Consider the following 144,179-nt stretch of genomic DNA (forward strand, 5'->3'; position numbering starts at 1 on the left):
GACTATGTATTAATAATGGAAATCCATATAGCAAAATATTTTCTCCTTCAGGGAGCACCCTAGCCCTCAAGAGACACAGCAGAAACCTTCCTAAAATTCAGGAGAAATCTGACTACATGCCAAACACTCCCCTCAGGGAAGTCAGTGGCAAAAAATATCTACTTGTCTTCAATGGCGCACGATTTTGTGCTTTATACAAAAAAAGGTCACTCATCACATGCATGGACAACAAGTCAAATACATCTGGTTAACAGAATGTGGCTATTCTGGGCTCAGCATGGTGCTATGATTATTTTTGTTGCTTATTGTTTATATTTATGTCTATCTTTAAGCACAGGGAGAAAAACAGAAAACAAAAACTAAGTGAGACATCCATGTTCTATCAGTTGCAGTGGACAAGGATTTCGCACAAGGTCATTGGCCAGTGGAATACATTTTCTCTGTTCTCAGATTGTGCATCTCTAAGGAACTCCTGTAAATTAACTTTTATTCTTGGGAGATAAACAAGGACAGAAAAAAAAAAAAAAACAAACCCTAGAAATAATTTTCATTCTGCAGATTTCAGAAAGTATTTTTTTTCTCACATAAATGTGTTTTTCCTGTAACGCCAAATGTTCAAAATATTTTCTTCACAGACTCTCAACTCCTTTCTGTTCCCTTTCTTTCACTTACCAAGGCAGTAATTCCCAAATGGACATTTTATGTTTTGCCACTGGGCATAAACTGGGTGGAAAAAAAAAATGTTTTGGGAATATAGGAAAAAATTGAATAAAAGTTAACAATGAACATTTGTGGCTTGGGAAACAACCCATTTTTAAGAAAAGCTGTTTCACTCAAAGGTGTTTATCAGCAGCATGGATAATAAGTCTGGGGCAAAGGAGTCTGGGCTGGAGAAGGAGACCTGTTTTCTGACTCACAAGGCATGGGGCCACATGCAGGTCTCTGGTTTATTTATGGAAAATGGAGGGAAACCGTTTCCTGTGTTGTCACACATTCGTGCTATAGATGGTAGGTGGGTGCATGGGAGAAAGGAACAGTTTAAATTAAGGCAGAACTTTTCCTGAAGTGTTTATTTTTGAACACTCGTGTGTCACGAAGGCCGGTCTCATGACTTTAAACAAAAGCCAATGCCATTGCTTCCATGAGGTTAAAATGAAGTGCAATAGAAGAATTACAACCACTTTGCCTGTGACAGAAGGAAGGTCAGGCCTTGCTTTGGACTGAGGCTTGTCTCCATGCAGCGACGCCTGCCAGCTGATACTTGACCTTTAGATTCCCCAGAGTTGCCACAATTTTGGGGAAGTGGCATTTGTCAGATGGCCAAAGAGGGTGATGGAAAGGCCAGGCTGGTGGCCAGGGGCAGCCATGGGCAGGTTGGAGGAAAGGTGTTTTGGCCTTGCTTTGTCCCTGGCCATGGGGTGGGGGAGCCCTGCTGAAATGGCTATGGATGAGGGTGCTGCCTGGGGATGGGGCTGAGAGGCAGGTGGAGAAAGGGGGAGGTTGTGAAGGGAAATGTCTGCAGGGAGGGAGAGGTTTGTTCTGGCTGCAGGTAAGAGGGCAAATGGAGCTATGGGGGCAAGAGGGGCAGGGGGGAGGCCCTGGGGGGGCTGCGCAGCAGCAGACATCAGCCCCGGGGCAAGAGCTGGGGGGCCCGGCTGCTCCTTCTGAGCCCCTAAGGAAAGGAGGGAGGGAAGGACGGAGGGAGGGATGAGGCGGTGGGAGCCCTCTCCCTGGGCTGGCTGTGGGGCGGGAGGGGAGGCAGCTCCTGGGGAGGGGAGGAGGAGAGGAGGCAGAGGGGATGTTGTTAAACAGTTTCTTACCGTAAGAGGGAGTTGGGACCCAGATCTTTCCAGTTAATCACACAACAAACTTAGATCATCGCAATAAAAAGCAGCTCGGCTCACTCTGCCTCCTCTAGTGACCGGCTGTGCACAGGGTCCTTCCGAGGAGCCATCTCCTCTTCTCCTCCCCGCCAGCCGCCGGGGGGGCCGCCAGCACCATGTGGGCCACCCAACTCCTGCCAGCCTTGCTGCTCCATCAGCTGCTGCTGCTGCCCATCACCATCCCTGCGGCAGGTTAGTTTTTTCTATCACTTCGCTAGTGACCCCCCTCCACCTCACAGCTGCATCATTTTCCCTCTCCTTCGCTTCGCCGTGGCGAGGGTGGGTGCTCGGGGCGGTGCACCGGGCGCCCCCCCCCCCCCCCCCTCCCCGCAGGTGGGGCAGACGGGGAGACCCCGACACCTCCAGCGCCCCTCAGCTCCTACCTGCTCGGCGGGGCAGGCGCCTCTCCCCGCAGCCTGCGGCCGGGCGGGGGCTTAGGTGCGCCGGTGCCCGCCCAGCGCCTCCCGCGCCCGGCGGGGGCTGCGGTGCGGAGCGGTGCGGAGCGGTGCGGAGCGTGCGGCGGGCAGCGCGGCGGGTCGGGACAAGCCGCGCTCTGCCTGCGGCAGGGCGTCCGCGGCCAGCGCTTTGCGGGGAGACACGGCACGTTTTGGTGGTTTGCGGAGAGGTCGCTGCTTCCCGCCACCTCCTCGCCGGGTGAAGGGGAGCTCGGGGCTCGCTCGGGACGGGGAGCCCGGGAGACACTGAGAGCGGGAGAAGGAAATCTCATCGTTGCCCATTGGTGCTCCCGGCCGTTATCAGGATCATGAGGAAACGTGTCCTTAATTTCCAAGTGGTAGAATAAGTGTACAATGACAGAAGTTGACAAGGAATACCCAAAACACAGGATAGTACGTTGCTGGAAGGGAACGTCCTTGCTGAAGTTCAGCAGCATGTACATGCTATTTCCAGACTGAAATACTTGTAATTGCATTAGATGTTCCCAATGAAATCCGGGAGGCGGAGGGGGAGAAGGAACAAACAATAAGTAATCAAGTGCTGGAAGCTCTTTAGCTGAATTTCTTTCCTGAAGTGTCCCCCTTGGACTGGATATCTGAAGCGCTAACTCTGTGTTTCTATTGGCCCCCGGGGGAGACGTTTAAGGAAAAAAAGTTTGCAAAGGTTTCTACAAACCTTTCCTTCCTTCCTTCCTTCCTTCCTTCCGCCAACATTGTTAGGGTCAGACCTTTGCACAGACAGAAACAAAAGACAGCCACAATTCAGGGAAAGGATCTGCCAGGAGCGGGCAGAGCGAGGGCAGGCACACGCAGCGTCTGGGTCCTGGGGCAAGGTCTGAGGGCATCAGGCGACATGTATGGCAAGTGATGTTGATGGTTTCCAAGACATAACTACATTTTCTAGTTAAATAAATATTTTGAAGTAGGATTTCAAAGTGGAGTATTTTGTGATCTGAGTGGGCAAGTCAAAAAAAGACTGGCAGCATCACGTGCAGTAAAACCTGTCATTTTTCCCCTACAGTAAGAGTGTGGTTCTGTAGGATGCTGAACATCTCACCAGAGCTTCTGTGCTCAGTCTGCTTAGTGATGATTTTGTTTTTGTGGGCATTCCTCGCAGGCGACACAGAGATACAAGCACTATGCTACTACACTTTTCTGAACTCCTTTTACACGTACACTGCAATTTCCATTCTATGGACATGTGACCTCTCTGAAAAGTGATGACTAGAGCTGGTCAGGAATTTTCTGAGGAAATGTGTTTTTTTTTTACTGGAAAATGCTGACCCATCAAAACTTTTCACTAAAATAACTCCTTTTAAACAGAAACTTTCTTTGGCTTGGTTCCCCCAAATCAAATGAAAGAGAAATTTGCAGCAGGATACATTCACAATAGCTTGTGGTACCTGCTGTTAAGAAACCCTCACCTGTGACAGAAACTCATCAACTGATGGGCTAGTTTGAAAAAAACCCAGAATACTCCCCCCCCCAACTTTATTCCATGGGCCAAAAATGCAGAAACTGGTCTATAGCCAAGTTCGTAAGAAGCTAGGTCATGCTTGCTCTCTTGATGGTCAGGATGCTTTTCTTGAATGAGAGAAAGTCCTTGTTCTCCCTGACTGTAGGCTTTTAGCGCTGGTCTGTAGTTTACCAAGCTCAATGAATATTTAATCTATCTAATATTCCAACAGGAGAGACTGAGAGACAGCCTCAGTACTGCCAGTATGAGTAGGCTGATGAATAGGGTTGTGCCCTAACCAATGGGCTCTCCAGTTTAGGAGTGGATGGTTCATCTTGATGTGGAGGAAAATTAAATTTCCAAAACTTCAGAATTTTTCACAGAGTAGAACTTGTTTTCTGGTCAACTTTCATAGTGACAGTTTCTTGGCAACCCTCCCTTTCTTAACTTTCCTCCCCCACCCTCCTTAATATTAATCAGTCCTATTGTTTGCCTTATGGACAAGCAAGAGGACTCTTACCTCACGCTGCCATTGTGCTTACCTTGCTTTTTAAAAGCTTATGATCTTCAGTAAAAGTGTCTGGGTTTTTACAATGTAGGCAAGGGGAAGTTGTGCCATTCCTTTTGGAAAATGTATTGGTTGCTTTCTAAACATACATGGTGTCTTTGTACAGGATGTTGAATACTTTTTACTGGGATGTTTTTAAGAAAGGTTAATATTTGCCTACATGTTTATTATTTTTACATATGAAAAACAAGCTAAGTGATGAAAATAGAATTTAAAAATATAAAAAAAAGTCTTTTGCTAATGCATATCCATACTTTTTCTATTACTGTTCTGTCAAAGCTGATTTTAAATGTATCTAATGATGAGTGTTATTTCTTATGTGAATGGATCTTTTAGGTTTGGAATCCCATGGCCTAAGTTCTATGCGAAGACAATGTCCTGTGTTACCAAGGTTGCTGACTAATACATTTGAGTTATATTAATGGGTAAAGAAAAAGGAGGGTGAAGAAAACACGGAGAAATTTTCATGTCAGCAAGCTGTCCACACTATCAATTTCTGAGTTTCTTTTTAATATATAAAAGATAAGACGGTGATTGGTGAAAGATAAATATGCAAGGTTCCTATAGACTACTTGCCTAGTCGTTATCAATATCCTGTAAGTCTCTGTCACTTGCACAAATAAATTAATCTGTAGCTAATAACTTTATCAGGGAGTTTTCTTCCTTGTTGAGATATTCTTATTATTCAGTATTCTTAGACAGTAGCTCTTTAATAATGTTAATCTAGTGAAACTAAAAATTACTTTTTAATCGAAGCAAAAAGTAGATTGTATATTGCAGAAGAGTGAATGTTAAAGATTTATTTAAATTAAAGATAAACTTTTCTGGGAAAAGACTGTCAGACAAGTGTACTTATTCAGATTTCTCAGCACTTTCTGTAGTTTGGATGATCTGAAGCAGTTGCTAATGAAGATGTGGGAGTTGCACTTAGTTCCTATACATAACTATTGTTTAAAAAAAAAAAAAATCCCATAGCCATAATCGATGTATGAATGTTGTGTATTCCTGTGGTCTGCATAGCTAAGTATATTTTAAAAATTTAATGTGATTTATACTTCCCCATTCCAGCTGTAGATAATCATTATACTATATACTGTCAACAAAGGGAAATGATACTCTGCCAGTTGGAAGACTGTATTCCTTCTGTTTAATGGAATCCTTTCGGTGCTCAGTGCCAGGGGCTGCTTGTTTTGCTCTCACATATAATACAGCACTTACCCTGCTTAACAGATTTTCTGTTTCTATTAATGCCATTTTCATAAGCAACATAGCAGGAGAATATAGAGTTGAAAGACATGAGATTAAAATGTTGCATAAAACTCTGGAAAATTGTGCACTGAAGTCAAGGAAAGGAAAGCCTCTTATTGGAGGAGCTCATCTGTCATTATTGTAATACTTCAACTGAGGCCAGGGTTGGAAGGGAAATGTGCAGTGTCCCTCAGGAGCGTAATATCTCCCCTTTGCATCTTTATGCTGAACATTAGTTTGCCACTTAAGCATTTCAAACTTTTCCAAGGAGATTTGAAAGCAGGATAACTGGGCCTCTTGATGGGTAAAAGCTTGATGTGGAGAGGAGAGGGTTGCCCTGAACTTTTTGCAATTACTTGTACTGGATGAGTGTTGGAATGACACTTTCTCCCCGTCAGCGTTGAGGTGGGGTTGAAGGGCAGAGGCTAGAAGGCAGCATGGAGGTGAGAAAGGATTGATCATAGAGGTGAGAAAGGATTGATCTCCACGCTTGCTTGGGAAGCATGAATAGTAGGAGAATTGGCATGATGTGAGCAATGTTTGTACCTTGCAGTAGGGAAGTATGGCAACTACAAAGAACTGGGAAGGGGTGAGGACATCCCCGCCTTTACCCCATCTTTTTTCCGTAGTTTTTTTTGGCAGTGCCTTTAGAGGATAGTAGAGCTGTTCCTGAATGTTGTTAGTACCTACACGCAAAGCAGCGCTGCAGCATAGCAGAGCTGGGAACATGCTCCAGATTAGTCAGATGTGTTGGCAAAATCTAGCTGCAGGAGCTTTCAATGGCTTGTGGGCCTCCACCCTTGTGCTGTCTGATGAGTCCGGCCATGCCTGGCAGTCCTCAGTGCTGCTGGCCCAGCTGGGGACTGGCTGCTTCCTCCGTCTCCCCTCAGCTCCAGCTCTTCCTACGACTCCCGGCCTTGGCCGGCAGCACTGTTTTTATGTATACAACATGCAGCAAGGCTCTCATCACTTCTCACTGGGGCTGTTTTGCTGCCCTCGGCAGTCTGTCACTCTTTGTTTTGCCCAAATCCCTGCCCTTCCTGCTTGTGCTTTTCTCTTTACCCCCCACTCCATGCCCGGACATCCTCAGAGAGACCCCCTTGCAAAAGGAGCGCACAACGTGCTGCGTGCCTCAGAGGAGACACCAGACACTTGTAAAGATTGTGGAATGCAATGCGAAATGGTGGGGATTTAATTCTTGTGCAAAATGCATAAGACAAATCTTACAAGGGAAAATCCTCTCAGTAATTTAGCCAGAGGTTAGATACAGCAAGTCAGAGTACAAACTGCAGAACATTTGTTTCTGCCAATGGGTCCCAGCATCCTGCTGAGCAGATAACCTTTTCTTGGAAGAAAAAAAGCTGTCCTTTTGCATATACCATCCAATTTTAGAATATACTATCTGTTGTTAGCATTATCCTTAGCTACTTGAGCTTTCACGCTGACTATAGGAGAGGGTTACAAAGGCAGGACCTAGCAAAACATGAAGTTGGGTTCCAAGTAACATGGCAATCTTTGCAGCTGCTGATAAGGGGTATGTGTGCATGGGGGTGTGTGTGAGAGTGGTAATATACAATGTAAAGCCCAAAAGAAATACCTTTTTGCATTTCCTGAATCTGCTCAACAACTAGATTGAAAGCCAATGTAAAAATAAGGAAAAAATTATCTCTGTATTATATATCTGTATTTCAAACTACTTTCTAATATTTGTAGATTTTTCTCCCATGATGGCTCTTTTGCCAAGAAAATGAATTTCAGAAGTTAAAATAATCACATCATCCTCTAGATACCTTTCTGAGAGACTGTTTAATTGTGACAAGCTAGAGATGCGTCCTTGGACAGCTGGTTTTATTTTGGTGACTTTCCATCTATACAGCTGACTGCAGTTTTTATGGGTATGGTTGGTAAACTTCTTTCATGCCAAATTATTGTCTTACATAAATAACCGCATTAAACTTAATCTGGATTCTAAGTCTATTCAATCTACAAAGTTCTTTTCTTGGGTGCATTTCAGAATTGTTTCAGTTTCTCATTATGTTGGTCTTTCTTTCTTTCTTCCTTCCTTTTTTTTTTCTTTCCAAATGAGAAGTCATTTGGAAAAGGTGTTCACTTTTTTACGTTCTAACCAGGAATCTGGACATTTCTGATACTGAAACAGGCATAAGGAGAAGTCAAAGTAAATGGAAGTAAGTTAAAAGTAAGTTAAAAGTGCTGAGCGTTAATTCTTTTTATCAAAGTGACTCTGTTAGGACTTGCTTTAAGAGAGAAAACTGCCCTGAATGCATTTGTTTAATGCTATTCTCATAGATAACAATACTTTGATGACTCTATTAATGATTTTAGTATCAACATTCACCTTTAATATCTTTTCTTTTATTACTGTGACCATACTGTTGACTTAAGCATGTGGTGCCTGAAACTATTTAGTAACATCTACTTTCACCATCTGGTCAAGTTTTGTGTTTTTTTTTTTCTTAATGAAGCCAATATATTTACGCTGTCATACTGGGGCCTGCACCAATATGCAATTTACCCTTGATGTTTTATATCCTTCAGAAAGCATTGTCTTGGAAATACATCATTGAATTTAATTGAAAGTATCCCTTGAACCATGCTTTATAGACAAGTTTAACACCTCACTGCATTTACGTACTGTTCTTCAACCCAAGTATGCTGAGAACTGTTGCTTTATTTCAAACCCTATTCATTGATTTTTCTTCTTAGACAAGCTTTGCCAAATGCAATTTTACACATATAATTAAGCATACTTTATTTTTTATTTTCATATTAAATTGTCACTATTTATACTGAGATAAGCATTCAGCTTTGATATGAAAAATGTTTTCTGACACTGTGATAATCCACGGTTTTGAAGATTTTTGCTTTGTACATTTTATTGAGATCTAACATTTGCTCATTTCTTTTTTTTCCATTCAGATACATACTTATGAATATCTTTGCTTGGGTGTTACCATGCAATTTTTGTTGAGTATGGTGTTCCCTGATGAAATGTTTGCTACATTTATTGTGTTGAACTGTTCTTTCCTTTATTTATTTCAGATGTGTTTAGGGTTGGGCTTTTTATCTTTTCTTTTTTTTTTTCTTGATGGTCTTTCATATGATGGTAGATTTCTGATTTTTTTCCCCCCTAAGTTTTAAGTCACATGAAATTCAGCTCTCATTATTTTTTTTTTTCCTAGCTCATTGGGGAAATCCAGTTTACTTTGGCTTGCAGTGATGATTGTTTGCAAAATTAAATTAATAGCTAATCTCATTTTGACATTCTGACCTGCTTATCAGTTATAACACAAATAATTCAATCTCTAATTAGTCTGTCTGTTAACTGCTCAAGGTCAAGTGACTTCATTTCATTAAAAACATGATGCAAAATATTAAACAGAGGTCTAAAATGCCAACTGATACTAAAGAAAGGGGCTATGTCTCTTCTATATTTCTGAAATAATTATATCACTTTATATGTGCATTTTTCTTTACTGGAATATATTTTGAATCTTCAGCTTCTCTAAGCTTCCTACGCAGTGTGTGGACAATTTCCCTCTTCCAATTTTTCTTCCCAGTGCCATCTTATTTTGCATTTCATTGCACTATTTGGAAGGACTGCAGTTGATTCCTGCAGTTCCCTGACAGTATCTTCCAGCCTAAGGAATTTAGGTATCTTCATTTTCTTGATTTATCTTTTTTCCCCAAAGATTTAGTTTATCTCTGACATCTAAGAAACATAACGAACAGCAGTGCTGTTATGTAACTGTCCATATTTTTTTCAAACCTGAAAATTATAAAAGGTCCTTTTTCCATCCACGGTATGAAGACCTATATCCAACTTACATACATCAGTAACTATGACAATAGAAAAAAAAAATTTCATTACTCCAGACAGTTGAAAGTTTAGCACAACAAAGCAAATAACTACTTAGTAAAATGCTGAAGTTCTGCAAGTGTAAACAAACAGAATAAGGAAATAAAACTCCATACCAAACCATCAAGATTTCATTAAGAATCTTGATTTATACATAAACCTTTAATTTAAATGTATTTCTCTTCTCATTTGGAAAATTTGGTGTTGAGTTTTGATGTGTTTGTTCTGTATAATAAAGTGGGATGCAAAATTAGAAAGAAATGAAAGGAATGAGGCTTCTCACATTATCACAAGACTTCACGATGTGTTTCTTTAACAAAACACTAACTATTGCATAGACTGGAGTGAAACTTGGAAACCCTGGAAGCTGACATGCCAAATGCATCATAACTCCTGTTTAATAAAAGCTTTGTAGAGTCTATGACAAGTCTGTAAAAGTAGAGATTTTTCTAGGGGAGACAGCCAATATGCTCCAGTTGTACTCTGAAAGACTTTAACTCCAAAGCCTAAATATACAGCTATATCAGAAAAAGCTGGACTGGCGGAGGAAGGAGAAAGGGATTACCAATGAGGTAGATAAAGTCAGACAATTTAATTGTAAAATTTTGCTGTAGACAATACAAGTAGTATTTTGATCTCATTATGATGGGCAAAGGTGATCTTTAAGCCTGTTGATGTCCTATATGCTATTTTGGTTACCACAACGATAGTATCATATCGGCTATATTAGTTTTTTACTACTAAACAGCTAATGCAAAAACAAATCCTTTTTGTGGTCAGACCGAGACCTGAGAGTCTGAAACTTGACTTGCTTAGGTATTTGAACTCTAAGTGGCCTGAAACTAGATTTATACTGAATTTCTTGACTCTCATGTAGCTCAGTATCCGGCCTATTGTTTTCTGCAAGGTGTGAATTTTTAATTGAGATATAGAACATAGTCAGGTAGTTTCAGGACTGAGTGGTGATTGCTGTTTTCCCAGTTCTATTTTGTATAAATATAATTAAAATTGCAGTTAAGTAGGTTGTAGAATAGAGGTACTGCAACCTCCTAGTGAGTTTTCTCACTAAAATGCTGCAGAATTATAATTTTCTTTATTTCTGATTATTGATTTGGCATGGACTGGAACTACTCCAAGAAAAGGTATTAGAAATCTTTTCCCCCAGATGTTCTATAGTTTGGGCAGTCTCAGTTAATGCTTCATATCTGAGAAGATTATATAGAAACCTCGTATGAAAAAGGTAGCAAGGGAACCCAAAGCTCGGTTCTTGTAGCTCCCAGGTAAATGTCTTTCACTGTAAGGAACCTTTTTTCTTAAGTAAATATTCAAAACATTTTATGAAAATGGAAGATCTCCAGCAGGGAGACTGTGGAAATCCCAAATGAGATTATGGAGTATTTGCCCAATGCTGCATCCCACTAGAGCAAATATGGTAGTTCCCATTTCCTTGGGCACTGGCTGAGCTCTTCAATTTTCTGTTCAACCAAAGTTGCTATCTTGTTAAGAAATAGAAAGAGACACCACCTTCACCTTTCTGAGGATTTTTTTAAGTCAACCAAAGAAATACTTTTAGCTAATGCTTGTTTCTGTTGAAGAAAAAAATGTTGATTCATATTTGACTGGATTCTTTTGTGTTTGAATCAGCTGCTATTATTTTCAAATTTAAGTGGAATGTCAGACTTCCTTAGTAATATGATATTCAACTACAAGAAACATCAGAGGATATGGCCCACAAAATAACCAAAAGTCCTGATTAATCAAAGTTTAGGAAACTGAAATGAATGGCAATCACAAATTAGGAACATTAGTTATAGCATGTTGCATGATAACCTTTAATGTAGCACATTTCTAGGGCACTATTTTATTTGAGATTTTAATAATAAATGCACCTAATTTGAAGTAAAAAAGCTCGATTATTTTTATCTATTTTGTTGTTAGAGTTGTAAAAGTAATGCTTTGTGTTATTCTGATGGTTCTAACAGTCACACCACAGATGCATTTGGCCCTTTGCCTTTTGGATTATAAGCAAGTCGTAGAATGTTGTTGTTTGAAAGCTAAAGTAAATCAGGCTGTTATGAATTGCTAAATGCAAGATCAAACCCATAATCCTCTTTGGACAACTGCTAGGAAAAGAAGAAAAAAAAAAAGCACAACTGTGAACCATGTTTTTCAGGCAGAACAGAATTTCTTGATTTTTTTAATCATATTCTTGCAGGTTAGCTGGTGAGTTTAAGAAGCTGTTATCATCAGGAATTAAGATAATGACACTTATCAGTAGATGGGAAATGTTAGCATCAGGAATTGAAAGAAAATACTTTGATATTTCTGTACTGATTCTTACCTCCATTTGACATAAAAGTCTTGGCTGAGACAACATAGAACTAACAATTAGGTCTTGTAAGATAATAGATTGGGAAATTTACCACAAAAGCTTTATAGGAGACTTGTTTTTCTGTGGTTGTCCTAAAGAGCAGATGCAATCCTTTTTGCAGCACTTTGGCTCTATCACAGGTACAGCAAAAAATAAAGCAGCTTCAGTGTAGACACAACGGCTTCCAGTAACAAGGTGCTGATACTTAAGGCAAGAGTGTCCTCACAGCATTTCCCTAGACATTCATTTTGGGTGCATGTGCGCTGCACAAATACAAGGCTGAAAATGCTTAAGAGAGCTGATGTGAGTCCCTAACACAGCACCAAAACTATTAACATTTGATCTTTTCATCAAAAGCTTCTTCATATAATATAATAAAATGGATTTGGAGGTAAATAAATTCTTTTTTTCTGAAAATGTTTGTAGTTGGAATAAAAATTGTGAGCTATTAGGTGCAGGGGAATAGCATAGTTCACCTTCAGCAGTTCAAAAAGGAGGAGAGTAGGATGGGGTGAAGATTATTTTATAGGGACATTGAAGCAGGGATATTCTACTCCTTTCATTGTCTTTTTTTAAAAGGCTGAAGCTTGATGAAAGCTATTTTAAATGTCTTTGGTGTATTTTTAGGTGTCTTAGGGATAACTCACCACTGAGAGGTGTGATTTAGCTGAATCCAGTGAAAATGTGAGCTCACTTAATGATCAGGATGGAAGTTCTGCAAAGGGAACACCCTTAAGCCCTCCTTGGCTTTACATTATGTGGAGCTGTCAGTAACTCCTTCAGAGCCTCAGCTATCGCAACTTACAGAGTTCTTCTGAGCTTCTGCACAGAGTGCACCAAGCAAAAATTTACTGACCTAAGTGCACTCTGCCCTTGTATGAGGAATTATCTATTCAGGATAACAGAGCACTAGGCTGAGGTTTCATATATTTGAAAGATGCTGGCAAAATTTAATAAATTCATCCTGAGCACTTGTGTTCTATCATTGTTGCAGATTCTGTAGAGAAAGGTGAAAAGACAGTTGTGAAAACAGTTATATGGAAGGAAGTTATGAAAAATACTATTATCTACTTTGTAAATTAAAGAGGGATTAATTCCCCTAACCTTACCTGGATTAGCCATATAATCCAAAAATATCATCTGGGATCATTGAGTGAAGTAGGAGAAATAGATTCAAAAGGCAATTTGTCCTCCCTATGTTACTCATCTGTCAGCATAAGGAGAATCACTCTCCAGAGGTACTCATCTGCCTTCATAGAATCATAGAATCATGGAATAGTCACTGACGATGGAGCAGCCCACACTGGCAGACTGGTTTCTATGGAAAAAAAATAAAAATATACATACATATTGGAAAAACTGTGGGTTTTTCTTGCAAAAATCAAAGACTTTTCCTCTTGCACTTTAGCCAAACATCTCTAGCCAATCTTCCCCGCTCCATTTTATACTCTTTCCTCCGGGCCTTTCAACACAGACACGGAAACCAGATCAGTGCATTCCTTTTTGCAGAAATCTTTGTGGCAGTGCAGACTATTTCCATGCTATGGCCTCTGCCTCCCCTCGTCTTCTTTTCTGTAGGCTAACAACTCTAATTCAGTCACACCTAAACTGGACACAACACTCACACCGAGTCTTCACTGGAACACAGGGAGGACAAATGATTATTTTGTGTCATTTCCAGGCTCCATTTCTTTTCACAATTTGTAATTAAAAGTTTGCTATTTTAAGAACAGTTTATCACATTCAGATTGTGATTCTCTATAACATTTATATCCTTTTCCTCCTGATTGTAACTACACTCTGTCCATCCAAAAAAGACCTTTGTTCACCTTTTTCACTTAAGTTTTTCATGGAAATATTTATAAGATCTCAGATTATTATTATCAAGCATATTTTGGTTGTTCTGAAAAAATTTTACAAAGGGTAAAAAACATTCCTCTTACCCTTTTCTAACATTATGCAAGTCTTTATTTGAAATTAATTTTGCTGTAATTCCTACCATTCCTGTTTTTAAGAATGGAGATCACCATCTAAAATAACCAATTCTTCTCAAGTACCTGCTTGTACCTTATCTTTGTGAATTTCTCTATGCTTTAGGTACCTGTGTTCCTATAATTCCTAATAAATGTTATTCATTTGTAATGCCATCTTTAATTTCAGCAGTGTTCTTTACAGTGTCTTTTTTTTTTTTTTTTTTTCTTCTTTGCTTCTTTCTTAGAGGGTAAAGGAAAAAGGAGAAATCCTCTTCATGACTTCAGAAAAACAGGAGAGTTGATGCTCATTAAAATAAACAAAACACTGGAAGTAAAAACCAAGCTGTTAAATACCACTGAGCAATGTGCCAAGAGATGCAGCAGGAACAAAGGCCTTTCATTCACTTGCAAGTAAGTTATGTATCTCTATTTTTTTTTTCCTAACAGTACCTATATAATTCTCTTCGGCCAAAGGTCTGTCTGTAATTGTCATCAGTGGTAGCTTGTACTGAGGACAACCTAAAGATTGTGCTTTTTGGATTTCCATGATCTTGTTCTACCTGTCCAGAGAGCGTTAGTCTTTTCTGAAGCTTTATCTGAATTGTTCTGTCTTCTTATCTTGTCCAATCTGTAATCTTTTCCATAACATAGGTGAAAAAATGTACTCATGTTAAGATGTGGATGACTTGTGCTGCACTGTAGTGTTCGGTGAACATTTCTGAGATTTTTATGTCTCTTATAAAATGGTTATTGTCACACATCACAGCTGCAGTATTTCAGCACCACTTCAGACCATATTCTGTCTTCATTCTTTGCACATTACTCCCACTGAAATCAATGGGAACCTCGCACATGGAACACAGATACATGCACTGCTGAAGTTCACTGGCAAGTACTACAAATCTGATACAATGGAATCGAACCTTCTGGGCTGCACAATCACTACAAGTATACGATAGCTATTCTTCAGCATCTGCTGTCTCTTCAAAACACATCATGCAGCTGATTGCTTGTCTGCCTTGTACATGTTCTCTACTATTTTTTGGAACAAATCACTATTATTTTTCCCGTGTATTAGACTTAAATTATCCCCCTGGCCTCTCTTAGTCTAGACCATTAGCAATAAATGAAAGGACATGAACGCCAGAGAATCTTGGAGAGAATGGATGACTTCTGTACTGGTGAGTACTGGGCGAAATGTGAGCCTGATCTGGAAACATAAAAAAGTTTTGACAATCACTACAAATGGAAGCTAGACCAAATGTGATAACAAAAGCTCTTCCTTGGCAGAAAAGATCCTCGACTGTAATTTCATCCTTCTTTAAGCCTTTAATTCCAGTATTGCAAGATCTAGTTTGTATCGTTTTGTACTTTGACTATTTATATATGTAAACAATGAGCAGAGCTTACTTATTTCTGTTAGAAAATTGTTCCAGGCACTAATATTTTTCACATGGCACAAGCCACTCCTTTTCCTACTGGCAGAGCTTCCATGATATCATTGCCGAGTGGATCAGGTTGTATTCAATACAGCAAGAGATCCCTGACTTCTGATAGTCAGCAGTGAGGAGTATTATGAAATAAGGTTTCAAAGCATAAAAAAATTCTGAATGACACCAAGCAAACAACAATTCTATATTTCAACATCTGCTTAGGAATATTGTCTCAAGCTAGTTGTAGCTGCGCTGGCTGGTATGTTTTACGTTCTGAAAATAAAAAGTGGGTTAATATATTTGTTGATTCTATTTTATATGAATAATAATCTAGAATCTCTCTGAATTTTTATTACTTTCTCATTTGTGAAGAATTTTTGCTATTGGGACAGTGTCTGATGGATTCATTAAGGGGCAAATTCTCTCTGCAGTAATCAGTCATAAAGCAACATAGAGGAGCCATGGGGACTTTGAGAACACATCTCGGAAGAATCCTACTCACAGATAGCAGAATAGCAATCAGTCATGTAACTATTTTGCACTGCTGATGAAAAAGAATTGCAAATCTGACTAATCGTGCTCTGAATCTGCAATTTTCCCCGACAGTTTTTTAGCAAGGAAGGCTAGCAGCAGAGGTGTAGGTGGTTAGGTCTTGCCTGTGCTACCGCGATGCAGCAGAGCAAGAGGGATTTTCTGTATCTGGGAACATTCTTGTGGTTTCCCATTTGGCCCCAGATGAGTCCTGTTGTAGCATGCATACTTCTTTGATGCTACTGTAAACGTATATTTGACATGTGTTCCCTTTTAAAAGAATCAGTGATTACCAATGTTTCCCTTGTATTCCTAGGATCCCCAGTCTTTAACTTCATACCAGCATATGGTTACTACAAGGTGATATTTGTTGCCAACTTAAATTAAAAACAATTTACTGATTGTTGTGGGAGCATTTTAAAATAAGAAGAGAAGTAACACAAAATGGCATTTTAAATACTTGAAATATAAGACTTGGATTTTCCTTTGTTTATTGACATTTTCATGGCTTTATTCTGATGCTCCATATCCATGCAGTAGTTGTCCATCACTTGGGTCACAGCACTGATGTTTCATTTTCTGGATGCAAACTCAATTTCTTTAAGTATTAAGTTCAAATAAAATATAAATACTTTGTAACATAATTGTGACAATAGCACTGGGAGCTGCAACCCCTGGGTCTGTGCCCTGTGAGGTACACAAGCAGGAAGAGCGCTGGGTTTCTTTTCTGCCAGAAAGTGGTAAAGTAGCAGATTCCAGGCACTACAGACTTAAAAAGGATCAGCCATTCCTTATTTTCTGGGGGAAAAAACAAACAAACAAAAAACAACTTTTGATTTATTTATGATAAGTTTCTGTATCACTTGCAAGTAAATTGTGAGTATTATATTTGATAATCATTAATCCTTGCTGTTTTTAACTCTGGCACCTTTTTGTTGGAGCTAATATATGTCAGAATGGACCTTTCCTCTTTTCCCTTGCTATCATGCTTGCACAGATCTTGATCATTTCCAACTGAGATACAAGATCCTTATCTAAACTCTTCTTCTTCATAACACTATTCCTAAAACCCTCATCAAAATACCCCTTAGATTCATTTACCTCATCTTTTTGACTTCATAACTCTCTGTGCATTTCTGCCTTCCCTATCAGCTTTACCAACCTGCTGCTAACCTGTTCTTATTCCTTCGTTTCACCTCCATTTGCAGTCCATTACTCCCACGGTTTTCCTGCAGTCAGCCTTGCAGCATTTCCCACTACATTTCTTATGGATGAGAAAAAGATGATATAGTTACTATTTTATTGGCTATGCAGACGACTTTTGCAGACATGTCACTTCTTTACCTACAAAGCTGTGCCTGTCTTAACCTTTGTTATCTGCTTAATTTCTAGAGTGTCTTTGTATTTACATAGAAAGGGATTCCAGCATAGACCACAGGATTCCAGTATCTGATCAGAAAATCTACTGACTATCTCAGTACAAATAACAACAATAAAAAATGTTGTGATCGGCAGTATCAGTGAAGAAAGTCCAAGAATTTGCTTAAATATGTTGACTTTGGAAGTGTAAAACCCCTCCAGATTTGGGTCCAAGAAAAGATTGTTAGAAACTTTTATGTGCAGAAGTGGCTGAAGCCAAACTGGAAAGAAACCAAAAGGCAACTGAAAGGCAAAAACTGAAAGAAATGTTTGTAAACAGTGCATTCTGCATTACCACTTTAGGAGGGAGGAGGGGAAAGGAGAATGTAATTGGAAAGTCAAGAAAGGTCAAGGGTATTTTTGTGAAGATGGAGTTAGAGGCATTTGGATACGCTCATATTTGAGAACCAGCCAGGAGAGAACAGAAGGCTGAACAAGGGCAGAAGGATGAAGGTTAGCAGGTTGGAAACATTTGGAGTCAACAGAGTAGAGAGAGCAGTTGGATGAAAAATCTGTTTGGTGATGGAAACGATAATGAAGAGGATGTTTGAAAGAGAGAAGAGTGGGGAGGTTGGATAGGATCTTGTAATATTTTTAACTGAAGCCAGCAAGATCTCACACAGAAAAACTTGTATGGCGAGGGGAATTAAATGAAGATCAAAGAGCTTTGATTTGGGGGATGTAGTGCTCAGGAATATGGCACAGCCAAAGTATGGATGAAGTGTAGGGAATCTGTGTGTCTTTTGGATATGGTCAAGTAGTGTTAAAATGCCTTCTCAGGTCGGAATAAAATATCTCAGAAGGTTTGGGATGACTGACAGAAATGTAGACTTTGTGGTGGTCTAGAGACAATAGTATCATGTCAGTGATTTTTTTATTTGGTTCTAATGAGAACTTAAGGGAAAAAAAGAATTTTCAGTGGTTTGTTTTTGTTTTTGTTTTGGGTTTTTTTTGTCTTATTGGAATAACTGTTGCCCCCACTCAGGCAGTCAAATGTGTTTTTAAAATCCTTTAATATATTTTACCTACACTTAAGGAATTTCCTTTCAAAATGATGTTAGGAGAAAAAGGTCTGCACATTTCATTTAAAATATTGAAAAAAATGTTTTTACTCTTCTGTTTTCTGTTTGTCTGTCTTGCCCCCCCAAAATCCACTCAATTCAGCACACATTGTACTCTGTCCTTGAAAGTAGTTAAAAATAAGAGAAAAAAAGAAAACAAAAGCAAAGCAAGGACAAGCTGTAGGTACACTATCACAGTTTAGATTATTCATAAAAATAAAAATAATCTTGTTTTTAAACAGCTCTGTTGTTCTAGTCAAGAAACAGACTCCTTGTGCTTGAATTTTCCTCAAGCCACCAGTGTGAGACACTTAACTATTTCAGAGGCATATTGTAAGCAGAGAAAAGATGTTTTAGAGTCTTCTTTTTTATTCCCCAGAAGGCAGCACAACTGGAGACACAAACGCTGTCTCAGTCACATTTATCTCACTTTTAAAATAAAGATCTTAAATGACAAGGGAACTCTTAGATTAGTGTGAACAACCAAGCTGGTATTTAATGTAATGGTCACATCAATTTAATTTCTTTGTTTCTTTGTTCTTGTCAGCACAGTTGTGGGTTTAAATAGTAATTTGGGCTGTTTCTCTGACTTTCCCAGTAAAAATAAATCCGATGTCATTGCATGCTCCTTGGCAGGCCATGTGTCATTATTAAAAACCACACAGAGATTTTTTTCTCATCCAGATTTTCTTTGCAGGGCCTTTGCTTATGACAGAGTTACAAAACGATGCCATTGGTTATCCTTCAACAGCTTGACAAATGGTGTGAGAAAGAAGCAAGACCATGCGTTTGATCTGTATGAAAAGAAGGGTAACTGATTTATTTACTGATTTTGTTTTTCCAGCTATGGAAGGGAAAAAAGCTGAAGTCAGTCAGTGACTTTTTGGCTGTAGGAGCATTCTGGGCATGGGATGGTTTTACGCATTCTGAAAGCTACATCCTACGGTTTTACTTACAAATATCCTGGGTTTGCTGTCATGCAAGTTTGTCTACATACTTTCTCTTGCTCAGTTTTCCAGCCTACATATTTTCCTACCATCATATGTACTAGTCTGAAGCACTACTTCAGTTTACTACTTAAAAGCTCAGTTGTATGAATTACTGTTATTGACTTAATATTGCTTTTATTTACCTCATTAATGAATGGGGGACTTAAGTCCTCAGACATGGACTTTTGGTCAGTCAAACACTTTGGAAACATTTTCAGTACCTTTCTTTGGGAAGTTAATGATCAATATTTTGAAAAAAAAAGACAAGAACGTATGCGGACAATTAAACAGTATTTTGAATAATTAAGTATTTAAAGGCTATCAAAAATATATTATTTTTATTTGAAAACTGATGATGAGCTTTGATTTTAAATACATTAACCAAACCCCTAATTTTCTTCTCTTTTCTTTCAATAGACTATGTCAGGAATTGTATCATTGGGAAAGGAGCAGACTACAAAGGAACGATATCTGTTACCAAAAGTGGTATTCAATGTCAAGCCTGGAATTCAATGATCCCCCATGAGCACAGGTAAGAGTTCAGGAGCAGAGACAATGGGAATAGTGCTCAGACAGCTTCCATAAAGCATGGTTTGACTTATTAGCAGACAAAGAATTTATGAGAAAACTGACCTTAGACAACAAAATCTCTTAGGTGTATTCTTGCCTTTCCCCAAGAGATGCTGTTCTCCAGATCCCAGAAAATCCTTACCTTCTTGGGCTTTCTCCAAAGAGGTCTCTCCTAATGCCAGCCTGTGTGTCTGGATCCCTTCCTTTCCTGTGTCAGTTTTTTTAGCTGTTTATATCCTTTTGATCTCTTAGCTACTGGCAGAAACAAAATATCTGCATAACTTCAGCCTGGGGTCTGGAAGTTTATCTCTGTTTCTTAATAGACTCCCAGGAAATGGATAATTTAAAAAAATACATTATTAGGAAGTGAGGGATACTAGGGATATTAGCCCACCTATTTGATCAGTATATAATTATTGTTACTATATTCTGCATGGTTACTATTAATTATTATTTGTAGAATATGTTAAACTCTATAAAGCACTTAGACCAGACAACAAATACATGGAAAGGACTGAACAAATTATTGAAATCCTTTCCTTCAGATCATACGAGCAATAACTAAAGACTGATGCAGCAGGTATGGGACTTAACTTTTGAGTTTAAGACCTGATATAATGAGGAACTGAGGCCATATCTATGCCTTGAGAGTAGACTTAGTTCAGCTGTACTAGCTAAGGAAAAAGAGAAGAAATCCAAAAACTGAAGCCAGTAAGAGTAATGGTAAAAACAGATTCAACCACAACAAATGTTGCTGGAAACTAGCAAAAGGACTGTGAAGTACTGGTCTACTCTTTGACCATTTCTCTTTGAACCTTTTTGTGTTGGCTTTAGCCATGTAGATAATAAACCCTTAAGAGCCAAAACCAAAGTGTCCTCTCATCCATAAGCTTCCTATCCACCTTGCTGCCTTTTGCTCTGGACTCCCAGCATCAGCACTTCGTTTAGGAGGAGCCAAGCTGGAGATTGCTAGTGAGGAACTGGGCTTTGCACTGCTCAGTCCTGTCCTGACCAAATCTATCCAGTGTGCAAGATGGTATCTTGGAACAACATTAAAAGGCAAAGGATACTTGGGTTCTCTCCTCTTACGATGTGTTACAAAGCTGAGCCTCAGGCTTGGACTTGACTGGACTTGGCTGCTTATAATATAGATGGTAGTGTGCCTGATTTTCAGTGTGGGACCAGACCCGCTCTTACTTGTGAATGTATGATAAATACCATCAGCTCCCACAGCAATGACCTCTTGAGACTCAACACCTTGAAGTATAGAATCTTCATCTTTTAGAAATGAAAGAATTCTCAATAATTACAGCTTAAGCAAAAACGAGCATTCATTCTATATAATATACATATGACTTTATATAATTAAAGAAAAAAGTGTCTGGATAGTATATATTATCACTAAATTGCATTTTAATATACAGTATACACAGCTTTATCTAATGCATTTGGACAGCCACTCTTCTATGATGTATTTTATGAGAATGACTTTTCTCCTGCCTTGTGCAATAAGTTTAATTCTTAAAAGGTCACTGGATAAATGAGGCGGCTGCATGCTAATTTTGTTTTTCAACATCAGAAAATATGATTTCATCATCAGAGACATGAGGGAGATGGGAAGAAGCAGACAGTAGTGGTGTGTTTGGAACTTATTAGTGTGAAAGGCTTAGATTTTTAGGTCAGTTTTTCTCAACATCTGATTATCACAAAGTGCCATTGGAAAATAAATCCCTTTTTCATATGCAAGGGAGAAATGCACTTTACTGATTTTTCATTATCTTTCTAGAAAGAATTGAAATAACTTCAGACTTTAAACTTGTGCTTGGATTTAACAAATTATACTTTTATTTATTTGTATACCAGTAGAACCTGGAGACTCCCAGCTGAAATCAGGGTCCCATTATTTTTCTCTCCATCCTAGTGCAGATTACAAGACTAACTTTTTTGTTTTGCTCTTAAGAGTGTTCTATCTAAATGGATAAAACCGATGCAAAAAGGGTTCAAAGAGAAATGGTCAAAGAGTAGACCAGTACTTGACAGGCTTTTAGCTAGTTTCCATGACTTTTGCTGTGATTGAATCTGGTTTTACCATTACTCTTACTGGCTTTAGTTTTTGGCTTTCTTCTTTTTTTCCTTACCTAATACAGTTGAACTAAATCAGCACACAGTTTTAGGAGTGGCTCTATCTTCCATTTCTGCATGGGTCTTTACTGCATCTCACCTTTTCCTCCCTCAAGAATGTTGCTTCAGTACCTGTATATTTGACCCATCTTGAGTTTATAATGCTATTCATTTTGACATTTTTTAATGTTCTGACAGCATATCTGACGTAATTTGAAATGCCTTTTCCCTATATTTTCTAATGTCCATAATTTCTGAGCAGAAAGATTTTCCAGCAGGAAAATTAAATAAAATTTTCTAATATGCACTGACATACTACATTAACACATACACAGGTTGCGATGTCCCATCAGAAAAGTTTGCCCAGGGCTGTCTTTAGCTAAGAAAAAATTTGAGAGATTTATATTACAAGACTACAGAGGAAAAACAGAAGCAACAATTTTATAGGTAACAGTAATGACATAAAAATTATTCTTTTCAAGCACCAAAAGTAAGAAAAGCACTTTTAAATAATGCTTCCACATTGCTTTGACTAGAACCACAGTGTAATTAACAGAGGTATTTTCCACTTCATTTAGTTCAAAGATTTCATTAATGGGAATAAAACTTGATTAAAATGTCACATGTCAGAATTTTCTTTTTGTTTCTCTCTCTTTCCCTCTCTTATTATTTTTAATTTATTCATTTGTTACATAGAATTTGCCAAGGACAGCAGGAACCATACATTTATATTCTGCTTTTGTATATAAATTAAATCAGTGTCTGTGTATAAAGACTGTCCCAAGTGCTTAGTTTAGTTTCCTAAGCTGCAAGTGTCTACAGTCATCTAAAAGAAGTTAGATGACATTTCATTCCTTTTTTTTTCCTCTAGAATATAGATACATTTGAATTCCCTTGGTGATTAAAAAGCCCACACCAAAACAAAACAAAACAAAACAAAAAAACAACCCCCCCCAAAAATAAAGTATTGGGCATTTTCAGAATAAAAGGTGCACTTTGCTTGTGATATTTCCACCAGAATTTAAATATACTGAAGAAAAAAAAGTGGAACAGATCTAGGAAGCTCAAAAATTAAATCAATTCATTAAGTTGAATTACAAGTTTTGTGTGATCCCCTAGGTATTTTGCCCAGCTTTTCAATTAACATCAACAACAAAAAATCTTCATGGAATTGAGCATACTCTGAATTTAATGTGTTTTTTAACTACAAAGATTTAGCTGCTGTTTAAGCATCACTGCAATGAAACTGGCAGTGAAGTGTCACCGGGTTTGTCTGCAATGTGCAGCCTAAGGGTGGCCATGAGCTCTTGCAGCGGCATTGAACAGAACCAGCCTTGGGGTTGGGCTGCTTACTATAGGGTTACTGGTTCCCTAGTTTGTGGGAAAGAATAACGAGTAATACTTTTATGTATAAATATATATATACACGCCTACGTATATCTCTATATGTCAGTGTGTATGTGGGGGTTTCTCTAGAGGTAAACACATAATTTTACAGACAGCTAAGAACACAAAACCTTGACTCTGGAGAGTTTATATTTGATGGACTGAGCATAAGCAGCAAAATCTCATACTGAAAATGTGTGTTAGGCAAAAAATCTAGTATTAGCTCACATTTCTATTAAATCACTAAAGAAAAACAAAGTGCTTAGCAATTGGCCTGAGAACCCCTAATCTAAGGGAAAAATCTTAAAGGGTGTTGTTATTTAATAGCCCCTTACAGCAAAAGCAGAAAATATAATGAAAGGGAGAGCACAGTTTAAGTCAGCTAGGTCACTGTTAAATGACCTAATTTGTATGATAGCAATGATGAGTGGGTCTATAAGTAGCAGACCCTAAGGTGACAACAGTGGGGCTTGTGGCAGAACATGAAGCAAGACAGCTGAAGTGGGATCTGGGGAAATTTCTGATGCTAAAATGCAAAGCAGTCCGTGGTTTCGGGCAGTGAAAGCCTCTCAGCACGGTGTGTCACACCGCTCGGTCACGCTCACACGCACCTGATGCACAGTTCTAGCTGCTGCCTGGCCGGGGATGGGAAGAGGTTTCTCTGCTTGTGGGCTTTATGTAGTAGGTGCACACTAAGCCCAGCTGGGTCTCCTACATGTGCACGACATGCATAGGAAAGGCAGGTCTGACATGGCTATGGACCCAATGAAATTTTCCCCTATGCACCCAATACATTTTTCCCCCTTGTCCAAGGGCCTTCCACCTTTGTGTGAGTAGTTACAACCTTGTGAAGGAGAGTGCAGCGAGGGCTGGCAGGGAGTGTGCTGCTGCCTCTGGCTCTGCAGCAGATAGTTGGCCCCGGATGCCCAAGGGACGGGAGTACAACTTACTAGAGCAAGCTATGGGCTAGACAAATTGTCCTAGATTTAGACCATTGATTGAGTAATCCTGACTGAAGATGTGTATTTGTGTATGGACAGATATCTGGGTGTGTGCATTTGTGTAGGCAGGGTGGAGGGAGAAGGAAGCAGAAATGTGATTGTTTCTAACTGTTTGTAAAAAATAGTATGATTAACACCAAAGTTTGCATGCTCTTATACTGTAATGATTGTCATTTTAAAACTAGCTTTTTGCCTTCGAGCTATCGGGGTAAAGACCTGCGGGAAAACTACTGTCGAAACCCCCGAGGGGAAGAGGGAGGGCCATGGTGTTTCACCACCAGTCCGGAGACGCGCCATGAGGTCTGCGACATCCCCCTCTGTTCACAAGGTAACCAGCACGGCTCACGCGGACAGTTGCCTTTTCTCTGCTGACAGCAGGTACACAGAACAGGTACAATGAAACAATAGTTGCAGTGACACTTGCTCATGGACTTTGGAGAAAGAATAGGTGATTTCTCAGCAAGAATAACTCGTGTAGCAAGAAAAGCAGTTATTAGAGAAAGAGGAGATCTTGTTATGTTCCAGTACTCTGGAAAACCTGAACAAGCTTTCAGGCTCAGCAGCTTTTTTTCAGGTCACGGAGGAGCCGGAACAATGAAGTTGTGCTGATTGCGCAAATGTGACCCTTTTTTCACTTGTCTAGTCCATAGTGAGTCCATTAACAATTTCAGTATTACTATGTGATAAAATCACCTAGTGCCATTCCATTGTAAAATCAACTTTTCTTCTTCTTTTTGATGAAAATATAGATACTGAATTACAGGACAAAAGCTCAATCTAAGCATGCGTTTTGTTTTTCAAATGAATACTGTAAGTAAGTAAAACTTTTTATAAATCCAGTCCCATTCGAATTTCAAGTCGCAGAATTCAAAAGACACTTCATGTGCACCATTGCATTTGTTAACTTTTAAGTTCTGTTAACCTCTAAACTAAGCTCTTGTATCTTGCTAATCAGCCAGTTCAGTTCCAGTCACTCAACCCATTTAAATTCTCAAGATAGGATGCCTTTAATTTTCCTGTTAGTGTGTCATGTGCAATAGCTATGCAGTGGTGGGGGAAGAAAAGGGAGAGGAAGGGAGAGAGGAAGAGAATGATTTACAAGGAGCTTGAAAATCTATTAAAAGCTAACATTTAAAGATCAATTTAAGTGAGCTTCAGACCTGGAGCTCACTGCAGGATGAAGACTTTGGTAGTGGATGTTTTGACTGAAGAGTGAGATCTATAATTGCATAAATTAGTATTTACTAAGTGATCCTTCATTACAATTACTCTAATTAGGGGGCACTTGAGAAATGTGTCTATAGTTAATTATGGTGAATTTATTTTATATTTTAAGATTTCTCATTCTAAATTATGAAGCATATTTTGTTCGACAGTGATTTCAAATCCCTTTGGTAGCTTTTGCCCACTCTCCCTCCACCCCGCACCTTCCCAAAACAGGGCTGAAAATGTACCATAGTTTAAGCTGCCAAAAAGAATTAGTATCGAAAAGAAACGGTATCATATGTAGCTGAAAGTGCTGGGAATTTAAAGAGACAGACTGTACTGCATTGAAATTGTGATTCAGCCATTGTTCTGTACTTAAACTTGTGCTGTAATTATACTATGACTTAGAGTAATTTAGAATAATGAATGTTACTTAATTAGAAAATATCACCTCTAAAAAATACTCCTTCCTTACATATGTGTCTCTCTCTGTTACTAACCATAAGTAAGGTTAAAAATCTGCTAGGAACATGAATGCCTCTAGCAGCTCACACCTACCTGCCTCGAAACCATAAGTGTCCTATAAAGTGATACCAAATTTAAGCATCTGGATTAGATCTAAGAAAGAGTACAATTCAATTCCAAAGGACATTTCCCATACCAACCTAACTAAAAGATATCACTTTTTTATACCTCTTTAGGTTGGTTTTAATTTATAACAACAGGAATATGATTTAATTATTTTAATTTTTTTTTTGCGCTACAAGTCATCAGCATAATAAATGACTAGTACCTATTTTTTTTTCCTAGTTGAATGCATGACCTGCAATGGAGAGAGTTACAGAGGGCCAATGGATCACACCGAGTCGGGCAAGGAGTGTCAGCGCTGGGATCTTCAGAGACCACACAAGCACAAATTTCGTCCAGAGAGGTAACCTCTCCTCCCCCCCAGGCAAATCCATGTGGTTATAATTTGAAAATTACACACATTCTGGAACCAGTTGGGCAAAATCAGCATTAGCTGAACTGAAATTTATGGAGTTCACCAGTTTTAGTTGCTTGGGCTTCTGGCCCATGGTGTGTGCAGACTGGCTACCATCACAATGGAGATGCAGCATGGGGACTAGAGGCTATTTTGCGCAGTCGTGCCTACATCCCATGGCTATGTAGTGCAGTGATGTACATGCGCTGCATTAATTGATCAAAATTTCCTCCCTGCTGACAGTAAAAAATTAACCTCTGAATGTTTCTGTGTATGTTGTTATGCAGCTTCAGTCAGCTTAAAATACCTTAAAGTAATCACAAAGTAAACAATGATTAAAAGTCATAAATTTTTGTTAGCGTTCTTAACGCAATTAGTGAATATAAACTTGCAAATTTGTCAAGTCAAAGTATGCTCCTTTTTTGAAATATTGAACAGCTTTAAAGCTGTAGATGGTCTTTTGTTGTAATCAGGTTTTAGTATCCAATTTGATTGACCAAAATGTTTGCCCACTACATGTGTTTTTTCAGCCTGGGAAAGGAGTTCATCATTCTGTTTAGCATTTTATGCACATGGATTTATATTTTAGACTTTTTTTTCTTTTTTTTTAGTTTAGACATAGGTACATAATGCCAAAAGATGAGTCAGAAATAGCAAGACAAATTGCATCCCCGTTAGGGTTTGTCCTAGAGTGTAAAATTCACCCGACCGCAAAGGGTCATCTATAATACACCCTTTTGGAAGGATTTTGTGTGGGGGTTTAGGCCACACAGGAGGGCCTTTGTGTTTCTCTTAAACTGGACTAAAGTTTCATTTTAGTTTTACTCTGGATTTTGAATTAACTCCATCGGTTGAATAAACGTAAACTGCCAGAGGAAGACTGCAAGAATCAACAAACTCACAAAGATTGAGACCTTCCACTGAAAGTATCTTTATATATGTTGAAGCGTTCCACTAAATAAAGCATCATTTTTGTACTCAGAAATACGGGTACTGGTAGATTTTAGAAAGCCTGATTATTCAGCAAAACATTAAGGATCTGCAGTTTTGGAGTTTATGTGATATAACCTCGTTTTCCTCTTGGCTCAGACGATATGCTTCATGAATAATAGCAGGCTCTCCCATAGTTCTGCTACAGTAAATATTTTGTATTAGCAGACTGGGACTGAAGATAATCTGTTTCTGAGTTTTGCCATGCACTTGCTGTGCATTCTAGAATAAGTCACAGAAAGAATTTTTTTCCTTGGGAGTGAAACATTTATAGAACTTCTGGGTGCAAACAATAATAATTTTACTGTCAGGAGGAAATTTCTTTTTTCCGTTAATTTTGGATTGTTTGCAAAATGACTTTTCAGACTAACTGCAGTCTCATGAAAGATAGCCTTCCTCCTTGAAAGATTTCCTTCAGAAAATGTCTTCTTGAGAGTTTTCAGACTGTAATAAAAATGTTTTTTTATCGAAAAACGACCCATCCAGATTGAACTGATCTGTATGTGCTTTCAGAAGAGTAACTGGGGTCCAGTGCATTTCTAATACCCTTATGTTAATTAACTTCATGGAATGGTCACTAAAGGTAGTGACAATTATACTTTGATTATACTAGCTTTTAAAAATGTTGTGGGCTTTGGTTTGTTTGGGTTTTTTTAATAGTTACTTAAAATAAAAGAAAGGAGGTTTGGAACAAACGATCCATTAAAATACAGCAGTCTCTAGGGAGGCTTATACTATATCATCTAGGGGTAATGTGAATAACCTGGAAACCAGGAAGGACTAGCTGGACAGATTTAAACTTATTTTCATTTATGGATTCATCAGTTGCAATGACAAAGAAAGAGAGGTAAAACTAGTAATTTTTTTCAAATGCTCCAGTCTACCTGCTGTTGGACAATGCTTTCAGCTCTGGGTGAATACATCTCACTTTTCTTTTTTGTCACCTCAATGAATTGTTCCACATTTATTCCCTTTAGAGGTCAGTTACTGAAGAGAATTGATAATACCTGTTTACTTAGATGTGATTGAAGCTAACAGTAGGAATCCCCACAAACAGCTCCTGCACGACCCATTTTTAGCTATTAGTGGATGCAGAATTTTATTCTGAAGCTCCAGTTCTCTCGTGTACTCCTCATGGGCAGGGTTATGCCTCAGTATGGAAGGAAGACCATTAAGGATAATGACTTAGATAGGCATAGAGCAATGTAGAGATGCAACAGTTTTCTCCTGTTCTGCTCATACTTTCTGCTCAAAATCAAATATGCTGTGAAAATAGGTACTTATTGCATGGAGGAAAGTAGGGTTGAAGAGTAGTATAAGAGCTGAATAACTGCAGGTATCCTTTTATTAAAATACTCTGGTTTATATCTCTTGTATGAAAATTTACTTTATACAAAATCAAGTTTCCAGTCCTGCATGTCTTTTAAAACAATAAGAAGGGGAAAAGAAATATTGATGAAGAATTTTAGACAATAAGTTTCAGTTTAGCTCCAGCAGACCTAGAGATCAGCATCTGTCTCTTTAAAGAGAATAAATGTTATCTCTTTGTCTAACAGTCTTTTTTCCCCCCCTAGAAACTGAGAAAGTCTTGATTTTGACACCAGATGTGTATCTTAATGCTTCATTTCAGTTTCAGCAGTGAAATACAGCTACTGCACGTTCAAGGGGAAGAAAAAAAAAAAGTAGGGTTCTGAAAGATCTTGGAAACCTCAGTCTCTTTGTTGGGTCTAAGCAAGAGGTCTGTGCCCAAGTGTACTGGGAAAGGAGGAGTGTGCAAAGCAAAGGGACGAGCTCTCAGGGAATCCTCCACAGCCCCGCTGTTGAATTGTGTGGAACAGTTTGAGGCCCTGTTGTTTATCTTATCCCTAATATTTGTGTCTTAAAGGTTAGTTGACCTTTTCTATAGGAACTGAGGAACTGTGGCTTGCTGGATATGAAGGAAGGCAGAAGCATGCCTGAATATTGTGGGAAGAACCAGTGACTGGGAAGGCTGTTGTTGCTCTAGAAAAGGTCACATAGATACAGTAGGTGGAAAGATACAGTTCACGGACACTACTCCATCCCACAAAGACACTCAAAGCTTGATCCTGGAAGAACTGTTACATCTCTACTTAAGTTTTAGTTGGTAAATAACACATTTTTGACATACTGTGGGAACATATCATATAATATTAGGAAGGACAGAGCATCCACGTGCCTTCTAGAGAGTGGATTCTTTACATCCCCAGTTGTTTTGAATGGGTTTTGGGAGCTATGACTGCAGATACCTTGCCATTCCTGGACTCTCCTTGGTTCCTGGGTAGTGCCACGGACTCTCCATTGCTACATGACATGCAGCATGTGCTGCCAGCATCAAAGCTCATCGCTGCACCTACTGGGTGGCCAAAGCCACCTCATTTTCTGTTATATTATTAGCCCATTAACTGTTTTCTTGTGAAATCCTTGGACACAATTTGTTCCTTTACAGTTTGTCTTCTATCAAGCACAAAACAAGGTACTGCTGTTAGATCTGAAACTACCACATTCTTGACTGCCCTTGAATTCTCAGTTTTGTGAGGTTTCTCCTTGGTGGTTTTGGTGGTTGGTTGTTTTTGTTTTGTTTTGTTTTGTTTTTTTAGTTCTACTTAAATCCTGTCCCTGTCCCTTGTATAGATGAAGGAACCTGATTTTTCCCAAGGAATGGGAGATCAAGTTGCAAATTCGTGAGTCAAAATTAGGATGATTGTTTGACAGAAAAAGCATCCTAGCAAAAACACAAGCTTGTAAATCATATTTTCCTCTGCTTGTGTGAAACACATCTGCTTGCAGTTGTAAATGGGTTCAAGTTCCCAGGTAGTTAACTTTATTGTTCTCTTGCATGCTTTTCATGTTTCCTTCAGGGACAAATCTACTTTTTGTTTCTTTTACAAACATGTTTCAATAAAACTGGAAAACCAAGACAATTTGTATTCACTGGAGGAAAAAAAGTATGCATTTATCTCCTTCTCTTTAAGTTTATAGATGTTAATATAGCACATTTATACAAAAAGAACCTCCTTATCTTGAATATCTGCCTGATCATTGAATGATGACAGTAGGAACGTGGAAACAATTAAATGGCACAATAGTTTCAAATCTTAATGAGATAAAGCGAGACGGAAGTTAATTCCTTATTTTTCTCCTTTTTTTCCCCGATGCTTGAAATGAGGGCATGACCTAGAATGAGCTCTGTTACAAAAATGAAGCTATCATTAGTAACATAGCTATTCAAAATAGCTTCCAGTTTGAACCCAGGGCTGTTGCACTGAAGAACCTGTTTTCTTAATGAGTCCGGCATGCCAGGCAGTGTTTATATAATCCACACTTAATTGGGCTGTTTTAAAAAAACGAGTGGCTTTAGAGTCTGGTCATCAGTTGACAGACACAAGAGCAAGAGTTTAGCAATTAGCAGTTACCCCATCCGGTATCCTGTGCATTAGCACAGCAGGGAATCCCCTCAGTGGAGGTCTGATTCTGCTGCATATTTGGAAAGACATTTTTTGTTATTAACTTTCTAATAGTGTTAAAAGAGTATCTGCATCCATCTCACAGGATCAGACCCAAGGTTAACGGTAACTGGTTCTTGTTTGCCTCTGCTGAAGACTGTCCTTTAAGTACCTTGTACAAGTTTGTGCAGTGTTGCCAGGAAGACTTCCCTGACACGTTTCTCACTGTGGTTTGCAGATATCCTGACAAGGGCTTTGATGATAATTACTGCCGCAACCCTGATGGCAAGCTGAGACCGTGGTGCTACACTCTTGACCCTAACACCCCCTGGGAGTTCTGTGCAATTAAAACGTGTGGTGAGTTCAAGCAAAATTTATTACTTCCTCTTCCTTTCCAAAATCTGGACACAGATAGTTCAAGCAATATAGGACCACAGCTAGTTCATTCATTGCACTTCACTGACTTTTAAAACATAGCTTTCAAAGAGGATCTCCTATAAAAACATTATATTTAATCTGGACAGGAAATAAAAGAGTTGTGTGCTACTTAGCACTGGAATATCTTACGTACAGGAAATTACATTAAAATGTAGAAAGATCAAGAACTAAAAAAGTGAGGCAACATCATAATGAAGATCTCATGTACAGTATTAGTTTGGCCATGCTGGGCATCTGCATTACAGTTTGGGAGTAGGTGCATGCAAACTTTCCCTACTCAGTGCTCTCTCTGTCAACAACTGTTCATTGCTTTGTTTTCCTCTTGCACATTGTGTGGTTCTAGGACTCGGTTCCTGCACACTATTCAGCCTTGTGCTGAAGACAGAATTATTAATTTCCTTATGGGTTTCTCTGTGATATTCAGCACTCCAGTGTCAAAGCACTCCACAGGCAATTAATTTATTTTATCTGTCAAATACAAGATGGTGGCTTTGGTTATCCTTGCTTTACAGATAGGGAATTGAATCAAAGTATCATTAAGGTATACAAATATTGGATGCCCACTTTGAGATGCTTTAGTTCAGAATTTTTAGAATTTTTCAGAATTCTGTGGCGTGTTCTATCTTCAAAGCCCAGATCCTCCTAACTTTGGTGGTAGCTCTGACAGCTCTGTTCTACTGACAATTAGATGTCTTAAATGAACAGTACAGGGACAATGAGGAAGGTACAACTATTGGACCTCCCTTGAAAACTTGGGCAAAGTAATTTTTCTAGACTTCTATGGTAATGCTGGGGCTGAGGCAGGTGGTAGAATTAAGTTTTGTTGGGACATGTTTTAATCAGGAAACCAAGATTTGCATCCCTGAAATTCCTTGTGTCATTCACAGCTTGTAGGATGTACAGGTGATAGTCTCCTCTTTTATCTCCCATACTTCTCATTGGCAGATTTGGGGTCCAATTTTTTACCCTTAGCGAACTCACAACATGTGAAATAATCAATGTACAAGCATGATATTAAAGGCAGCCTCGTAATACCTAGGCAGATATTTTTATTCTCTTTACTCAAAATACTTTGCTTATAACATCTTGGGAATAAAGGAAATTTCTGAAAACAAGGCATGACTTTAACTGAATCCATACTGTAGAAGCCTGTCAGCTTCATGTGCCCCAGCCCTATGGCAGAGCCCCCAGGAATACAGGCAGAAAAAGGAAAACAGTATTTTTGGCTTTTCCGTGAAGTAGAGGCAAATGAAACCTTCTAAAACTGGTCAGTGAAACTCAATGTCATGTTAGCTCATGAGAAAGTCAGTTTCTCTTAGATCTGCAGTTTTGGAAACTACAATTTCCTTTGTTGTTGTGCTTCAATTTTGACCAAAATTAAGTGTTAAAAAAAAAAAATCCTCGAAACCAGACACTCTGCTTTTCATCTAGATCTATGTGTCTCTTCAGTAGGCTTATGTCATTATAAGACCAATTTGGGTTTCTTGGGAGGAGGATAGAAGAAGAGAATAGATTCTATTAAAAAGAACAGTAAAGCTCACCTGGAACCAGATTTACGTGAGAATTCAAAAAAGCACAAAAAAAAGAGAAAAATAATAATAAGCATAAAAGGAGTGTTTTTTAATGACTGTTTAATTTTTTGAGTTCTTTGTATTTTGTTGTTGTTGTTGCTGTTATATAAACCAAGATAAACCATTAGTGGGGTACCCAAAATCCAGATAAAATAGAGATGGTAGTGGGTCATACAAAAAGTCTGTTTCCATAATGTAATCCTGTATTTTTCCTATAATGTCAGCACATGTATAAATACTGGGAGGGGGGGAAAGAAGAGGGAATGGCTCTGGCATGAACCTTTATGTGTGAGCAGCTGCTACCTAAAGGGGTAGGCATGGGATTCTCCATCTTCACTTGGAATTCTTACCAAACCAAATTATGCCATGTTTTCTGCTTCCACCACCAATAGGTCAGAATTTTCTCTCCTTGCTTGTTCTTGGCTTAGGCCAGTGTAAAGTCTTGGAGTGTCAGTCACTCTTTATCAATTAGTGAATTGTTTGAAATCCAAAGGTTGAGCAGGAATACTCTTAATGTACTTCCTGATGTGGAGCAATTGAACTTATTCTGCACTATTGTATGTCATTGTAAATCCAATATAAGGTAGTTAAAATTAGCAAAATTATTCCACTGTAAAAAAAGTGAGTTTAATTTGCTACTTTGGGCAATGTCTGTAATCAGGTTCTCCGGAGACAGAAGAAACATAACAGGACTACTGCTTGTTTTGTGTCAGGCACCCATTAAGTCACACCCATGTCGAAAGTCTTGCCTGTGAACTACAGTACTAACTCATGTAATTGTATCTACAGTTATTGATAATCTTTGATAATGGGGACAGTTCAGGCTTTCCCCATTGTGAACACTGTCTTGCTTAGCTCTATAACTGAATTGCCTTTCCAATTTTTTAGTTAATTCATTAAGTTAGGCATTGTTGTTGTTTTGGATTTTTGGCTTCTGGTTTTTGGGTCTTTTTTGTTTGTTTTGGTTTTTTTTTTAAACTAAACTGTGCTTCCTACATTTCTCTAATTATTAGATAATATATGAATCACATGTAGCATACTAGATCTGTTCTTTTCCCCCGTTAGAAGTCTTTTATTAAAAAAAAAAATATTCCTAAGTTACAGCTGACTGTTTCACAAATGCAACTTTTATAAACCTTTATCCTTTGGCATTTCCTGAGCTAATGTGTCAGTGTTCTGAGGATTCACATCTGGCTTTGTTGGTCACGTAAGCTTACAGTGCGTGCAGCTTTCAGTATCTACAGTCTGGTCGAAGCTTTATAAAATAGTTGGGTAGGAGATCTCCTGCAAACTACTGTAATGTCACCTTCTTCTACACAAGTCACAATTAAAGTCCTGAGGAAAAGGTAATCATCAAAATGAAATTGAAAAAAACCCACAATGTAATGATTTTAATGTTGTGATGAAAGTCTTTTATCTCATTTCTAGGCAAAAGTTGACTGAATTAACTAGAAATTCTTTCTTTTATCTGCAGTTAGAAAGTATATTAAGATCAGTGGAAATTTCACATGCAAAACTGTATTTTCACTGCAGAAAACTGTAGATCTTTGGAAATTACTGAAGCAGTCTATATGAGGACGAGTACAAAAGTAGTGATCTTGAAAGTCCAACAGATATTTTCAAAGGATGTTTAGCACAGGCATATGGCATTGCCTTCTACATAAGACGCGATGCTGCTCAGTGCTTTCCTTTATAACCCAGAGAGGGAATTTATTGCTGATATTACTGTTATATCACCAGCTCGGTGACCAGAATACCAACACAAAATACCGAAGCCCCGTTTTCAGTTTTCTGTCTTTCTTGAGGCACATAGAAAAACTGTTTTCCCACCTCCTAGCAGGGAGCCCAAAACGTTAGGCCATTCTGGGTTTCAGTGGCTGCTCCATTTTCTGAAGCTGTGGCTGTGTGCAATCTCAGTACACTAAAAAGAGAACATCATGAGTTATATGTCCTTATAGCTTTGTGGTTTGGATTCTCACACAGGTTTTTAATTCCTATGCTGAGGACTGTTTATATATTTTACAAGAAATGCTAATTAGCAAAAAAGCTTTGCAAATCCAAGTCCTTGGACCATATACAAAAACGTAGGTGTCCTCTCTTCGGGGGAGTGACCACAAGGCAGCATGCTGCTTGTGGCTTTTGCTACATGTCATGAGTGTTAGTGTGCTCTATAGCCAAAATGCTGACAACAGCTCATATACAAAATTTTCGGCAAAAAAGTCAGTGGAAGGAAGCATTCAGAAAATAAATATGTTTTTAAGACTGAAGAGACAGGAGGGCATTGTAACTTTATTTCCAAGCACAGAAGGCAGCGTAAAACATTGTGGCTTACAGCCAGGGCTCTGAGAAAGAGATGACAGGAGCAATTAGGGATTAGAGATGGCTCAAGCTGCAAAAATTGGATCTGGATTAAGACTTCAGGGACCCCAGGATTGGTTTGAAGTTGCTCACATATGTGTCTGTGGTTTTGGCTTGAGACAATTTGTAGTTAGAAGAGAGGATAAAAGGACAACTATAACAGCAATAAAGAAGTGTAGGATGAAATGAAGAAATGGAAGCAGTGACAGCAAATATGAGGAAAAAAACCCTGTTACTTTGGCATGAATGAGGACATGGACTACAGGGAAGACAGGAGTGGGAAGCTGATACTGCTTTTTAAAAAAAGAAAAAAGGATAGCTGCCCTTCTGTGGATGAGCTGTAGGGCTATGAGAGAGGTGCTGAGGCCCAGAAATGAAGTTACATATGTCAGTCATTTGAGAGCTGCAGAGCTATATGGAATGATTATGGTAAGGACAGTGTTTGGTTGTTGCCTACCTGATTTCCAACCAACCCAGCTGATTTTACCATGGATTTAGCCTTTGCTGTCAGTACTTATAGGCAATATAAAGGAGGGACTGGAGTCCGAAAAGCCCTGAGAGAATTCAATAAGGGTCTCGGTTTGATGGGAAAAAGCAAATAATGAAACAGCAAAATTGAGAATCCAGGTGTAAAATGAACCGTTGCAGTGTGCCTACAACTTTTGGGAAGGCAAAGAATCACTAATATTAGATTACTCATTCTTCAGAAGCAGAGATTTCAACTGCCCATTTGAATGTGAAGTTCTGATTAAAGAGTTATTTGTTGAATCATAGTATGTAAACAAATAAAAGTGCCAGTGTCCTGGTTTCAGCAGGGATAGAGTTAATTTCCTTCCTAGTAGCTGGTACAGTGCTGTGGTTTGGATTTAGGATGAGAACAATGTTGATAACACACCGATGTTTTAGTTGTTGCTAGGTAATGCTTACACTAGTCAAGGACTTTTTAGTTCCCCATGCTCTACCGACTGAGAAGGCTGGAGGTGCACAAGAAGCTGGGAGGGGGCACAGCCAGGACAGCTGACCCCAACTGGCCAAAGGGACATTCCATACCATGGGACGTCATGCTCAGTACATAAACTGGGGAAAGTTGGCCGGGGGGGCCGCTGCTCGGGGACTGACTGGGCATCGGTCGGCGGGTGGTGAGCAGTTGCACTGTGCATCACTTGCTTTGTATATTATTATTATTATTATTATTATTATTATTATTATTATTTTATTTAAATTATTAAACTGTTTTTATCTCAACCCACAAGTTTTTCTCACTTGTGCTCTTCCAATTCTCTCCCCCATCCATTGGGGGGGTGGAGTGAGCGAGCGGCTGTGTGGTGCTCAGTTGCCGACTGAGGTTAAACCACGACAGCCAGTCAGTTTAAGCTTAGTATTTATGTAAGGTAAAGATGTTTATAGAAAAGAGGCAGTGAAAAGAGACTGCTGTTTAGTAGTTGATAAAGCATTACCTTCTACCTCGCTTCACACGAAGGCATAGCAGAGGTCCAGCATTCATTGTGTATGCAATGGCTTAATCTACATTTCTTCAAAGAGGATCCTTCTCAGAACCTTTTCATCATTTCTAATATAGTTTTGAAAGTGAGATTTAAGAACTCTGAACCTGCAGAGATCCAGATTTTTTTTTTTAATGGATTTAAACTAAAAATTGTTTGGATTTAAAGCCTAGTTGTAGATATTGGAACAACCCGGAAAGATCTGTCTGTGCTCAAGGACAAATGAACTGTAAGTGTGCAGGTTTTAGGTGACAATGAGTTCTTCAGTACTGTGATTCTTGAGGTCTAATTTGTTTCTTCACTTTCTCATATGTTTTTACTGAAAAAAACCCCAAACACTAGAAATCAGTGGGTTTTTTTTTCCATGTTTCATGTACTGTGAGATAGTACGTTGAAGAAAACACGTGGAAAGAAAAGAACTGTCACTATCATCCTGCCCAGAACTGTAGATCATGTTGCTGGAGGTAGGGATGCCTGGAGGCAGTGTAACAGAGCATGAGCAGCTTCTCCCCATAACGTCACTCAAGTTTCTTACTGACATTTGCAGAATTGCATGGATCGTGTTTAATGAGGACTTTGCTGTGTTTAGAACACTTTCTTTACTGGGCTAGGCACCTCTTATCTTTTAAAATCTACTTTTTAAAATCATTGTTACAAATCAGGGCACATTTTCCTTTTGTTGACTAACACACTAGGAAAGACATTGCAACAGTATAAGCAAAAGTAGGAATTTTCCTGATGAGGTAATTTAGAACTCTGCTTCTTTTCCAACTATGTCCTTTTCCAAAAATACATAGATAGTATTACCATGGAAGAACATGTGTACTCCAGCAAAATCCCTACCTTCTTTTAAGTCAGTAGGAGTTTCACCATTGACCTAAAATTTGTACAGGATTTTCTTCTGGGTCATTGGGATTAAAGACAGAAATAGTATTCTAACTGGTTACTTCAGCTGTAGAACGACTCAAGGCCCCTGCTGATTCCCTCATGCTGGCATTACTGTGAGAACCAGAACTGAGATTATCTGTGGCTTTACACATGAAGCTCTGGATAATGTTTCGTCTCTTTACTTATGCATCTATGAATGCATGAGCTGGACCTTACTAATAAAGTTATATATTTTGAAGTATCAAAATAGGGAGGGGTTTATGGAAAAAAGGAAACCTGCATTATTGCAGTTTGGTTGAGGACTTCAGAGTGAACATGTGAAGGTGGAAATGCTACTAACAGGTGATCTTCCTTTAACAGTACTTTTTATCTCAGTTCAGAACTATAAAAGCTGAACTGGAACAAAAAAAAAAAAAAAAAGATACTTCTAATATGAAATTAAAGTACCTGCCTGCATAGTAAGGATTACTTACTGATTTTAAACTAATCTTCTAACTTAATTCATAATGTCTCTCTCATTGGAACAAACCCTTGGAGTTGCAGGTCTTAATTTATATTTTAGACGAATTGCTAGGATAAGGATGGGAATTCAGCCTTACTGGTTTTTAGCTTGATCTTGTTTCCACCTTGTAAGAGAACTGGTGAGTGTGGTCTCAGGACTCTTTCACCAGTGCTCTGCACATCTAATGTTCATGCTCAGCGTTATTAAACTTTAGATAATTGACTATGCGGGTGACAAGATTAATTAGCCTCAGGAACAAGACCAGTACTGAATGGAGATGACTATTTAAGTTGTAGGCTTGGACAACCTGGGCATTTCTTAAAGTTTGGCAACTGCCTTACAGTCTGCAGAGCATGTCTGTAATGCGTGGTGAGGCAGGCACTGCTCTTCAAGCTTTTGCATGTCCTTGTGCGCATCCAGCCCACCTTTCATTAATGTGGACAGGGAGACTGTTCCCATCATGCCTGTTTGTGGAAATCACCAGCTGAATGAAGGATTTCTTGAGCCTTTTTTGGTAATTTTTGAGCTTTCTGTGAGACTCAAGAGCCAGAATGGGAGAGGTTGTTTCTGAGGGCACAAGCCCTCAGAATTTCAGAATTAAATTTCAGAAATATTTTGATGTCTCATTTTTCATGTTTGAAAATTAGACATTTGTAGGAAATGCAGGTGGTATAGCAAGAAGAGTTTGGTGAGAGTTCTGTGGACCTTTTGGAATGATAGAATTGCTTTATTAATTCATATAAAAATATTTTAGTGATCCTCTTCATCACTAGAATTCTTATTAAGAGCTGTCACAAAGTAGTAGTAGCAGATAATCCATCACACGTTGCAGATTTTGAAATAATTTCTCTTAGCCATTATAATGTAAGTCTTTCCAGTAGTGGCTTGGCTGTGCAAGTATTCATGACAATGTGAAAGGTAAGTTTGTCTGGTTCCTTTAAATAGGATATTTTGACACGGACAAATTGTTGTAAAATCTGATCTACAGATAGAGGTCACTGTCCAGACACACAGTGTAAGGTTTAGTGATGAGCTGTAGATGTATATAGATGTACACAGATGTATACATCTGTAGATGTATAAGATGTATAAGAAGGAATGCTCTACAAAATGACTCTATGGCCCTGCTTAAATCAATTGATGCATTAGTTGTTTCATTTCAGGCATGTGATTTTAAAAAACCAGCCCACACAATGATACATAAACACCAACCTAATTACTTTTTCCCTAGCATGACTGAGTACAGAGTAGATGTACAATACAGTTCATTACAGTTGAAACAGTCACTCCTTGTGTATAAACAAGGTCTTTGTAATAGCTTGTATTAGGTTGAATTTTTATGCATTATTACTATTACTTAAGAAGACTTTTTGCTAGAGTTATATAGTTGTAATTTATCAATTTACTTAGGAAATATTATGCAGCCAGGATGCCATATGTATGCTGAAATTTATCATAGTAGGTTACTTTATTTTTTTTCCAAATTATACACCACATCTCTTTCATTTTTAACAAGAGCATTACATATATTTTTTTTAAAAGACTAATATGTATTTGAATGTGTCACAGCAATGTTCAGTCTAATCAGCTTAGGAGCTATTTTAAAATATAATTCCAATATATATAATTCTAATATAATTCATATAGTAGTTATGATGGAAAACTGAAATACGCAGCTATGTATTTCTATTAGATGTATGAATTTGTCTTTTTGTTGTCCAATTGTTTAAAAAGTGAGTAATAAAGATTAAAAATATAGTTACTAGCTGCAAACCTGTTTGATGAATCCACTTCTTATACATCCACTAAAATCCATTTGTCAGCCTGCAGGAGGCTGCTTGTGGTACTTGCAGTGCCATGTCCTTTTGACTTTGGAATGAGCTTGGAACTCACAATCCCACTGAAACAGGACAAACTTTGCAGACAAAATGCCTTGGGAAGGAAGGACAGGAAATTAATTTGACCGTGAAACATTGATGTAAAAACATCAACCAGATGAAGAGAAAAAGGGGAATTCTCTCCAGCATGGAGAAATGTACAATTCAACTGCACAACTTGATGTTATCATCTGACAGGGAAGTGCTCTTTAACGTAGAAGATTAGACAGCAAATCAGCCAAACCCATCTGTTATGACATTTGGTTTCCTTAAGATCCATATTCTCTGCAAGTTTATAGAACTGGCTCAAGTTACCAGGAATGAACTATATTATGAGTAACATACAAATATTGTTCTAATCACTGGACTATTTGAAGAAAACTAATTTTAAAACTTTATTAACATACTTATTGCTGGCAACTAATACTTTTAAGGTAATTAATAAAATTAGTCTTGTGAACAATAGCAATTATCAACAGATGGGCAGTTACTTACAAAAATATTATGTTGGGAGCTTTTTGGGACATTGTAGAAGCATTGCTTTTACTGTAGTGTAGTTAGTTTTGTACTACTTTGTATATATCTGATGCAATATCTGTGCCATTAATTTGCAATTATGAAAATTGCATAAGAAATACAAAGAGACTTTCAAGTTATGTGAATGAGTCATTTCAAAAACCACTGTTTTTCTGAATTTAGATCAAGACAGCCCACACCAGGGTGAATGCAGAGTATATCAACATCTGTAAAAGATCTTGAGTCTGATGAATTTGTTAGTTTTTAAAACATTTGTTTCTCTGTAGAGAATACTGATCTTTGATTTCCAAAAGCTGGGCTTTTCTTTTTTTTTTTTTTTTTTTCTCTAACTATATGAGGCATAAAAAGAGAAGCTTCAAGGAGGATTTAGCACATTACTTTATAATAGGATTTATCCTTTTTTTTTTTTTTTTTTTTTAATCTGCATCGTTTTTCCTGTGACTTGATATTCTGGGGATTCTTTGGAGAAAACCAATTGGGTTTTAATCCTGCAAACATGTATTAACATGTTTAAAGCTTACACATGGGTGATCACTCAGTTTTGTAAAGCTAAGCAAATGAGAAAATATTTGCTGAACTGGAAAGAGTAAGCAAGAATATCTCCTGACCTTCAATGATATAGCATAGGCCAGGTGTCTCGCTAAACAAAAGCTCTTAAATGTTGCAGATTCTTTGCCTGCAAGTGGATAAACTAGCGTAAGGTCTAACACCTATTTTGATTTCATGGATGTTGTGAATATGAAGAGGAGAAAATTATTCTGTAAAAGACATCAGATTGGCAATTTTACCAAAGAACTCCAATTACCATGATTTGAACTACAATGTAGAGTTCAAACCTGATATCCTGAGCCAGGCTTAGTCTTAAGAAAATGAAACAGCACTTCTTCTTTGGGTCTGCAGATGAAAACATTGTGAACAGCACGGAGGCAGCAGCTGAGACATCAACATGCATTCAGGGACAGGGTGAGGGTTACCGTGGCACGGTCAACACCATATGGAGTGGAATCCAGTGCCAGCGGTGGGACTCCCAGTTTCCTCACCAGCACAACATCACTCCCGAGAACTTCAAGTGCAAGTGAGTAGAGACATGTGGGTATTACTGCAGTGGGAAAAGAGCTTAGTTTTCAAATGTTTAGAAATTCATGCCACCAAAGCAGGCCATAGGATCCCTGTCCCTGCTCTGCGACCTGATGTGTTCACTCTACTTGCTGATGCTGAAAAACATTTGAACATGGGAAAATCAGTTCTTCAGATCTCAAAATATTAGTTCTAGATGAACTTGTGTGAAACTGACAGGGTTTTTATGAACTTTTTCTTCAAGCATGTGTTCACCAATTTAATTGATTGTGAAGTGTATGGATGTTTTCCAGACTGGGACCTGAATCCCAATAGTGCTGGTACATTATTACTGTTTTTCTTTCATGGAGGTAAGTATTTGTTCACAGTTTGGTTACTGACTTTAACTTAATATGTCCTAAATATTACCTAAGTGTAATCTCCTTGGCAATACTTGACATTTATAATATTTGACAACACTTCTTCTATTTTCCATCTTTTTAATCCTTTTCCTGTCTCATTACTAAATGTACTTGTATGAATAGGACTGCATTTACCTGAAGGACCACCGGTCATCTAACCTTTCTGTACAGTTCATAAACTCCCAGGACGTGAATAATCTACTTATTTTAGGCAGTTACCTTAATCATGCTCTTTCAGTCCTTTTTTCACTAAGTGTAAAGGAAACCTAGCTGACCAGCATGGACCCAAAGCCCAGTTTGTACTAAATGTCTTTACTGATGGCTAAATATCAGTCTGGGCTTGTGCTGGAATTTAATAGCGTGGATCTTTCAAGGTAAAGAAAAGATTCCAGTCTGAGTTTGGATTCTCTCTCTAACAACAGCTTGTTTGAGCACAACAGTTAAGTTGTCTTAATCCCTTCACTGCTATTGTTCAGTTTATTGATCAAATACTGTGCATTGTAACACATCTACTGAAAATGTAACAATTATCATTGTAATAGAAAATAGGACCGATCCTGAGCCTTCTCTGTCAATCTTAGGACCATCTTGAATTTACCTGGAAGTAAGTGCTTGAGCCTGATCCCACAGGTTTTTCTCAGACAAACCACCACTTAAACCAATTTGCGCTGTACCTATGGAACGCTGCTGCAGGATTAGGCCCTTGTGCGGTTTTAACAATGTTCCTAGCAGTGTAGAGGGGCTAACAATATTAAGACTGCTTATTCAGCCGATGCTTGAGAGTGTAGTGGCTGTTCAGGCCAATAGCTTGAGTAAAATCAACAGAACCACTGGTACGACTGTTCAAAACTCACATGAGTAAGAATTACAGTATTAGGACCATTCTTTCCATAGTCTATTATCAGTAAGTGCTGCAGATGGAGAAATAGAGTGAAATATGGAGATGCACAGAACATGGCAACAACTGTCAGGAGATGGGAAAATAAAACTTACATTTAAGAGGTTTGACTATTTCATGCAAGCTGTGAGAGACATTTAGAGATGTTCCCTTGTGACTAACTTTTACTTTAAAGGTAACAGCTGTATAGAATTTCCACATACATATTTTTATATTCCAAGATTCAGTTTCTTAAATGAATCACTGACAGTCTTCAAGACTCTGTTTCTCTAAACTCAGCAGAACCATTCAAAGTACAGGGAATTTTAAGCACTTTGGTAATGTTTGTATTTAAAAACCCTTGTAATGGATTGCAGGTGTATCCAATGTCATCTTGCATGCAAATTTCGATGGAGAATCCTGAATAAAAATAAGCTATCTTGAAAATACTGTTAATCTTCAAATGAAATCTTGTATCTCGTCAAAACATAGGTCCATTGAAAATGAATTCCCATAACCATATTCTTATTACAATTACTATATTTTTCTAGACACTGTTCTTACTGGCTCCTCATCTCCTTGCACTTGACACTGATCAGTAACATACAGACCTTAAGGAGCCTATATTATTGCTAATTCATAATAAAAAGCAATAGAATGCATCAGCGGTTTTAGGTTATCCCTACTGTGAGCTAACATATTTATTTTTATAGGGATTTGAGGGAGAACTACTGCCGAAACCCAGATGGATCTGAATCACCCTGGTGTTTTACCACTGACCCAAACATCCGTATTGGTTATTGCTCCCAGATTCCTAAGTGTGATGTATCAAATGAACAAGGTAACAGAGAGAAGGGTGATAACGTGATTTTAAGTGAATGCTGTACTGTTCCAAATGACAGATAGGCAGGCCTGAAAAGTGGAGAAGTTGATCTCAGTACATCTGTATTACACCTGTGTAGTTCCGCTTTGGCTTTATTTGCATACTTGGGATTCATCATGGTGTAAATGACATTCGTTTCTCAGTTCATGTTTCAATTCCAGCAAGGAAAGCTGCAGCAAAGAATTGCTATTGGATCTGATTTTTAGACAAGGTGAATCTGCGTGCCATTTTATATTAGCTGGAGATCTCCTCCACTGTCTTACCTTTCTTAGTTTGAAAGGCTTTTTCCAGAGCTGAGATGATTTCCTTGGTTCACAGTCTTTTTATAATTGCATATGAGGCCACCAAAAGTGATTTTTTTTAAATTTATTTTTTCCATATACCCTTTGTCTAAAAGGAGTCGAGCTGAAAAAAACACATGGGACTTCCCATATAGCCTCTTAGCTTCAAGCTGTTACCTCTGTCTGTAAAGCCCACTCTGAGTCTTCAGGCAAATGTTGGTTTTCCCATGAGGTCTTGTTATTACTCTAAGGAGTATTACTGCATCCTGAGAACTGATGTGAATCATAGCATAAACTGAGGCCAAGACCTCAGACCTATGACCCTACATCAGGCTGCATTAAGATCTCCATCTTTAAATTTTAGCCATTTTTTCTCTTAAAATTTGAAAGAGTTGCAGTTGCAAGAGTTCTGTCAGAGAAAGGATTAAACTTTGACTTTCACTCTGTGTTTTTTGTAAAGTATCAATTATCAAAAAGTAAAAATACTGTTGAATATGAAATGAAATGCTTTATACAAAAAGTCTTTATAGTAGTTATCATTTTAAACAATCCTCTTGAAAAGTCTCAAAAAAGCTTGTGATAAAAGCTTATGAATTAAACATGACTTCTGTTAGAGTGAAGAGGCAAGTTTTTGAATTACATTAAAATTAAAGTGATGTTGATTTTTTGATTTTGCCAAAGTAGAACTTAAGTCTAGAATTATATACTGTTGCCAGTATCCAGAATCTACACAAAGGTAAGTTGTTTCAAACAGGCTAAGAGTGCCTGTTTTTTGAGGAGGGAGGATTAAGGGGGCATTTTTGCTTTGTTTCATATAAAACAGTTCCTGTCAACTTTTAGAATATTCTGTGTGACTCTTCTAAATTAACCATAAACTAACTATTTATGAAAGAAATTTTCCCAGTTTATCTAAGTAAGATAAAATTTAAAATGTTACGGTGTTGAGAATGAAGGCCTCAAGCAGGAAATTATGTATCTAAATTTGAAAACTTTCTCCCATTTTCTTTCTGATTTGATTTATACAGTTGTCTGATTTATATTGTATAGTGTTTGCTAAATATAACACTTGTCTTTAATTACTTGGAATACTGATGGAAAGGAAGAGTTTTCTTTTCAATGTTGCACAATCACCCTCCACTTCTTTTTGTCTCAACATTCTTATTCAGATTGTTATCGTGGCAATGGCAAGAGTTACATGGGGAATCTATCCAAGACAAGATTTGGGCTAAATTGCGCCACATGGGACAAGAATATTGAAGACTTACGTAGGTGTGTACATACGAAACAGAAAGAAATGGTTCAGTGAGTTCTGAATAAATACTGCCTCCAGATGGCATCTCTTTTTCTTCTGCAGTGATTTTAAAATATCCCCTTATGCCCTGGAGCTTTAGTATCTTTTTTTTCTTCCTTTTTTTTTTTTTTCTTTCGGTGTTTAAATACATTACACAACATGTCTTTGTTCAGGCTAACCACTAATTGCAGGCTTTGGGATGTTTCTTAGTGTTTAGTTTACTGGCCTGGTTTACCCCATCTTTGTCCTTGAAAGTTTTGTTCTGTGAGAGGATAGCAGGAATAAAGCAGGAAATGGTTATCTCATCAATCTGATCTCATAGCTCATGCTGCTTCAAGCAGGAGGTTGGACTTGAAACCACCTAAGGTTCCTTGCAGCCTGAAATTGAATCTTGAGTTACATTACAATCTAATGACACTGACATCAAATGCCATTAAAGAGACTTGCAATTTCTCTTGTTTATCATTACTTTGGTTTCATATTCAAGTAGCGAATATGGCAAGTTACTTTAATTTATTTCTTAAAGTAAAAATGAATCAGCAGTAAGTACAAAAGAAGTTGTGAGTTTCCAAGACATTTTCAATCATGCCAGGATCCTCAGTGTTGTCTCTGCTGGTTCAGAACAGTAGATTAATAAATCTCAGGAGTGACAAGAACAATGACTTCCAGGTACTGCACAAAGACAGAGATTCATAAAAAATTTTGCTACGTGTGAGATATTACACACATTAGTGGCCCAGATGGAAACAGTTTTCCTTTCATTTTCCTTCAGTTTCTGAAATCGATGTGATTATGTCTATATTACTTTTGGTACTTGTTCTTGAGTTAGTGCTCATGATCACCACAGTCGTAGCGCCTAACATGTCAACCATTGCCCTCTGGAATTTGGCTGTCCCTGATTCCTGCTGCTGACTTGATGGTCAGTCAGGTGAAGGCATGTAAGTCAGTAAGTCAGCCTTTGGGGAAGCTGTACTGCAAAAGGCAGACTTCAGTGGCACTGTCTGGAATCACCAGCTGGACTATATGTGGTTTTCCCTACACAGGGTCAGAGACAGCATACATATTCTAGTGTCCTGTCCATGTAAGGGAGGCAGACGTTTAAGTTCATGACTTCTGAGAGATCTGATAAGTCTTTAATTATCTGTGAATGAGACAGCTTGAACCAACTGGATGCTTGATGCAGCTGCATTCATATAATCTTGAGCACAGATCAGCCTTTCTCTTACTCCCATAAATCTTCCATCTGGGAACTTCTTTGGGGAGTTATCTGTCTCACTTCAGCAGTTACTCTGGTTATGGGTGTGCTAGAAGCAGCATGCATGGTTGGTTATGAACTAAAAGGGCGGTGCAGCTGTAACTTAGGAAGCCTGTATTGCTTCTGTCTGACAAGCCAGAAATAAACAACTTTCTCTGCTTCAGATTGCCACCCCAAACTTTCACCTTTAAAGTGCCTCAGGTAGGTTTGCAACTTAGGTGACCTATCACTGCAGTTTGTCTGAGCCATTCATCCTTCTCCTTGCCTGCTGCTCAGGCTGGTTAACTTTCTTGCGTTTGTCTTTCTTTTGCCTGATATTCAGCTTTCTTTGCAGATTCAGTGCTCCCTTGTGCTGTTAATCTGCAGGGAGAATGTACCTGTGCTCCCAGAGAGGCCTGCATATTTGCTGAGGGCAACACAGATGCTCTTCTAATCAGTGTAAAGATGCCTCCTCAGGGTATCCAGGGATTTTAGCTCCAGCAGGAGATCTAGAAACCTCCCAGCTATCCTGTGGACACAGTGCTTAAAATACCAACCAGAGGAAACTTGGACCCAGATCCAGCAAATATTTGGGTCTCGTCTTCCCTTTGATTTCAACCAGCCCTAAACCCTGACCTGTAGGCTTCTCAATCAGCTAATATTACAATGTGGAGCAAAGCAACATTTAACCTTTGAAAATTTGGGCTATAGTATAAAGCTTTTCAGCACTTTGAATTTTTTTTCCCTGTAGGCATATACAAATATTCAGAGAACCAGATGTTAGTAAACTGAAGAAAAACTATTGCCGCAATCCAGATGATGATTTTCATGGTCCCTGGTGTTACACAGATGATCCTCTCGTTCCCTGGGATTACTGCCCTATTTCTCGATGTGAGTACTTGGTATGCTTCAGGCATTGTCAACTGTGCAGTCCCAGTGAAGCCATGGTGTCACATGCATATGCATACCTTTCTGTTGTCACTTGTGGCAGCAGAAAATGTGTAATTCTATCAAAAATCAATTGTGCATGTCTGAGAAGGAATGGACAGAAGCTGCTTGTGCAATATACAAACAAGGGGTCCTTTTCCTTGACCAGCTTGGACATTTCAAGGCTTATTTATGCAGCAGGAGCATAAAAGGGCTATTACACATGGTCAAACGTTTTCCAACAGAACTAGCTATTGAATGAGGGCTGGACGGAGACAAAGAATTGTCTAGTGGTCAGAATGCTGGCTGTGGCCGCAAGAAACCCAGGGACATTTATCTTCTGTGCTACAAGCTTCATAGTCTCTTTATGTGATCTGTATTTGTTTGTAAAGTTAGGATAACTCACTATATATAAGTTGAAGTGTATATGTGCTATATAGATTAGATTCTGTTTTCGGATGTTTATGGGATGATTTAACAACTGGCAAGAATTAGGAACATCACTCCTCCAAAGTTGCATGTTAAAATCTAAATAGCTTAAATAAACAGAATTAAAAATCCTAGGGAATTCAGTAATAAACTAATGCTAAGTGGAAAAAGATAGATTTATGCCGAAAAATGTGCAATTCACATTTATGTTTAAAATTTTTCTCTTCAGTTCTTATTTCTAAATCACTGGGCTGTATATCCTGGGAGAACATTTAAATGCTAAATCAGGCTTTTGAATGCATGCCTGTGATCTCTAGAGGTTAAGAGTAATGTTACATTCATTCCTAGCAGCAATCTGCTGCATTTCCTCATAGTCTGAACTGCAGCGTCTCCAAGAGGTGATATTTGAAGTCTCAGGTGAATTCCTAAGGAAATATTCACAGCAAACATTTGTAGGGTATATGGCAATGGTGAGTATTATGATTTCTGGACTCAAACTCCAGAGCTGGAATATGTCTGTTTTACAATTGTAACTCGTATGGACTACTATTAAACTAGCAGTAGCTCATTCAGGTACTGATAACCAGCTTAACCAGTACAGACAAAATGCTGGCAGTTCCCAAGTGTACTTACTTGGTGCCTTTAACTGGTCTTTTCAAACTGCACTATATATACATTTATATATATACATACACACACACATATACATATGCATACACATACACATATGCATATGTGTATACATACACATGGAAATTTAACTATGTATATAACTGTATACCTTTTTAAATATATATATATTTGCCTAATGATGGAAATCTAGTTGGATGAGACTGCTTAAATTTTGCCTGTGCAAATTTTCAATAGCTACACCTGTACCTCTAGCTCATAGTGCTGGGTCACGGAAGGCAAAAATTTTGAACCAAGTTTAAGCAACCTTGTTGTAACTGTATTTTGACCTGGACTAGATGGAAGAACCAAACCAGATTTTGGGGAACACGTTTTGAAAAGGATAAGTTTTTACTGATAGCAACATAAAAGGACTTTTGAAGTTTCAAAGGTTTTTAAGGAAATTAGCAATTTTCACTAAATCTAATTTGGATTTAATCACATGACTTCTATAGTTCCTGAAAGCTTATAGAAAAGTCACAACTTCATTTTTCAGCATTTGCTTGTTCGAATGAAACATGTAAATTGAACATGATAGATAGCCTGATGTATTTGGGATTCAGCCAAGAAGAAAAATGCTTGAAACTCCTGTTGCAAAATGTTTAATTCTTATTTCATTCTATTGGAATGAAATTCCATTTTAGTTCATTCTATTGGAGTGAAATTCTGCCTTCTTGTTAATCCTTACTAAATTGTGCTTTTGCAAAGTATTAAAGAAATCATTGAAGTTTAAAACTTTGTGAACTATTAAAATTAACAATATGCCATTTTCTGGGGTTTTTTTACTCCACTCAGTTTTCAGATGTGTTTTAATTTTGTATTATGGCTATCTTATGTGTCTGTCTAGGTGAAGGTGATACAACTCCTACTACAACCAGCTTGGATGGTAAGTAAGTTTGCAGATGTACTGTGCAGTGCATATATTGTATCTTATAAGACTGGCCATTTCTTTCCAATTGGGAAACAAGAGAAAGATCAGTTAAAGATACAAAACAACATACAGCTTGGGAAAAATTGCTTTCACAGGAGGAAAATGTAGAATAGCTTTATTATACTCCTTTATCTATTCTCACTGTCCTGTCTTGCCAGTGGTGAGATATGGTAATGATTTTCAATGTTTGCTTTATAACTATGTAAATCTCTGAAAAACCTATTTAAATACATGTATTTTATATTCCCTATGAATATTTATATAGACTGACCCAGCTTCACTGAAGTAGTTTTGATGCTTTAAAAATATATGTCATTAGTGCAGGAAAGTTAATCCGTAATAAATATTGACCTTCTTGTGGTCCTTATGTGCAACTGTACAGGTTTCCTACCGCTGTTTTTAGTAAAATGTGATCTCTGGACCTGCTTTCAGATACTGTCATTCCTTGCGCCTCAACAAAACATTTGAGAGTTGTAAACGGAATCCCAACACAAACTAACGAAGGATGGGTGGTTAGTTTGACATACAGGTAACTATCACTTTGATTAGAAAGACAATATATCCACTAGGATATTTGTTTTGGAACCGTAGAAAATGTTGACCATAATAAGAATGCTTCTAGATTGCAGTTAAATTCTGTAAAAGCAGAAAATAAGCATTCCTGGAATATCAGGTGATTCCATAGTATTCACTCCATCAGTGAAATATAAATATTTTCATTATCACTAACTTACACATATGAGCTTGTAAAGCATTCGTATCATTCTGCTCTTTCAATTAGCTACTGCAGACCTTTTCGTAACATTGGCTTAGCATCCAACATTAAACTGTTTATTTTAGAGGCTGTTACAAAAAAAATTGAGTTTCATATCTGTATTTTAATTTTAACAGCAGTGCATTTAGTTGTGAAGTGTTGGATTGATACCAGTGTCATGTTTAGCTTTCTGCTCATATCACTGCATGCAATTGAAATGTATTCTGTATTAAAAAAATAAGTAGGAGCTATAGGGAAATCCTTTTCATTCTGTAAAACAAGACCCTAACATCTCCAGCTGGAAATGTGTATTACATTATGGCAGATCTTACTTTGCTACTGTGTAAAAGCCAGAACACAGAATTACCGTTTCCTACGTTCATTACTCTGGTTCATAACTCATCAGCTGGAAGTGTGAGTCGTTAATGTATAACAGGAGATATATCTCATGCATCAGCCCTGTATCTTCTGTCATGAAAAAAAAAAAGTCTTTTTTGTCTGCTGGTACAGACTGAAGTACAGCTCACTTCTATTAGCTTATGATTCATCATCTCTTTTAAAACCGTGTTGTAAAGTAGGTCTTAAATGAAAAATTGGCATAAAGGAAAAGATAAAAAGCCTATTTTCTACTCTGCTTCATTGCTAGAGAAATACCAGGGGTCCTTCCCATCCTTGCTAATCTTTGCATCTCATGAGCTCCAGTCAGAACTAGACCTTTCTGGAAGTCTAACCGATGGTCCAGAAAGATATTTTTAGAGGAACACCACTCTATTCCTAGACTAAGTAACCAGATAGGTGGGCTGAGTCACTCTCTGGAAAGGTTTACCTTTCCACTATTTTTTAAAGCAGCCTTGATGTTTGAGGAACTTTTAGACAGGTGAGGTAAATTACATCTGGGTGCCTGAAATTTAAATAGCTAATGTTAAAGTAGTTGAACCTGGATTTTCTGCTATGCAACAAAATTCCATTAAGCAGATGAGTGCTTAAATGATTTCAGATTCTTTTATGAAAAAGGGATTCCTGGGATACTCCAGCAGCAAAATATATTTTTAAGTACTACATATGGGCACAAAAATGTAGTTTTGTTTTGTACTGTTACCAAGGAAGCAAATAGAATCTTCTCTGAAACAAAATCTTAATGACTTCAGGACTTTCTGCAAAAAACTAACTGTACACCTCAAAATGGAATTACCATATCTGAATGGTAAAGGCTTAGTGATACTTAGAAACTGGTATTCATATTTGGCAACCGAGGCCCACCTCTAAATGTTAAATTAATCATTGGCATTTTCTTATATACTCAAACATATAACAGATTCAAATTCTGTTATTGGGTATATTTAAGTATATTTGAATGAATTTCATCTATTTCATGGAATCAGCTCTGGCTTTGTGCCACATTCAAATAGTGTGGCACTTTCCTATGTGTACTGCTCAATCTTCAAAAGCAGATGATGCGATCTTGTAAATTCCTTTTGATAGTTAGTGATGCAAACATAACATGCAAGAACACATTTGTGCTCCTGATTGTGACATTTTTATAATAAAACTGGGCAGAATCTATATTTTAAGAAGAATCCAGCCTTTTGGACCAGATATTTTGTTCCTCAACCAAAATACAATAAAAAAAAATAGAAAAGGAGGCAAGCATCTGTGTTATTCTGCTGTCTTTGAACTCCATATAGTCTGGGCTCCTTCCAGCAGTTCTTTGCAAAGCTTTGAACATTTGTGTGATTTGAATTTATAAATTGTGAGATTTTAAGCTTTTCCCAAATTGCTGACAATTCTGGTTCACTTTCCAAAAAGCTGCAGAAAAGAAATGTGATTTTGGAGGCACAAAGAAGGAAACTAATTAATCTCCATTCCACAGTCATCTTTATTTTTGAAAGAACTGTCATGCTTAATTGCTTTAATTTTACTTGATATATTATGCTGTAGGTTTTCTATAATCACATGTAGGATGTCATACATTGCAGATTGTTTCCAACTGAAGTATGTGGGGACAGAAATCTCATAGGGCTGGTAATCAAATAGGAACTCTCCACCTTGAGGTCAATGCTTTGAATAATACCTACATGAATAATGACCAAATGTTGTTTACATCTGGTGGCAGTTTGGGGACTTGCTTGAATGTTTCAGTCCAGTTCCTATTACAAAGAATTAACTTGCCTTTTTTTTTTTTTAATTATGTGTCTTATTATAAATTTAACTTTGAAGCTACTAAATGAACAGAGTAACTGAATTTCTCTTTCCTCCTGGTTTATACACATTGGAATAAAACTCTGAAAAGTCATGCTACTGTAAGTGTTGAAACTGCAGAGCAAAGGGGCAGAGACATGTTTTTGCAGGCTGTCCGTCAGCCATCTTTCACCAGCAAACATATGTGGGGAGCAAAAGTACCCTTTAAAGCTTTTGACTATGTAGAAACTAACACTATTACTTTTATTTATTTGTTTGTTTGTTTATTTTCTTTTTCTTCATTTTTTTTCCCCAGGAATAAGCATATCTGTGGAGGTACTTTGATAAAGGAAGAGTGGGTTCTAACAGCAAGGCAGTGTTTCCCTTCTCGGTACAGTAGTCTGTAGCTTTGCAATATTGAAATACATCTATTTTCGGGAACTTATCAGCACAACATTGCTTCAACTTAAATGCAACATTTTTCCCTTCTGTTTGGCTTTAGCACTGCTTTTCTGATGTAAAAGTCCTGTGGGACCTTTTTATTTTCTGTTATTATTGTTGTTAATCTAAAAGAGCTCTGGCTATTTTACATAGAAGTATAAATATGTTTTCCAAGTGTAATGGTTAGACAATTGCCTCTTTATGAAAATAATCTCATGCTTCTGCTTAACTGGACAGAATAAAATAGAAAACTTGGGTAAATCTCAAAAAGTTCAAAGGTTCATACTGTCCAAGGATCTAAATGTTTGGATACTATTAGGAAAAAAAAAAAATAGATTTTATTAACAGTTAAAGATAAAATTATGTAGTGGCTTCAGACCAAAAACTTACATCTGAGCATGTTGACTTTGGAATAGCAGTTGGCTGCATAAACCCATTTCTGGTGAAGAGTATTAGTTAAGATCTTCTAGCATAATCATATTAAGCAGAGTTTTTTGAGTTATTTTATTATACACTCAGCAAAATCCTAACCAACTTTGCCTCATTTAGGTACAAAGATTTGAAAGACTACAAAGCCTGGCTTGGAGTCCATAATATCAAAGGAAAGGGAGAGGAAAAGCATAGACAAATTCTGAATATCTCCCAGTTGGTATATGGCCCTGCAGGGTCAGATTTGGTCTTACTGAAACTTAGCAGGTTAGTAGCTATTATTGCCAATTCCAGGATTTTTAAACGATGAATGAAAGTCTTCCTAAATAAGATTTTAAAATTCAGTTCTCTACTATCTCTGATGCTGCAGATGATGTCTCCATGGGGGAAACTTTCCAATTGTAAGAAATTTTACTTGATATATGCAGAAATGCAGGTTCATCTACCTTACTCAGAAAACAGATGTTACTTCCGAAAATCATGCCTACATTTTTTTTCCTGATAACCCAAGTTTAGGTTTGTTAGGAGGTTTTTTTTGTTGAGGTTTTTTTTTAAAAAAAAAACAAAAAAACCCACATTGACTAGTATATGGTTTTAATTTAAAGAATAAGCACCAGATTGTAACTGAGATCTTTGTGTATATATGAGCTTTCAAACTTTCTCTATATTAGCAAAACTATATATTCAAATGAAATGCCATCATTACTTACTTTTAAGATGAAACCCCAAGTTAAATAGCATAAAAATGGTGACAGCATTTCAAGAAATCTTTTGACAGTTAACAGCTGTAGCACGAAAAATAGGTAGAAGAGAATCCATCATATTCTTCAAAGATGGAAAAGAAAGGAAAAGAATTGGCACAGTTTTTAATTGCTGTGATGTATAATAGATTTAACATCATTCTTAAGATACATTTTAGAAGGTTAAGTAAAATCCATCATACCTATTATTTGTTTTCTCTTTTCAGACCTGCCATATTGACAAATTTCGTAGAAATAATCCGATTGCCCATTTCTGGATGTACCATTCCAGAGAAGACCAGTTGCAGTGTTTATGGATGGGGATACACTGGATGTAAGAAATTATTTTTAAAAACTAAACGAATACGTTGACAGCTTACTTCCTCTTGTCGTTATAGGTGAGGCTGCTGGTATTGCCTGATGCCACGCTTGTCCAACAGTTTTTGTTATAAAATGCAGTTTCAATTTTTTTCTAATTTTGTAAATCTTTGAGCATTTTATCTAAGAACATTCAATATGAAATTTTTTCTACTAGCCATCCTTTTTTTTTGTTTTTGTTTCAGTGACAGGCAAAATGATTTAAACATTTCAAAGAATGAACTAGAGAAAAATATTGTTCTACATGTTTAAAAAATCTGGCAGAATTGTTTTGCAGAGTTCTAACCCTTTTTTGAAAAATTCCGATTCATCTACTTGAGCAGTCTCTTTCTGGATCCCAAAGCAAACTGCCCTGTGGAAAAACTAATACAGAATCACGTAATCAAAGGCATAATTAACATACACAAAGACAGTGAACTAAGGATGCACAGGCAGCCCTAAGTCTGGCATTTCCTAACTTTTGAGTACTTGACTTTGCAACCTTACTGATGTTTATTAAACGCAGTTTTTGTGTGAAGTAAATACAAATATGTGGGAGAACAGACATTTATTTAGTCTGGTAAATACTATATCTGTCTAATTATGTGTTGATGATAAAGTTAATAGCTGCCAGTTGACAATAATTAGTCCAATAATTACTGTGCTCAAATGTCGTTTTGCCACAGACCCTGAGTAAGCAGCAGCAACATACTCACGCTGTCCTGGAAGCAGAGCAGAAACTAGACTGTAATTCTGAGGCTCTCTTCCTTGTAACCATTACTCCGCATTTCTTTGTGGGTGGCAATGATCTGTACCAGCCCTCTTCCAGATGACTGCCTTTGATGTTCCCAGCATGGCTATGTTAGCCATCCTCTGGGGGAAACGGCTGTCTGGGGGACAGGGAAGTCAAGCTGGAGCACGGTGCAGCATCAGGGGAGAGCTTAGCTTAAGAGATTTGATAAGGTATTTGCAATGTTGTGGAGCTACGTAATACAGTAAATACATAACATCTGTCATCCAAGGACTTTGTGCTATATTTTATGCACTACTAAATATAATCCTCACGGCATCCTAGTCAGGGAAGGAAGAAGTGTTACATCCACTTTTGTATTCAAGAAAGCAGGATAACAATTCAGTAAAGGGCAAGCTTGGCATTTTCTTTTGATGGCTGTGCAGGGAACAGGCAGGTCCAGGCCCTTTATTTATCTTTGCAGCTTGTACAGGCTTGTCTTTTGACATGTAGAACAAGAGCAAGCTCCACAGGGCTCCTGCTTCCTGACCTTCACACTGATGAATGGAGATTGCACAAAGCCGTGGCTCTGCCCTTGCAGGCACAGTCATTCAGTGTAGCTAAGCCAGCACAGAACGAGAAAAACTCTACTCTGCTACAGTATTTTTCAAGCACACGTCCTTCCCTAGGCCATGGCAGGCACTGTTACACATTAACTGGTGTTTAAGACAGGGAGCAAAATCCTCGCTCCACTGATGGGAGTGACAACATTCCGAGGCTCACTTTTTCTGATTTCTGTGACGTGACAGGGCAAGCTGGTGGTGGACTGTAGAGTAAACCCAGTTACCTAGCATTTTCTTCTAATACAAAAAACTTCTCCAGATATTCTCAGAGAACTGAACAGACATGCGCACCAAACAAATTTCTTGCAAATCTCATTTGTAGCAAATATAAGAAATCCAAAAGACAAATGCATGATAACAGTGAGGCTGGACAAAAATGTGAGTACTGGGGAGAAAATACAGTAACTGAAGTGACATGAATAAGTTTATCCAGACTGCATCTTCATTTCTTTTTTTTTTCCCCTAAAATAGAATAAAGTTCTCATTTTCTTTTCAATCCTAGTAATTAACTATGATGGCCTTCTCCGGGTAGCAAACCTGTTTATTTTGGGAAATGAGAAATGCAACCAATATCTCAAAGGGAAGATCACTGTGAATGAGTCAGAAATCTGTGCTGTGGCTGAAACCGTCGGCGCTGGGCCTTGTGAGGTAAATACTGCATTTCCTAATACATTCTTAGGAGCCATCAACCTGGCTATTTCTTTCCGAGAAATAATTTACTAGAGTTTTTTATAATTACTCTCTCTGTATTAAACTTGTACACAAAAAAATTATTTTAATCTTTTGCATTGGAAAATGGTTTGTGTTTCTAGTGATCTATTTTCTGCCAAAGTGCAGGAAGGTGTTCCTTTGCTTCAATTTCACTGTACTGCCACACTAGTAAAGGATTTACATGAATGTTAAATATACTCGTGTGACTAAACACTTTTCTAGACTGAGATAAATTTGTGTTCTGTAGAATAAGGTCTAAAGTGGACTGTGTGCTAAAAATAGCAGTATTTTTTGATTGAGTAGAAAGCAAAGGCTGGAACAAATTTAACTACTTACTCAGATGAGGACTTGCATGCAAAATACAAAGTCACTGCTCAACAGAGTTGATAAAGTTATGAAAGAAGGAGAAAGATTCAAAAATGTACTGAGGTTCAGTATCAGTCAGAAGGCTGGAGCATTTGGTCTCCGTAATCAAGCCTGAGCAACATATCAGTGAGGACAGGAGAACAATTTCAGTGAAAGTATAGTTTGATACAGTTGTTTTGCTTGGGACTAGTTTTGATGATGGAGAAAAGATATCTGAGGAGAAGTGCTGTAAATCATTTATTACAGGAAGCTATTTTTTGTGTGGAAAATCTGCCTGATGAGATGAAGTCTAGAAGGAGGGCAGTCATGAATATTATTATGCATTTAATATCTGGAGTAGAATAGATGATTTCCTAATACTGATGTTAACCAAGCAGTGAAATTTTCCCTACTCAGGGGTACTACCAAATCATAGGGAAACGAGGTCTTCACCAGGCTGAGGCCTCTTCCATTTACTATTAATGTTCCAAAGGATCGTTTTGTTATTGCAAAGTATTTTCCTCAAAAGCAAATATTTAATCATAAATGAGCTCTTATACACGTCAAGACTTATAAATGAAACATCTGCATGGAAGTCTGCTGGGGATCCTGCACTTTGTTTTCCCCCACAAGAAGAAATGGACTGAATTAATTTTAGCAATCAGTCTTAATCACTGTATGGTTTCCTGCTCCCTGAGTTCCCCTTTGAAGCTACTTTCCTCAGCAGAGAACAGGCAGAGAAACAGAATCAGATTGGCAGGTGAAACTCCACTCCTGAAAGTGTTTTATGAGCCGCTCTGATGGTACTGACATAGTTTATTGTTCATGTGGGAACTAATCGGCTGTTAGTCAGAAAAAAAACCCAAACCAAACAAAGGTCAAGCATTGTTGTTTCTCTGGTGATCCGGAGAGAATAGAATGCTAATTGTCAGCTTTTATTGTTTGAAACAATGTCTCACTATCCGATATGAACATTTACTGTCTAGTTTTGCAGCTAGTTTGCTAGGTTCAGTATAGAGTTTGCCTGGGTAAAAACTGCAGTATCTATGTTCAAGTCCCAAATCTATGTGAATATATCTAAATTACTGTTTCAATCTAATTTAAACTGGATATATTTTAGTGCTAAATAAGACCCCAGTCTGAGTTGGTCATACTCCAAATTTTCACTGAATGCATGTGCTGGTGCATAGATGTCTCATTCACTCAGAATAATGAAAAAGAGTATTTTAACAAGTTATGTCTCAAAATTATGTCTACAAAATATTACCTTTTATTATGTTTGAGATGTTCTCCCACACCCCCCACCCATTAGTACACTTAGATTCTCCTCCTGGAGCCTTGCAACATGATTGACTGACAGAAGGATATTAAACTGGCTCTGTCAGTAGTCTTTGATGCAAAGCCTGTGATCACAACAAAGATGTTTATCAGTCAACTCACTTTCTGCTCATCTGGTTTACATGCACATAAACAGATATTATGCTTGCAGGTAGCTGGAAGAGGACAGTGAGATCTGGTAGTCTGAAGTCACTAGAGTCACATAGAATAGAACAGAATAGAATCATTAAGGTTGGAAAAGACCTTTAAGATCATCAAGTCCAACCGTCGACCCAACACCACCATGCCCACTAAACCATGCCCCTAAGCGCCTCATCTACACATCTTTTAAATACTTCCAGGGATGGTGACTCAACCACTTCCCTGGGCAGCCTGTGCCAATGTTTAACCACTCTTTCAGTAAAGAAATTTGTAAATGCATGTAAAGATGGATCATAGAGTTTAATTTCCATAGGAAGCAACCAAAGGTCAAAGGCCAACCTTGACATTGGTTCGCATAAGTTCTGGTTGTGAAAACCATATTGGAAGCTGGTTTTTGTCCCATGGCAAGAATAACTCTATTGCCTGTTCATTGAGCTAGGTCATCCCCAAAAGAAATCAGTCAGAGGGAGACAGGTGGGAGCTGTGTCTTGAAGCATTTTGAGAAGTGACATTGTTTATGTTTATTTTTTCCTAGCGAGATTATGGTGGTCCCTTGGTCTGTGAACAAAACAGGCTGAAGATAGTAGTTGGTGTCATTGTTCCTGGCCGCGGATGTGCCATTCGAAATCGTCCTGGGATTTTTGTTCGGGTCTCATATTACTCCCGGTGGATACACAAGATTATGATGACCTACAGAAAACCCTGAAAAACTCAACAACTTCCATTCAAAGAAAGATTTTGGACAACATGGAATTAATGTGTAATGTAAAGATCAACAGTTTTTTAACTACTTGATAGTCAAGTTTGTAGAGCTTCTTTTAATATTTATGGGTGTTTTTAGTGTTTTTGTCTATCAGTGTTGTGTTATAAATGTTGGAGTGACTTACAGTATATGCAAGTATGGTGACATATCTCCTGAAGATACTTGAATGGGTAAACAATTTTGCAAAGATATTATTACTGGACGATAAATGGTTTTGTAGAAATAGATCATATGACCTCTTTTATGCTGCTCTTCAGAATATCTTGGAAGGAGAAACAAATTATAGTTTTATTTAACACATCTTATTCTTTCTATGAGCCATATATTTCTCTTCATATATGACAAAAGACCTACTGAGAGATATATGCATATGTCAAGGACAGCATATATGATCATATTTCTCTTCCCTGCTTATAAGAGGTCAAAGATTTCAATATTTCATTAAAAAATAATCTCTTTAGAAATTAATATTTTCATTATTGATGGACGTTGACAAGCCTGCCATAAGCAGAGTTCTCACAGAAGTCAATATCACTTCCTTTTACACCGTGCTTATAGACTCTAGTTCTGCACTTGGTCCTTTCAGTGTGTATGTGAACCCCTAACAGATATCTCAGAAACCATTTTGGATGAGAGAAGAGACATAGAAGCGGATTGGTTAGGAAACTATTACTCATTTGTTTAAAGTTAGTCCCAGAAATAACTGTGAATTTACAATGCTAAAGAGAGTATTTCATACAGTTTGAAAAATTCATCCTGATTAGCTACTGGCAGACTTTGGCCATTAAAAGAAATTTCAATCAAATGCCCAAATCTTTCTCAACAGACAAGTGTTAAAAATTCAGTTGATTCTAGTTATTTCATGAAAGTAACTCTGTATTTACAGCAGGAAAAAGAATAGTTGAATCTGGCACCTGGCTGAGAGACTTAATACTAGGAAAAGTAAGTTATACATTAATAGTCTTTTCAGAGACTTAAGATCTTTAATAAAAACTTACCTAGGTTTGGACAAAATTATATCCTTTGTATAATTCCTTTCAGGGTAATAAAATTATTGCAGAGATTGATATGATCTTGTATGTAATATGGAAAACATCACCAATAGTTTAGTAGTTTGTTTCCTGCCTGTATGTAGAACCATCGTTTTCCTTTATGTTGGTGGGGAAAGGGAACAAATAATCAGTATCTATGAAAAGCGCTTGTTCTCCTTTAGGCATTTAGTTGTATGGCTGGAAGTATTATACAAATATGTTGTTATAGGTGGCACCAATTACCCTGTAATTTCTGGAAAATTGATACAATGTATATCCAATTGTTAGTTTTACTACTGTACATGTAATTGCATAAGTAACTGCACCGTTACTTCACTTGTGACTATATAATTGTATGTGTTTCCAGTAGCAAATTGTATGGTATGGGTATCGTATCTAACTGCATAGCCGCTAAGCTGACACCATGGTGTAGACATATAAAAGGACATTTCATTTAGAAAACGCAGGGTTGAATTCTGCCCTGGCAGAAAGTAACCACTTCAGGGGAGCTGTCTTGGGAGGCAGCCCTCATGTTGACTCACCAAATTATTTTCTTCAGCAGTGCACTTTGACTTCAGTGGGACTCAAATATGCTTACATCTCCTGGTGAACTGGGATGAGTTTCAGCCCACGCTTAAGTGGCTTGGCTTGCTGAGAATTGTGTCAAGCATCCAGCAGATTCTACTGGCACATAGGAAGAAGTCTCAGCAGCAGAGCTTCTGAAATTCCTCCTGATGTAAATAGTCTCTTTGGACAAGATGCGACTTCTCTGTACAGCGGATCTGAGGTTGTGGATTCAACGCAGACAGCCTGTCTCAATCTATTCTGGCTGCCTCTGAAGGCTTTATGCTCCTTTTGGGCTCTCTTACTTACCAGGCCTGAAGAGGGCAGGATTTAGTCTGTTGTATTTACAGTTAATTATTGCCATGTATGTGAAGAGTGTATTCTTACTAAGTATATACTGACCATATCTTATTGAAAGGATTAACTTTTTAAGAGAGACTTTTAAAAAACTCCGAGTGAGTTTTGTTTTCAGTCACAAGTAGAATGTGGATAAAATATATAATTCCATGTTCACTCTTTGTATTCTAAGAATTGTTATGTGCTCACTGTATTATATTTGCAGGCATTTTGTTATGTCTATCTAAGAAAATTGAATCCTAAAATATTTTAGTTATAAGCTTCTGCTGTGCAGAAGACTGTGATTTTTATATATATATACACATATATATATATATGATAAAAATACTGTTTTTTGTTAGACAACGTGTAAGGATTTTTACCTGTTTGTTCTGGGCAGCGCCTCAGTAAAATAAATTGTTGATGCTCCAGAACTTAACATGTTTGTATGCACTTGCTTATCAGGTGCTCTTGCTCTCCCTATCTCAGTATGGAGGGCACATGAGACTCTGAAGAGCAAGGGAAGAGAAGATTAATGATATGTGGCAATGAATTTGTACTTCATTTATTCCTGTGAATATTTCTTGTTGGTACCAATGGTACTGTACCAGGCAACTGTTATAACTACAAGATTCTCTTAAGAAAGGACACTCTGTAGATATTTTTTCACTGTTCTAATGTTCTTCTCTCTGAAATAACAGGGGAACCTGATCCACTGCCCATCTAAATTGCTGGAAAGCCTCTTACTAACTTCAGTGAGATCTGGACTTTACTTCATAGATGTGATTTTATTCATATTAGAATTAAAGGGTACAGAACTTAAATTCTTATCTAAGGACATTCTTAAACTCCACTGAATTTCATCTTCATTCTCCTTGCTGTAAGTAATCCTTGGTCTCTGAAAAGTATAATAACTGGATGTAAAATTTTGGAATTAAAACCTGAGCTGATTTTGTGCTACTGAAGTTAGTTTGACTTAATTACTGATTTTCTTTGGGCATTGGAACTGGCTGACGCTTCTTCCTTTCATTAATGAAAACGTTTTTCCCTTAAAAAAGCTTTTTTCCCTCTCTCTTTTTCTCTCATAAACCTCATGACCCTCAGAGAAACTGTAGCTCTCATTGGGAATGTACTGGTCTAGATTTTTGCTGCTACTGCTGAAATCTTCTTCTCTAGTTTAAGATTAAAATTCTCTGAGGCATTCTGCAAACCCTTGCTGCAGGTAATGCCAATGTACTTGACAGAGCTACTCACTTGAGTTAGAGCTTTTCAGACGAGGGTCCAAATATATCTCTGAGGGTCAAAATCTACTCAGGCAAAATGTCCCTTGAAATCAGTGAATGTGATTGTCAAAAGAGCGGGGGGGGCGGGGGCGGAGGGGGGCTGAAAGTTGCTCAGTGCTTTTCCCTATGGCCGTGCACTGAACTACATGCATCCTTGTACACTGAAAAGCACACAGATTCTCAACTCCACAGCAACTGCAACAGGACGTGAGGCTTTATTGCCATCCTTCTGGAAGGCTGGTTGTAAACTAGTTGACCCCCATGGAACCTGTACGAAACCTATTGGATTGGTTGTTTAGCTTTGTTTCCTTATCAATTATTTTCTTCCTCCCTCACGTGCACTGGTATATTATTGTTTTATGAATGTTGGGGCTGCTGGCAGGAACTAACATGGCTTTTCACCCTAAAATTTTACAGTGTTCCTTTTTAAACATACTCTTGGGCATTTATGTATTTTTCCTGTGGGCATTTTTCCCTGCATGGGATCTAACTTCAGGGAGTTGCCTGTGGAATTCGGTGTATGATAAGAGTATTTTTTCATATTTAAGTGGGAAAAATAATGGTCCCGTTAAATACAACTAGCTGAATGCCTAATGAAAAGGGAACACTGGTTATAACTTGTATTACAAATCTTCTGTAATTAATGGCATCTTCATTAGTTAATAAAGTTGGTATTTTTGTAACCTTGTTTACTCTTATTATTCTTAATAAAGTATTTTATAAAAAACAATGGCTTAATTAGCATTATATTCTTATTTAAAGAAGAAGGTTTGGAACCCCATTGCTAGGTTCCCAATTCTAATTTCAGTGAGGGATTTTAGCGTGCAAAGTAAGGAGGACTGGTACTTTAAAGATCTTCATGTGTCCAATAACAGAATTGCGCATAAAATGAAAGATACAACCAAATCCATGCTGTGATCCTGCTGAGTCTCCCCAAGAGCTTCCTGATGGAATTCTGCACTGAGAATGGCCTAAGCATATTATGGAGAGAGTATATTTGCAGTGGAAAGGGCGTGCTTAACCTAAACGTGAATATTTGCCAAGAGGTTTGTAGTTCCTTACAATTTCAGTATGAAGGGCTTGGAATTTTAAATATTTCTTTTAATATACTTTACACTTCAGGAAAGGGCTTCCCTCACTGTGTCACTTAGTACTACTGGTGGTGCCTAAGATAATGCAAAGGAGACCAATAACTTGCACAAACCTACGTGCTGCTGCTGCACTTAATATCAAAACCAGCCAACAGCAATAGCTAGCAAAAGAGGAAACAAGCAACACCCTTACTAGCCCCAGCAGATTAGTGCCTCTGTCCAGCCAAGTACTATCAAGCTCCTATAGCATCATGGCATTCTGGTTCGGTAAGTTCAAATAAGGGACAGTAAGCTCATTACTTCTTTTTCATTATCCAGATGAAATTTTAAAGTTCTAAGCATTTCTTGTTTCACTGAGTTTTTGATGATTTAAACATATACTTGCTAACAACTCCAGCTATATCAACCATGAATCATTCTTCAAATAAACTCATGTGCAGAGTGTTTGATTCTGAATTTTCATGGTAAACATCACTTTCTTTTTGTTTGTAGTCCAAAAAGGAGATTTCCTAATTGATTCATAAAATCAGTGGATTTTATCAGGAACTCCTGAAATCAATGGGAGACTTGCCAATAACTTCAACCATGCAGGAATGCTTCCAAAATCATAAAAATCTAGAAATAGTCCATATGTCAAAACCGTATCTTGTTGCAGTTTTACATTCAAAGTGTTAAGGATGTTCAGGTGACCTGTCTACCTCCTGGGAGCCATGAGAATTAACTGCTTGTACAGCAATTTGCACAACAAAGGGATATTGCCTTCATATTACATTCTGTTATGGCTTTATCTTTTGTAGTTGCAAGAACACTATAATCTGCAGATGATAAATGACAAAAACCCACATCGAAGCTCAGTACTTGCTTTCTGCTCTTTGTTATTTAACAAGCCTCGTGTAAACAGAACAGGCCATTTAGTAGACTTCAGTTGTGTATCCTCTCTGCCTTCAAAAGCACCGATTTCTGGACAGCTATGTTCCAATAAAAACCACGTGCAATAAATAGGAAAGAAAACAGCTGGGAGGAAAAAGGCAAACCATAAAAAAGTTAATATCAAAGTAAGCCCTAAAATGAACAGATAAATTTTTTTTCATGTTGTCTCAGTTTTTATAACATAGGATATATGGTGTGAAAAGCTGCAATAGAATAGCTTAATAGCCTTAGCTTTCCTAAAGCTGTTCCACTTTGGTTCAGAACACTTGGGAAGGTGCAATGACTTCTCCATATGGTCACAGAGGATGTAGTGCAAGTTGTGCTTCTGTGTCTGAGGACCTGATCCTACTTGCTTTGAAATCACTGTCAGAACTCCATCTAGGGCTAATGGATAGGCCCTAAATCCTCCTTCTGAACCCCTTGGACCTTGTCATGGGGCTGTTTCAGATCCTGACTTAGTCAAGCACCCAGGGCATGTTCCAGACTGGTACTGAGTAGCAGAGGAGAAAAGCGTATGTTTTACTTCAAACCTGGGCGTCAAAGTTCCACTGCAGACTATCAACTTTGCTCAGAGTCTAACTGAATATAAGGATTGGATGATTTGCTTACTTTTGATGAATTTGCTTATTATTCAAATAATAATTAAAAAAACATGATGGATGCAGTAACTATTAATGTAGTTTTTATACACATAAATTATACACATAATTCCCTTAGGGAATTTCTTAGGGAAAAATGCTCCACTAGAGAAAAAAAACTGTACCGCTTCAGAGCCTAAGAGATGCTGGCATTTGCTTGAGATATCTCAAGTTGTGTCTATTTAAGCTAGCATTGTCCTCAACAAATTGGGTTATTTGATATATTCTACTGGGAAAAAAAATATATACAGTAGAGTGCAATTCATAGCAATTTATTAAAAATAAGGCAGGAAATATCACATTAGAGGCACACATTGGATTAGATGAGGCTAGCGTAAAACACAGACAGGGATATAGCCCTTCTCACCACTTGAGAGAAGTTTTGCCTTGAGTAATTTGCGAGTTTATAGTATTTAATTCAGTTCAATTATACTAACTGAAAATTTTCCAGATGGTTTTCTTTCCTTGAGGATTAATGTCAGCATGATACACAGACTGAGCAAATATGCATTTACATCAACATTGCTATTACAAACCATGTCAACAATAGTCTCATGTCTTTGGTGTAAATATGTCATCTGCTGTTCAGCCTTGTGTCTAACAGTACTGTAACTTCACATACCAGTTACAAAACTGCCATCACGTAGTTTCTTCTCTCCTTGTTTTTTGTTTTGTTTTTTTTTAATCAAATGAAAGCTCAGAAAATTTGCTGTTCAGAGCAGTATAAGTTGTGGAAGCTTTGCATTAAGCATTCACTTGAAAGCCTCTGTTTTTCATTGTTGTGCATCCTCACGAGGCAGCTGAGTCCCAATTATTGCCTGATCCTACAGTTCTTTGAAGTCTATGTTTCTGTTGGCAAAGTCCCCACATAGCCTTAATTTTTCCTGTTGAACATATTCAGAGTATGTCTCTAAGAATACCTGTAGGAGGTGAAAACTCATTGCAGTCCTGAAATATTCAGATACCAGCCTTCAACTATCCACACTGATGTTCCTAGCTTGCCATCAAGTACATTAACACAGGAAAAGGAATATGCTAGTGGGCTAGATGGCTTCTACACATCCCACATCAGTGAGGCTTGGCTATCCTTGCGGAGGTGCTCCACAGCCCTCTATACCAAACCATCCATACATAGCCAGAGGCTTCATGTGATTGAACATTAAAGCCCACAAATTACACATGGACATACAAACAAATGCACACACCCCCACACAAACGCACACAGATGCCTTCACAATGGTATCTCACTAATCTGAACTTCTTGGTCTACACAGATACTTCAGGAAAAGGGTTATAACCTGGGATTTTCCCTGTCACCCGGGGCTGTACTAACTGAAGTGACTTAGTATAGGAAGAAGACAACCTGAGAAGAAAGGTCTTCCTACCAGGAGCACTTATCTCACTCCCCAATAATCAAGAATAACAAGGGGAAGCTTAGTGGTGACAGCCAGGAGTATGAAATTTTCACATCCTGAATTTGCACATTTGTGATGGTAAACTTCTGTAGTGTAAGCCTGAATTGCGAGAAGTCGTCTTATGTGTCTCAGCTCCTTCACCCACGCTTTGGACTTGCTGTATCCAAACCAATCTAATCAGTTCTGCAGTGATAGCATGTTTACCTATGACTTTGTGTGTGTTTGTGTTCATGTGTGCGTATACACATGTATCTATTCTGCCTGAAGCAATGTAGAAGCTCTGGCATTGGTGTTTATTGTCCTGGAAGCAGACAAGTAGATCTGATTAGCATTCAGCCAGCTGTGTACTGGTTTGGACCCATCAGTATAACTATAATCTGTATGTGAAGACCCCAAAAGTTAGGAAGTAAAAAGCTCAGCCTTGGCTCTTAAGATGCTCAAACCCTCTAGGGAATCAATACTAATAATTTGCATTGACACTGTTAGTTGAAATGGTGCACGGGCCTTTGGAGACCCTTCTGGATGCTTTTTTTCCTTTTATTCCACTTTAATTTTGTTAGGTATCACCAGAGGCTGGCCTTAATGTTAAAGTTGTCTTAAAAACAAATATTTTTCCTGTAGAAACCTCCTTCCTTGCTGGAGTTGTTTCTGGGCTGTTATCTTAGTTAATTTGGTTAGGAGTTTCTTCTAAAGTTCTGGATGGGTTTTCCAGGATGACTTCTCACTTTATCTTAGCAGAGAGGATGGGCTGTATTTGCAAGCATGGTGTTCTTTAATCCCTTTTGATGCCACTTATTGTTAACAACTTTTTAGTTCATATAACTCCCTAACACTAATCCCTGAGCATTGATTCCTTTAGCTTTCTACTGAAGTTTTTTATTTAGCCCTACCTTCCTGCCTGGTTTATACACATGGTTGGGGCGGGGTGGGGGGGTGGGGTGGGGAAAGGCTTTTCAGTTTTCTTTAGCTGGCCTTTGCATTAAACCTACTAAATTTTCTTATCGGTACTTTTTCCCATCATGACATGCAGATTTTACCGACTCAGTCTGCAGGAACATGTCAGTTTTACTGGTATGTTTGACAGAGACCAGGCTGGTTTCCAACTAAAATGCATTTGTTCTCCCTCCAGTGTGCTTGCTTACCTCCCCAGGCTCCCGCTCTGTGAGGCTTCTTCCAAAGAGGTATTTCCCTGCCTATTGGGGCATGGATTGTGCATTCCCTTTCAAAATTGACAGCAGTTTCCTATCTTTCCCACTCCACATTGGGGAGGGCAGACTTTTCTTCCCATTTCCCTGACAAATTCTTCAGGAGCATAAAATGCTCCTTACCTTTAAAGCAATTTCTAACTAAGTGCAGGACGGAATCTGTGAAGCTGATGTGAGCTCGGGCAGCCAAAACTTACAGGAATACACCTCACTTGGGCATAAACCAAAAGTTTTGGATGTGCTTCCCTTTTAAATATTTAAATATAGTCTTAGCATTCCCATATTCCTCTGAATGGTTGTTTCAGACACTTAAGAAGTTTGTGAATTCCTTTCTTGGATCGGACGTGGTGAGGCAGTAGTGTTTGCACAGGCTGCAGCACAGTGTGATCCAAGGGGCACCTCAACACTGCTGACAGACAAGGACTCCAATTATATTTCTTCTCTATTGGGTTTTCTTGCTTATTTTCTTGTTTGTCTTGTTTGTTTGTCTGGTACTTTATTATTCTCTTTTAATGCTGACAGGAAGAAAATAAACAGGGAAGAGTAGGGCTGGTGCAAGTGATGTGTTTGAACTGTCCGCTGGGTAAGATTTATGGTCTGCTAAGGACAGTTTTTGGAATGTTCTTCTCTTCACTCCTCTCTTGGCAGTTTTCTTGGCCTCCTTAGCTGTCTGAAGACACTTCACTTTCTCTATTTCGAAAGTGCTTTCCTCATTATCTCCTCTGTAAGGGTGGAAGTGATGAAGTCACTTTGTCTCTCTTCCCCCTTCCCTGCCGCCCCACACTGCTGTCTATGTCTCTCAGCGCAGATTCAGCAACAGTACCGAGCACTTCACTGCAGGACATTTTCCTTCTGCAAAATACAGAGCAAAGGGCTACTTGGGCATGCATAAGTTGGAGAACAAAATATAGCAAATGCACTGAGTGGAGTGGCATTTCTACAACATTTGCCTTACTCTCTCCAGAGACCAAGCCTGTAAAGACAGAGCTCTGTGGTGTGTGAGAGAGCAGAAAAAGAAAACTCACTCTGGAAAAGAGAAAAACTGTTAGAAAAGACTGTTGCTCATACAGTAGGTTTTTGATTGCTCATCAGGATGGACTACTGCCTGCACATTAGTAGTGAATTGATGCCTGGCTTGAGGTTCTGTAGAGACAAATGAAAAGGTTAGGGGCTAAAATTCCCTCAGGGAATTTTAGGTGTGAGAAAGCAGGGCAATAATTTTAGGTCCCAGCCCACAGGAATGGCCACTGAGGAGCTTAGGAACAACACAGCTTCTGACCACAGTTCATGACCCCTGTCATTGTCAGGTCTTTTTCTATGGAGGATCAACCTATGAGAAGAAATTCAACTCTGAGGGAGAAATGTCAGCAAGCTCTACTGAAATCACTCAGCAGCATGCCACCGACTTCCCTGAGATCAGCCCTTTGCACATGGAGCTGCTTTGTTTTGGTTTGTTTTTTCTGCCTGCTATGGGCAGATTGAAAAAGTGGCCTGAATCAGTTTATGTCTGTATTTGAATTTAGTCAGTCTTTTGACTCCAACTTAGGAGATGAAGATCAAAGGAAGAGAAGTTTTTTTTTTTAAAAAGTCCCCTTTCAGGCCACATCCTTCCTACCATTTTCCCAATTTCACACATTCATTAAAAGGGGAAATGTACTGCATACAGAAAACACACCAACCCCGCCGAGTGTGAACATATAGTGACTTCATTCAGAAACACTCCTTTTAAGGCACAGAGTCTATAAAAACCACACCAAGAGAATACTGTACTCTGTGGTCATTTGTTAGTAAGCTGACAGGAAATCAAAACTGAAAGGATTCTTCTGTAACTGCCAACTTGCTGTAATGGAAGCCAGGGAAAATATATTTATCTGTTTACTTGACTAAGAAGAAAGAAACCAAAACATATTTTCCTCCAATAGTAGAGGGAGATTAGACTGTTACTAGTCATTTGTGTGCTAGACTTCCCTCCAGGCCTTTCCTAATGCTTTGTCTTACGTTCAAAACAAATAAAATATCAGCTCTTAGGAAAAAAAAAAAAATCATAGAGTATAGAAACTAAAAAAATCTTTAAGTACCTGACATTTCAGCTTTACAGCCTTAAGGATATTGTCCAGTACTTCACATTATTGAGAACTATCTTTTCGTAGATGATTTTTGCACAATAGAGATTGCATGCCTGTAATCTGGCACAAAACCACAGCTGCAGAGATGGACAGCCCATTTAGAGGTATGACTCACTAGACTTGGTTTTCCCTCCAAAATTAATTTTTATTCCATTGAAATAAATAACATGAACTAGAATGGATCTGATTACAGGAAATTCTGCCACGTTACTTAGGACTTATTGTAATGGGTGCTAGGTCAGTTGAATCATATAGGACAGAAGCTACTACTGATGTGATACTAAATGTGATCTCTATAGTTAGGCTCTCTGTAAGAAACAGTTACATGATGATGTGAAGAATAAAAAAAATCTGAAATATGCCAAGGTCAGGCTCAGCAGTGGATTTTGTCTTTGCTGCATTGCTCTGATGATACAGAGCTGCCATAAATTTCTTCAATTGCTGTATTTACAGCAGTTTTGCACTGCCATGTAGCAGTCAAAACCAGCTGGCAAATCTTGACAAAGATATTTCATTTGATTAATTTTTCTGTCTGGGCAGATGCAGTCCAGTCTGTCAAACCATGAAAATAAAAAAAAAATTAAGATGTAGTTCCTAGAGACTGCTAGCTGGGTAAAGTTTTGGTAGCTAGAAGAGGGCAAGAATCAAAAGTGGATATTTTTCCTAACAATATCTTTGATGTGAATTTTAACATAGCTGCTTTTAGGAAAGTTGCATGAGAGAAAGCAGTCAGTTTATAGTGTGCAAGATAGCTGAACCAGATAACTAACGCATTAGGTTTTGTCCAATTTAAAAATTCCACAGCAGGAACTATCATACTTGTAGCAAGAAATTAATCTGTACATGCTATCATCATGCTGTGGTTTTTTATGCTTTTCAAATTCTGTCATAATGTTCAAAGTACTGAGAATCTCATGTATAGACTTTGTGACATTATTCCTAAGTACTGAATGTACCTATAGAAATTCAGCCAAAATAGGTAGACTGCCACTTCTGACATATTTAGCACCATAATATAGACATGAATAGATTATGCTGAAACAAACCACTTAGGTCCTCATTTGGGACCATAATTAAACATATGTTTAACTTCAAGCATAAACTTAAGTCCCATTGACAAGTGCTTTCCTTTGAAGACACAAATAATCCAGTGAATTTATGAAGCATTGTGACTTTGGCTGAATGTGGGTAAGGATTCTAGCTGGGGACAGGACTTGTTTATACAGTACCTAAGCCAGGAACACCATAAACATAAAAAAGACTTCCAAAACTGACATTAAAAATGTTAATGACTCCCTTTCATTCCTCTTCTCTCTTTAAAATAATAGCTTAAAATGACATTCAAAGGCTCAACGACTGCAACTATATGGGAGAGGACACATTCAAATTTATTTCTGCTTTAACCACAGTTCGTGTAACTCCTGTGAAAATAGATGTGGTGTCATGGTTTATTCTTCAGAGTCTTATTAGATGTCTCATCATATATCTTTGTGTAGTTGAAAGGTAATGCAGAGCACATTTTAATATGGTTGCATTTTATATGGTTTTGAGTCCAATTACTTCTCAGTCTGTGGGGAGCACCTATAACTGGCCTGTGCTCTGGAGCTGAATTTAGAGTAGTGTATATCTCTGCAGCACCTATATTACTTGTCTAGACACATCTCTTAGGATTCAGAATTACAAATGACAGATTGTATACCAGGCCTGACACTTATTTTAACGAATATAGAGATATATTTATAACATGATGATAACTGTATCTGATACATGCTTCATCTAAGATCAGAATGAAGCCCAAAACATTCAGGGGTCAAAACCCCTTTATGATTACATTATAAACTAAAAGTATATGTGTATACATGCAGAAGTGCCGGATCTTGGCTTTCCAAACTTTTTTCTATAAATTAAACTCTGGTCCATCCTTGGAAGGAATTCTGAAGATTAAAAAAAAATTTAAAAGTACACTTGAAAAGTGTATTACAAATACCTAAGTCACATGAATTATTTGATCAAGACAATTGAATTATATTCAAGAAATTGTGCTAAGTCGTTTAGCAAAGCTCGATTCCGCAGCTCTACAAACAAGGCAATTGCTTTGAGATTAGCATGGAAGATTTGTGGATTAAAAACAAATGTTGATGATGAGTGAGGATTCACGTGAAAGAACTTGAGGACATGCTCCTCCCTAGAGGAAGAATAGGTTCCTAAATAGTCCTTTGCAATCAACATATGTATCAATTCTTTATTACCATTAAACTTTTTTTTTTTTTTTAAAAAGACAATGCAGATCATGAACCTAGAATTTACTGGAGTTGTATTCAGTTTTTGTGTCTGCCTCTGGCTTGTCAAGAGCCACTTTATCTTTGACTGTCTGTCAAGACCCTGAGTGCACTCAGGGGCCCTAATGTCCCTGACCATCTCCAAGGCTCCCCCTGCCCTACCCACAGCCTAGGACCCCATTCCAGCCCCCGGGGCCATCAGTCCCTGCCCCAGTGAGGCCGTAGGACACTGTCTCCACCTGCCCTGGCCCATCCCAGCGTCAGCCTGTCCCCGTCCCCAGGGAGCTGCCTGATGCCCAGAGCTGGGCCTGCCCTGGCTGCCCCCAGGCCTGCCCTGCCCTGGCTGAGAGGGACAGGCCCCGGCTGCCAGGCCCTGCCCTGCCGCCCCAGGGAGCCCCTGACACCCCTGGCCCCTGGCCCAGGGAACCACCGGCCCTCCCAGCACCATGATAACATTGATTCTTTATTTTTAAATAACTATAATACTTTGTTTTTCAGCTTAGTGGAAGAAGTACAAAATCAAGAAGAAAGCTTCTTCTCCTTCCTGCTGTGGTCAAGTTTTTGTGCCTGCGAAAAGGAGTGTCAGCCTGAATTGCTTTGTTTGATATGAAACATCCTCCACATCTTTCCCCCATTCAGTAATTTAACTTTTCAAATTCCCTTTTTTTCTACTAAAAATCATTAATTTCTAATGGACAGACTTTGTTTCAAAATGGAAATCAAAGACTGCTCGTTAGAAAATGTGGAAAAAAATTGCTTATAGCTTCCTAAATAGAAGGTTTCATTTTAGAAATGTTCCCCTTTTAACAAATATCTTTAATCTTAATTCAGCCATAATTTCATCTAATTCTAATAAAAACACTTCCTTCTTTGGGTTTGAATGTTGAGTTCAATGACACAACTTTAATACAACTCTATTATGTTTAATGCTTCAAAATGCTCTACAAAATGCTATTGCTTTCTCCTGAATTCTCACAAGACCATAGAAAGGTAATTAGCAGATATTGCCCTTATTTTACAAAAGAAGACATAGGTGAATCTGTGCTTCTAAGATTTGTAAGCTTTAGTTCGTTCTAGCTACTTACAGCAACAATTTTGAATAGAACATGAAAAATGTGAGAAAACTGCTACAGTTTTCGAAGAAGGCAGATGAGAAACTAAAGACCCCTAAACCCCTTATATGTGTAAAAACACAATAAACTTTGCCTTTGTTTGTCTGTGTTTCCTGAAGACAATTTTACAAATTTGGGAATTATTGACTAGTTGTGAATTTTTTGCATTTAACTGTAATGAACTGTATATGACAGTTGCTGATATAAATATATATGGGGGAAAAAAAAAAGAAACCTACCTTTCCTCCAGCTCAGTGATTATCAGGCATGAAGATAATAATTTTAAGCAACTTCAAGAGAAAAGGAAATGTACTATCACTGCTTTTTTTGTTTGTTTTATTATTTCTCTTTGAAAGTGACTACAACTCCACCTATTCAATATTAGTGTTAAAAATTATGGTAGATGTTTCAGGATCCTGCAGGATTTTCATTTCACATGAAGCTATTTTTACTCAATGATTTGCCAAATTATTTCCATATTGTTGAATTAACTAAACACAATAGTTGCTGTATCCACCCCAAGATGAAATGCACACGTTTTATACAGCAGCTATGTACAAAAGTTTGGTACATGAAGTAATATATCCAAGCTGAATTGAAAGTGTAAGGGAAATTCTAAAGAGGTAGAATGTAACTAACATTGAAAGTTGGCAAAGACGTTACACAGTTTAACACAAGCTGTTCCTCTCTAATATCATAGTGACAGTTTCATATAAATGACATTTTGTGAGTAATAAAATGACAAATACATCATTAAAATTAGAGACAGATTGCTAAATGGATTAGACTGCAAGTATCTTGGTTTTTTCTTTCTTCTTCCACATGCATATTTCATCTTGCTGAAAAATTATATGCCAATATTGTTCATATTGCCAGATCTTGAAATGAGTTTTAAAATTCATTCACTTCCACCATGCAACAGCTCTTTGAGGAGAGGAAATTCAGCACTGACTTTTTTTAGTATCCTTGAACAAACCACCCCAAACTCTGTTCTGCAAGCTCTTAGATATATGAAGTGCCAGTCACGTGTAGGGCCTTGTACACGTACAAAGTAATTGCAGAACAAGAAAGGGCCTCTTTTTTTAGACGATCTTTCAAAAATAAAATCTTCTTTAAGGCTCAGGTTAGAGCATCAAAGGCTGTTATAAAGCTTGGTCTCAGAGTATGTAAATAACTAATATATTTGGGGGTTTAGAAAAGGAACCAGTCAAACTACATTCACACAGACAAATAGTATACAAGATACAAGCAAGAAAACCAAATAAAATAGACTCTTGTCATAAAAGAGGCTAAGAGACTGGCAAAACATATTTTTAAATAAACTAATCACATAGATATCTGGAAGGACTTCTAAAGAAGTTATACGTAAAGAGAGGTACACAGAAAGTTTTATAACAGGCTGTCAGAATTCTATGGTTTAAAAATACAATTTTCTTTTGGGTTTTGGGCTCATTAAGATTATTTAGTGTAAGAAATAATATTCATTATAGAATAATTTAGAAGTAGTTTCCTTACTATCCTATTTAAATCCTCCAGGAGTCTACTGATTTTAGGGTATATTTTCATACATGATTGGATTGCAGACTTGAGTGACTTGTCAAGTGTGGCTATAGTATGCCTATAGCCCATGCAATTACAATAAACAAGATGTTGTTCTGACAACAGAGGAAATAAGAAAGTTTGATTTCCTATGGATGTGTCTTCCTTAAATATCTTCCTATGTGGTAACACCAAATCTGCCTCACCGAACAACAGGGAGCAGTAACGTGAGTGGTCCAGGGCCCTGTGTGTGCTGAAACATAATTGTTATGTAGACTCCTACCCTTCTTTTAAAGTGAATTTAATCAGAGGATTCAAAAGTTGTTAGAGAAGGATGGACCAGCGGAGACCTGAAGAGTGGGGGTTTGACCACAAGCCAGCAATGCACCATCACAGCAAAGCAGGCCAATAGCCTCCTGTGCTGCAGGGCCACAAACATGTTTAAGGTCTTGGAGCATCTGACATATGAGGAGAAGCTGAGGGAGCTGGGACTGTTCAGCCTGGGGAAGATAAGGGTCAGGGGGTATCTTATCAGTGAGTATAAATACCTCATGGGAGGGTGTAAAGAAGATGGAAGCAGACTCTTTTCAGTGGTATCCAGTGATAGGACAAGAGGCAATAGGCACAAACTGAAATACAGGAAACTACATGTGAAGATAAGAACTCCACACACACACACACACACATTTTTACTGGGAGGGTGCTTGAACACTGGAACAGGTTGCCCAGAGATGTTGTGGAGTCTCCATCCTTGGAGATATTCACAAGTCACCTGACAGGATCCTGGGCAACCAGCTGTAGGTGACCCTGTTTTGAGAGGGGGAGCTGGACAGGATGACCAAAGGTCTTTTCCACCTTCAACCATTCTGTGATCCTGTTTCCTTAGGAAACCCATCTAAACACATATATATATATAAAATCTTCAAAATATTGGTGCAGCTGGTTCTTGTTCATTCATACTCATGGAACAAGTAATTTTGCTTACTGGAGGCTACTCACATATCCTGCAAAACTCACTATTTGTAGAATATACAGAGACAGCATTTGAATGGAAAAAACTTGTTGGAAACCTCTAGATTTGTTAGAAGTGCTGTATGTTTATCTGTCAGTGATTTGTTAACCAAAATCCTCTTTTATGATAACATTAAAATATCTTTTTCTAGGGAAACTAATGGGCATCTTATCAGGTAACCTTCTTTACAGTGTTCCTGTGGAAACAAGCAGGGACTCATTTTAGAATTATTGAACACGAGAGAAAGGAACCGAACTTTTTTGGGGGGGGGGCTCGTTCTCTGGTAAACATTACTTTAGACTGTGGTATTTATATATTCTGATGATAATGGCAGTCTGTAGGAATAAACTTAACTTACTTTGAAACTGTTTCTATCTTTAATGAATTTGCAAGCTATTAAAAAGGAAGTGAAGACTCCATCAAATTGACCATAAGGAAATATGTACATGTTATACAAACCAGGGCTATTTAGTTGCTAGGTAAATTCCGCTTTTTGTTAATGGACTGTAGAAATAAATAATTGACAGATTTGGCCAAAGCACAGTGTTTGTAATCTTCTTCAGGACTGCACAGGTCTTGGATCTAGCTGTACAAAACTGTCTTTATGCCAAGGCACAAGTGAGAGAAACTGCACTGAAAAAAGTTATAGGGCCTGATCATGGAAGGTACTGAGTGCCTCTGGTGAAGGACTATGGCCCTTGGCTTCAGCTAAAGCAAAGAACTATGCAGGATGAGGACCTCACTCTGTAAAATAATCTTCTGATTAAGCATGTGCTATTTTATCCTCTTCTGAAATGAGTGTGTGCACATTAACATCTGTAAATGTCAGACAAGTGATCTGCTGTATTGAGCAGTCTCAGTTTAAATCTGTCTAATGCATGCCTTGTCTTAGTAAAGATACAGATGCTTTCTGTGGTCCTATAAAAACGTGCATTTTAATGATGAATGGGAGAGTTTATAGTTCCAATTACTCTTGTCTCCTTTGAAGCAGGAAATCTGGCAACCCCTTATCTAGACTTTAGCAGGTTGAGATAAACCTTGATAGCAAAAAGTATCTGGATTGTCAGAGCTTTTAGCTACAGTAAAATACTTAAACTAAAAGCAGCTGTTAGTCAAAAAAGAACAATACCCATTCATTTGTAAGATGTTCTGTAGTGGCTGGGATACTATTTAATGTGTTTTTTTCTTCAGATGAGACTATTGTAAAAAATCTAAGTTACACACATGGACACTCACATGCACAAACATGCACACACAGTGATATAAAACACATAGTGTTTGAAGAAATCTTGTTTGGCTAGCACACAGTAGTCATTTGGAAGAAATGATCCATGGAGATCACTGTGTTCAGAAAACTGTAGTTTAGTTCCAACAATATAACAGTGGTATTACACTCATTGTTATGAAAATGTTATTGTTGTCTCTACAGACCTATTATTCCCATGTGATGTCTGGAACGGTAAAATTATCCTCACTGAGAAGTACTATTCTGTCTGCTTCTTTTTTGTTCTTAAACATATTGAAATTACGTGGACAGTGCAGACTTCTATCATGTCTTCTGAATCATTACCAATGTATTTCATTGTATTACATAAGACAATGATTCTGACTCCCTCTGAGTTTTGTACTATGTTTCTGCCAAGTTTCTATAAAGTTTTCTAATGTAAATTTAAGTCTGCATTTTAGTTAATATGGCAAACAGGGAAAGATACTAATTCAATCTGTAGTATACCTTCAGTGTGCTCACTTTGTTTATAAAACACTGTTCAGCAGTTTTAAAATTCTGTGTGGACCTGTTGGGTCAAGAATGAAGCCTCCTGTATTTATGAAATATCTCCCCCAGGTCTCTGAAAATATCTATATCATGTGCACTGTCTCTCTAGTTTCCCAAACCAGTCTCCTGGAAATATGAATAACCAAATCTACAAGACCAAAACTTTAGCTGACAAACAGTGGCAACAGTCCACCTGATTTCTGAGGTGTAAAAATTTACACCAGTTAAAATCCTCCCTTCTGACTTCAAGAGTCTCTGTTCTGCTTGATTTTCTTGTGGTTTCCGCGCAAAACCAAGTTCTGTACTCAAATCTCAATCAACTTTCCTTGGATTACAGCACATTTTCCCTTGAAATTCAGTTGAAGCTCAGCCCCTCTTCAGGCTGTACTTCCTACAGCCTACTTTGATACTTTGCAATGACAAGGTAATGTCAGTACTCTCTTCTGGGGTTTCTGTATTATTTCAGTATTGGCTGCAAGACAGGAGTGACGATCTAGTGGGAAAGATTAAGCTGACGAAGGAGAGCTTTATGAAGGTTTGGGTTATTGTAAAGTAATCTCCCCACAATTTATCCACACACATCTGCCAAAGGGTCACCATAACTACGCAGTAGTGAAGAAGAACAATTTTCCTTCTGATTCATTTATGTGAAGGCATCAATGCCCAGATGCAGTTTGAATCTCTGCATTAAACTCTGAAACTGAATCCTAAAGAAATAATTTTGTCTAACAGAGAGAGAGGAATTTGCAGCCCATGGAAAGCTGAGGCTTAGTCTTACCCTTTTCCTCATATTTTAGCATAAAATCAGACTTACCTAGTTGGTTTCCAGACAGATTTTCCTATTTTCATATGCATATACTTATTCTTGCCATGGCTTATGCTGGGACCTGGCAGGTTGATCCACAGTTGTGAACTTCCCTTCCAGACAAGGACCTTGAACCTCTCATATGAAGTAAAGAGTTGAGTTCCTTCTTTCAGGATTTCCTGTTTAATACTATAATGTAGTGGTGTCTAGTCTATTCAGTTTAGCCACTGGTTCATTTCCAGTTTGAAGTGCCTGGCTCCAGAAAGGGGAAGAAAGAATATTTGAGCTTCTTTAATGTAGCTTCCTGCATCCCTTGAACAGTTTTGAAAAGAAATAAGCACTTCTGAGATCTGCAGATGGAGTTCCAGGCTACTGAAATTGAAGGTCTGCTCTGTGGCCTGCATATGCAACTTAGGTACCACCAGAGAATAATCCAGTCTAAGGTACATGTCTATCCTTTTCCATTGAGAATACAGTGATGTAACAGGAAATGTTTTTCTCCTCCATCCACTTGCGATTCACCCTACTAATTTTCTCTGTGCAGAAGTGGAAATCTCCAAATCTGCAAAAGGAATAGGACTTCATATCTGCAGGACTCTAGTCTCTGCTCAGGATATAATCCAATAGCCCAACGGAGTGTTCCCCCCCCGCCCCCCGAGGCCATGGTCTGCTGACCTGAATCACTATGCAGGCACATCACTATGCTCAGACAATGAGCATATGAAAGTTACCTAATCTACACGCAGCTATCTGTCCACTGTCAAGGTTGGCTGCAATTATGACAACATAAAACTTCAGGGTTTCTCCAGAACATTTAGACAGATTTCTAGTGTGGATGCCCATAAACTGTATTGCAGCAGAGCTTTAGCTGGTATTTAAAAGACTGCCATCTCATCAGAAGAAGCGCTTGTGATCAACCTCAGGTGAACTTTAAGCCTGTGAAGGGAGGCAGTTCATAAATACGAGATTAGGCTGTCCTGGAAAATAGAGCTGCTGTTTTGGATATGGTACGCTCTAGAGATCTAAGTCCCAACTGATGTGAGTTTTATGGCATTAGGATTTCATCTACTTTTGTTTGTCTTGTATTTCCAGCACTAGATAACATTATGGTCTTTATGTGGGAGAGGAAACAGAACCATTTCTGTCCTTCCTCTTCAGAAACTTGCTGTTGGTTGATACAACAATTTTTGTTAGTTAGGTGCGAATGATGAGTACAGGTGCATCAAATCATACTATTGAGCAAAATCGAGCTTTCCATATCTTATACTTTCCATAACTCAACCAAATTATTTATCCCACCCTGTGCCACAGTTCTCCATTTGCCAATTAACTAAGACATCCTTATATATCAAGATTGCCGAGAGAGTGAAACCCAATTTTAAAAATATGGGTAAAAAGTGTAAGTGGTAGAAAAAGAGAGAAAAGACAGACAAACTTTATATTTTTAACATAGATATGGATTAAAATACTGTATTATAAAACTTTATTTGCAATGTTTGTATTACTATAATGCCAGATACTCTGATCCTGCCAGAGCCAATCAGATTTGATGAGAACATTAACTTGGTTTGGAGCCAGGAAATAGGTGTAAACATCAGACCTCATTAGATTTTCCTGAACTGTATTGAAATTGAGATTTATTTCATGCCATGTGTAATTAGACAGTTATTGTAATTATTCCAATTTATTTCACATCAAGACTTTTGCATTGCATCGCATGCTTTTAAGACAAGAATTGAAATATCTTATGCCCCAAGGCAGATCAAAACAGAATTTGTCATGTCCTATCCATCTAGAGGACAATCAACATTTGTATCTGTCTTCTGATAACAGCCAACTCCTGATGCCTCAAAGGATGACAGAATTTCAGCAGAACAGAGAATGCTTGTAGACGAAATCTGTACATGAGAAAGGAAGAATCTGTGTTTTTTAAAGGGTCATTTAAAACAACAATAATTCATTAATTTCTAAACTACTTTCTAGACTGAGTCCATCTTGAAGTGTCTTTCAGATATGTCCTTATGAAAAATGATTCAGCAGAACTGACTGACTGGATTGAATTATTTGGGTGTAAATTAATTCATTAAAGTTGAAAGCTTTTTCTATCTACCATCCTTGCACGCACAGCCTGTTTTCTAGAAGGATTTTTGACATGTTTAAGCTGACTGGGTTTGTGTATTTAATTCAGTTGTACACAGCAGGGTACAGCATCTACAGACAGCATTGCAACTCTGAGGCCAGTGGATCTAAAGGAGTAATAAAAATACTGTTTTCCTAATAAAATCAGATAAGCTGAGGGAAGGCATATATGTTGAGAAAGGAGATGTCATTTTTTTCATTTGTGCTGCTTTCCACTGCAAATTCTTGTGCTTGCTGTTCATCTGGCTCTCTTTAGGGAATTCTAGACCAAAATCTACTTCTTTCCAGGTTTTGGCTGTTGTGGTCTCTCTGCACCAACCTTGAAGGCAATTTGTATCTAAGTCTCATAAGACCCTTTTCTCCTTCAGTCACTCAAAACACTTAACCCTGCAGTTATTGGAGAAACCTTTTATATTTTGGGGTCACCAGATGTTATATTTCCTATTGTTTTTGTCTGAGATCTTGAAGGATTTTTTTCGAACAGCCCATGTTGTTCTGACATTAGAAATCACATTCAATTCGGGTAGGTGGTTTCTAAAAAAAAAAAAATTACCACAGTTCTGCACTTCCTGGATTATTGTTTTATTGTAATAGTCCATCCACTTTATACTCTCTGGAAATCCATGGAGTAGTAAAGGGCAAGTAGTCCCTTTGTAACTTACTGCAAGGGAATATATTTTTCCTGGAAATGCTAAAATGGGATACACATGATCACCTCCTCTCAATTAATAATAAGAGCATACCATATATTCTTCTTGGAGCCTGTACTATTTACTGCTTTTTACTTCATTTAGTACCAAAACAGATTGTACAATAAATATGCTATATGTCTTGCTGATACATATCTTTCTTTTTGGGGAAAAGATCCTCAGTGATGTGCTGGTCTTCACATAATTGATATATCAAGATTATCCATAAAATACTGTAGAATCATTTCAGACTAGGAGGAACACAGGATTTTTGAGAATATAGGGATTAAAGAAAAGAACCAAGTATAAAGTTAGTAATACCTGACCAGATTTATATGGTTACTTTTTATGGCCATTCACTATGATAATGTGATACTAATTGTTTGTCATTAGATAAACTGATCAGCCATCTCGAGGTTTTAAATGTTACGTAAAAGGAAGTATCGTTTCTGAGATTAATCTATGCAGTGAGACGCTGAGATCACATTTTAGCTCTTAAAGTGTTAAACAAAGAGCTTTTAAGCTCATAAGCAAAGTCAAGGTTGGCTTCATGGTCTATTGTTAATAAAACTGTTGTGTTGAAGTATCTTATCAAAATAATATAACAAAATATTTGCTTTGGTTGGGAGATATGTCATCTCAAGGAATATCCTTCTGAAATCATGGTAGTACTAGCATACCAGAAGATGAGATCCCAAAGCTATTTCTGCACTGCTCTGATTCCGAGAACACAACTCCACTAAAATTTAGACACCATGAACTAACTTCAGTGGTTCAGGGAAAGGTTGTCTAGCACAGAAGTAACAGAGTGGGTGCAACAGCAGCTAAACATTGTTTCATGCTTTGTGTTGCCATAGAAAAATGTGTAAAAGCAGGGCTAGATCAAAACTGAACGTACTACAAGTAGAAAGAGGAATACACATATAGTGTTATTAAGGATTTTGGATTGTGGTACAAACTATACCGATCAGCTAGAGCATCTTCTCTCTAACCAGTAGAGTAGGACACGTCTTAACATACTGATAGGCACTGTGGGGCCATGTGTGCTCTCCAGAGTATTGTTCCCCTGTTGTGCTGACACTGGTCCACCAACACAACAAAGAAAAAGCTCATTCCTGCCTTATCTCTGGGTCCTGCCATTTCCTTAACTTTCTCTTCTTGCAGTTTGATAATGAGGCACAACCTGCCTTCAGGGCACCTCTTGCTCACAGAAACTTTATGGCCAATAAATCTCACAGCCTCCGCCACCAGTTATGATACCCAAGCAATACCTTATCAAAGAAAGCATGAGGCAGAGAGAAGAATTTTGAGTAATAGATAAGAAAAAAAAAGAGCAGGGCACAATTAATCACAAATTTCATAAGCATGAGATCTGCAGGAGTGTGGAGCAGCAGGCTAAGTGGAAGCTCCACCTTCAAGGGAGAATACATCACTTCAAATGGTATTGTACTGTGGGAATGAGGGGAGCATATGAACAAGTAGGTCTCATTCTGATAATTCATAATGTTTTTAGTCCTTAACAAAACTTGAGGACAATAATGGCAGTAGTCTTTGATTACAGCCCTGTTGATTATATCAAACAATAAGCCAAAAGTATTGTCCTTTTCATTATATGTTTGCCTAGCCCTTTGCTTTTTATTAAGTATAGTTAGAAAGACGGCTGTACTGGGTTGGGTGGCTAAACGTGTCTTCAGAAATTAGAAATAAAGTCATGCAAACCAGGACTGGTAAAGCCATCACAGCAGTTTATCTCTTGTACAAACAAATTCTTACTGCTTTGTCCCAGTGTTCCTCCCTGAGTATCAGGGCATGATATGAACTTTATTCAGTGAAGATCCACAGTGTCTCCATGAGAAAAATGAATGACCCGTTGAGCCATTTGTCATTAACTCTGGATACCAAAAACACAAGGGTGGATTTGGAAGAAAAATCCGAAGTCTTTATTTTAAACCCGTTATTTTTCGTAGAATGTCTTATAATGTGGACTTAAAAAAATTAAGGGCAAAGAAACCTTTGTATAGTTTCATCCCTTCTCCTTTTTTGACACTGTAAGTCTTCTCACAGAGCTGTAACAAAGTGAGGTAACATTGCATTCAATGGCAACTGAGGTAAAGAGAACATCTGCCCCAAAACATGTACTTTCTAGCCACAAAACTGTCCATTTTTTACAAACAGTACTAATGAGACATTGTCAATTCCATTACAGTAGCTTGCTTTTGTCATGCAAATTCTGATTAGACTTACATTACATTTTAGACATGTTTTCATACTTGTTTCCACAGCCTTCAGGGCAAAATACCCTCACCTGCTTCTTGGTTTACTCTTATTTCATTTTGTGAAAATTAGACCAGCTCAAGTTAAAATTGAAAGAAGAGAGAATATCTCTGTTCTCTCTCTCTTTCTTTTTGTCCTCTCTCTAAAGAGCTTACTACTTAGCACATTTACCGCTTCTTAGTCCTAGTAATGTCAAGGAAGTGACAGTGGAATAAAGCCATATCATGTGACAGTGGAATAAAAGGCTGAATCATCTGAGCGATCAAATAGAAAAAGGTTTGTGTAGAAGGGCAGCATTTCATCCTCCTTTACCTCCATGAGGACTTGCATATACTCTGAAATTGCTGGTCAACAGATGTCAGATGTTGGAAAACTCCTGTTTTGTGAGTCCAAAAAGAGTAAAGTATGAGATAGCTGCTAAGCTAATTTACAATATTTTACTCAAAATGAGCACTTGCCTTAGAGAAGAATACTAAGTACTTCACAAGAAAAATTCAGAAGCTGAAAGATTTTTAGGAGCTTAAGTGGGGATCCTGGAAAGTGACTTGTTTAGACTAGACCCCTATATTTAAGCTGGTTAAAGTTAAGTGAGATGAACTCAAACCACTAACAATTTTAAATGGGAGCTGAACTTACATGCTAGTCTGTTTTGTGAGTCAGGCCAAAGTGCCTGTTATGACTAAGGAAGTTATTTGAGACTTTCTAGGGGCTAGATCACTGGAGACTTACTCAAATGGCTGAGTCCTCACATTCTCGTCTAGCTGATGTCAAAGGCACTTCTGAGAAAGGTCAAAAACTTGACTGACTCTTTTCAGTTTATCAGTTCCATACCACTTTCATAGTACCATAGCAGTACAAGAGGAGGATTCCTCATTAGTTAAATGGGCTGTCTTGGATTAAAGGTTAGTTGTGGAAGGGAGGTCCATCATCAACTAATTTGTTTGTCTGCCTGGCAGACTATTATTTTGCTGTGGAAAAACCTTAAGCCCACAGTATAATGGCATTACTGTCTGGTATTTGTAATTCTAGCCGCACAGTCCTCTTTCTTCAAAATTCATCTGCTCATTATTTGCTGAAGCCAACTTTATTTTTTATGCAAGATGCAACAATAAGTAAACAACATATGTTGTTGATTCAAAGAATTAACAAAAGAGTGTTTTTTTCATGCTCAAAAATCCTGTCTGTTGAGTGTGTGTAATATACTTTCTGCTTTTGCTAATTTCTCCTGCTTCTAAGTGTTTGCATTCAGAAGCTGAAAAGGACTTAGATGTTAATTATACATCTGCTTTGAGTCATGAATTTATCCTTCTAAATATATCTTATATACACTCACACAAATTCCTTTTTTTCTTAATCTATCAGTCATTGTACAAACAGTACAAGTACAAACATTTGTCTTGATCTTTAGGAAACTATTGTACATGTCTGGGTAAGTCGAAGTTCCTATTTTCTGCACTGGAGTATGATTTCACTCCTGGATTAGTGACACTATGTTTAGTATACATGACTTATATGTGCTCTAATAGCAGCCAGCAGCTTGAGCCTGCTCTTACTGACATTGTTTTTAGTGGTGCAGAATTGTTACTTAAATGTCATCACATTCACCTGCAAGGATTCCAGGCATATTATAAATCTGATAGTGGAAACAAATTTTTGCATTATGCCCAAAGCCATATTGAAGATCCCACCATTAAAATCAATAAAGAACATTTAGCTAAAAGACATTGGTTGAAAAAACCTTTTGATTTTTTTTTTTTATGGCCCTTTTCAGTCAGCGAAAATAAAGGTGTAACTTTATTGTAAGCTCAGTCCTTTCCATTAATCTTACCCATCCACCCAGTTTGCAGGAAAACCTCTGACCCACATTTTTACTAGTATTCTCCAATTCTTACTTTGTCTAAATTGTTCTTTGGCTTAGAAGAACATTTATATCAGCGTAGTGTTTGTGTATGTGTTTCTCTATATCTCAACTCACAGGAGTATTTATGTACAGAATTATGATTAAACATCAGCAAATATGATTTGTATGTTAAATAGTCATCCAGACAGGAGATGGAGCCATGTGAGACTTAGCTGGCCAATGAAAAAGTGTGAGTAATGTGTAATGTGTCACACGAATATTCAGACTGAGAAGTTGGCAAACAATCGGAGTCTGAAAATCATTTAATCAAAAGTAGAAAAGAACTAAAAATTGAAGAATCATAAAAAATCTCATTTAGTAAAATTAACCTATACCCTGGCTTTTCCCAAGCACTTTGCTAAAATCTCTCAGCTATCGGAATATCAAACTTTTTTTCTCGATGCTCGCTGTTGTGCTTATTACCAGTAAAATATTCTCATGGCTTTATAGAGAGCGTATTGTTGTCTTCTGCTAGCACTAGAAACCTTTCTATGGCAAAACATATCCTTCCAGATACAGTTGAGAACATTCTCTATGTAAGACATACTGCATAAATTCAAACTTGCGTAATACAACATATGATTCATGATATTTAGTTCTCTGTGCCTATGTGAATAAGGTAGGAGGAAGAGGTGTTATATGTTTAGTATTTATCCTTCAAAGTACTGATGGGGACACATAACTCTATTCAGTACCCCTAAACTATGACAATGGATTGTGCAAATGATTAGAATGGAAAAAATTATACTGTCCCTTTATTTAGCTTCTATATTCTTTATTAGGCACTGATACGCATTCTACATAAGACCTGTAAAAGAAAAACAAAGATATATATCAGTAGTTATAGAAAGGTTTCATGGTGTTGCAGTAAAACATCCAGAAGAAAACAAAGAAATTGAGGTAATAAATACCACAGCAAATTTATTTTGCAGTTATTTTATGATTTTTTAACTGATATTCACTGGTAGGAACATTTTAAAATGTAAATTTACAGTTTAGAATTGTTTTAGGATAAATATAAACATGTAATGCTCAAAAGCATATTTTTAGTCTATAAATTAATAACAAATGCTTGATTTTAATGGTGCTAGCCCACAGAAAATGAGAGACTGGGAATATTATCTCATATGTCCAATTTAATCAGCTATTCCACATTTTCACAATATGTTTACACATGATGTACACACAAAATATTATTCATTTAAATTACACAATCATCATGTAGAAAGTTAGTTATTTTTTGTTATATATATTTTCTGTGGACACTGTGCATTTAAACTATGCATACCTACTTGCATAAAATTCTGTCAATAGTACTACAATGTAGTCTGCATTTCATTGTCTCCATCTACTCAATTATTTCTAATCTTTTTTGACATTTTGTCCATGAAGACCTGTCTGAAATCAGGCATCTGCTTCTGATTAGAATCAGTTGTGATTTACACATCTCAACTTCTAATCTTGCTTTAGTCACTGGACCTTCGTGTGGTCACTAGTCCCTACTGGCTGAATGATTTCTAATTTGATTATCCTGCATTAGTCACCATCTACCAGATGTAGACATGAAAAATTTCCCAGTAGGTTTATAAAGTCATTTATGACAGGAAGCAATTTTTCAGTGCATTCATCACTTCTGTCTCCATCACGCCATTTCTTTCAACAAAGAGTTTTTGAAATATAATACCAAAAAAGGTGAAATCATACAGCTCCATCTATAATTGTAATGATGATGCCTCCAAGTTTTTGATATAGCCTAAGCTCAGCTGGATTGCTAATTGAAAAGTTAGTCTTTTATTTTCTAGATCATTGCTACTAACTTCTGTATACTTCTGTTTTTACTCGTAATTATCAGTGATCATTTTGTTTGTGAATACATTAAATTTTAGTGGTTATTCACGAAGTCATGAATCATTTATTCTTAGTTGTATGTGATTAGTTGCCAGTCATACTGTGCTAACCACAATATATTATCACTATATCAGTTGCTAGTCACATTTCATCTCTTTTTTATCATTGAGCTAAAACTAAAAGAGAGACTAATGGATAACAGAAACCAGATTTTATTACTAGTGAATTGGTGTCCTCACTGAGACAGATAGCTTCCTGTAAGGGAGCACCTTTATTAGAGCAGCATCATACATTGAATAAACAGGGTTTCCAGCACAGAAGCCTTTCTTCAGGTCTGAAATGGTGCAATCCTCAAAGCCAGAAAGAGATTGCTCCAAGGTTCACTAAACATGTTACCAATTAGATCTTTGGGGAGAAAAGATAATTAGTAACTGTGAAACAAAGATGAGGGAGGAGGTATTTGCAGGAGAAGTACTAAGTTAGCTATATTATATGGAAGAGAAAAAAAGAGAGGCAGGTGACTTACTGTCTGTGGGACATGAAAGAGAAAGAAATATTGTGTTTCAAGATATTAATGCGAAATATTCATTTTCCAAATAGTTATGAGAGGTAAAACCAAACATAATATAAAATTTAGTAAATATAGGAAATCACGGTATGAAATGAAAGCTGCAATATGTGGAAGAAAAAATGTCTTTATGTTCAGTCTTCAGCAGGTTTTAGTCAGCATATCATTTAAAGACTTTTTGAGCATTATGGCCCTTAGACTACAATAATTTTTATTTTTTAATATGGGCCATAATCACAGATTATAAGAATATAAAATTATATGGTTTCTGTTTTGGTGTCAGCTTAAATGCTTTGTTGAGAGACAGATAATGTTCAAGGGGAAAGTCACTCTGGGCAGAGGAGCCATCACATGATCTACTTACTCATGGTTCAACAATATCTACAATTTATTTTGGAGCTGATCTCTACATGGGAATAAATAAAGTATCAGCTTAGTTTGTGTTTCATTATTGCTCATGACTTTAATATCTTGACTTCCAATTTTATCTTTAAATCTACTCTGGCTTGATGGAATTCTATAACTATGTCTCGTGCTTAAAATAAACTCAGCTGAATATTTTCTTTTTTCACCCTCCGAAGTAAAAAATCCATGTAAAAATGCTGTGGATACCACCACTGCCTCCAACAGCAAACAAGTGTGAGAATCTTAGTAGTTTCTCAGCAAGATGAAACCGGGGTTGATAGCATCAAATGAGTTACCCAGAGTGAAACCTCTCCTGCGGGAATTAATCTGTGCCTACCTAGCAAGAGGCAGAGGGACTGTTAACATCCCACAGCTTTGAGGTATCCCATATTGGAATATATACTGAAGACCATGAGAAAGAATGTAGATAATTTAATATGAATAATGAAGAAGAAAATATTTTTAATCAATAACTGAACCGAAACCTTGGAAATTCAGCCTATCCCTGAAAGCATTAGCTATGCAAATACTTCTACCTTATTTGACTCCTGTACCTTACCTTACCTATATAGCTGATTCTCCTACTTTGTACCAAATGGGTACATAAATGTGTTACATAAAACATCCTAAAGCAGGGAACCAAATGGATTCCCAAAGTGCATGTGGTTTGTGCAAATTCCGTTTAAAAAGTTAAATTTTATATACATCAAATCTTGATCCAAAAAAGGATCAGTGAGTGCACGTGTATGATTTTAAAATGTAATCAACGTAATGTTTTAAAACTTAAGTAAACATTTATCATTTATCATTTAAGTTTAAACACAAGACATCTAGACAGAAGTGCTAGCAATAAATGTGTGTGGCAAAAATATAAAATAGTGAAACTGTTACCAAATGGATCTTTTAAAGAAATGTAAAGTCAACATCACAGTAGAAATGGACACTTTTACTATCGTCCAACTATTCACAGGTATAACCTTGCAATTAGGACAGTGAGTATTGAAGCACCACTGTATATCCATTAAATATACAATAATCATTATGCCTTGTCTGACTTTTGTTTAAACTCAGTTTCACCAGAAATTATTTTAGTTATTTAGTTTTACAGTGAAATACAACTATGTATGGGATGGGTTTTTTTTGTTTTTGTCTTTTTCTAAAGAAGAACACAGATAAAATTGCTGTTACTTCTGTTACTATATAGTGCTTATTTTAACTGGAATGGGACATTTACATATGGGTTAGGATCCCTCCAACAATCCATTCCTATTCCTGTGCAATGAAGTGTGTGAATATTGATTGTCCCATTCATAGAAGAACTCCCTAAAAGCTGTTCAACTACTTCAGCTGAGAAAAGAACATTTGATGACCTATTAAGGCCTATATAATTTACTCATGACTGGGTCTTGGATTGAATGAAATGAATATTTTAGCAAAATATTAATCTTGACTTTTCATCTGAGAAGGACAAGATGTACCTTACAGCCAGGACATTTCACATATCAGGCCTGAAACGCTGTCAGCCGTTCAAGACTCCTTTTTCTCACGTCAGGAAAGTTAGTTCACCTGTTTTTTCTGGAATACTTTATTCCCCAATGTGTGTCTAAGGAATTACACCAAAGCAGGCTGACCTGAAAGCAATCATTGTGTAGATTTTGTTGAATGCCTAAGTCAAGACAAAATTAAGTTTTGTGAAATTGAGAATGGAGTATGATTAAGGGGGAGTGAAAGAAAGATAGGAGAGGTAGAAACCGTAATAGCATTCCTGCTCTGAGTTTTCTTCCTGGTAGACATGAAACTTTGCCCAAAGAAAATTTGTTAATATTTACACTTTTGAAAAATCTTTTCCTTTTGTTGGAACAATGCAGTACTAAGGAAAAAAAAAAATCCATCAAAAAATTCCTAAGCACTTCAACATTGCTTGTTGTGGGGATGGAGTCAGTCTGAAGGGACTAAACTGAATGCTAAGCAGATAGCATACCTCCCTGCTCTGCCTAATTAAGGGACAGAGAAAGCTAATCACTTGTAACAGGGGAGTTTTCTATTATTTTTCTTCCCCATTTCCAGTATTTCCTTTACTCCCCAAACCTATTTTTATTATTTTTAATTGGATAAATAGAGGTCTTTGAGAAATCTGTTTAGCTATGGCAAGGGAAATTAATTATATTTTGCTGGACCTTGTGGCAAGCTTCAGTTCTTCATGTTTTTTATATCCAGTGACAGGGAATACCCTGAGCAGTATGAGGTCCAGCATTCATTGGCTATGTTTGGCCCTGAATTCCACAGCTTATTTTGATGTAAGGTAATTAAGCATTGCCTAAGGCAAGGAGATGTGTGCATCTTTTTCTTTCAGGGGTGCATTGGTAAAAGCATGAGATGGCCTGCTCTTGGAAGGCTTTTCTGTTTATTCTCATAGTCAGCACTAGCTCATATTTCTGTTTGTTTCTTTATGGGCCACTTTGAGTAAAGCAGATATGTATTTACTCCGTGATCTACAGCTAAGGCATATTTCCTTAGCTGAGAGCTGGCTGAATCTGAGCTGAAATCTGACATGTGGTTTATTTTAATGGGAAATTTCTTTTGTTTCATCATAGTATTTGTCATCTCAAAGTAACTGTAAGTTGTACTCATATATATCGTCTCCCTTGTGTGGGATTTCCCATGTGATGGGAAAAAAATAGCAGAGTGTCATGAAATTTGAGTACTGAAAGGGAACACCTTTTCTCAATCTCCAACTGTTTGAAACACAAAGTAAAGCATCCCAGCAACAAGACAGGCAAGCTATTATCAAAGCATACCTTTTTTTTACTTTGACATAGTAGAGGCAGAATGTCTCTTACAGAAGCTCCCTTGCAAAAAAAAAAAAAAAGAAAAAAAATGTATGCCAACATTTTCAAACATAGGTCATTTTAATCTGTTTTGAAGAACCTAAAAAATCTTGCCCATTTCAGGCTTAAATTTTTATCTAAAAAACCTCGGTAAGGGTTTATTGTACAGAACCTATGAAAATCAGGACATTTTTCTGTAAATAAATGTTTTTTCACCAAAGTTTGAAATTATAGCCATACATGAAGTAATTCAAGGTATTACGTGACTTATGTGTGACAGGTTTTGGGAACCAGCTTCAGGGGCCTAAAAGAGATTCTTGTATGCCCTGGAACCTAGACATATGTAAATTGGTCAATTAGTGTGAATACTCAAAGTCTATAAGAGTGACTTAATGACTTAGTGAGTTGTTTCTGATGAGGCTGGACTTGCCTATGACGTGAGTATGAAAGCACATCCTATAAAAGCTGAAGCCTCTCTTACATTCTTTGACAGCAATACCATGACATAAGTATAGGTCTCTTAGTGAAGAACATTAACATTTTGTAAAACACTGATCAGTCATTCACCAGTTCCCTGATGAATTGGAATTGGAATTAGAAGAGTCCTGATAATGCTACCAATGAGCTAGAAGATATAATGTAGAGGAAATCTCTGTTTGGCTGATCCCTTTTATCCATATGTGGAGAAAAGTGTAAGCCTTGCTGAACTCTCGTACAAGAGTTGTACGAGTTGCAGTGATGTCCCTGGACCAAACAGGGAAAGATGGGGCTGATGGCATTCCTAACAGATTCAAACCAACAGAGAAAACATGGTGATCTATTCTCTAGAAGGGTGGCGGTAACATTGGTACCTTAATTAAACCACATTATTGCATTTTGTCCCTTTTTCCAGAATGGTCAAGTAAAGTGTCTTTGTTATCCTTTGAATGCATTCAGTTTCCATATTCAAAGCAATACTGCTGATCTGGATATTGTACTTATCTCCCCTGTTCTTTAAATGAACACAGTATCTTCAGGTTAATGTCTTCTATCTTATTCTTATGTGTTTAGTAGTACTATTTGCTGTTTTCCATTTCTGATCTGGTCGTATTGAATCATTTTTGTGAAATGATCTGTATACAGATACTATATAATATTTGGAATAGAATACAGTGCATATGGTGAAAAAAGTGGTGACCACTACAGTTTCTGCTTAGATTGTTGGGTCTTCTCTACAAAATATGAAAAAATCTTCATTGTACTTTCAGTTAAATTCCTTATAGACTGTGACTATTTTTCCCTTCGATAGCATTCCTCTGCAGTCCAATGACAAGGAAAGGCGTTAATGGATGAATAATTTTCAGTATTTTGTTCATATTATTCAAACACGGGAAGCTGGAAAAGGTGGGTTAAAAATAAAATTAAAGGCTGAAATTTTCATGTGTGGAAATGTGTTACACATTTAAAAAACACTACATCTTGATGAAGTTGTCCGGTTCAAGTTTTAAGAATCATCAGAAATGACTTCAACTTCTTTTATAACTTAGTGTTCAGAGTTTCCCTCTCTGTTTCTAGATATCTTTTCATCTTTCTTCTCACCCATTTCTTTTTTCTTTTTCTTTTTTTTTCCCCTTTTTTATTTTAATAAAGCCAAAGGAATCTAAAACTACTCTACCATCCAGATCTGTCCTAACCACTGTTACCACGGAACTAAGATGCCTAATTTAAAAAGCTAGGTGGTCAGGGGAAAGGGACATGTACTTCCAGAGGGAGAAATGTGGTTCTGGTTGGACTGATGTGACCTCAAATGAATGTCAGTTTCTCTTCATGGGTATAATCCAAGGGTCAAAGACAAATGAAGATGTGCATGTGCAACATATAGGCCCAAATAAAGTAATTCAGATGAAGATAGACACTAAATATTGAACACAGGGGTAGTGTACCTCAGGAATTGTGATCAGGATGATGGGAACTCACTGGAAACTGTGACAAAATTTAAGAATATAAAAAACATCTGGTTTTAGTCACATTTAAAACTCATCTGTGCCAATATCATATTGTCGATAGTGGTCAGCAAATGCTTTGGTAACTGCACAGCCATGCAGCTTCCAGCCATCTCTGGCTGGGGCTTTCTCAAACTTAAGATTGCACCACATCGTCAGGTTTATTAGTTTTTGATGGATCTTCCAATCCTTAATTTGTTTAATGTGTTTTTGAACCCATTTACACTTCTGGCAATGGAATTAATCTGTGGAAGTGAGTTCCACAATATAATGAGGTGTTGTGTGAAAAAGTACTCCTTTTACTTCCTTCAAACCTACTGCCTGATAATTCTACTTGGTGCTTTCTCATCCTCGTGTTATAAAATACAGTGAATGATTATTCCCCAGTCACCTTCTCCAGCCCATTCATGATTTTACAACCTATCAAATCACCCTCAGTTCCTTCTTTTTCTGAGAACAGTTCTAGTCTATTTAAAACCTTCTCATATGGAAAACATTCCTTACCTCTCATCATCCTTGTCACAGCTCTCTATACCTTTACAAGTTTTACTATATTTATTTGGAGAGGGGGATGGTGAGGAGTACTTTACATAGGATGGAAGGCCTGTGTTTGCCACAGATTTCTACAGTGGTACAAGGTTTCTTATTCTGTCTTTACTAGCATCCTATTTTCCTCTGATTGCTGATGATCATTGAACTGGTGATTCCAGAGAAATAACAGTGATCCAAAGATCCCTTTCCTCATTGAGAGCAGTTTGTTTAAAGTCCACCATGACATATGAGTAACTAGACTTTCTTTTAACTATTTTGTATTTATCAACACTTAATTTTCATTTGACCTTTTAATATCTAATCATCCAGTATCACACGATATCTTCAACTCTCTAAAGTCAGTTTCTGGCATGACTGCCTTGAAAAGATGCATATCAACAAAGTTTGTGTGTTCCTCTTCACCTCAGGCCATTTATGTTTAGCCACATGCATTGAAGTGCAGATCTTCATGGGTTACCACTAGTAACATTTCACATTATTTGTTCTCATTATTTGTTTCCCAGACTTTAAGTGACCCTTAATCTGTGAGGGGACCTTTTCTGTTAGGTTAAGAACTTTGATGAGGAACTTTTTGAAAGTTCTTTGAAAATCCAGGTGTAATATATTAGGTAGCTTACCTGTAATCCTTGTTTCACTCAAACAGTCTGCAGTGAAGCACAATTTCTCCCAGCAAAACTCCTGTTGAGTATTCCCTATTACATCATATTTATTCATGTGGTTCGTTATGCAGTTCAGTTGTTTGGTCCAGGACAAAAGAGGCTTACTAGTGTGTAGTTTCCTGGATTTGTCCTGACAGATTCTTTGAAAACACACCGTTTCATTCAGCACCTTCAGTCTTTCGGCATCCGAGCTGATCTGAGCAATTTGGAATATTGCTCAAGCAAATTTGACAATCTCAAATATAATCTAATTTTGAATTTTCAAGGGAAAACTGTTTTTCTTTCTTTGTGTTATCAATGATAAAAAACTCATCAGAACTCTAAAACTCTTCTAAGCACACTTCAGTTTGAGTTATTTCCTTGGATTTGTCTGCCATAAGGAAAGGCTCAGTGTCAGAGCTTACCTACGTTCCTCTATAGTGAACACCAATGCAAATAATTCACTTAGTATTTCTGCTATGACTGCATCTTGTCGGATAAATTCTTTTATACCTTTTATATCGTCTATCAAACCTGAAGACAAACTGGCATGCTTCCTGCTTTTGGTATGTTTAAAGAAGTTTTATTCATAGTTTTTATCCCTCATGCAATTATTCAACAAAGTGATTCTTGGCCTACTTTATTCTAGACTTACGAGAGTTTATGCTTCATTCCACTTCTCTTGCTTGAAAGCATTTTCCACTTCTCGAAGAATGCCCTTCTGTTTCTAATACCCTGTGTTATTCTTCAGTGATGACTTTCTGGGGATCTTTTAAGGTCTCTTTGGGTAGGTAGTATATGCTTACTCTGAGTCTTTGTTATAGTGTTTTAAAACAATTTCCTTGCCACCTGTAAACAGTTTGCAGAGTGTGTGGGAGGCAGACATCTGTTAATAACATATTTGAGGAAAAGAGAGATTTTGTATTACAGACGCTCATATGTTTCACCGTATTTGAGATTAGGATTCACAGCTTGGAAAACTCCTTAAACTATCCCTTTCAAAACAAATCAAGACAAACATTAATGGTTGGACTAGATGATCTTAAGGGTCTTTTCCAACCTAAATGATTCTATGATTCTATGATTAAGAGTCATTAACAAAGCAATAGTTGAAGCATTGTTTCAGGTCATATGAAATGTTAGTTCAGTGTTTTTCCTACTACTGAAAGGGTCAACATCTTGCCTTCTATTTTTCAGGGAAATCTTCAATAATTTATTGAATGTGGAGAAAGGAATATGATTTCCCACTCTGGACATCAGCAAAGGATTGCAAATTTTACTTCCTTCTCCAGGGCTGTTTATGCTTATCATACAAGGAGGAATCATGTAAAACACAGAAACAAAAGTGGGAATAGAGACTCTTCGTAGGTGAACAGTGTGCTCATAAACTGGGAGAAGTAAGTTTCTTTGCTCCAGCTCCAGACAGAAGTTATTTTAAAAGCTCCACAAGGAAGAGCAGGCAACATCTGAAGAGTTTGGTAGTTGGGGCCCTCTTCTTGAAAGAAGAAAATATCTAGTAGAGTTCACTTTTAAGGATCTTTGAATCCAAGTTTCTTGCCTCTGAATGTATGATCTGGCACCAAGATAGACATAAAGAAAAGAACATAACTCCTTCTCTGACAGCTGTCCTTCTGAATGAATGCCCATGACATTTGTGTTTGCAGGAGAAGTCAGCACTTCTAAGTAGAATTATGTGTTTTCTGAGCCCAAGAAATGGTACTTTCAAGATACAAGCTTTTACAAGAGTTATGAGAAATGTTTGACATAATGTTTTTTATATCAGTTGGCACTTAAAGGTGTAAATCAAAAACATGTAATGAATACTTGACATGTAGGATGGGGGATAGTTCTTCAGTTTGTAGGGATATTTCCAGCACAATGGAGAACATAACCTCGTTCTGAGTAGCTCGTCTTACTGTTACTAAATAAAATGAAATGTACTTTTACCACGAAGACGACTGCTACAACCCACTTTTCCTGTCCTGTTACTTCAGACTAACATTTCTCAGCATATTACTCATTTTCCCTAAATGTCTTCTTCAAGATGAACCTACATAAGATCAAATCCTGCTTTATGCAAAAGCTGTTTTTGACTCAGTGGCATTGTTTGAACTAGAAAAGTGAACAATATTTAGACACATGGTAGACAGGAAATATATTTCTTCTTTGTTAAGAAATGACATAAGTTTTTCTATATAGTAATAATCCTTTGCATTTTATTAGGGGAAAAACATTAGACATAAGAAACATAGTTGGGGGGGAGTTGCTTTGTAATTAAAACAGGATGATTTCACCTACTTAAGTCATGAGCCAAAAAAATAAGTGTATTCTAATTTCTATTTTGTATGGCACATCATGATTTCAGTACAGATTGGCTTCAAAAGTCTGAAGCAGTAAAGTCCTAAAATTAGTATGGATGGATGGAATGGAAAAATATTAACTTTAATGATCTCTTGTTCCCTGTGTGGGCCTATGCCTTCAGGAAGAACAATGAATTCTACAAATTTCAGCTGTTAACTTTGTCATTTACTCTTCTTTTTAAAATCCTTTCCACTCTACTATTTTGCAACCAGGAATCTAGATCTTCCTGTAAAAAAGTGTTAAACAGAGAATTAACATTAAAAGTTTAATTCTCAAAAATGTTTAGAGTTGCTGAAGTCCAATGTTCAATGAGTCAAAAAATTCTTTTTTCTTTGGTTCACTTGAATTTCAAGTAAGAGTTAGGGGTTGATTCAACTTAGCACTGCACTGCCTAAAATTCAAGTACCATAAACATGGGGGTGGAATTCACAATGTGGAGTTAGATTTCTGCTCTGTATCCTGTGTACTCAGTTGGAGATAAGCTCTGAAACTGGCTCAACAGCACTAAGACCGTTAATAGGAAATGCCAAAGACAGCAGTTTGTTTGAGATTCTTGCACCAAAGTCTTTTGGTGTACATCTCAAGGCTGCAGTTAAGAATGCCTATGAAACTACAGTTTAGTGCTTGAAACCCTATTCTGGGCTTAGATGCCAAATTTTTTGTTTTTCTTAAACATAGTTGTTAGTGGAGTGATTTTCTGCGTTTCACATAATACTTTGTGGGTCAGACCATTCCCACCGGTCTTTCTATGCCCAGTCTGTTCTCAGTAAAAGACAGTACTGTAATGAAGGCCTAGAGGGGATCGCACGTGCTGGTAATCTCCCCTTCATACACTGGAGCTGGGTTCAAAAATAAAGGTGTTGGAATCAGAGAAAACAGGAGGAAACTTTACTCTGTAATTAGTGGTTAGGGAGAGGAATGACTAGTCTTGCTGGTGCAAACTGTTTTAGAGGGAGCTGCTGGATCTCTTCCCAGGATTTCTTAGAAAGTTGCTAACCACCTGGCTCTGGAGAGAGACGTAGGATGTGGATCTCAAGCAGAGGGACATAAAAGTCCTGTGAATATGAGATCTTTGGTCAGTATACAGACTTTCAGAATTATTGTTCAGAGGCATCTGACTCCATCCATTGGCTATTTTTATTGTCTGGGTCGGCCTGCTAAGTGTCCAATGCAGGCTGATTGGATCTTCTCTGAAGCTCCTGATCTTATTCTCGTCTCACTTAGGATTGTTACTGGAGCAGAGCCCCCAATCCAGAGCACTTCCGAACAAGTCTTTCTTTAGTGGAAGGGTGAAAAAGAAGAGTGAAGAGAGAATGTATTTTGCACAAGTTGCCAGGGACTCTGCCATCCAACACTTCTACATCTGGAGAGGTCTCTCTAGATCTCTCTGGAAAAAAATGAAGAACCAATGTGCAGGACTCAGTTGTCTTCACTGTTTAGTGTCATTTCCAGTGCTATTGGGGATCCTGCTTGGTCCATAGCTTCTGTTCCAGGGGAACATCGTTCCCATAGGTCCTGTGGCACTGCATTTTCTATAGTATTATAAGGCGCTAGCAATGAATCCTACTGCATAGGAGTCCTTGTTGATTGTTGATTTCCTTCCAACAATCCCCCACAACATATTTGGAAGTAAAACTTATTCCATGTTTGAAAGATATAGATGTTGCTTTACTAAAAAATTGTCGTTGTGTTCAGAACCCTGAGGTTTTATTTCCCTGATTGTAAAAGAAAGAGAAATTTTAACCCCTTTGGTTTGTGCTGCCTCTCAGTCAAAGTAATTTTAGAAAATCACCAATGGCACAACTCTATGAATGGCAGTTCAGGCTATGAACCAGCAGAAAGCATTTGCTGCTGTTATGATGCGTGAAAGCTGTTCACAAACTAATTTGGATTCACACTTTGAGAGGCACCCACTGATCTTTTTCCATTTGAGCTCCTGTCACCTGCACATTCAGGCAGGACAGCCAACTTTCCGTTGTTGTGCATTGCTATCTGCATCAGAGAAGGAGATTGCTGAAGGAACAGTTTATAGGGTAAATATCTTTCTTATGCCAAACAGTTAATGCATTAAGCTGTTGACTTATGCTTTGAAGGCTGTACGTTTATGTTTCAATATATGTTTTAAGTTATTGTGCTCTTTTGTTTGCTTGTACCTTTAATCTTCTGTTCTTTGAGCCTGTTACGTAATTGTAGATTTAATTTACCAGTTGTGCTGCCTGGCCTTAAAGCTTTGCCACACAAGAAAAGGAACACTGTGAAGAGTCAGAGTACTGATATAAAACAGTTTTCCCTGAAATCCCCTGTACATAGAGCATCATTAATTTCACAGCTGTGAATCAGACCTGGCCTTGCTTAATATACACAGTCTATAAACAATGCATGTACGTATTTATACATAATGAAACAAAGAAAGTAGCACAGAGTTTACTTGGCTAAGAACAAGTATTGCATCAGTCTAATATCTGAAAGTCCCCAGAGACAGGATGAGTTGCCCAGATTTGCAAGATGATAAGTTGATGCTCTAATAGTTTTTTTATATTGATGTTATAATACTAGGCAGATGCTTAATTCACATGTAGTCCATAGTACTGAAAGCATGTGTCTTTGTAATACTAACTATCATCAAGGTGCAGCAGATACATTGGCTTTTAATCACCCAGCTTTGGTTTCAAACAATGTGCTATTTCACAAAATAATGTATAGAATAAGAACACAAGTTTTACAAAGTTATCTCAATCCATTCTCTTTATTTTACTGAAAGAGGTAATAAGAATGGGAGTACACTTGTAGCATACATTTTTATAAAGATTCAGAAATGGAAAAAAAAGGACTGCAGGAAATTTATATTTCAGAAGAAAGTTTTCCCAAAGAGTTCTGAATAAAAATAAATCTTAGCAGTCTAAAATGACAGAAAATATCTATGAACTGAAGTATGTAAACTGTGAAATTTTGACACCTGTTCCCACCTTAGTTACTTAAAACTAAATTTAAATTGCTAACAGGTCCTAATAGAGAGAATAATGGTCATTAGTTCATGAGTGAATTAGAATCAGACTTCAAAAATTGCTTTGATGCCAAGTTGAGCATCTAGGTAAAATTTACAGACACAAATTTAATTCTAGAAACTACAGCTCTATTGCTTTTTAACTTCGGTGATCACCACATGCTGGATATTTTGATTTTCAGTCACAAATGCTGCAGGTGCCACATATTCCACTGCTGTGCTTTCACAGAGCTACCTCGATGCCTGTGCAGAGAAACTTGACACCTGTCCTAAGTTTAAATTCTACTGGGGTTTGGAAAATAAGACCCAACTCATAGCCTGAGGCATCTAAATGTTAGTGTCTACATCTGAGATAAGCATCTCAACTCCCATTACAGTCACTGGCATTTATTAACCTAACACAAGCTTCTAGTGCCATTTGGGATGGCTGGCCTAGGGTATCCCAAATGCACACATGGATGAGACAGGTAAGACACAGGACCCATGGAAACACTGTGCCTTTCTGGACCATCAGCTGGAGTCCAAGTAGGACACCTGAAGGCATCTTAAATGGCACTAAACACCCCAATATAAGGGCAACTGAACTGAGTCCTTATACAGTGTAGTCAGTGACACCTAGGGGCTATTCAGCTAATCCTAAAATTAATATCTTCAAAGTAAACACTTATTTGGGGCAAGATTCAGTTGACTAAACATGGACATCTAATGTTGTAACTTGGTCCATTGCATGCAGCTGGCAGATATGATGCAGCACTTCTGGGACATCCATATTCTTCTGGCAGCTGGAGGCAAGGTGGGCTACCACATCCAATAGCACTGCTTCCCTGTGTCCATGAGGAAGTCAGGCAAAAACGCCAGGAGGCCTGCATGGATGAACAAGGAGCTCCTGGACAAACTCAAACACAAAAAGGAAGCCTACAGAGGGTGGAAGCAAGGACAGGTAGCCTGGGAGGAATACGGAGAAATTGTCCGAGCAGCCAGGGATCAGGTTAGGAAAGCTAAAGCCCTGATAGAATTAAATCTGGCCAGGGACATCAAGGGCAACAAGAAAAGATTCTATAGGTACATCGGGGATAAAAGGAAGACGAGGGAAAATGTGGGCCCTCTCCGGAACAAAATAGGAGACCTGGTTACCCAGGGTATGGAGAAGGCGGAGGTACTCAATGACTTTTTTGCCTCGGTCTTCACCAGCAAGTGCTCAAGCCTCACCACCCAAGCCACAGAAGGCAAAGGAGAGGACTGGGAGAATGAAGAGCCACCCACTGTGGGAGAACATCAGGCTCGAGACCATCTAAGGCACCTGAAGGTGAACAAGTCCATGGCACCCAATGAGATTCATCCATGGGTGAACTGGCAGATGAAGTTGCTAAGCCACTATCCATCGTATTTGAGAAGTCGTGGCAGTCCGGAGAAGTTCCCACTGACTGGCAAAGGGGAAACATAACCCCCATTTTTAAAAAGGGAAGAAAGGAAGACCCGGGGAACTACAGGCCAGTCTCACCTCTGTGCTGGGAAGATCATGAAAGAGATCCTCCTGGAAGCTATGCTAAGGCACATGGAGGACAGGGAGGTGATTCGAGAGAGCCAGCATGGCTTCACCAAGGGCAAGTCCTGCCTGACCAACCTAGGGGCCATCTAGGATGGAGTGACTACATCAGTGGACAGAAGGGCTACAGATGTCGTCTATCTGGACCTCTGTAAGGCCTTTGACACGGTCCCCCCCAACATCCTTCTCTCTAAACTGGAGAGGTATGGATTTGATGGGTGGACTGTTCGGTGGGTGAGGAATTGGTTAGATGGTGGCATCCAGAGGGTAGTGGTCAACGGCTCAATGTCCAGATGGAGATTGGTGACGAGTGGCATCCCGCAGGGGTCCGTATTGGGACCAGTACTGTTTAATATCTTCATCAGTTAGACAGAGACAGTGGGATCGAGTGCACCCTCAGCAAGTTTGCAGATGACACCAAGCTGAGTGGTGTGGTTGACACGCCAGAGGGACGGAATGCCATCCAGAGGTAGCTGGACAAGCTCAGGAAGTGGGCCCGTGTGAACCTCATGAGGTTTAACAAGGCCAAGTGCAAGGTCCTGCACCTGGGTCAGGGCAACCCCAAGTATCAGTGCAGGCTGGGGGATGAAGGGATTGAGAGCAGGCCTGCCAAGAAGGACTTGGGGGTACTGGTGGATGAAAAGCTGGACATGAGCCAGCAATGTGCGCCCGCAGCCCAGAAGGCCAATCATATCCTGGGCTGCATCACAAGCAGCGTGGCCAGCAGGTCGAGGGAGGTGATTCTGCCCCTCTACTCTGCTCTGGGGAGACCCCACCTGCAGTACTGCGTCCAGCTCTGGAGCCCCCAGCATAAGAAAGACACGGACCTGGTGAAGGGGGTCACAAAAATGACCGGGGGATGGAACACCTCTGCTATGAAGAAAGGCTGAGAGAGTTGGGGTTGTTCAGCCTAGAGAAGAGAAGGCTTTGGGGAGACCTTCTTGCAGCCTATCAGTACTTAAAGGGGGCTGATAAAAAAGATGGCTGCAGTCTTTTGAGCAGGGCCTGTTGCGACAAGACAAGGGGGAATGGCTTTAAACTAAAGGGGGGTCAATTTAGGCTAGCTATAAGGAAGAAATTTTTGACGCTGAGGGTGGTGAAACACTGGCACAGGTTTCCCAGCGAGGTGGTGGATGCCCCATCCCTGGAACCATTCCAGGTCAGGTTGGACAGGGCTCTGAGCAACATGATCTAGTTGAAGATGTCGCTGCCCACGGCAGGGGGGGTTGGACTAGATGACCTTTAAATGTCCCTTCCAACCCAAACTGTTCTATGATTCTATGATTCTATGCATGGGTCTCATCCCAAATAGCTTTCCAGATTCTATTGACTAGATCTTTATTTACCTCACTCACATGTTAACATTTAAATCTAGGTGTCTTTGTGAGATGGATTTCAGCCTCTGGTTTCCTCTGCCTGTCTGCTCCAGTGACTGTCATGTATAACATGTCCTAATAATGTCTCGTGTACATTAAAACAACATTCTTTCCATCTATTGCATTTTTTAGGGAGCAGATATTTTAAAGTATTGAGTGAAACATAAGTCATATAATGTTTCCCTGCCATCAACCCTAAAATGAATCAAAAAGGCATTAGTAAACTGACAGAAGTAGAAGTGGCTAGTCCATATTAATCCAGTGGGCCACTAACAGAGCCAGGAAGAGCACCTAAGTCTCCAGAATCCCCAGCAAGTCCTGATGGATGCACCAAGCCACCTTGTAAGGGTTTCAGTCACTTTGTGTGTCTTCAGTTTCTGTGTTACCTAAGGTAATTCTGGAAATTGATTCATTGTGTTCAGCATGAAATTTCATCTTTCTGTTTGCAAAAATTATCTAATTTCTTCCTTTTTTCCAGTTCCAAGTTAATTTATGTACTACCTTGATAGATTAGTATCTGGTTAACATAGAAGTTTTTGGATTTAATGAATCCCATAACTATTACTTGTTTGGATTATCACAAAAAAGAAAATATGAAACTGAAAATTACTGTTTGTCTCCTTGGGATACTTAAGCTATCGGTTCAGAAGATCTTCAGTTGTTCATGGTAAATCTGAACTTTTGTTCAGAGGGAAAAAAAAAAGTGATTCACTGACTGAGTCAGAGCTCTCTTTCCTTTCTCCCTCTTCCTCTCTCTCTCCCCATTGCTGTCATCCTCTCATGCACCCTCTTAAATTATTTCTTTTCTTTTGAAAGTTGAAAATAAATGATTGATAGCAGCAAGCTACTTGGCTGCTGTGCCTGGGTCCTCTTTTCTTGGTAATGGAATCATTCCTGTTTTCAGCTGTTCTGAGGAAGTCTGAGACATGCATGTGTTGGTGAGTGCTGTCTGGACCAGTCACTCTGTGTCTGTGAGTTATAGTCCTGGAAAAGCACAGCCAGCCTGAGGCTAGGTTGTTTCTATCTGGCGAAGAAAGGGCAACTCCAGTTCTGGCATACCCTAGCCATGGAGTACCTGACTTTGCAACCTAATGTGACTTTAATACAAGTGGGTTTTTTGTGACAATGTTATATGCAAAAACACATGGGAATCTGCTGACCTCATTTGAGGGTGTGCCTGATAGCTTTTCAACAGGGCCTGAAGGAAAAATTCCCACCTTTAGGCAAGTATTTAAAGCTTTATTCACATTGGATTGCACCTTGCTCTTTGAATGGCTTCAGAGATTTTATCTAACATGAACAAAGGAGAGAGAATTTGATCCTAAGCAAATGTGTGTGTGCAAGACACAGAGAGAGAGGCTGGAATCATTTTTCTGAAACTGGAGCCTTAAATAATTATGTTTTTAGCATTCCTATCTACAGTGGAAATCCTTTCCCCACAGTCAATCCAAAGCCTATTCAAGTCAATGGGTTTTGGATCTCTGTCATCTGCAGCTATGGCAGACAAACAAAACAAACTGCTATCAACTGTAATATGACCTAAGTATTTGCAGCCCCTTAGCAAAAAAAAAAGTCTGGCTTTGGGTCATTTCAAGGAGCTTACTGAAGTGTTTGTTTCAACTGTGTTCTGTTTCTAAGCAATTTCATATAAAGGAAGCAGGAGAACATATAAGTTCACATTCAGTTGTTCTGAGCGTATCATGCAGGAGAGTTTGAACTGTTTGAACACAGTTTTGAATTTTTTTTTTCCTGATCTTCTGATATTAATAGGCTAGTTTAGCTGCATTTTGAGGGCAGAAAATCACTAGATATCCAAATGAAATTGTAAATTATGCCTAAAAACATCCAAAGGAAATATTACATGATAAGCTGTTGTTGCTTCGTTGAAACACTGGTTAGGACCTGGCTTGATGTGTTTAATTTTGTCCAAGTGCTTTAGATCTGTGGCAACAAGGCCCTGAATATATCATTAATCTTGTTTATGAAAATGTAGATATTCCGAGAATGAAATAATAAAACTTAAGACTTGGTTTGTTCTCTTTCCTCTGCAAATTCCTGGTGTACCTCTTCACTTTTAACTGAGAGGGGCTAGGTAGTCACTTTTGGAAGTTAAGTTCTTGATAGCTGAACGAGAGGAAAAAATAGAGGATACGAACATCACTACTTTGTCCCTGGTTGTCATAAAGCACCTAATGAGTTTGCAAGGTTATACAAACTAAGTGAGTTTTTATTAATTTTCTGACTGTAATATCGGAGAGAACAGCTCTGCATGAATTATATCAGAAATTTCCTTTTTCATGAGTTGTGCTGTCATTGGATCCTTTTGGTGAAAACTGCAATCAGGACTGATGTCTTATGTATTGAGAGAAACAATACAAAAAGTGGAACATTCAAAAATGGATTAACAATAAAGGGATTTATGAGTCACTAAAAATGATAGGACCGAAACCTTTGGCAAATCTAGCTGTGGTGGTTTAAGATAGTTTTTACCTTACCACTTTGCTGGACAATCTCAAATGGGGTGACAGAAGAAATGTATGTTTGCACCTCTGAAGCTAGAAGCGGCAGGGTTGTACCAACTAATCTGTACTGAAGCATAAACACATTTGCTTCTATTACCCCAGTTCCATTACATAACTTCTGGCAGAAAAACAAAGCAGAAAGATGAGGGGTTGATGCAGCTCTTTGGTCTGGTGCATGGGAATCAGTGCCTAAATAAGATGTTCAGCTAGGAGACTCAATTAATGCTAAAGGGAAGAACTTCTAACAGTGAGGATCAGTTCAGTTGTTATGTTACAAAGATGCCACTATCTTCCCCCGCCTTTAGAAGGGTTCTCACTTGCTCCAGTCTCTTTGTTTACCTTGGTTTCTAAGGTTACAACTGATCTCGTATTTACCACTGACTCAGTGAATCTCAGTAAGATCAAGCCTGTTGCCACAGAACTAAGCCGAACTTATGATCCTATTGCTGTTGGCAGCAAAAAATCTTACCGAACTGTTGGCAATTTGCAAGAATTCAGCACTGACGCGAGTGAGCTCTGGATTTTTTTTCTACTCATTTAAGTACATTTCTGATTAGCATCTTCACTGGACAGTGTCAGATTTGGAATCCGTGTTCATTCCATGGATGTAGCTTCCAAGATACTTTCTTTTTACAAAAGACATTCTACAAGCATGATCAATAATTCCACTACAACGTACTTCAATAAAGGAACCTTTTTATAAGTTTATGCAGAATTGACAGTAGAAGTAGACAGAAGTCCCTTTAATGAGCCATAGTTCTTCAAGCCCTCATGCACTTAATGAATTTTTACTTTCTTAAAGCATGGGGTTCCAGGATAGGTTTAAAATTACAGTTTATAATTAAAAACTGATCCAGAACAATCAAAGCTAGACTATGCCATTAATGCCATTGATTCTCAATCCAAAACAAAGACATGTGGATCTTTCACTGAGAGAAAAGGGAAAGTTTACTTCCCATTTGTGCCCCAAAAGTCTTCTTTTGCTTAATACGGTGGACTTCTGCCTTATTCTGTTTAATTACATTCCACAGAAATTGCATTTATAGATATGAACTTTCAAAGCAACTGGTATGCATGTGAAATCCTTTAAAATATTATATTAAACAAAAATCATGTTTCAGATCTCAAGGAAAGTGTGCAAATTATCTAAGTGTGCTTATCTATGCTTTTTTCAGGTGCTAGTGTCATTACAAATAACAGCACATTCAGTTCTGAAATTGATGTAAAAAGGTATGAACCGATAACCTGAAAGATTGTTTTCTCCATGGGGAAAGAAAGCATTTCACAATAAATATTTTCTATTTTCCTGAAAAACCCACATGTAACTGATCCTAAATTTATTGAAGGAACATGTGAATGGCGATGCTTTTTCCCCCAAACCCTTTTCTCTGTAACTGGTGAAATATGAATGACAAGAGCTTTCTGAGAGAAAAAAGCCCTGCCTGCCTTATGACAGAGACATACATCATGGCCTTTCAAGAAATGATCCAGGGACTCTCCTAAGACAGGACCCTGGGAATGTTCCTAGGCAAGCATCCCGTCTAGCATGCTTTAAGTCAGTCACAGGACAATATCATATTAACATTTAGGAGCAAGTACAGCTGGGTTTGCCCTGGAGTACAAACACTGGCCAGAAGAGTGCTACTGAAGAGAAATAAGGTATAGAAGTGAAAATTTGGTCATTAGTTTTGACTCAGGGGCAATTCTGCGATGTCTCTAACTCTAATGAAGTAGTAATACACAATGGAAGTCTTAAAATATCCCAATCATTTTCTGCTAACATATCTCAAACACAACCCAGGGAGACCTATTCCCTATACAGGAGAAACTTCAGACTTTATGAGCAGTCAGATTTTGACTTGTCTTTGAGAATGCTCAGAAAATGTTGTCAATTAGCTAGTGCTCGTGTAATGAAGTATATCTTCATCCACTGACAGCAGAATTGGAACTAATCACTTAGAAACTGAGATGAATTATTTTTCTGGTTTACTGATTTAATTTAAAGAGGCTTCAGATTGTTCACGTTAGTGTATAGGCTGAGTCCATCGTTATAATACTCCATGTGTACGTGGAAAACCATGTCAATAACTCCCCACTGTTGTTATTATCATAAAAACAGTTCAGGACAGAATCTGCTCAATGAACATCAGTTAAAGCTAAATTGAATGGAAATGAGGCCTTTTGTCCATTTTCATTAAAGTTCTAGATAAGGATAAGTCTGGATTGGCTTAAAATATTTTTTTTTTTTTTTATTTTTAGAAAAATATATTGAGATTGATTGGTATTAGTCAAAACTCAGTAACTACTAAGGTAATAATTAAAGTTGTCATGTGGAAAAGAGAAAAACCTTAGAATCAGGTCTTGGCTGGTTTTCCAAATCAGTCCAGATTAACTTTCATAGGATTTCCAATGCAAAATATTAAAATAAGTACTAGAATTTTGAAAAATACTTTTCTCTTGGACTGAACTTTTGAAACATTTTTCAAAACATAGCTTTAGAGAAACATGAAACAAGAGACAGATACAACTGTGTCTGCACTGCTCATATTTTACTGTCATACCTATGAACATTATTTGAAAACCAAACCAAACCAAACCAGGTTTTATTTTTTATTTACAGCCAGAATAGATATTAATGAGAATTATCCAATTTTTCACTCAATCTTAAGAGTTTTCACTACAGATGAGGATATTGAAAATGGTGACAGATAAATGGTGTCAGGAGTAATTTATCTCTTCATCTTGTATTATAGCTTAAAGAGAATTGCTGTAATCAATTATTAGTTACCCACTCTTTTTGAAGCATTATGGAAATGGAGAGCAAATAGGACTTTCCAGTAAGGATGGAAAAATAGAAGCAGAAACATATGATATACTCAGAATCACACAGAATCACAGAACGGTTGTGTTTGGAAGAGACCTCTGAAGGTCATCTTGTGCAACCTCCCTGCTCAAGCAGGGCCACCTAAAGCTGGACCTAAAGCATCACTAGGGCCAAGTCCAGGCGGCTTTTGAATATCTTCAAGGAGGGAGGCTACGCAACCTCCTTGGGCAACCTGTGCCAGTGCCCAGTCACCCTCCCAGTAAAAAAGTGTTTGCTGATATTCAGATGACACCTCCTGTGTTTCAGTTTGTACCCATTGTGTCCACTCACACTACTCAAAAACGCATGCACACAGAGACATGTTCACTAAGAGTCAACAGAATGACTAGAACTTTCATACTTAGAATAAAGTTATTCTTTCAGGGAACTGATTCTTCCTTCCTCAATGTCCTGATTTCTGAAATGCAGTTGTTTATAATAATGACTAAGACATGCAAAGCATGCAGAAAAGGGTATTTAATATTCAAAACCACCTCATTTTACCTGGTAAAACAGATGTTCACATCAATCTAGTTACAAAATGCTAGTTTTGGAGTAACAGACAATAGTGCTTTCTCTAGAGTAAATAAAACTTTGGGAGAGACTATTCCTTTGGATTTTATTAATGTGACTGAAAATAAACCTGCTGGAATGAATCTAACAAGATTAAAAGGAAAAGAGAGATGCAAACAGTGTTATCACCTGTTCATTTTCTGTTCCACAGACAGTGTTTTACTTGGATACTAGTAAGTCCAATATTTTCTATTTCTGTGAATTAATGATCAGATTTTTGTTTCTACAGAATAATTTTTAGATTCATAAGTTTAAAGTTCATTTAGCATTTAAGAGACAAATGAGGTCATCATTAGTACTGCAAACATTTTTCATTATAAAAATTTAGTCACAGGCTGGTTCAGAAGTTGAAAATACCATAAGCAGAGCAAAATACACTAATCTCTTTCATGACAGCGACAATTCCCAGAGCTGTTTAATACCAGTAAATGCTCTCACACATTTGAAAAAGAGCAGTATTTCATATGGATAGAATCCAAAATACCATGGTTCTTGAAATTTTAAAAGCATTTTGTCGGGTTTGTTTTTCTAACTCAGTTGGTAATCTTAAATTTTGTGTCCAAAATAGATTTCAGGTTGATTTTGGCAGGTGTTTATTGTTGTTGAAAATCAACAAAACTAGGAAAATAAAAGGAGGAGCTGTGGCTGAGGAACCACCCTAGAAAGTTGCCTAAACGTTACCTCTTTTGAACAGATTTGAAATTTGCCTCCTTTTTTCAGCATGATTCTTTGAAGCCCAAAACTGTGTTATAAGCTGCTGTTTATTCTACAGGTTTTCAATTCAGCTACTCATGCTTCTTACGTCATCTCTCAAATATTCATTTTATTCTGGAAAACTTCTGCTAGCTAAGATCTTACTTCAGTGTCTTTCTATCTTCAAAATAAATGATAATTTTTTCCAGCTTCTGTAGTATTTCAGTTTTTAGATCTACAGCATTTAAGCCTTGATTCAATATATTCTTGATTTTGGTTCAAGGATAAAATTATTATTCTTTCAGCACATTCTTAATTTTAAATGTGGGATTTCTTTAGTTCTTTAGTTCTTTAGTTCCGAGGATTCTTTGTTGCTTTGATAAAATAAATTTCATCTAAGGACTTCAGTACCAAAATAATTTTGGTACTGAAGCAGGAATTAATACTACTGTTTTCATCTGCTCACCTGTTTTTGTACTTTACTGCTACTGAGACTAACACAGATTTCACCAAAAAGAATATTGGCAATAATAATGTGAATGTTTGGGGTTTTTGTGCTCACAAATATTTCACAAAAGACATTAATGGAAGATAGCCTCTGGCTATTCCCACCACAAAACACTCCCTAACTAAAACCTTTGATGAATATTCAGCTTTGAGCCTGGAAACGATATAAAATAGCTATGCTGACTCTAGACTACCTGGAAATTTCTCCACTGTAAAAGAACCTTAGTTGTCATGCTGGGTCGTACAACACAAGAACCTGCTATATTCATTATCAATGCTTGAAATGTCTCTTTCCATATAAACTTTATTGATAAATTTTATTTTCAGGCTCAACAGCTTTGGTGGATTTTAATTAGACTACTGCTAAAAAAAGTTCTTTGATTTCTGCCTTTAACATATTCTCTTTACAAGCCACATTCTGAAATTGATTTTTCCATAAGGCATACTAAGGCAATATTATTATTTTATTTTTAAATAAATAAATAAACAGAAATCATAAGCTGTCATTCTTAAATATCTGGGAAAGTTAAGATTGATACCATTATAGGAGCAATCAATGGTGTATTTCAATGAGATCTTACTCATTTTCCTTTCTTAAAACATGAGCGAAACACAAAACAAACAAACAGACAAAAAACCCCATACCCCAAAATACCCAGACAAGTAGGATCATGCTTCTTCAGCCTGTTTTACAGTCCTGAAAAGATCAAAGTCTATCCCATGCCTCTAGAATTGAGAGAGACTGGAAATTTCTCTTGCTTTCTACACACTAGTGATATTTCTGAATAATGTGAATGTAAACCAGGTTTTTCTATGCGAACAGGCAAGTTAGCCTTGAACTTCAAAGTTTATTCAGTAGAACAACAGTGTGGTACAACTACAAGTGTGTGTACAAGGTAGATAAAATTCATAAAATATGACCTTTCATAAATCTTGTGTTGCTTATGTTGTAGACAGTACAGTGAAATGACACAACCAATAGAAGACTGTGTGTTAACATGGCAAGCAAAAAGCAGATCCTATAGCATGGTACATGGCAGCTAAAGATAAAAAAACAATGCAAGCTAATATTACTGTGCCTACTCTTGTGTTTCATCATGCCTGTTCAGCTAGCTTCTTGAGAAAAATTAGGTCTAGTTACATAAATTTCAAGTAGCTTGAATCTGTTTAGGTGGAGTACAATGGAACTGAGGATCTGGAAATCACCCCTGCCAAGATGAGAGTCAGAATACATGCCTTTGCATAACCCCTCTCTTCACAGCTGCTTTTCAAAACATGGCCTGGTTATACCTCCTTTGTGCTAGCTGTGCTAAGAGCCAGGGGTACTGGATCTGTTTGAACAAGTATCCTGGCCTCTCTTTTTAGGTATTAAGCCAACCTTCTGTAGCAGCCAATGTAGATTTGGCCTGGAGAATTTTTCTAGGATGCAAAAAACCAGTATGTTATGCAAACCCTTACTATAGGCTCTTTCTGTTTTATTTGCACAATACAAATGGTTTTTGAAATTTGGTAAATGAAATATTTTATGCATGCTTTCAGCTAACTCTTCCATTGCCATGAATGCAGAATATTTATCTAGGCAGCCAGAGTGTTCATATAATAATACTAAATGAATGAATGAATGCCTTACATTAAGTACCACCTGATCCAGTGGACTAGAACCATAGTGTGACGGGGTCCAAGGGTACAAAATAGTCTCTGAGCTACAGAATACAGTATAGGATATGAAAAAAGGCTACTGACACATGGTACATGTGTCACAGGGACACACTATAGCAAAGTTGTTCAGTATGGTAGTCAGCAGGTAAATTTTCTATAGAAATTTTTAGCTAAAGGAAAAGTATGATAACTAATAGGAATGGGATGAGCCTTATATAGTTGTTCAGAGTGAATATACTTTCATCTAACCTGAAGAGGGTAAGCAAAGGACCATTTCTTAATTTACAATAGTGTTGTGGTTTAACCCAGCAGGCAGCTAAACACCACACAGCTGCTCGCTCACTCCTCCCCTCCCCAGTGGGATGGGAGAGAGAATTGGGAAAAAAAAAACAGAAAATGAAATTTTGTGGGTTGAGATAAGAACAGTGTAATAGGACAGAAAAGGAAGGGAAAATAATAATAATAAAGTTGATGATAAAAGAATATACAAAATAAGTGATGCACAATGCAATTGCTCACCACCCGCTAACCAATGCCCAATCAGTGCCCAAATGGCGGTCACCGCCCCCTGGTAAACTGCCCCCAGTTTATATACTGAACATGACATCACATGGTATGGAATATCCCTTTGGCCAGTTTGGGTCAGATGTCCTGGCTGTGCCCCCTCCCAGCTTCTCGCTGGCAGGGCAGTATGAGAAGCTGAGAAGTCCTTGACTAGTGTAAGCACTGCTCAGCAACAACTAAAACACCAGTGTGTTATCAACATTGTTCTCATCCTAAATCCAAAACCCAGCACTGTACCAGCTACTAGGAAGAAAATTAACTCTATCCCAGCTGAAACCAGGACAGTATCCACCCCTTATTCTACTCCATCTATGTCATGCCCAGGACCCCACACTTTCCAATACATTCCAATTAATCACCACCACTTTTTCTGTCTTTTGATATATGCACACAGATATCAATCCCTCAGTCTGTGGGCCATTCCTATAAAATGTTCATTGAGTTCATTTAGTCCGTGACTTAGGGCTCCATCTGTCAGAGCAGTCCTTCAGGGCAGGAGAGATGGTGTGTGGTGGTGGATCGTTGCATGCTGAAGCCAGTTTTGGTCCCATCACCAATGCACTTGTTTGGTTCTATCATCGCTGCACTTTGCTCGGTTTCATCAAAATTCATTCTTCATTAATCTGGGTGATTCTTACTGTAATACCGTTGATATGGCATATAGCAACCATAGTAGTGATGACATACAGTATTATACAGCAATTAACAACATACAATTCAAATCATTGGCTATTCTCACCCAAAATCAAATCCCCTTGAGGTACACGTCAGACTTCCCCATCCTCCCGCATCACCCACTGAGTGCAGCCAGGTCCTTGAGCAAAAGCAATCCCATGGATGTGGGATGTGCCTTTGCCCAAGGCAGGAATAACCCAGACTGTCTTCCCCAGCATATTTTTTATGTGCACTACAGGAACTTTACCCCCTTCTACAGTAAGTAAGAGTTTTGCCTGGGCAGGGCCAGCTCGATTGGCAGATCCCCGAGTGTTGACTAACCAGGTGGCCTTTGCTAAATGCGTATCCCAATGTTTGAACATCCCACCACCCATTGCTCTCAGTGTGGTCTTTAACAGTCCATTGTATCGTTCCATTTTCCCGGAGGCTGGTGCATGACAGGGGATGTGATACACCCACTCAATGCCGTGCTCTTTGGCCCAGGTGTCTATGAGGTTGTTTCGGAAGTGAGTCCCGCTGTCTGACTCAATTCTTTCTGGGGTGCCATGTTTCCATAGGACTTGCTTTTCAAGGCCCAGGATAGTGTTCCGGGCAGTGGCATGGGGCACGGGATATGTTTCCAGCCATCTGGTGGTCGCTTCCACCATGGTGAGCATGTAGCGCTTGCCTTGGCGGGTTTGTGGGAGTGTGATGTAATCGACCTGCCAGGCCTCCCTATATTTGTATTTTAGCCATTGTCCTCCATACTAGAGAGGCTTTAACCGCTTGGCTTGCTTGATTGCAGCGCATGTTTCGCATTCATGGATAACCTGTGCAATAGTGTCCATGGTCAAGTCCACCCCTCGATCACGAGCCCATCTGTATGTTGCATCTCTTCCTTGGTGACCTGAGGTGTCATGGGCCCACCGAGCTATAAATAATTCACCCCTATGTTGCCAGTCCAGATCCACCTGAGCCACTTCAATCTTAGCAGCCTGATCCACCTGCTGGGTGTTTTGATGTTCTTCAGTGGCCCGACTCTTGGGTACGTGAGCATCTACGTGACGGACTTTTACAACCAGGTTCTCCACCTGGGCAGCAACATCTTACCACAATGTGGCAGCCCAGATGAGTTTGTCTCTGTGCTGCCAGTTGCTCTGCTTCCATTGCTGCAACCACCCCCACAGGGCATTTGCCACCATCCATGAGTCAGTACAGAGATACAGGACTGGCCGTTTTCCTCGTTGAGCAATATCTAAAGCCAGCTGGATGGCTTTCACCTCTGGAAACTGACTCAATTCACCTTCTCCTTCAGCAGTTTCTGTGACTTGTTGCATAGGACTCCATACAGCAGCTTTCCACCTCTGATGCTTTCCCACAAGACGACAGGACCCATCAGTGAACAGGGCATATTGCTTCTCATTTTCTGGCAGTTTATTATACAGTGGGGCCTCTTCAGCACACGTCACCTCCTCCTCTGGCGATATTCCAAAATCTTTGCCCTCTGGCCAATCCATGATCACTTCCAAGATTCCTGGGCGACTGGGGTTTCCTATTCGAGCCTGTTGTGTGACCAGTGCGACCCACTTACTCCATGTAGCATCAGTTGCATGATGTGTACAGGGGATCCTCCCTTTGAACATCCAGCCTAGCACTGGCAGTCGGGGTGCCAGGAGGAGCTGTGCTGCAGTACCAATGACTTCCAAAGCGGCTCGAACCCCTTCATATGCTGCCAATATCTCTTTTTCAGTTGGAGTATAGCGGGCCTCAGATCCTCTGTATCCCCGACTCCAAAACCCTGGGGGTCGACCTCGAGTCTCCCCAGGTGCTTTCTGCCAGAGGCTCCAGGTAGGGCCGTTCTCCCCGGCTGCGGTGTAGAGCACATTTTTTACCTCTTGTCCTGCCTGGACTGGCCCCAGGGCTACTGCATGGACCATCTCCTGTTTCATTTCTTCAAAGGCTTGTTGTTGCTCAGGGCCCCATTTGAAATTGTTCTTCTGGGTCACTTGATAAAGAGGGCTTACAATCAGACTTTAATTCGGAATATGCATTCTCCAAAAACCCCACAACGCCTAAGAAAGCTTGTGTTTCCTTTTTGCTAGTTGGTGGAGACATGGCTGTTATTTTATTGATCACATCCATTGGGATCTGATGACATCCATCTTGCCATTTTATTCCTAAAAATTGGATCTCCTGTGCAGGTCCCTCGACCTTACTTTGGTTCATGGCAAATCCGGCCTTCATAAGGATTTGGACTATATTCTTCCCTTTCTCAGAAACCTCTTCTGCTGCGTTGCCCCACATGATGTTGTCACCAATATATTGCAGATGTTCCGGAGCCCCACCCTGTTCCAGTGCAGTCTGGATCAGTCCATGGCAAATGGTGGGGCTGTGTTTCCACCCCTGGGGCAGTCGGTTCCAGGTGTACTGGACGCCTCTCCAAGTGAAAGCAAACTGTGGCCTGCACTCCGCTGCCAAAGGGATTGAGAAAAACCCATTAGCAATATCAGTTGTGGCATACCACTTGGCTGCCTTTGACTCCAGTTTGTATTGAAGCTCTAGCATGTCCGGCACGGCAGCATTCACAGCGGCGTGACTTCGTTCAGACCACAATCGTCTACTGTTAGTCTCTACTCTCCATTAGACTTTCACACTGGCCATATGGGACTGTTAAAGGGTGAGCGAGTCTTGCTGATCACTCCTTGGCTCTCCAGCTGGCGAATTAGCTTATGGGTGGGAATCAGGGGGTCTTGGTTGGTACAATATTGCTGCTGGTTCACCATTGTGGTGGCGATAGGTACCTGTTGTTCTTCAGCCTTCAGCAACCCCACAACAGAAGGGTCCTCCAAGAGACTGGGCAAGGTGGACAGCTGTTTAATTTCCTCCATCTCCAAGGCAGCTATACCAAAAGCCCACCGGTACCCTTCTGGGTCCTTGAAATACCCTCTCCTGAGGTAGTCTATGCCAAGGACACACGGAGCCTCTGGGCCAGTCACAATGGGGTGCTTTTGCCATTCATTCCCAGTTAGACTCACTTCAGCTTCCAATACAGTTAGCTGTTGGGATCCCCCCGTCACCCCAGAAATACAGATGGGTTCTGCCCCTGTACAGCTCGATGGCATTAGGGTACACTGTGCACCGGTGTCTACTAGAGCCTTTTACTCCTGTGGGTCTGATGTGACAGGCCATCAAATCCACACAGTCCAGTAAATCCAGTTGTCCCTTTCCTCCACCTGGCTGGAGGCAGGGCCCCTCTAGTCCTGGTCATAGTATTCGTTACTCACTTCTTGTAAATGCAGATCAAAAGTCTGTTTAATAAGATCAGAAGTAAGATCGGCCCTTCTACTTTGTCTGGGGAACTGCTCACTGGAAACTGGAGCAGCAATTTTCCTGGAAGAACCCCCTTTTGTGATTGTTTTTCCTTGCAATTCACGTACCCGTGCCTCTAGGGTCGAGGTAGGTTTTCCATCCCACTTCCTCATATCCTCTCCGTGGTCACATAAGTAAAACCACAGGGTGGCCCGTGGTGTATATCCACTATATCCTCTCTATTGAGCAGAGGGATGCTTACTTCTAAGGGCTAGGATTCTGGTCTGTACAAGGGGGGAGTAGGACATATCCCCTTTGAGTTGCTGGACCTTCCGGGACAGTTTCTCCACAGCTGAGATGCAGGCCTGTAGGGAGGAAGAGAGACTTTCTTCGTATTGCTGGAGTTGGCTAGCCAATTTATCCACCTTTTGTTCGTCTCTGTCTTTCCAGGTCAATACTGCCAATGAGTTGGCATATGATGATGGTGCGCTCTGTACAAAGTTCCGACACATGGGTCGTGTGCATTGGACTTCATCTGGATCTTTGGATAACTGCTCATTGTTCAGGTCATCATAAATCACCTCCAGCACGGCTAATTCCCTCAGGTACTGGATACCTCTCTCATGGTGGTCCACTTGCCTGGGTGACATATAACCTCTTCCTTGAAGGGATACCTTTCCTTCACGCCTGACAGGAGTCGCCTCCAGAGGCTGAGGGCTTGAGCCCCTTTTCCAATCACTTTGTCAATGCCCCCTTCCCTGGAAAGGGATCCCAGCTGCTTGGCTTCCCCACCCTCTAATTCCAGGCTACTGGCCCCATTATCCCAGCATCGGTGCAACCAGGTGACAACATGATAGCCTGAACAACGACTGAAATCTTTTTGCATATCTTGCAGCTCATTCAGGGATAGGGATCGGGTGGTTACCATCTCATTTATGGGTTCTGTCTCCTCCTCCTCCTGTTCTCGTGATGGCCCTGGTTCATCTTCATCCCTTACTAAACAAGTTGATTTTCTTGTGTATTTCTTCTTGTGTACAGGGGTGGCTGATACTGCCGATACTAGTTCTCTGGTTCAGCCGCAGCACTTGCCGCCGAGGTTTGAGTAGCCGCAATGTCTGTCGCCGGAGTTTGACTAGCCACAGCGCCTGTTGCGGTGGTTGGAATAGCCACAGTGGCTGTTGAGGGGGTTGGAGTAGCTGCAGTGCCTGTTGCAATGGCTGATCTCTGGGTGGTATTCTTAAATAATTGTTTAACCTTAAACAAGACCTGAACCGCATTCAAGAGACATAGCAATAAGACCATGCGGGTTGGAACATGCCAAGGATATTCAAAATTCTCAAGAGCTGTTGTAAGTCGCCTGAAGGAGAAAGGGAAGGTGAAGGAGTGGGGCAAAGTGTCCCCCCGCTGCCTCCCCCATAGATTGGTTCCCCAAGGAGAAAAGGTAACAGGTGTAATTATTAATAGTTTCTGAAAGGTGGCTCCTGAGGTACGGAGATGACGGCAATGCAGAGTTGAAATACAGAAGTGCAAATACAAAAATTATTCTCACGACCAATAATTTTGTCATATCATAAACCAGTAGTGTTACACGGTGCAGCAAAATGATATCCTTGATCCAGCTCCCAGAGGTGATAGACAGCACAACAGGGAACGTATGCAGCAAGTAAGGTGTTACATAGCACAACCTTGAGAGCAAGCACGACAACTTGGAGAGTAAATGAATCAACATTGTGACCAGCGACTGTTAAACCAATATGAGGAATGCTTATAACAAATTTGCCTTAACACGCTTTGGTCAGATCTGTCATTATCTCAACCCTTGGTGCTCCACGTTGGGCGCCCAAATGACTGTCGTGGTTTAACCCAGCAGGGAGCTAAATACCACACAGCCATTCACTCATTCCACCCCTCCCCAGTGGGATGGGAGAGAGGATCAGGAAAAAAAAAAAGTAAAATTTGTGGGTTGAGATAAAGACAGTTTAATAGGACAGAAGAGGAAGGAAAAATGATTATAATAATAATAATAACAATAATAACAATAATAATAATAAATAATAAACAATAATAGAATATACAAAATAAGTGATGCACAATGCCGTTGCTCACCACCCGCCGACTGATGCCCAGCCAGTCCCCGAGCAGCGGTCACCACCCCCCGGCCAACTGCCCCCAGTTTATGTACTGCGCATGATGTCACATGGTATGGAATGTCCCTTTGACCAGTTTGGGTCAGATGTCCTGGCTGTGCCCCCTCCCAACTTCTCGCTGGCGAGGCAGTATAAGAAGCTGAAAAGTCCTTGATTAATGTAAGCACTGCTCAGCAACAACGACACCAAGCTGGGCGGGAGTGTTGATCTGCTCGAGGGTAGGAAGGCTCTGCAGAGGGACCTGGACAGGCTGGATCGATGGGCCGAGGCCAACTGTATGAGATTCAACAAGGCCAAGCGCTGGGTCCTGCACTTGGGCCACAACAACCCCATGCAGCGCTACAGGCTTGGGGAAGAGTGGCTGGAAAGCTGCCCAGCAGAGAAGGACCTGGGGTGTTGGTCGAACATGAGCCGGCAGTGTGTCCAGGTGGCCAAGAAGGCCAATGGCCTCCTGGCCTGTATCAGAAATAGTGTGGCCAGCAGGAGTAGGGAAGTGATCATGCCCCTGTACTCGGCACTGGTGAGGCCGCACCTCGAATACTGTGTTCAGTTTTGGGCCCCTCACTACAAGAAGGACGTTGAGGTGCTGGAGCATGTCCAGAGAAGGGCAACGAGGCTGGTGAGGGGTCTGGAGAACACATCTTATGAGGAGCGGCTGAGGGAACTGGGGTTGTTTAGCCTGGAGAAAAGGAGGCTGAGGGGAGACCTCATCGCTCTCTACAACTCCCTGAAAGGAGGTTGTAGCGAGGGGGGTGTTGGTCTTTTCTCCGAAGTAACAAGTGATAGGACGAGAGGAAATGGCCTCAAGTTGCACCAGGGGAGGTTTAGATTGGACATGAGGAAAACTTTCTTTACTGAAAGAGTGGTGAAACATTGGAAGAGGCTGCCCAGGGAAGTGGTTGAGTCCCCATCCCTGGAGGTATTTAAAAGATGTGTAGATGAGGCGCTTAGGGACATGGTTTAGTGGGCATGGTGGTGTTGTGTTGACGGTTGGACTCGATGATCTTAGAGGTCTTTTCCAACCTCAATGATTCTATGATTCTATGATTCTATGAACTAAAACATCAGTGTGTTATCAACATTGTTCTCATCGTAAATCCAAAACACAGCACTGTACCAGCTACTAGGAAGAAAATTAAATCTATCCCAGCCGAAACCAGGACAAATAGGCATCTGGAAGGTCCATACTAGCTCCTCATTCTTGTTCTGTTTTTGACTTTGTGTTCTGTGAGGTGTTAAGGTAAAATAATTCCAGTGAAAGGCTGCATTTCACGAATGAGTACAAATCAGTACAATGCCAACTTTTGCTGTCAGTCTCTTAACTGACTCTTACTTGATACTGCCACCTTTAAATCACATGTGGCCTTTGTTAGACAATGATATTTAACTATGCTTGGGTTCAACTTCATTCATTTTTCTTCTTGGAGTTAATTAAATTTAATGTCTTTTTATTAATTTCAATGAAATCAACTAATGTTTTGTTAGCTTTTGCCTAAGAACTACAGTTAGTCAGTGCTGTCAACTTTAATGCAATGCATATTTATATGTAAATAAAATCAGACCTTTCAAAAAATTAGACAAATTGATTCAGTCAAAGCAATTTGTCCTATTTTTATTTTATGGCCTAGGCATGTCAGTATTGATTCCTGAAATATATACCACTTCAGTGGCTGCCTGTATGGTTCTTGCAAGAGATCCATATCCTGAAGAAATTCTTGAAATAAATTATAAAACATGCTCAAAAAAGTGTCCTACATAACCAACAGAGCTGCACATTTTGTCCTGATTTCTCATTGAGAATGCCTGGATGGAGACCCCCACGGGAAAATTCCTAAATTAATGTGATGTCAGCCTTCTCCAGAAAAGACTTCTGGACTTCAAGGCTTCTGTGCAGTGCACGTTATGCAGCCTAGGCATGCCCTTTTTCCACTATTTTCTCTGAGAAAAACCAAAACATAAACAGAAGTCCACCTAAATCCTTGTGGAAAACAGTGAGGGAGGTATTCCCGGAAAGAAGATGTAGCCTGTTAGGTCTGTCAAAGTGAATTTGAGTGCCATGGATTGAACCATCATTTGAGCAGATGGATTATTGAATAGGAATGTCATTTAAATGTAAATATTAGGGCATTCACTCAGCACGGAACACAATAACACACATATGTTGCAACAGATAAAGTGTGCTTTGAGAATGGATTTTTGGTTAATTATATATGTGGATGACTGAAAATGTCAATTATTTTAATTACTCTTTTGTAAAATAAGTATTTTTCATTTACTTTTTCTTTTCTGTTAAGATACTGCAATTGCAGTGTAGTGACAATTGGGCAGACCTCTGTGTCTGAGTGCAACTCTTTGATTTCAGTAGGACTTCTGTAGGTAAGTGAGACTGTCCTACAGAAGAGAGTGTACGATCAAGACCTCAGAAATCCTGCTAACATTCCTAGCTGGTATTAGTCGTCTCATATCCTTAAAAGAGAGGAAAATGCCACTCCCCCAGGAGATTTTTCTTTTTTGGTGTCATATGTTCCTAATCTTTTTTTTCATGACCTAGCCAATCCAGGGCTGAGTTGTGAAGCTCACAGTGCTCTTCTGAAATTGCTTTGGCTCACAGCAGGAGGTTGGTTGATATGTCTAAGTCTAAAGATATGCTCTTGAAATGTTATTGAAAGCAATCTCAAGTAACCACATTTGAATTTTTTCTATGACATCCCATAGGAAAAAAGACGGTAAAATGAAGGGACTTACATTTTCTTCTATGTGTCACTGCCTCCAGAAACTAATTTGTCTTCACTATACTAGCTTGAACAGGCACCTAATAGAATTTTGATATTGTTTGTCATCCTCCTTGCTCACAGATCTAAATTTTCAGCGTATAAATGATCACATATCTTTATAAAAGAATTCCGTGATTGCAGAAACATCTTGATTGTCTATAACTATAGAATTCTAGTTCTGCCAATCAAGTCTGTATAAATTACACACATTTTCTTCCAAATTATTTAATTTTTTAAAGTGTATTAGGAACAAAAGAAAACTTTTTAATAATTTAGGCCCATCGCTATATGGAGGCTTTTTTTGTACTAATGCAGAAAAGGCGAGTACCTTTGCTGTGTGTTTCTGTGCTGTGTTTAAAAAGCAGCAAGCTCCTTTGCATTCAACTATAGGAGGTTGAGAATTTTTTGATTAATATTCTCATTTTTTAAGATGAGAAATCCTTGATAAATGCATGGTAGTTTGCATTGGAAAACAGTAACTTAAGTGCACAATAGAATTTTGGTCTGAACCAAAGAAAGGAACTTACACCCTAAGACAAATAGTGCCCAGCCTGGGAACTCACTGAGAATAAAGGTGATATAAATTTATGTTAAACTGGGAACACTTGATCCTCAACCTTTGAGTCTTACAGTAAATTACAGTCACGAAACAGAAACAGAATGAAGTATATGGCCCACATATATTGGAATAGCATTCCTCCTCTTGTAAGCCAAGAACTTTATTTATCGTTATATAGTTCAAGTAAAATAACACACCAGATCTGCCCAATTGAGGCTGACTAGTCATACCTAAGCAAGGGCACCTTCATATATTTTTGTGTTATCACATTTGTATAAGGACAGATTTTCTTCTACTAGCATGTAATTCCAAACAGTAGAGCTTACAAATAGGAAACAGATTTTCTTCTGTATTCATAAATCCTAAGACTCAAGGTTGTAAAGTAAAATGATTTATAGCTCTGAGCATTATCAAAAATAAATGTTACATTATAAAAATGGTTTGGAAGCATAAAAATGAAAATTTAAAAGGATTCACAGTCCTTCTGAAGCTTGGAACTAGATCACTAGATAGGCTTTGTTTACGTGATCTTTCCTCGTATGATTAATATTAGCTCACAGTACATTATTTTCAAGAGTACTTTTTAAAAAGGCATAAGGAAAAAAATCATGTTGCTCATTTAACTGTTTTGTTTTTCATTTTTCTCTGCTGCATTCTTTAGCTAAAACAACTACACTCTTTTTAGTGGATCCAGATAGTGAATGATTTATAAACCTCTGAACCAGCTCTGGATTATGAAACCGACCCTAAAGTAAGACTACAAAATGATCTGTAAACAATGTTTATTCCAAAAAGATGGTTTCTTTGTTAATCTCCTCCTATTTCTTTCTATTAATTTTAAAGAAGAATTTTACTTTAAGACATATTGTGCAATAAAAGTCCTGTGGAGAGGGGAAGAGGATTAGACAATAGGAGTGGCAAGACTTCAGAAAGAATTTACTCCAGTTTCCACAGCCCCTTTTCATATATGAAATTTACCTTGTAGCTAAGCTGTTAACATGTAACTGAATTTGATATTTATAAAAGCATGTTCTCAGTTCAGAACTATATACTAACACACATTTTCACTACAAACTCCTTAAAATTGAATTGAGGAGAGATTCTTTGGAAAATCACAGCCTAGGCAAATTTTAAATACAATTCCAGTGCACAAACTTGGGAGACTTTCAGTTACTCTCATTGGGGTTCAAACTGAGTCATAAGACATTTAATGCTACCTCTAAATGGATTCTGTCAAAAACCTGAAGTACTACAGAATTATTATTTATATCAGAAGCTCCTCACTGTGGCAAATACAAAATAATCCAAAGTAGGATGTGGAATGTGACACTGTTAGAGCCTGCGAAAAGACAGACATGGAGAAGAAAACACATGCAGGGAAATATTTAATTGAATTTTAGATGATTAGGTGTCTAGTTTTGAGCTAAATAAGCCTTATTTATATTCAGTGGAGTAAAATATGCAATTGTGAGGTGTATAACCTACTTATTTAATGAATCGCATACTTGGGGTGCCTAATTCTTTTCATTAACCATAAAGGGAGCTTTTGTTGACTACATAGTATATATTCATCTTCACGGAAGTATGAGTATCACACAAGTGTGTCTTGCCATGTGTCCCCTGAGGTAAAGCTGAGGATACTTTCCCTCCTGGATCTCACTAGGCACAAGAAGGGAATGAAAGAATGCTTTACAGCTGCTCAGAGGAGAGGGGCAAATTGTAAATATTTTCAGAAAAGCTGTATAAATTATAATATGGCTTTGCTGTTCTAGTTTGTATGGGTTCTTATACCACATTAATTGCTCTGGTAACTGTGCACGTTTCAGTCATGTTTTAACTAACACAACTAAAATGTTCAGATCTGTTTTTTCCTCTAATGATCTACCTGGGGAAAGCAGCTATTTTTTTTAGACTGTTAGTAATATATACCTCCCATGACAGTATGTGAAGGGGGATGGGCAACTGATAGTGGTTTAGAGTTTGTCCTGACTGACACCTAAAATATTTGCTTCTCCAGTGTATTCCCCTTTTTAAAACAATTGGTAACTAACTTTCAAGTTCTCATAGCAGGTTCAGGTTATGGGCAATTTTGGTGCTGCTCTGTGTGCACAGACTCCTGACTGCACGTCTCTCTTAGTCATACCACACTTTGATAACCAAGCAGGAAAACTGAGCAGGAACACTTCTTGTAGAGCCAATACCCTGGAAAGATCACACCCAACCTCCCCTCCCATCTGTGAGTCATGGGTGGGGGGGGTGTGGGGGGGAAATCCTGCAGATCTCCAGTTAAAGATGTTCTCTGTTTTGTCTGATGTTTTTTGGGAACTCTGCAAATGCATCCGTCCATCAGCAATGTGTCACTTACACAGCCTGTGCCCTTTTAGCCTCCAATCTTCCACTAGTATGAACTGTTGCCTCTGCTCCCCCTGCCACTTCTGTAAAGTCTGCATCCCTCAGCTTTCCATACTGTTCGTTCAGTGAGATACTATAAATATGTATCAATTACTTTCTTTAATTCCAGTTTCTGTCTCCTCTGTCATTACATTTTGTACCTGCATGTCAACCAGGAAGGGTTGGCAATCAGGGAGAGAGGAGACTAATGGTCACCCAATGCTTTGTAAAGGCAGCAGGGAAAGCCTTTGCCAGTTACGGCTTCAAGAACTTTACTGTAAAGCAGGTTGCAAGAGCTTAGAAATTGGCAAAGGAAGGACAGGTTATCCTGGCATGAGATCCCAAAGTCTGTGCCTGAGGGAACTTCTCCCTTGAGGCAGCAAGATTCTGGATTCATGCATCACATTTTGTAACCAAGCTTTTATCAAGTTCACTGTTCTTAGTTGTACGACATTGACAAGAATGTCAAATTTATAGAAAAGTTGCATAGTCCAAGTCATGAGCTGCTTTGGTAATACTGTATTTTGATTTTTCTTAAATAAAAGTTCTTCAGAATTCCCAATTTGCTTGGAAAAACAAAGAAAAGTATCTCAGTCTGAACTGCACACATCCCTTGAATTTCCTGTAAAGAGGTGTTGTGGTTTAACCCCAGCAGGCAACTAAGCACCACACAGCTGCTTGCTCACTGCCCCCCAGTGGGATGGGGGGGAAGAGAACTGAAAGGGTAAAAGTGAGAAAACTCATGGGTTGAGATAAAGACAGTTTAATAGGTAAAGCAAAAGCCGCACACACAAGCAAAGCAAAACAAGGAATTCATTCACTCCTTCCCATGGGCAGGCAGGTGTTCAACCATCTCCAGGAAAGCAGGGCTCCATCACGCGTAACGCTTACTTGGGAAGACAAACGCCATCACTCCGAACGTCCGCCCCCTTCCTTCTTCTTCCCCCAGCTTTATATGCTGAGCATGACGTCATATGGTGTGGGATATCCCTTTGGTCAGTTGGGGTCAGCTGTCCCGGCTGTGTCCCCTCCCAACTTCTTGTGCACCCCCAGCCTACTTGCTGGTGGGGTGGTGTGAGAAGCAGACAAGGCCTTGACTGTGTGTCAGCACTGCTCAGCAGTAACGAAAACATGCCTGTGTTATCGACACTGTTTCCAGCACAAATCCAAAACACAGCCCCATACTAGCTACTGTGAAGAAATTTAACTCTATGCCAGCCAAAACCAGCACAAGAGACCTATTCTTTAATCAGCTGAAGCACTCATTAATACACAGAAATGTTCATAGAATTATATACTTGAGTCTCATGGTGATGACCAATTACAAAAACAAAAACCAAATGACAGCTGAGAAGAGCAACTTGCATACAGAAGCATAGCCCAGACTGAAGAAAGTTTGAAGAAAGGGGTTATTGTTTCTGCATATAAAACCTATTTCTTTTATGCACTTTTAGCATTTCCAGATGGCAAGTTGCTGTTACAGAGACAAAAACTATAACCAAAAAACCACCCCATATAAACCTCCTAAATCATGCATTGGCATAATCACAACACAAATCAAAACTATAAATAATGAAGATCCATTTTTTTTTGTGTAGGTAAGTACTTTCTGTATCATCCTTTTGGGATTACTGCACTGAAACATGTTTAACCACATAGTAAATAGCCAATGGAGTAATATCGCTAGCCATGACTACACTGGAAAACTTTTTTTTTTCTTTTTCTCTTCATTAGTATTCCAATAAACCCAAAAACTTTAGTGCTTTTTTATTATTATTATTTTTCCAAATACCAAAAATTGCAGTTTCATTAGTAAGTCATACACAAATCAACATAATAATTTAATCAATATTCCTTTTGGAATGAGTCACGATATGAAAAGCTGATGTATAGATTATTTACACTCTGCATTGTGCATAATGACAACATCATTTCAGAAAAAGCCAAATGATGTTAAGCCTTAACTTATTCTGTCCCTTTCTTTCACACACAGATTTCAAAGGAAGGTATACTAAACATGGGAAGGAATGGGAAATAATCTGAGAAGATAAAACAGAGGAGAAATATGGGAAGATATCAAAAAAGTGACAAAGCAGGAAAAATGAAGAAACAGCAAGAAGAAATGGAAGAGAGAAGTGTAGAAAGACAAGAAAGGTGACTATGAGGCTGAGATGGAGGCACACATTTAATATTTTCAGTAAGGTATTTCCAGAATAATGTCATGTATCTGTAGGCATTTATCTTGATTATTTTTGTTATGGAACATGATTCCATGGCGGCTGGACTTCCAAGCTTGTGCTCCAGTCTTCAGATTTTTGGCACTTTTTTGGACCTTCCTTTCTATAATATTAGTCTCCAAGAAGTCATTATATGTTTTGCTCAGCTAAAGTGTTTTTTCATATTTATCCAGCTTCCATTTAGAACCCATCGGGCTTAAAATTGTGTGGTTATCTTGTAATACAATTTTATTTTATAAGGAAAAAAAAAAAATTCTTGCATAAATTCTGGCTAGGACAAAAGGATGTAGGAACAGTCCCAAAGCATATGGGTTAAATTAGCGCCTGCTGAGTTGCAGTGCCAGCATTTGTCTGATTTAATGACATGATTTTAAATAATTGGAGGGGGGTCTTGAGCATCCTCCATGTGATTTTCTGATGGATTAATTTTAAACAGAGGCCCAGGGAACATTTGGGACCAATAGTGTAAATGTGTTTCTGTTGGTTAACAATGAATAATTGGCCTAGTTTCTTGTCCCATTTTTTCTTTGGGAAAATATAATTAATTCAAATGTGCTGGCCAGTGATATGCATAGCACTGTTGCAAACCGTAATAATAAGGCTAACCTCTGGAGTAACAAAAGCAGGGCAGATGGTCAGGAGTGGGACAGGCAACACGACCAAATCAATAGGAAACAACTCGATCAAGTTCAATCTATCACTTCTTCTTAGGACACGAATATTTAAAAATATGAAGAGTTATTTACAATTAAACACTAATACCAAAGTAAAAGAATATTAAAGGTGCCATTTTAGATACCAATCATGCTTCTGGAGTTTAAAAGTGAAAATAAAATGAGAAAGTCTGGTTTTCTTAGTGCCTGAGCAGTTCTTCCTAATAGATAAATGAAACATAATCTCAATGTTGTTTTCAACGATTACCTCAAAAACCTCTCTTTTCAACATATTATTTCCCTTCAACAAGCATCTCTCTTATTTCATGATGTAAGATGTTATCTGGTGCTTTTCAAACTGTTGAGACTAATAAAATACTGCAATTATTTGATTTTCTCTTTTGGTTAACTTAGTGGGCAGGCATGCAGATGCAGATGTAAATCTGAAGTTTGAGTTATGTAACAGAGATAAAAATCCCACTCAAAAATTGTTTTATGAAACTGTTGTAAAGGAATGCATGTGTATACATTAGACATGGAGAGTACTTTAGGAAGTGAAAGTGAATTATCTAACCAGAACTAATATGTTCTGTTGCATTTTGGTATTACTGTCTATTATAACACACAGACAGAATAGTGGATCTGTACTACATTACGCTATACCGATACAACTTTGGTTTTAGGATATGGAAATCTCGGACTATGAAAATGAACAAGTTCATTGCAAATCCAAAACTGAGCAGTAATCACAGTGACTATAGCTTTTCTTGGAAGATAGCTCACTTTAAAGTCCTTATTTCATATATTTCTTCAAGTTAAATGCAATAGCCCCAAACTTGGTTGGAGTTAACCAGCCTATTATATATTCAAGTTCTTGAGTAAGCTCTCTAACTTATAGTGACTTCCTGTATGGCTTAGCTAAACAAGAAGTACTCAGACTGTTTTAAAAAACAAATGATAAAGACCTTTCCTAATATAATTCCACCCTCTTAATAGCCCTTGAAGATCTAAGACACAGCAAGGTGTGTCCCATATTGCTGTGCATCTGCACAGCGATGCTGCGTTTCAAATGAAAGTAGGGGTTACTAGAATCTAGAAATCAGAACTAGAGGGGCAGACTGGATGGTTACTGAGTGAAGTATTTAGCTCATGAGCTGAGAAGAGTTTTGAACCCTGAGTAGAACAGTTGGAATGTATAATTTCTACTTTGCAAAAATTCTACATTTCCTGAAAAAGATTAGGTTTCCTGACTGAAAAGTCTGCATGGTTTGTTCGGTAAAGAATCCCAGCTTTTTGCTTTTGGGTGTATTTACAGACTGTGAGAAATTTCTCATGTTTATACTTTTAAGATTATTTTCCCTGTACTTGTGTCTGACTAGTCAAATGAAGTAATACAAGAAGTGAAAACAAATGCAAATTTCCCATTTTCCAAGTGAAATCACTTTAATTTCAGAAACATTTTTTCACAGAAAATTTTAGGAAAATGAAAATTTTTCAGTACAAATGGAACAATCTTCCTTCACTCAATAGTGTTTTGGCAAAACAATTCCAACTAGTTGTACTCAATAATAGTGGCCTCAGTATGACCTCTTGCATCAATATCATTTACATGTACCCAGAGAACGTAAATCAGCCTATTAAGACCAAATGCTGTTTTTATTTATACTTGCTTCCACCTTGAAAATAGTCAATTGAGTCCTTGTGGTTTTTTTGGGAAAAAAAAAAATGTTAGCAGTAATTCTACAAGCTTTAAAGCCAGAGAAGACTTCTTCAGTCAGCTGGTCTGAGTTTTTTCTTTAACACAGTCCAAACTAGGAAGGTAGGGAACTGATAGCAGTCCAGACTCTGACCTCAACCGTCTGACCTGATTTTCAGAAGAGTTGAACACTCAGAGTTTAAGCTGAAGTTAGCAGGCCTTGCAGCTGTGTGGTTTGCTTGCCAATCAGCCTGTTGGCCTGAAAATAAGAAAATAGCATTAAACTGGCTAAGGACTGGAGAAGAAAATCATTGATTATTAGCAGTAATAAAAGGGTATTACTTTTATAATAGCGTGACCTACTTTATTTTAAGAAAATATGAAATACATCTAATTTATTTTGGAATACACCATCATGAAGCTTAAGCTGAAGTTTCATTTCATTTAAGATAGTAGTATTCATATTACCATATCTAGGATAATGTTATATAGACTTAAAAGGAAAACACTGTCCAATCTCTGTGTCACAGGGGAGTTGTGGCAGGGTTAAAACATGCCCTTTCATTTTACTGGGCTGTTTCATATGATACATCTTTCCAGGAGATTGAAAGTTTATTATCTATAAACTGCATTATAAAATGAATTATTAAAGTACTGTTTAACATTCTTAAAATACTAGAACTGGTGAAGTAATAAAAAAATATATTCCCAAAGGTGGGATTCAGAACAACTTGTTTGAGAATCAAAATCTGCATATTTTAAAGTATCTACTGCTTTCACGGTACAGTGGCAGTGCACACATGACACCCTAAGTTACCTTGGATGGTGCCTAAAAGCCCATCATAAATTCGTGAAACTGGTAGACTCATAATGAACTTAATGGAGAAGTAAATGATTGCTTAGTCATTAAGCTTCACTCTATTGACTTTAATATACGCTAGCTGAGACTCTGTCCTACAGCCCCCATCACTTTTAACTTCCAAAGACTGGAGTCCAAATAACCAAGAGCAATTCCTGGAGTCAATAATGTTTCTCTTTTATCTTTAATATTTAAAATATATGAATTTAGACAAAAAGATTGAATTATTAAAAATTACTGAAGATTATGATGCTTTTCATGTACTTTTTTCTTCATGTTCTCTGTTCTCCTCTAGTCCTCAACGAGCACAATGAAGTGAGCTTAAAATAGCTGTCCATGTGCAGAACAGCCCTTCACTAACTCCTTATTAGTGTAAATGAAGAAATGAAATTGTTTCCATCAGCATCAGCCATATCCCTGTTCTCCCTTTTGTCACTACTATCAGATGGGAAGTTTTCTGGAAGTGTTGGGCCACGGGAGGGTGAAGCCATGCTACGCCTAATCTTCCTCTGACGTCAACTCTCTTCCAAAGTCTAAAGGCCAGTTTGCATGGATCCTTTGCATTCTTAATTAGTCCCAGGACCAGATCTCAGATGTACTTGGTGATTTTTTTCTCATTCTGGAAATACAAGTCGAGGAATTCAATAGTGGCAAGCACAAAATTTAAGAACAAAAAGCCCTTTCAAATAAGTTCTAAATTAAAACACAGGGCATGAATGAAATGGGTATTCAAGTAGTAAACAATGGAGGCCAGATTCCTTTTAACTAGTTTTTAGGTTAGTTCAGATAATAACAAAATATGAAAAGTGTAGTGAGTAATTGCAGATAAAGACACCCGATTCATGTTTTGAGTTATATTTCCAGACCCCTTCACACACACAAGCTACATAGTAAAGAAATATCCCTGTTTCCATGCTTTAGTTTGTATCTAGGTAGTGTCCTGTAAAACAAAATCCATGCACATTTTAGACCAGGGTAAAAAAAATGATCTTGCAATTGCAAAAGATTTTGCTGGACTGTTTAATGATTGAATGGCTCACAAGAGGCTGTTCGAGAGCTATTAAACAGAAAAAATCACCTTCTTTATTGACTTGGAAAAACTTATGAACTTATGTACTTACTGTTAAATTTCAATCTCTTAAATAGGGGAAGGAGTAACCAAGTATTGCCAAGATCTGAAACAGTATTTAGCAGTTCGTGTAGGCTAAACATGCTTTTCCTTACATGAACTGGCATGCGATGCTACAGTCACTGTTCGAATAATCAAAACAGGCCTTTTCCCATTTCAAAGGTTGCTTGAGTCTTGTGTTCTGCTTTCTTTTTGGCTCTGTACAGGATACCTCAAAACAACTTTTAATGCCTGTACTTCTGGTTTATCTACTTATTTATTTATCCATTCATAATATCTTTCATTTAGGTACCATTAGATTACAGTCTCCTTGAACTGTGAAGACCTTGCCACTCCTCACCAGCAGACTTCAGAAGTCTGAGACAGTGACAGCAACAGAATGGATTTTACTACTGCAAAAGTACCTGTTATTTCAAAGGATGTATATGATAACCTTCCTCTTTCTTTTTCAGAAATTTCCTATGTTGTGTCACCCCACGATCAGTTGGAACGTCAGGCAAACATCAACATTGCATTTTGCATTAAGTATTCTTGTGAAAATTGGAAAAATAACAAGAAAAACACATGGCTTATCTGCGTAAGACACAGAGACTATGTTTACTTCCAATTCGCTGAGAGTCAATCGCAGCAGATGGAGTCCATAATTCACTAGGTCCGGGGTTTCCATTAACTTGGAGTGACAGTCTCAAGCCAAATCCTTGTATTTCTTTAATTTTTTAGTCAGCTTCACTAGCAAAGCAATCTACAATGGAGAATTTCCATTCTGAGCCCTGCTGTTTGTTCGTCCAGGTCATCACCATTACTCAGTAAGGGTAGGTCCAGCTTGCCATGGTCTTTCTGAGGGGAAAATGTACCTCATTATCCGTCTGGTTCTTACTGAATGCTTCTCCTCAGTCCTCATACCTGTGATGTGCCTTGGGTATAAAGCATCTGTGGAAAGGGCTACATTTCAGGTGATACTTGGTCATGTGTTTTGCTCTTTCTTTGCTTGCATTTTTGTTTGTTTGTTTGTGGGGTTTTTTTGTTATGTTGCTCCCAATTTTATAAGCAAGTGCCTAGCTTTACTTTTTGCTGAAGGAGCATGGTCTATTTTTTTTCTTATTTTTTCTGATAACAACAATGATGCTTCTGTAATTGGGGTTCTCCTTTCTTCAGTCACTGAATTTATGTACAGATATTCATTCTGAGTGCAGGCAGATCATTTCCATCTATCTTAGATGAACTGGTGACACTATATTAGTTTTAATTATTATTTTCCAGGTAGAGAGTGTGTCAAAAGTTGTATTACCATGCTACCGGTATGTTTATAAGACAGACCAATCTCCTGCTGTTGATAGCTTTCTGAAAGTCTTTTTTAAGCATATGGTGTTGACCTTCCCAAAACAGTTCCTTTCGGAGAATTCCTAGTTACCTTCTTATGGAGGGGTAGAGGTGGAACAGGCTACGGTAATCTTCTCACCAAGGATTTAATTCTTTGTGAGTTTTATGATTAAAAAATTACTCTGACTACTAATGAATTTAAAGTAAGTGTTTCAGTCATATTTCCTGATTTATGATGACACTTGCTCATAAATAAAGTCTGTACTGCTTATCTTTCAGTTGTGAGAACAACTTGTGACTCCACTTGGGATGCTGTTCAAGGTGATGAGAGAAGTGTTGGAAATATTCCATATACTGGAAAAGATTTGTCTGAATGGAAGATGGGCATGCTGAGCTCCTTTAACCTCTTCAGCAATCTCATGATTTCTCTTGGGAATGAGCAAGCACTTTCCTTTCAAAGGATTCTTTGGCAGTGACTGTGCATACATTAATCTTGCCTTTGTCCTCCAAAGCTCACAACAGTCAATTAAGTAGCATATCTTTGCACTGTCCTTCTTTAAATAATTCTGTCATAATCTCACCCTTTGATTTTCTAGAAGCTCTGTCTAACTAATAATGCATTTTGGATAAATACTGGTATTAATAGCTGAGTAATTTTATTCTGTGTTTTGAATCTCCCATGGAAATTGATTTCTTCTTATCTAGAATTCAGCTCAAACCAAACTGGTATTTTAAAATGGTCCTAGACTACTATGTACCACCTAACATGGTGAGCACATGCCAAATTTGAAACATCTTTGACCAGTCTGTCTCTACAAAGTGTACTAAGAGTACATCTATACTAGCAAATAAAACAGGCTCATCTACTTGCCATCTATTAAAAAAAAAAAAGCAAATAAAATGAGATTCTTCCCTGGCCCTAAGGCCAAATATCTTGTCATAGTTTACATCTGAGTTATGATGAAACTTTTTCCCCCAAACCTCCAAAACTGCATGGCTACATCCAAATTGCCCTTATCTTGTGGTATTCCCCAAAGTGCCCCTGAACACTGGGAAAGCTCTAGGTGGGGTGGGCAAAAACCACATCAGGGTTGCGTATTAAACAGTATACATGTCTGTGGGCCTGTGCCCTGGATCTGTTTTATTTGCCTATATACTGACAGAGCCTAATTATCTGCAAGGTGCTAAATTGAAGTACAGAGCTATTTTGTAGGTGTGGGAGGAATGTAAAAACCAGACAATGTTCTTTAACCCCTTTGTCATGGATGGGAAACACAGGAAAATAATCTGATTCCAATTACATTCATAAGAAACAAAAATTTACTCCCAGGCGAAACTCACAACCCATTTCCAGCTTTAAGCAAAATGTCATGGCCAACTTACAAACTGCTTAAAAATGGCTTTATGTAATGAAAGTGCTGACAGACCATTAATTATATTCGTGAGTGTGACTGTATAGCAGAATAATTTTGAATTCTTCTTTGATTCTTGAGGTCTGAAGCAATTTTAATTCACTGTGAAGTGACATCTACCAGAATACCAGTGTGAGGCACTTTATTTTAATATTAAACATATGGAATTACAAACTGATGATTTCCTAAATGTCCATAACTTCTGCACTGATTCCAGATTAATCCATTAAATTAAATGTATTAGCATTAATACCAAATGTATACATGTAACCATGGAAGAGGGAGAATAATATATTATTTATCTTACTGATTTTTGCATAACCTGTTCTACATACTAATTATCATTATGGCAGCAGCAAAATCCACTTAACATTGCCTAATGGTTGAAGGTATGGGGACTTTTGTCAGCCTATTATAATCTTGCCAGACTTCAACAGTTTGTTGCAAACTTGCCTCTGCCAAGCATCTGCCTAAGTCTGAAGGACTTTCTTCTTTGCTTTCTGTCTCTTTTTATAATTTAAGTGTTACAAGTAACTCAGTTAAAATAAGTGGAACTTTATAAAGCTGTGATGAATTAGGGACTTATGTATATGGTTAAGCCTCAGCCCAGCAAAGAATTATATATTTATCTAATGTTATGCCATGTAAATAGTCCAGCTGATTCTAATGATACACATTTATGCCATGTAAAATAAAGCATGTCTATATCTGTCTTTGTAGAAGAAAGCATCTTACAGTATGTGTTAGCGGTGTAATCATTTCAGTTTAATAGAATAGAAGTGCAAAGAAAAGAAGGATGACCTTTCATGTAGGATCTGGCTGATAAAACTTAGATGCAAGGAGGAGAGTACTCTGAAATATATTTCAACATATATAATAATATTTAGCCCTCCTCAAAGTCCAGTACAAATCCTATTCAAAAGAATGTGCTAGCTCTAGATGCCTGAAAAAATATGAATATAATTAAATTATTACCAAAGATTGAGTCTAAACATTTAAATTGTGATCTTTTGCAAGGATGCAGTTTTAGCACACAGTGATAATCTGTGTATCTGATGGAAGGGTCCTATCACAAACAAAGGCGTCATTTGCAAACCTTTGAAATAATTAGAGGATATAAATTGTACTGTCTTGCAGCTGAAAGATATACATGCTCAAAGCGCTTGTCAAAACAGTTGTGCAACATTTTCCTATTGTGTAAAATAACATTTAGTATGAAAAAAAACCCCAACAAAACATACCACCCCCCCAAAAAAAAACCCCACCTTTGATATTTCATACCAGATCCTCTTGGTTAACTTGACCAAACATCCTTTTCTCTTTCAATCTGTTAGTAAAGTAGAAAATTCATTTTCCCTTGTATAGTCACCTTTCTATGTACCATCTATTCACAGATGAGCTGTACCTGTTGATAACAATACAAGGTTTTTAGTTAGTATAAATGTCTTCAACTCCACTTACTTCAAAGAGGAAAACTCAGTTTGCATCTTGGCTGAAATTGCAAACACTGTTGATGCCAAGTGAGGTGTTTCCAATTATGTTAGTAGACATAGGTTCACTTATTACACCTTTATGTAAAATCAAGCAGTGACAGTAGTTGACTTAAAGCTCCAGAAACCTCAAAGGCTTTTGTGTTCGTGGGAAAGCAAGATGAAAAGATAGGTCACAAATTAAGCATAATATTCTTGTATATCATCTATAAGAACATGAAATTTGTGCAATCACCTTCTTTGATTTAATAGTCTTCGGGTCAAGTCACTAATTCATCTTCTTTTAGGCTCTTCCCAAGGCATTTGTCCAGGAATAATACACTATGCTCCCATCCAGTTCACAAAAATACCTTAGGTATAAGGGGATTATTTCCCACCTTCCGGCTGTAAAAGACAGTTCTTGACAACTGAGGCAAGCACTGTAAATAGCAATATAAAAGCCAAACATCAGGAATCAATAAAATTATTTATGTATTTTTACAATACTCCAACTCTAATTGCCTGCTAGTGAACATGTAAATTGCTGATATATTTTTACAGATTATTAATGCAGGGTATATAATTGTATGTATAATTAAAAGCAAATCATCCATGAGTTTAATGCAGCATAAATCTGTGTGGGGATTGCTTTGATTTAAACTAGCTAAATGGATCTGGACACAGTGCAATTGTTGGAGAATTTAGGGCACTTTGGGGTCCTTTTTGATGAGGAGTGCAGGCTGAAAGGTTACAGTGTTAAGGTCAAGCTGCCAAAACTCTGGCAACATTAGTCTCCTTCAAATAGCGTGTCACAGAAAACACTGCATTCAGCCTTGGTCTGAGGCTGAGCAGGCTCCACAGCTGTCATGCAGAATCTCTCCCCGGGGAGACCCACAGGCTCGTGCTGCATGGGGAGGTGCTGTTTACCACTGTCGGTGCAGGAGATGTGATGTGTCCAGAGAAATACATAAAAGTACACCTGGGAGCAAAACAGGCAGGACATAAACAACTGTTCCCCTTTCAGGACTGCTTAGAAGCTGCAAAGGCATATTTATTTATTTGCTTACCCAACTATCTATTTTTGTTGGGATTCTTCTGTGTTTTGCATTGTCCTGTCTCCCAATATGTATAACCATGATGATAACCATAAATTGACTTGCTTTTCCATAGGTACTGCCACAGTTATTGTGAAAGAGATTTGTGCTAACAAACAGGCTACCAGTGCTTACACAAACGTGTTTAATATTTTTGACCATAGCTGCACAGACTCCCTGTTTGGGAGAATCATATTTGGATATCAGGACTGGCCAGCTTCAGTAAGCTGAAGTACACTACTTCTGGAGGCAATTTAGGAAATCCTCTTGCATTTTATAAAAAGCCGGTACAGACTCTATCCATTCTTAAAAATCTGCACAACTTAACTTGATAGGGTGAACCGAATAAAAAAAAAATGAATTTTTTCTTTAATCTTTCTGTTGTGTTTCTAATATAACAATAAATTATGGTCTAAAAATCTGTGAAACTAAGATTATTCAAAGTTACACATTGAAGTTATGTTAAATGCTAGTTAAATTAGACCTTGTTTATCCTACCCCATAATTAATTAAAAATCTGCCTCAGAAAAAATTTAGTTGTTTGCTCTACCAGGTACATAAAGATTTTAATTACACTGAACTGTGAAACAGAATCTCAGTATTCTCTCACAGCTAGAGCAGTAGATCTGAGTATTGATGATAAACCTGATCCCATCAGACACAAGGCTGCCTTTGCTGTCATCACAATCAACATTTTGATGTCAACTAATAGGAGAAAAATAATACTAAAATTGCAGAAGTAAAATTAGTGTGATGCAAGATTGCAATCAGACCTGGTAAGTATGAATATGATCTCTTTAAGTTATGTATTTCCTTGTTTTTATAAGAAAGAGAACCAAATTTATAGCTAGAGAGAGAGCAACATAATAAAAGCCACTGAAATTTTTTCTCACATATAAAGATGCATTATATGTCATTGGATACTTAAATTTATAATTGCAAAATTCCGCAAACCATTATTGTTTTGTTCAAATGAAGGACTGTGTGTGTGAAAACCGCAGTTGCAGTAATATGAGATTATACCGTAGAGTGAAAAAAATATTGTGCAGAATATGTAACTATACATTCTTTTACATTTCCTGAGCATACAGATGAGATAATTTCATATCTGTGCATATAGACATATGTAGATCCCTGTTATTGACTAAGAAGGAAGTAGCGTGTGTATACATATTAAGGACAGATTTTACAGGTACACCATGAATATAAAATAAACTAAATATTGAATTTCAAACTAGAATAGAAGTATTCTGAAAATTTTACTTGTATTCCACGGCAATGCAATAATGTTCTAACACACACACACAAAAATGCAACCTAGGGAATATATTGCAAAATGCAATCATGTATCTCATAGAATCACATATTCTTTCTTTCGTGCTTCAGTGTACCGACTCTTATGCCAAACTACTGCATAAAATACATTGTAAATACATTTTGCGTAGTATATCATGAACAATAGAATTTCATCACTGTAAATCATAATTGATTAAAACTCTATGAATGACCCAGATTCAGAGCTGGCACAAACTGAAGTACCTTCGCTGAACTCAGTGGAGTTAAGCAGATTTACTGATATCAGTATCTGTCCCTCTGACCGAAAGCTGTGAAAAGCAGTCTATTGTAATATAAAACTGTTATTTATGAGAAAAATCTCTATGAAGAATAGCAGGATGCCAGCTTAGCTGAATGGGGAATCCCAGAGGAAATATAAAAAGAAAATGTAGAGAGGGCAGAAGCAGGGAGGATCTGCCCAGACGGAATGTAGAATCATACCATAGAATCATAGAATACCAGGTTAGAAGAGACCTCAAGGATCATCTGGTCCAAGCTTTCTTGGCAAAAGCACGGTCTAGACAAGATGGCCCAGCACCCTGTCCAGCTAAATCTTAAAAGTGTCCAATGTTGGGGAATCCACCACTTCCCTGGGGAGATTATTCCAATGGCTGATTGTGAAAAATTTTCCTCTTCTGTCCAATCGGAATCTTCCCAGGAGTTACTTGTACCCACTACCCCTCATCTTTTCCATGTGACTCCTTGTAAAAAGGGAGTCTCCGTCTTCTTTGTAGCCACCTTTAAATACTGGAACATGGTGATAAGGTGTCCCCTAAGCCTTCTTTTCTCAAGGCTGAACAAACCCGGTTCTCTCAGCCTTTCCTCATATGGCAGGCTTCCCAGTCCTTTGATCATCTTTGTGGCCCTTCTCTGGACCCTCTCTAGCCTGTCCACATCTTTTTTGCATAGCAGGGACCAAAACTGAACACAATATTCCAGGTGTGGCCTGACAAGCACTGAGTAGAGTGAGATAATGACTTCTTTATCTCTGCTGATGATGCCCTTGTTGATGCAACCCAACATCCTGTTGGCTTTCTTTGCCACAGCAGCACACCGTTCAGTCATATTGAGCTTGTCCAGCAGGACCCCCAGGTCCCTTTCCACAGAGCTGCTCCCCAGCCGGGTAGATCCCAGCTTGTGCTGCACTCCTGGATTATGTTTTCCCAGGTGCAAGACCTTACACTTGTCCTTGTTGAACTTCATAAGGTTCTTGTTAGCCCACTTTTCCAGCCTACCCAGGTCTTCCTGCAGGGTGGCTCTCCCTTCTGAAGTGTCCACTTCCCCACTCACCAATGTTCCAGGTGATGGGATGGAAAACACACTCATCAACTTTGCAGATGACATCAAATTGCAGGAATCCTCATTATCTTGAAAAGCAGAGGTGCTGCTCAAAGGAACCTTAGTCAGCTGGAGGAATGAGCCAAAAGGAGCTTCATTAGTTTCAGCAAAGACAAATGCAAAGTCCTGCATCTGGGATGGATCAGTGGAGACTATGAGTTGAGTGGCTATATACCAGCTTTGCTGAAAAGGATATAGGTTCTTGGATGACACATTAGCAGTGTCCTTGTGTCAATAAAGGCTAATTGCATGCTGGAGTGCATCAGGATGAGCATAACCAGAGGAAGTTATTCATCCTTTCTGCTCAGAACTCATGAGGTTTCACCTGGAATATTGTGTCCAGTTTTGGGTCACCAAGTAAAAAAAAGATTCACAAGCTGGAGAGAGTCCAGTGGAAGGCCACTAAGATGTTTAGGGGACTGCCACATAGTGAGAGGTTGAGCAATCTGTGTTTGTTCAGTCTGAGGTTGAGGACTAACAGGAGACCTGTGCAGTCTCCATGCCTAAAGGGTTTTTATAGAGAAGTAGAAGCCAAAATCTTCTCAGAGGTGCACAGCAAGAAAACAAAAACCAGCTGTGACAGGCTGCAAAAACAGGAATGCTGACTAGTTATAGGGAATAAAGAATACACTATACACCTAGTTAAGAAAGGAAACAAGCTGCTCAGAGAGGTTGTGGAATCTCCATCCTTGGAGATCTTCAAGAATCAAACTCTACCCAAGCAACATGATCTAACACAGAAATTAGCCCTGCTCTGAGCAGGGCCTGGACTAGATGGCAGACAGAGGTCCCTTCCAGCCTAAAATTTTTGTGATTTTCTATGATTCCGTGTTGCTCATATACAACTGCTCTTTTTTAAAACAAAACAAAACAAAACAATAATAAAGGTTTATAAATGAAAGCATCACCCCACAGGATTAGACACAAATACCAATTTATTTGATGTGCAAGAAATTAAGCTATAATTTATGCTTAAATAGTCAAGACTCTTCTTACTTTTGATTACTGTTAATGATTTGTTTCAATTTCATAAAAGAAAACCTGGTCTACCATATACTGAGTTTTGAAGTGTTGTTTTCTGCTGCTGCAACTCACTGTTATTTAACAGTTCCATGTAACATAAATCAAGAATACTTTTATATAAAATGTCCAAACACATTCTGTTTCTACTTTTTTCTTACCTTTTAGAGCAAACATTTTTGTTCAGTGTTTGTGTCTTGGTGCTTATCTGTCTTGCATCTAGCTTAGTTCCATCAAGACCTGTATTACCAACACTAAGATGTGTTGGTAATTACTGGCTCCACATGGAGGCTCTGATACTTCTGTCCTGGAAGTGCTGAGGTACCGCCAGTACTTAAGGCTGCAAGCATTTCTTAGCTCATATAAACATTCAACGTGCCATTACATCTCCTTCCTTTTCTGTCCCACTTCCCCTTTGACTAAAGTGAGCAATGATAAAATAAAGATGAAATCATTTAATAATTTTGCTGCTAGAAAAAGAAGCTCATGTCCATTTTCAGCTCCTCTGCTCCTCTCTGTTTCCTCTCCAGATCCATATTTAATATGTCACGAAGCTATGGCCTTATACAACCTGTCTTAACACTCTGAGAATGTTTTCAACCTGCTGTGAGCCTAAACTTCAAAGGAGAGAGAGTTCACAGACTGATAGAGACAAATTGCTTTAGAAATCTATATTGAGAGCTTGAATTCCATAAAAATCCTGCCCCTGGAATGAAGAACTGGCAAGAACAATACATTTCTGAGGTCCTCCAAAAAGAAGTAAAGTTCTGAGCAAGAAACTGCCTAGAGACAGAAAACAAGTTGGATACAAGGAGTTAGGTAAGCCATCTTGGTGTGGCCTTTCTGACAAATTTTCAGATCAGAAATTAAAAGAACATTGTAAATGCTAAATATTCAAATGTATTTTATAGGTTTTATGTTAAAGTTAAATATTTGAGTGTTGGGTATATAAGCCATTTCCTCTCATCGATCCCTGAGGTAATTCATGTTAACAGCAATCTTTTATAGAATAGAATCATAGAATCATTAAGGTTGGAAAAGACCTCTAAGATCATCGAGTCCAACCGTCAACCCAACACCACCATGCCCACTAAACCATGTCCCTAAGCACCTCATCTACTCGTCTTTTAAATACTTCCAGGGATGGGGACTCAACCACTTCCCTGGGCAGCCTGTGCCAATGTTTAACCACTCTTTCAGTAAAGAAAGTTTTCCGCATGTCCAACCTAAACCTCCCCTGGTACAACTTGAGGACATTTCCTCTCGTCCTATCACTAGTTACTTGGGAAAAGAGACCAACACCCACCTCGCTACAACCTCCTTTCAGGGAGTTGTAGAGAGCGATGAGGTCTCCCCTCAGCCTCCTTTTCTCCAGGCTAAACAACCCCAGTTCCCTCAGCCGCTCCTCATAAGACTTGTTCTCCAGACCCCTCACCAGCCTCGTTGCCCTTCTCTGGACACGCTCCAGCACCTCAACGTCCTTCTTGTAGTGAGGGGCCCAAAACTGAACACAGTATTCGAGGTGCGGCCTCACCAGGGCCGAGTACAGGGGCACGATCACTTCCCTACTCCTGCTGGCCACACTATTTCTGATACAGGCCAGGATGCCATTGGCCTTCTTGGCTGCCTGGGCACACTGCTGGCTCATGTTCAGCCGGCTGTCAACCAGCAAATTGATTTTAATTGATTATGCTGGACTTCAGACCTCACATAGGTAGCTGGCCCTTGAGGTGGAATTTAAGTTACTGAATTTTGATTACAGTCTAGAACTCTGCACCTGAGCCTGTCCTCCCACGTTTAGTTTAGGGTAAGGGAGATAAATATGTCAGAAAAATTGTACCCTAAAAAGACTTATTTTAGACAATTCCATTATGATAGATCTGACTACTCTCATTATTCTTAATAGGCTAAATGATTATTAAGGAAGCCTGGAGAAGAAGTTGATCTGTAGATATCTACCATTAGGTAAAATATATCCTGCTATGGAGAGTCCGCTACAGTCCTGCAGAAGTGGAAGCAAAAGCTGACATATATGAAACCCTCTTTTTATTACTGTTTCTGATCATTTAAAATTAGCTTGGATATTTCTATACTCCACTGAAGTCTGGGATATAGACAGATAATTTCAGTCTTTTGGCACTGTAATATCTTCCTTTCCCTTCCCTTCCCTTCCCTTCCCTTCCCTTCCCTTCCCTTCCCTTCCCTTCCCTTCCCTTCCCTTCCCTTCCCTTCCCTTCCCTTCCCTTCCCTTCCCCTCCCCTTCCCTTCCCTCCTCTTCTCTTCTCTTTGTCTTGTCACATTTAAAAAATAATATTAATAGCTTTGTGGTTGCAGAATGTCATTTGCAGATCACCAGCAAAAGGTTCTTATTGCCTTGCATGCTTCAGCATTAGAACATCATTCTCTAGATTCAGTCTTTGTTTAAATCATAGTGCTGTAGAAATGATGGTGTCACTGTCTCAGGCACAGAGCAGATTTCTCTGGAAAATAAAATTAAAAAATCTAAAACCCCAAAAAGCTGCAGTGAAGAGGAACATGTGACTGATAATGTGACTGTATAGCAATGTTGATGTGTATTTTTAGAAATGACATAAGCCTCTGCCAATGGAGTTCTTAATGTGACTAGGCAGGTCCACTATCCAAGATGTTTATATATTCCTAACTTGCATCTCTTGTTAGAAGTCTCTGATCTTCCTATTTCAAGTAAAAGTTTACTCTTTAAAAATAACAAAGATGGCAGAATGAAGAGTAGAATTTATTTCATACTCTTCTTTGCTTGCTGAGCTATGATTGTCCATCATAAATGTTTGCTTTAGTTTGAGGATTCCAGATGTTTACTTTCCTCTAGTGACCACAGCAAAGCAAAGACTTGTGGAAGGAAGATTTTGTGATCTGTGAGTAGGGTTGGCCACCTGTTGTTTAATTACTACGGTTATTTGGTCACTGTTTATAGTAAAGTTCAGCTTATAAAGGACTAATAAACTTTAAATTAAATCCATCAAGTCCTAGATGTCAGTAAAACAATCTATCACACTTTCTACTGCTGGGCTTCTGATTATCTACAAGACATAATAGCCGTGTTTGCAGTCTCTACATTTGCTGGTCAGCTCTTTACCCTTTATCAATAAATTCACAGCAGAACTTTAACATAATTTCAAATTTCAACGTTAATATTTATAGCAGAGTATCATTCCAGTTCATACCCTGGACTTTTGTCAGTAGCTATCTTTACTGAGGCATTCGTAATTGTAAATTTTTTTATATATTGCCCTTTCCTATATTTTTCTGCTTAAGGAGAACTATTTTATATGATGGCTTCAGAATCTTATATCATCTTTTAGTCAATAACTACCCTCCCAACAAGATTCACCTCTTGAGCTCACAATAGGTTTATTTTATTTCTGAGTAGTCACAAACCAGATTCCATTAACCTTCTCATGTTTAGTAGACATGCATGATTTTAATAAAGTTTTCATTTTGCAATTTCTGATTTTATTTATTAGACATGATTTAAAAATATGGGTTGGATACTCATTTACACTAAGGCTATTTCATAAACCGACTACAGCATAAAAGCTTCTTTACCAGGCTCAAATCATGTAAAGTGCTGTGGGCGTACATGTGAATAAAGATCAATGGCTGAAAACTAACCAAGTACAGGTCAGCACTAGGAGTAAATATGCTGTTTTTTGTTCCATTTAGTCTTATTTTCAGTGAAGTGTATCTCAGATGTAATAGATCTATTTTATGGTTTCTAAGCCTAGATTTTATTGCATTTGAGTAAATATCATTGTTTGACTGCATTGTACTATCCATGACCAGCTGTAGTGGTGGGAAAAAAAAAAAAAAACAAACAACCAAAAACCTGTCTCTAGAGCATTATTAACAGTTTCCATGTAGTTTATCAAGCTTGTAGAAATCTTGTGTTCTTATAGTAGGAAAAGCTTTCTTATAAATGTAGTTTGCTTCTATGATTTATTTAATCAACTTGCCACCCAGAAAACTCAAAAGCTATCATGATGATGGAAGCATCTTTTAATGCAGACTAAGTAGGATTCAGATATGAAAATACAATTGCTGTAAAAGAGAATTACACAATATGCCCACCCACTATTGAGAGATCCTTTAACCTCAAAGTGTTTAAAGTCTCATCCCAATCATGAAAACAGAAGTTGTAGCCAAGTCACGTGTTAAACACAAAAATGACATTGAAGCAGTCTGCCAGGAGTCCTTTGAGACAAGTGAAATATTGTAGACTTCCAGGAAGGCAAGTACGTGTATATTTTAAAATAGGGAAAGCCAAATTAAAACTTTCCATTTAGCAATGAAATGCCCTCTGGATGGCTGAGCCTGAACAAAACAAAAGAGGTGAGCATGTGGAGGTCTGCACAGACTATCCCACAGCATGTTGGAAGGACTAGTCTTTTAACATAAGTGAAGACAAACATAAGTAAGGCTCCAGACAACACAACATGCTGACACCAGTTTAACCTAGAGTGGAGGATTGTTTATGCTTCAGATGACTAATTATCATTGATAGAAGAGTACTTAAGAGGTACAGAAGTAGCCAAGTTTTAAAAACATCACAGGGAAGCAAGAAAGTGAGCTGCAAAAATTTGTAAGTAATAAATCTAAGAACAGAAGTAACAAGGAGAACTTTGATGAGAAATACCAAACCACAAAGCCAGTTATAGCTACCTCTGCAGTAAGTACCAAGCAGTGATACTGATGGGCTCATAACCACTGTTCCAAGAGAAAACTTGAAAAAATTTGGTGTTTTGTTTTTTTTTAGTTCAGTTACTTGTCTGTAAAACTGTACAGAAAATAAGGATGGAGAGGGCACAAAAGCAAAGAACAGAAGATGTGAGATTAATTTCAAGAAAGTACAGCTAAAAAGAAAAGACCTCTGTCACACTTCTCACAGGTACTATGTAATATATCATGT

At 38.3% G+C, this 144,179-nt stretch overlaps 1 protein-coding gene across 1 annotated transcript; it reads left to right on the plus strand.

Annotated features, from left to right (window-relative positions):
* Nucleotides 1-1,982: 1,982 nt before the first annotated feature.
* Nucleotides 1,983-59,542, plus strand: HGF (hepatocyte growth factor). Its single transcript, XM_076328622.1, has 18 exons — nt 1,983-2,075; nt 14,077-14,242; nt 18,973-19,085; nt 19,682-19,796; nt 24,543-24,670; nt 26,359-26,479; nt 31,223-31,341; nt 41,558-41,732; nt 43,726-43,853; nt 45,343-45,445; nt 47,453-47,592; nt 49,574-49,612; nt 50,090-50,186; nt 52,906-52,980; nt 53,580-53,726; nt 54,427-54,533; nt 56,412-56,557; nt 58,980-59,542. Exons 1-18 carry the CDS (start codon nt 2,000-2,002, stop codon nt 59,148-59,150), a joined length of 2,166 nt encoding a protein of 721 aa, XP_076184737.1. The 5' UTR covers nt 1,983-1,999; the 3' UTR covers nt 59,151-59,542.
* The last annotated feature ends 84,637 nt before the right edge of the window (nt 59,543-144,179 follow it).

Source organism: Aptenodytes patagonicus, chromosome 1 (genome assembly GCF_965638725.1).
Source record: "Aptenodytes patagonicus chromosome 1, bAptPat1.pri.cur, whole genome shotgun sequence".
Classification (NCBI taxonomy): Eukaryota; Metazoa; Chordata; class Aves; order Sphenisciformes; family Spheniscidae; genus Aptenodytes; species Aptenodytes patagonicus.

Bases quoted from the DNA above. Each gene is read 5' to 3' on its own strand.
- HGF (XM_076328622.1), top strand. From the start codon at position 2,000: ATGTGGGCCACCCAACTCCTGCCAGCCTTGCTGCTCCATCAGCTGCTG. The intron at 19,086-19,681 runs GTAACTGATTTA...TTCTTTCAATAG, and splicing joins TGATCTGTATGAAAAGAAGG to ACTATGTCAGGAATTGTATC. The intron at 24,671-26,358 runs GTAACCAGCACG...TTTTTTTCCTAG, and splicing joins CATCCCCCTCTGTTCACAAG to TTGAATGCATGACCTGCAAT.